Here is a 144179-nt window from a genome sequence, read left to right on the forward strand (position 1 = left end):
AAACTGGACTTGCCATAGCTAGAAAATAAAAAAAAAAAAATTTTTAAATACCATGTGGCAATTTGATTCATTTTGGCCTGAATGTACACACTTTGTTTCTATGGGTTCCATTAAACCTACTGTCGAATACGATTTGATGTAAAAGGAGAGATGAGAAAGGTGATTTTGTTTTTATGATTTACTGTACTTTCCCTTTCCATTCAAAGCCCAAATCCAGGAATCTTTTTGAGTGCTTTCATTGGAACATGTGTTTTTGAAAGATGTAAGGTAGGTACAGGCCAGGGGCCCTACTGAAGGCAGGAAACTGGCTGTCTTTAAGCAAATATGCGTGTATTCACATGTTTCTATTTTTCTCAAGACTGTCTAAGGTGACTGGTCCAGTTAGACTCTGGGACTTGAATAAAAGCTTTGTGGCAATGCGCCCTAACACACAGATTACAGAGGGCAATGGACTCACAACTGCAAACTGTTATTTCTGCACATAAATCTGACCAATGTATTTTCCTTTCCATGCCTGCTGTTTTCAAAAACGATTCTTCCATTTGAGGTTAGGCAGATCTCATAACACCTGCCCCAGAGACAAGGCCACTGACCTGTGGATAGAGGCGGCATTCCGACGACGGAGGGAGCCTCAAAGGGCTTAGGCAATACAGCCACCCCCTTCCCAAATCCAGGCTGAGGCTCTGTTGAACGCGAGGAGCTCCTCAAGAGCAGCCTTGTTTCTAAGTGGCCAGCAGGTGGCAGAGCAAACCTTGTTCCCAAATCCACCCCACTGGCTCTGAGTCACCGAAAGCTGCGGAAATTTTTCAGTTAGTTCAAATACATTAAGCGTTCAAAGTTTGATCAAAATATCGTCAGTGCTAATACCGTGAAGACAAGTCGCGTCACCTTCTGACTGGCACTACTGGCTTTTCCTCCCTTAAGCAATCCAAGCCGTTGCAAAGGGTTGTCGTTCCTCTTTCCGTTTCTTCTCCCCGCGCTGGCTAGTTGAGAAGAGATGCTGGCCTGCTGGTCATTACACCTCGTTTCTTACTAAGTAATTCTTCGTCTTTGGTAGCGGAGGGTGGCACGTGCTCACACTCAGTGCGGCTCGCACCCGGTGCAGGGCCGGCTGTGCGCTGCTCACTGACACCTGGCCCGTGCTCCGCGGCGCTTACCTGCAGGAACCTTGTCTCCCGAAGACTCCCTCTTCCCCAGAGACCTCCCCTCCTCCAGAGTGGCTTTCTTTAGGATGCCATGGTGTGAACCTTCGGGTCGCTAAATGCCTGATACTATGTTCACTTGTCTTCGGTTAAGCACGCTCTTGTATCCAAGGCCGGCACCAACACTGATTCAAAGGGGTTTCTGTCCACACGTTTGTGGAACGTCTTACTGGAAACACAATTTTATATATGAATGCTGTCCTCACACATGTGTTCTCATTTCCATACACGCCTGCATCACCTTTGCACACATGTATAGATGTTTGTGTGCATTTGTGTAAGGGTCAAACATCACAATGAATTTCGATGGATCATCCAACTCTTTACCTTAGAATTCTGCTGCTTCAAGTATCTTTTAAGTAAATGGAAGGAGCCAGGTTAAAAGACATCGGAACTGGGCTGGGGAGATGGCTCAGTGGGTAAAAACACTTGCATGGCTGGAATTCGGACCCCCAGAACCCATGTAAAAACTGGGTCAACTATCCTGGTGCACTTAGCTGTGAACAAGAGATCCTGCCCCAAACATGTTAGAAGGTGAGAATTTACACAAATTGTCCAAGGACATCAATACGCGCACGGTAGCAAATGTCCCCCACATTCACATTTATGAACACACACGCATGTCATAGTAAAAATAACTTAAAAGAAATAGAAACAAGGGCTGGAAAGATGGCTCAGGTGTTAAGGCACTTGCCTATACAGCTTAAAGGCCTGAGTTTGACTCCCCAGTACCCACATAAAGCCAAATGCTCAGTGGTACAAGCATCTGGAGTTCATTTGCAGCAGTTAGAGACCCTGGTGTGCTCATTCTCTCTCACTTCTCTCTCTGTTTGCAAACAAATAAAAATATTTTCAAAAACAGGAACCAAGTATAACCCCTTCTTTGTATCATTTGTAACTTAGAAACTAAAAATGTCTGATCTCTAGTTAAACATTTTAATTAAACCTTTTAGTCTGATATTTGCCATATGTTCATAGACATATATAAATTTATAGATTAATTAGAAAACATATTTAATAAATACACATCTTAATATCCACTTGTACATGCTTTGTTGTTTTGAGGAAAAGGGATTTCAAAAGGACTTGTAGAGTTACAAATATTTTCAGTTACAAGTATCTCAACAGCTCTGCCTTCTAAGACTTCATCAAAATGGGTCAATAACTTCAATTACGTAATGCCTTTTTCAAGCTGTTTATTTCAGCTGACAAAATCTTTTTTAAAAAATTTATTTGAGGGTGTGTGAGAGAAAGAGGCAGAAAGAGAAAGAAAGAGGAAGAGGGAGAGAATGGGCACACCAGGGCCTCTAGCCACTGAAAATAAACTTCAGACTCATGCACCACCTTGTGCATCTGTTTTTGTCTTTTTTTTTACATGGGTACTAGGGAATTGAACCTGGGTCCTTAGACTTTGCAGTCAAGCATCTTGACCTCTCATCCATCTTTCCAGCTCCCTGACCAAGTAAATCTGGTTGAGGTTAGCAATGTAAAGTTAGCTAGCTGTTGACCCATCCTCCTTTCTAATCACCTCAGGCAGCAGTAGAAGAATGGGCTTATTTTTAACATTTTTCCTTTGTGAATGAATTCAAGGGAGCCAAACAGCACAAGCACGCCCACCAGGGTGGAACAAGCATAAGGATGGTCATTTTACAACCACGTTATATACCATGTTTGTGCTCAGTTTCCCCATGAACAAGAACACGCACGCACGCACGCACTTTAAAGAGTCTTTGAACTGTTTCCCCCCAGGTTTGTTGGTGGGCCTGGGGTAGAATGGGGAGGGTTATGAACAAATCCTACACCTAAATAAAACTTGCTTTCATTTATTTATTTATTTTTTTGAGGCAGGGTCTCACTGTAGCCCAGGTTTACCTAGAACTTACTCCATAGCCCAGGTTGGCCTCAAACTCAGGTGATCCTCCTACCTCAGCATTCTGAGTGCTGGGAATAAAGGAGTGCACCACCACACCAGTCAAATTTACTTTTTGGTTTTGCTTTTGCTTTTTCAAGGTAGAGCCTTGCTCTAGCCCAGCTGACCTGGAATTCACTACGTAGTCTCAGGCTAGCCTCAAACTCACAGCCATATTCCTACCTCTGCCTCCCAAGGGCTGGGATTAAAAGCTTGTGCCACCACATCTGGCTGTCAAATTTGCTTTTAAATGTGTATTTTTTTTTTTGTTTCTTTTTTTCAGTACTGTATGTTTCTTTATTGTTTGAGTTGAGAGCTGGAAGACTATTTTTCTTGTCTTATCCTACAAACCTGAGGATCAATTCCAACTGCATGCTTGCAAACCCCAGGCAACTTTTCCAGCAGGGCTTTCACTGTCTTCTATTGTGCCTTCTCCCGTGGATTTGGCGTCATTTTTCTGATCTGAGTGAAACCTATGCAAGACATTAGCCGAGTCTCATTACGAGTCCTTGATTTTCTCTTCAATCCTGGTATGTATGAGTGCTCGAGAGAAATGCATCAGATACACAAAACAGCAGTGTTTCGTCTGTGCATTGTTCACGGTGCACAAAAATGTGAAGAATTCATCTTTGCCCATCTAGTTCAGAGGCCTTTTAAAAAACTACTGCGCTGCTCCGTTTCTACTCCAGTACTACTTCAGACCCAAGGATAAACACGATACAACCACAAGGTCAGTCATTAAGAATTCTTTCCATTAAATAATGCAGGATTTTGTTTCATTGTCCAATACCAACACAATAAAAGGTGCTGCTGTAGAAAAACTAGGGCAGTACTAGGTGCCAAGATAATTTCTGAAGAACTGGTCAGTAAAGCAGCATTTTGGCCTTTGCTATCCACAGCCTGGATTTAAGCAGTCAAGGAAAATGGGAGCTAGCAGAATTGACATTCAAGTCACATGTAAAATATTTTCTAATTCTATGGTAAAAAATTTGAATATTGATTTGCAACTTGATGGGATGCCCCTTTCCTATAGAAGTTTATAAAGACTAATTACTAAATGATACAAAAGCATTTATTCAGAGAATCCTTCCAGTCTTTCCAGGCAAGCCATTACTACCAGGAGCCAACTTCCCCACCATCCTTCTTCAGTGCCGCCTTGAAAGTAACTTGCTCTTTTGTTCAGCCAGAAGCTAGCGTGTGAGAAACGTGAAATCCATCAGCTGTTTAACTTCAGGCCTGATGAAATAAAAGCTAGTGTAATTGGTGCACTTTCATCAGAGAGCAATTTCAGGAATAAAATGCACATCGCATAGAAGAGCAAAGTTTTAAGAATTTCAGAGACCATTAATTCTAAGCCATGGAAAACTTGAATACTTAGATAATTTTTAAAGATTTAGACATAAGTCTGTATTGCTGCATCCCCACATTGTTGGGAATTCAGTAGCACAGGGTAACACAGTTGGCCCTCCACATCCAGGAACTCTTCTATACCTGTCACCCACCATAGATGGGATGCATTTTAAAAAACTACATCAATTCTGGAAATGCACAGACTGTTTATGGTCGTTATTTCCCAAATCATATTTATAGAGTTTACACTGAGTTAGGTATTACAAAGAATCTAGAAATATTTTATAACAATTAAAATAACCTAGAAATGATTTAAAGTACACACAAAGGTGTAAATCATATAAAAATACCCGTAGATTTTGATATTCATGAGGGAGAAAGTCCCAGATCTAATTCTTGTGGAGACTGAAGGATGGCCATACTTACTTTCTTTTTGAGACAGGATCTCATTCTGTAGCCTAGGCTTACTGAGCATTCACTACATAGCTCAGGCTGACCTCAAATTTGCAGTAATTCTCCTGCCTCAGCCAACAGTGTGCTGGGATTTGACAGGCAAGTGTCACAAAAAATGTCTTACTTGGCATTTTTGTGCATCACTCTTAACTTAGTTTCATGCTAAAATTTATGTAGGCTTCCATATGCCTTCTGCAGTTTTATTCACTGTGATAAAACAAAGCACAAACTTGGAGTAGAAATGCAATTCTTCCCTGAAAGATAACGTCATTAAGGGCAAATGTCTTTCCACAATTGTTAACTGATTTTGGTAACAAATTCGTTGTAGGAGAAAAAGTGGGTATTTGGAGGGACCCGAAATTATACTTTGTTGTATTGAAAAAGGTTAATTAGGAATTGAGCTCAAAGTTAATTTTTTGAAGGTCAGCTTCTATGCTACTGGGGCCCTGTGACCCTGTCTCAAGCAATCACAGCATTAACATACAAGTTATAGCTTTCCTTTCACTTGATGACATAATCTCTTTAATTGGTGTTGGGAAGCCTGCATGTGAAAGAACCATGAAAAACACCTAGAGACTATAATTTTACTCTCCCTATTCACAGGGCAAAAGAAACAAGCCTTAAGAATGTACTAGAAACTCATTACAACCTCTAGGCTGTCAACACAAAGCCCTCATGTTTCAACCAAGAGTTTTAGGAATGATCTGTTCTGCTTAGTTTTAACTTTGCCTGGTGAACTATTAACCTTTCCAGAAAACTGGGTGAATGCTGCATGTCAGATAATCTTCTGTGCGAAAGCTAAGAGGATGGATAATGTGGCTTAACTGACTGAACATAAATGTGAGAAGATAATATTTGCAAAGTTCTTACGTGTGCTGTCTGAAAGAAACTTTTGGAGACTCCTGCTTCTTATATTTCTGCAATGTTTTATATAATTCTTGCTTGTAAGCGCCCCTACCCCTGCCCCATGGCGCCTCATACAAATGTCATCTGGCCCGAATTCACTTGGAAGTTTAAATTCACCTTTTATGGGGGCTGATTTCCCTCCTCATAGGTCAGTGGTTGTGACTTTGTTTCTCAAATGGATACTGTCTGGTAAAGAAGAAAGATACTAGAGTAGTCCATGATACATAAACCATGAAACTTTTTGCAGGGATGTGCTTTGGAAAAACTAGGCAAGGGAATAAGTTTGATGAGCTCATCAGCATCAGTTTGGCAACTGCTTACTGCAAAAGAGGGTAGAAATTGACTTGCTGCTCAAGAAAATCATCTTATTTATTTATTTTTTTTTGAGAGAGGGGGAGAGGTGGAGAGGGAAAGAGAGAGAGAATGAAAATGGGTATGCCAGGGCCTCCTGCTGCTGCACATAAACTCCAGATGTATGTGCCACTATGTGCATTTTTTTTTTTTTTTTTTTTGGATATTGAGAGACTGGAACCTGGCCCATCAGGTTTTGCAAGCAAGTGCCTTTTGATTGCTGAGTCATCTCCCCAGCCCAAATAATCTCACTTTTAATAAATGAGCAAATATTCACAACCACTTATTCCTAGTGAAACAAAATAAGTAACTGCTGGGCTCTGGAAGGGAACAGGATCAAAGCCTACAACATGAACTCTTTTTGTAAAATTATTAAATCTCCAAAACTTCTGTTAAAATAAAATGGTGAAAGCCAGGCGTGGTGGCACACATCTTTAATACCAGCACTATGGAGGCAGAGGTAGGTGGATCGCTGTGAGTTTGAGGCCACCCTTCCAGGTCAACCTGAGACACTACCTCGAAAAAACAAAAACAAAAACAAACAAACAACAAGAATGGTAAGGGCTGAAGAGATGGCTTAACAGTTAAAACATGTGCTTGCAAAGCCAAAAGACCTGAGTTCAATTCCCTAGGTCCCATGTAATGCCAGATGTACAAGGTGGCTCATGCGTCTGGAGTTCATTTGCAGTGGCTAGAGGCCCTTGCATACCCATTCACTCTCTTTTCTTTTCTTTTTTTAAATTATGTTTAACACCTTCTTGAGGTACAAATTATATCACCATTACTTACTTTTTAAAATTTTTTGTTTATTTTTATTTATTTATTTATTTGAGAGTGACAGACAAAGAGAGAAAGAGGGAGACAGAGAGAGAGAATGGGTGCACCAGGGCTTCCAGCCACTGCAAACGAACTCCAGACACGTGAGCCCTCTTGTGCATATGGCTAACGTGGGTCCTGGGGAATCAAGCCTCGAACTGGGGTCCTTAGGCTTCACAGGCAAGCGCTTAACCACTAAGCCATCTCTCCAGCCCCATTAACTCTCTTTTCTATGTATGTGACTCTTTCTCTTTCAAATAAATAAATAAGTAATAAAATAAAATATTTAAAAAAATAGAATGGTTAACTGACTTATTGAAAAAGCCTAGCCAATGATACCCCAGGATGGAGTGAGCTCCTTTGCTTATGGAAGGCCTTGCACCGCTATCAAAGCAGCTCTAAGGATTTCAGTCTTGCTACCTTTTGTATCGTTACATTCTCATGCTGGAACCATATTCAAGGAGACTGAGCTTGGGAAGGAAAGAGTAGGTTTCAGGAGAATCCATTATGGCAGGGAAAGAGTAGCAAGAGCAGGAAGCTGCCATCAATTCACCACATCAGCAGGGAGGAAGTGGAGAGAGTCAAAGCAAACAGGGCTGGGCTGTAACAGCCCAAGGCCAGTCCCCAGTGTCACACTTCCTCCTCCGGCAAGGTGTCACCCTCCTAAAGGCTCCACACACTCCCCAAATAATGCCACTTTGCTGGTAAACAAATGTCCACACACTTGAGCCTATGGGGTGGGAGGAACACATTACATTCAAATCACCACACCTTTTCTTTATCTTTATGCCTCTTGAGTCTGGATATGCCTTTTTAAAAATTAGGTAACTTGGGGGCTGGAGAGATGGCTTATAGGTTAAGGCCCTTGCCTGAAAAATCTAAGGACCCAGGTTTGATTCCCCAGTACCCACGTAAGCCAGATGAACAAGGTGGCACATGCATCTGGAATTCGTCTGCACTGGCTGGAGGCCACTAATGTGCCTCTTTCTCTCAAATTAAAAAAAAAACAAAACAAAAACAATGAAATCCATTTTTTAAAAAGTTAGATAACTGCCCAAGAAAGAAGTGTTGGGCCTGTGCATTGTGCCAGATCTTATACTAGGTGCCCTCAGCAATGTGGCAAATATACAGATGTGCTATCTTTATATCAGAGATATGAGATTGTTATTTAGAATGATTCCACTGGTTTTGATATCACAGTCTCCTTCTTGCCTCATATCTAACCTTGTACCCTGAAGATGTGGAAAAAAGAATGGGAGGATAAAAGACATACAGGTGCTCATGACTATGCACAGTATAGGCCTGCTTTCTGTGCTATGACTAGACAAGTGCTGCCCTGGACATTCAATATCCTTAATGAAGTTTCTGTGTAGGTGACCACATGATTTTTTTGAAGTCTGTTTTGTGTTCTTGCATTTTTCTGCCCATAAGCAGAGAGCAAACAACCAATCAAATATCACTGTCTTTCATCACAAGAGTGTAGCAATGTTCACTTTTTAGTCTGTTTAAGCCAATGATCTATTTTGCCCTTTTATTCAGATTTAGTCACTGCTACAATCTTATAAATAAGCACAGGACAGATGTAGATGATTAAATTGTTTTCTTCTTTGTTTCACTCATTGGCAACCTGCTATGTCCTCAGTATACAACAGACACTATGCCCAGAAAAGGAAATATATAAATATGTATGTATATACATTTTTTTCTTTTCTTCCTTGAACTGCTCAATAAAACCAACAATGCTCTTTTCCCACCAGGGTTTTCAGCAGAATCCAAACTCTATCATCTAATTTAAAATGGTAGTTCAAGTGGGCATAATAGCACACGCCTTTAATCCCAGAATTTGGGAGGCAGAGGTAAGAGGATCTCTGAGTTTGAGGCCAGTGTGATACTTACTACATAGTGAATTCCAGGTCAGCCTAGGTTAGAGTGAGACACTGCCTTGAAAAACAAACGAACAACAACACAAAGATAGTTTATAGTGAGGAATTTGCAACTCAAGGATTACCCAGAACTTTTCCTTAGGAAGAGGAAATTAAAAACCACAGTTACCCATTAGTGCCCCTGCAGACCTGCTCAACCTGTGTGAGGTTTATCAGTGCTTCCTTTTGAGAAAAGCCCCTAGTCTGCTCATGAGCCTGTGTATGACCTCATCCTTACATGCCTCTCTAGCCTCCAACTCCCACTTTTCTGAACTTCTTTCCATCACTTCAGGACCATGAGTTTTCTCTTTTTAGAGTCTTGTAAAATGTTCTCTTAGCCAATAATTTCCCTTTCACCAAGATAGTCACCAACCACACATCTTTTAGGGAGGGACTGATCTGTTGTCATTTCCTGCAGCAAGTAGGGACCAACCCTTACCCTAGCTCCTGGGTCATATGTAGTTCCCATGCGCAACTCTGTTCCGGCATCCTGTCCTCCATGCTGCAAGTGTACCATGCTCCTCTGCTTCTCTTCATCTCTACATGCATCACCGTGGGGTCCTTGACATGTAGAGCCGTGTCTGGCACAGCTAGGCTCCTTGTGAACATGTCTTAAATACACACTCCAGGAAGAACATTTTGGGGGCTAAGAAGATGGTCAATAGTTAAAGGCACTTATCTACAAAGCCTGCCAACCTGGATTCAATTCCCCACTACTCACATAAAACCAGATGCACAAAATTGCTTCTGCATCTGGAATTTGTTTGCAGTGGCAAGGAAACCTGACATGCCCATTTTTTCTCTCTCTCAAATAAATGTAAAATATTTTACTGCGCATGGCGGTGCACTCCTTTAATCCCAGCACTTGGGAGGCAGAGGTAGGAGGATCTCCATGAGTTCAAGACCACCCTGAGACTACATAGTGAATTCCAGGTCAGCCTGGACTAGAGTGAAATCCTACCTCAAACCCCCTCAAAATAAATAAATATATCTTAAAGGAAACATACACACACACACACACACACACTTGCAAGCAAAGAGAGAGAGAGATAAGAGACAGACAGAATGGCTGCACCAGGACCTCCAGACACTACAAAGGAACTCCAGATTTATGAGCCACCTTGTGCATGTGGTTTTATGCAGGCACTGGGGAATTGAACACAGATCATTAGGCTTTGCAGGCACATGCCTTAACCACTAAGCCATCTTTCCAGCTGTAATAAAATATTTTTAAAATATTTCTAAAATATTTCTTGTGCATACATGTATGTATGTGGGAAACCATTTTTTTTTGTGTGAATGTCATTTTTTTATGATACAATCCTTGAAGCAGAGAAATCCAGGAAGATATCTTAATGCTTACTAACCCAGGAACAATTTCAATATTGTTTTAAAAATTGACACACCTGATCTGGCTTTAAATGACTTGTTATTGTGCTAAATTATTGTATAACATAATCTTTCTCTGGGAAGTCAATCTGAGCCCTACACGGGTCACTTAGCTGTGTCTTCTAGATTAAGAAAATAAACTAAAGTTGTGCCTTCTCCTTGTCTCTTTACTACTTGTCAGCCAAGTTAAAATTTTAATGGGTGTTTAAATCCAATGTTTTAAGTGCTGAATTTTGTCTAGCAATGTATGGTTTCTTCACAGAGGACACAATCAAGAAATCAAAATTCTGTGTCATTTTGTCCAGTTGTTGTGCAAATCAATAAACATGCATTGCCTGTCAGCAAAGCAAGCATTTGTGACAGCAACTCTGAATAGAAGTTTTCCTGTTTACCTTCTTATCACTTGTTTAAGTTCTAAGAGAGAGACCTGACCATTTTGTTACAGAATGGGTGTTTTCAATGCAAAGAAAAAAAATCACAGTTTTGAGTTTTTACAATGTTTGCCCCTTTTCCCAGCAGGGATGTGTTTTGAGTGCCAGGAGACAAAAAGTGTGGCCTCAACAAGCAGAATTTTAAAAAGAACATCATTTTCATTATGTAGTCAATCTCAATTACAAGCAAATGTTTTCTCTGTGGAGACTTCTCCTTTCAGGGCATTATGTGAGCCTCTTTTGTGGACTGAGAGAAAGGATCAGTGGTCAATAGGGAGCAGAGTGCTGTGTACAGTGGATTTTTGTATCCCTCCGTCTCCTACATAATGCGTTTTGTCAGGAGAACAGCCCGCCATCCTGAGCAGATTTGCTGAATTAAAGAGCGCAGCAGGGATAGGAAACTTGTTGCTAGGTGACTGGCCGCCACTGCTTGGCGGGTCTAGGCCGAAGGTGACTCTCTGCTTTTCTTCCACTACTTAATCTTGCCTTTTAATCTGCATCTATAATTAACTCTGTTAATGCCACACATCCATTTGTTTCTTCTTTACCACACTTCAGGCCACCAATTTATCACTATTTAGTCTTTACACTCAAACAACAAACTATTTTTTCCCCATTAGCGTCATAAGAGGTGAAACATTCTATAGTGCAGAGAAAGATGTAGACCCAGTAGTTATTTCCTCGCTTCCTGGGAGGATTTTCAGAGATGCTTTTGCTAGTCTGCACAGAAAATATCTCCTGAGGAACCATTCGTTTTTCATTACCTCTACAGTTTGTGCCTAGGTAAATGAAATGTTCTTGGTGAATGTAAATTCCTCTTCACGGTGACATTTATCAAGTAAAAAATCACTTTCTGTTGCCCACAGTTAAATAATTGTTTCACCTAAAAAAATGTATTGCCTACAATATCTTTGCAAGATTAGGTTTTGGTGGTTATCATTAGCTGCGGAGGCTAGATTTGGACAATTTTAAGTATACAAGTAAGTCGGAAGTGTACAAAATTGATCCTAGCAACATCATCCCGCATGATGTCAACAGTTTAAGCAACCTTGTGCTCAGAGGGAGAACTAAAGTGGCTTTCAGGGATCAGGTCTGTGCCATGTTTTCTACACTGTTACTGATTAAATGGCTCCATATCTGGCTCTCTGGCCTTTCTGTACATTCTCTGTGCTAATAAATAACCCAAGGACTCTTATTGGTAGCCTAAGTAGGCTTTGCCTTGCATTTCGATATTCATGCAGACAGCATGGGCTAGCAGTTAAAAGATCTAATCTGGAGACAAACTCTGCCTATATTAAAAACCCAGGTCTACCACTTACATGTTGTTTGACCTGAGGTCATTTACTTAATCTCTCTTTGGTCTCTTCATCACTAAGATAGGGATAATAGTATCTATCTCATTATCGTTATATGTCTCATAGGATTAAGTGACTTAACATATTTAGAGCAAATACTGCTTATCAGTCATTATTACATTGGTAATATGATGAAAAATCATCTGACTCCTTTTTTTTTTTTCCATAGAATACTAAGGCATAGAGATTAAACAATACTTTTCACTTAGGGTTTTGTAGCCATGTAATCATTTGTTCTCCATCCTCATACTACTTCAGTTTTGTGCATTCTGTCTAGTTACCATACTAAAGGTGGCTTAAGGGCTAATTTTTGAGAATGTATATTTTGTGTGTAGTGCATGGTTATACTGAAGTTTGGGTTTAAAAATTGTTCAACTCTCCCATTTAAGATAAGGAAAGGCCGTTATATGAGCTTTTATGCTAGACGTATTTGGAGAGCATTAGGCTATAATTAAACTAACTGGGGCTAGTTGGAGGTTGTGGGGGCTCTGCTTCACCGGTGCATAAAAGCATGTTGAGCACAGAGAATTAGGAGGCCAGAATAAGGACCATTAGGATGTCATTTACTACATTTTCATTTGATCAATTTATCCTCTTTAATGTGATGGCCTGGTTTGCATCCCTTATGCAGGTGTTAATTCTTTCCTTTGACTCTTTAATACACAGTTGTGAATGCGCTGCCTGCAAGTCTGTTCTTGCATGTGGAGACAGAGAAGAGGTCACACTGGCAGGAAGTAGGCCCTGTCTATTGTTTCCTGTCACTGAGCAACACAACAGAGCAGCCAGAAGACTTTACAAAATTATTTTTATTTATTTATTTGCAAGAAGAGAGAGGAAGGCGAGGAGGGAAGAAGAGAGAGCGAGACAGACTGAGGGAAATGAGCACAGCAGGGCCTCTAGCTGCTGCAAAGGAACTCCAGATGCATGCACCACCTTGCACATCTGGCTTTACATGGGTATTGGGGAGTCAAACCTGGGGCCTTGGGCTTTGTTGGCAAGCACCTTATCTGCTGAGCCATCTCCCCAGACCCAGAAAACTTTTTAATCTAAACAAAACGTCCCAGTTTTGTATAAGTAGTAACTGAACCTATACCAAAAAATTATCTTTTTCTTATTTTTTTTTTTTTTAATTTGTTTGAGAGAGACAGAGAAAGGGCTGGAGAGATGGTTAAGATGGTAAGATGGTTAAGAGATGGCTGGAGAGATGGTTAAGGTGCTTGCCTGAGAAGACTAAGGATCCAGGTTCAATTCTCCAGTTCCCATATAAGCCAGGTACACAAGGTGGCACATGTATCTGGAGTTTGTTTCCAGTGGCTAGAGGCCCTGGTGTGCCCATTCTCTCTAATAAATAAATAAAATTTAAAAATCCTTAAAAAGAGGGAGGGAGGGAGAAAGAGAGAGAAAGAGAGGGATTGATTGAGGCAGAGAGAGAATGGGCACACCAGGACTTCTAGCTGCTGCAAACAAACTCCAGATTCCTTGTGCACCTGGCTTACGTGGGTTCTGGGGAATTGAACCTGGGTCCTTTGGCTTTGAAGGCACACATCTTAGCCACTAGGCCATCTCTCCAGCCCTTGCTTTTTTATTTTTATTGTTGACCAATAATGCTAATATATATTTATCAACAGTGTTTGAGGTAAAATGGATCCACTGAGCATTATATATGATTTCACTTACCTTAATGGTTTTATAGATAGTGAAGAATCTTGTTTATAAGTGAGAGACATAGACTCAGTTGTGTCAGCTTTCTGAGATGGTTCTGAGTCTGCAGAAGGGATGCAGTGAAGCAGATACCCTTCTTTAAGCAATGCTCTGGGCGCCACAGAGCTAGTCTTGTTAATTCAAGTAATGGTGCAATGAGAGAGTATGTCCTTTTTCTGCTAAAGGCTAAGGAATGATCTTCATTGAACTTATGAAATTCGATCACATCTGGATACTTCAGTTTGTGAGGCCCCACACTATGTTTCTTGGTTTTCCAGATCAAGATCTTATGAGACGGACATTGCCTAGCTCAGGGATCATGCCTCCTAGGTGTACCACTGTCACTCCAGAAGCTAGCACAGTAATGGAATTGTTAGTGTCATACCATTGAACAACTGATTGTTGAGAAGCTGGTGTCCACTATTAATTTTCTAAAATTCATTCTTGTCCAGTAGATTTTTGACGTGATTAAAAACTAAACTTGAATGATTACCATAAACATGACTTTTAATTTTTTTCATTTTCATGCTAGTTCTCTTTTTAAGTAAATCCTTAGCCATTTCATAAACTGTGTAAAGTAGACATTTGATTGGTCACTGGCTTAAAGTTATGGAGTAAAGTGAATTCAGCACTAACTGTTCCTTTAGTTTCATTTCTCTCTGTAACAGGATGAGACAACATTAAAGTAGGGCATTTAGAAACTTTCTATTGCCTCATCTTGAAAAAAACTAGCTGAAAGTTTGAACTTTAAAAAACAATTTTTTTCAAGGTAGGGTCTCACTACTCAGTATATATTCTCAGGATGACCTCAAACTCACAGTGATCCTCCTACCTCCGCCTCCCTAGTGCTGGGATTAAAGGCAAGTGCCACCACACCTGGCTTTGGAAATATTTTTTTAATTGTATCTATTTATGAGAGAGAGAAAGAGAGGGGGGGAGGGAGGATGCATACCAGGGTCTCTTTCCATTGCAAACAAATTCCAGATGCATGCACCACTTTGTGCAACTGGCTTTATATGGGTACTGGGGAGTCATATCCATGCTGGCAGACTTTGCAAGTAAGTGCCTTTAATGGCTGAACCATCTCACAAGCCCTCGAGATACTTTTAAATAAAAATTTTAATTTTATTCTTAATACTTAGGAGAATGATAATTTAAAATGCACAAAGAAGCTAGAAAGATTGCTCCGCAGTTAAGGTGCTTGCCTGTAAAGCCTAAGGGCCTAAATTTGATTCCCTAGTACCTACATAAAGCCAGATGCACAAGGTGGCGCATGCATCTGGAGTTCATTCACAGTGGCTAGAGGCCCTGGGGTGACCATTTTCTCTCTCTTCTCTCTCTCTCTCTGGCTCATTCTCTCTCAAATAAATAAATCTTTTTTTTTTTTTTTAACTGCACAAAGGGGGCTGGAGAGATGGCTTAGTGCTTAAGGCACTTACCTGTAAAGCCTAATGACCCCAGTTTGATTCTCCAGTAACCACATAAAGTCAGATGCACAGACTGGTGTATGCACCTGGAGAGTTTGCTTGCTGCAGCCAAAGGACCTGGCATGCCCATTCTCCCTCTGCTTGCAAATAAGTAAAATATATATTTGGTTTTTCAAGGTAGGGTTTCACTCTAGCTCAGACTAACCTGGAATTCACTGTGTAGTCTCAGGGTGGCCTTGAACTCAAAAATACGTATTTTTTAATTGCAAAGTTCAAAAATTAGATTTAAGCTTGAAAGTACAACAATTATGTATCTTTTCCTTTTTCAGCCTAATGTATCTTTTTAAAGAAACATAACAAATAGGTATGTTTATATTCCAAGAACCATTATTAAATTAGGTTTGTCATGCTAATGTAATTAGATAAAATTAGCATCAAGTAAGCCTCATTAATAAGCTCTAGCTCTGAAATTTGATGGTTTATTTTTCTTGATTTTGCAGCAGAAAGTCTAGTTTTCATTTATTAATAAAAATTCACCTTTTAGTTAATAACTTCTGCTAATTGACATTAGTGTGTACAGTGAGAGCTATGCACTAACAGGATTGTATTAATGTTCCCTTTGCATTCATTAAAAGCCTGATAACACTAATTATTACTTTTCTACAATAATCCTTTTTTGAATTTTTTCCAGAAGTTTCTAGAGCTTTATTTGGATAAAATTTTCTATTTTGCTCATAGTTTTTGTCTGTTTCATGCTACTAATTTCATTACTTTTGGTATGATTTCATGTCTAATAGGTAAAGATTATTTAGATACAAAAAAACTGCAAACAGGTGGTCGGATGTTTTACAATGGCCCTCTGTCTGGAAAGGAAGATATCTTGTCATTTGATTCATCTCATCTTATAGATATCAATCACTAGGATCCTGGTAAAAAATTAGTATAATTCTAATAGTAATTGAAAATTATATTTAACATAGAACAAACTGGATTGGGCAAGCACCTGAACTGCTAAGCCATCTCTCCAGCACTCCCTTAAGTTTTGACAGATGAGAAAATGCAAATTTATGTAAAATGAGAAAATAACAACCAAGTAAAAACTTTAAAAAAATATTTTATTATTTATTTATTTATTTGGCAGAGAGAAAGAGGGAGAAAGAGAGAGAGAGAGAAAGAGAATGGGCATGCCAGGGCTCCAGCCACTGCAAACGAACTCCAGATGCATGCGCCCCCTTGTGCATCTGGCTTACATAGGTTCTGGGGAATCAAACATGGGTCCTTTGGGTTTGCAGACAAATGCCTTAACTGTTAAGCCATCTCTCCAGCCCCAAGAACAAACTTTTAAAAGCTGATTTATACCATAAACATCATAATAGGTTACCTGAAATGCCTCTATAGTAAAACACTCTGCCCCCACCCTTTGTTCTTTGAGATAAGGTCTCGCTCTATTCCAGGCTGACCTGGAATTCACTATTTAGTCTCAGGGTGGCCCTGAACTCACTTCGATCCTCCTACCTTGGCCTCCCAAGTGCTGGGATTAAAGGTATGCACCACCATTCCCAGCACAAATTTTCTTGACTCTCATCTTTGTGATTGTGCCTCAAGGTTTATACCTTCTTAAGATAACAGCAGTCTCAGATTAGTATTGATCACTTTTTTCTATGATTCTGTTGGTCAGTACTCAACCTGACATTATTACCAGAATATGAAACTGTATATGACATATATACCTAAAGAAAGAAAGGAAGGAAGGTAGGAAGGAAAGAAGGAAGGGGGGAGAGAAAGAGAGAGAGAGAGAGAGAGAGAGAAGTGTATTCTTCTTGTGCTTGCCTGAAGAGTTTGAGCAACTAGTTCACCTCACTAAACCTGTTTCCACATTGAAAATTCAAGTTTTAGCCTAGCTAGGTGTATGAGTTCTTTCTTTCTGATTTGTCCTTTCCTCTTTCTCATCTATTCTTTTCTTCTGTCTTTGGGACAGGGGTTCACTGTGTTTCCCAAGCTAGCCTTGAACTGTATTGTCCATCCTCATGCCTCAGCCTCCAGAGAGCTGGGATTGCAAAGCATGTATCACCCCCATGCCTGGCTCAATGTTTCAAAAAATCACAACTGAGTCTGCAATTTGTTTCACATTCCTCTATCAATAGGCAAAAATATTCTGCACTTTTGAATATGTCTGTCTGTGACTCACATCTTAGAGACCGAATATAGCAGATGAGATGCTGTGAGACTTCTGAGGTTAAGCCATAAAAAGTTATACACCACCTTTCTCTGTATCCTTGTATTGAGATGTTACAAGTCTGACTCCTATGAAGAGACCATTTGAGAGACCACCCAGGGGTGCCAGCAGTTCCAGACACTAGCCGTTCATGCCTCATCAGCCCAGACAGCAAGCTTCATTATCAGATGAGCTCAGCCCCTGACCTCAAGCGGCTACAAATAGAAAGGACATGCGTCATTTTTAAGGGATCCCTGCAGATTCATGAACAAAATAAATTCTGTTTTTATTTTGATAAGCAACTATGTTTGGAATGGTTTGGTATGTAGCTATTGGAAATCAGAACTTGTGGGAATACCGGGACAAGGGATACTTGAGCAGGTAAAGCATGTAATATTAGAAAAGAGACTGAAGAACCCTTGCAGGAGGAGTAGACTTGATGCAAACTCTGAAGTAGGTTCCATGTTGCATTATGTAACTATTACTATGGGGACACAGATCCTGAAGTTGAGAAGACATGGACTCTGTTTTGACTCTGTCAAGAGACTGCAGGCCTGGGAAGGAGGTAATTTTTATCAGCTGATGTGGTGTTGGAGAAGCCACACATTTCAGGAGCACCCCAAGTGCTCATGAGCCTGGAGTACGAATATTGACCTGCTTACAGAAATTGTTTCATTGGCTTCTGAGGAACAACTTGGACCTGCTTCTTCCATCAACACTAGCTATTCATTTCTCTATCCCTGCAATCATCCTTCCAAACTTTTCATTCAGCTACTTTCCCCATATTGAAAATATAAACACTAAAACTGTGACAAGTATCTTAAATTATAACGATTAATACGTGTGTATGTAACACACATGCCATGGAACATGTGTGGAGGTTGGAGAACAACCTTGGGGTGCTGGATTTTGCCTTCCACTTACTTAGGTACGGGATCTCTGTTGTTCACAGATAAAAATGCAGACTAGCTGCCCTACAAATTTTGAGATTCTCCTATCTGTACCTTCCATTGCTGTGGGCGCATTGAGATTACAGATTCATATACAACTGAGTCTAGTTCAGGAGTTCTGAACTCTGGTCATCTGGCTTGCGTATTAAGTGCTTTTAAACACTGAGCCATCTCCTTAGCTTGAGAAACACTAACTTTTAAAAAGACACTACATGAGAAAATGTTGTTTTCCTAAAAATATAATGTAACTTCAAATACACATATACACACACACACACACACATATACATATATATGCATATATACACACACATGTGTGTGTGAAGAACAAGGCTATAGAATTACATAAATATAGAATTATAACTCAATTTTCAAAGAAACGTCAAGCAATTTGTGTATAAAACATTTCAGTTAGGTGTAACAGTACATGCCTGTCATCCCAGCATTTAGGACACTGAGACAAAAGTACTATGGTGAGCTTGAAGTCACCATTGACTATAGAGTGAATTCCAGGCCAGCCAGGGCTACATTGCATGACCCTGTCTCAAAAAAAAGTACATTACTGATCATGAGGCAATTACGTTTGAAAATAACAAAAAGATAACTTTTAAGTCCATAAATTAAAAAATTAAATAATCCAAAATAATCACTAGATTAAAATGATAGTTTAAGTCATTTATATATATATACTTAAAACTGAACAATACACCACAAGATTTGTGGGATACAATAAGAGAACACTTTAAAATAAATTTGTACTTTTACTAAAAAGAAAAGTCCTCGATTTTAAAATCTAAGCATCTCAGGCTGGAGAGATGGCTCAGCAGTTAAGGCATTTGCCTGTAATGCTTAATGACCTGAGTTCAATTACCCAGTATCCATATAAAGTAAAATGCAGAAAGTGGTGCATGCACCTAGTTCATGCGCAATGGCTAGAGGCCCTGGAACACCCAGTCTCTCTCTCTCTCTCTACTTGCAAATAAATAAATAAATAAAATAGTTTTTAAAAACTAAAACTAAGCATTTCATATAAAAAGTTAGCTGAAAAATAAGTAACCTTGAAAAATGGAAGGACATAAAATGTTATGGTAGATATTGATAAAACAGAAAAAAAATAGAGATAGTCAATTAAGCCAAATGTTGGCTCATCGAAAAGACCAATCAGGCCTGGAGAGATGGCTTAGTGGTTAAGCACTTGCCTGTCAAGTCTAAGGACCCCAGTTCGAGGCTCGATTCCCCAGGATCTATGTTAGCCAGATGCACAAGGGGGTGCATGTATCTGAGTACTGTTGCAGTGGCTGGAAGCCCTGGCGTGCCCATTTTCTCTTTCTCTGCCTCCTTCTGTCTGTCACTCTCAAATAAATAAAAAAAAATTAAAAATATAAAAAAAGAAAAGACCAATCAAATAGACAATTTATAAAGAGATCAAATAAAGGAGAAAGACATAAGTGTATTGCATTAGGAATTATTATGATATACATATTTAGGAGTGGTGTAGTCAGCTCCAAGTTACTGGAGTGAATATCCAACCAGACCCAGTTTATGGGAGGAATGGATTTATTTCATCCAGGGGAAGTCCCATCAGTGTCAGACAAAGCTGCCTCCTTTCACAGATCCAAGCAGAATGAAATGACTGCAGCAAGCCAACACCAACCAGCAGCAAGCAGGACTGCCAGAACTCAAGCTGCTCTCTCCACACCTTTGGGCTGGAATCGGGTCAGTGATCCCCCCCAACTTACAACCCCCCCATAGCAGGAATCTGCCTGCTAGGGGCTGAAGTTGCAAACTCAATTAAAAAATATTTTAAATATTTTATTATCTATTTATTTATTTGAGTGAGAGGCAAAGAGGTAAGTAGGTAGGTAGGTAGGTAGGTAGATAGATAGATAGATAGATATAGATAGATAGATGGCACACCAAGGCTTCTAGCTAGTATAGAGGAACTGCAGACACATGCACCACCATGTGCATCTGACTTACATGGGTACTGAAGAACTGAACCTGGGTCCTTAGGCTTCACAGGCAAATATCTTAACTGCTAAGTCATCTCTCCAGCCTGCAAACTCAATTTTAATAAAACACCTCAGTCTATGGGACCATACATTTACACTATCATATTCAAACTGCCACAATGAGAGACCACAAATATATATATTATTGTGTATAAATTAAAAATAAAAATTCATTTTCAAAGGTAATGTTAAAAAGGACCAGGAACCATACATATGTGAGTAGCAGATATTAAAAGAAAATATAATTTATAACAATATTTAAGAAAATAAATATATAGAAAATATAATATATGCCACAGATAGATAGATAGATAGATAGATAGATAATGTGTTAGTGCCATTCCAAGGTATTAAATTTTTTGTGGCTATAAGACAAAAGCTACCAAATTTATAACAATTCATGTCCAAAGGCTACTCCTGTGTTGTTCCTTACTCAGTCTTTTTGTACTATTCAGGCCTTCAACCAACTGAATGAGGCATGCTCATATTACAGAGGACAAGGGCAATCTATTTTATGCAAATTCCACCAGCATGCATGCTATTACTATCCAAAAAAAAAATCCTTATAGAAGCATTGAGACTAATCTCAGCCAAATATCTCGACATCATGCTCCAGCCAAATTGACATGCAAAGTTAGCTATCACAACTATCAACAACTTAATCCTCATGAATTCAAAAATTTAGTTGACCTAATTTCTCAAAAGGCCACAAATTACTATAACTCAAATAAGTGAAGTAGTTCCTCAAATCATATACTGATTAATAATAAACTCCTTAAGAAAATTGAATTTACTGGGCATGGTGGTGCATGCCTTTAATCCCAGCACTCAGGAGGCAGAGGTAGGAGGATCACTGTGAGTTCAAGGCCACCTTGAGACTACATAGTGAATTCCAGGTCAGCCTGGGCTAGAGTGAAACCCTACCTCAAAAAAACAAAAAACAAAAACAAAAATAAGAAAATTGAATTTGTAGTTTTAATCATCAGGTACAGTTCCTCAAAATTCTATCTAATACTTAAAGGATTAATACTAATTTTTCACACTCTTTTTCAGAAAAATAGAAGAATAGGGAAAATATTCCTTCTAATATTATAAGACTACAATTACCTTGACACCAAAAGATCAAAAAAGACAATGACAGTATCAAAAAATCAAAATAAAACAACAAACCTGCCCATCAATCTCTCTCATGAATTTAAATTTTTGAAAAAAACATTAGCAAATTGAATCTGTCCAAGTAAAAAAAATTATATATCACAACCAAGTGGAATTTATCCTAGACATGCAAGGCTAGTTCAAATTTTAAAATCAATTGATTTAATCCAAAATAATAGTATACTACAAAAGAAAAGTTACATGATCCTGAGTTAAGGCTGAAAGGGCATCTACAAAAATACTCATTCATTAAAAACCTTTGAGCAAACTAGGAATAGAGAGCTATTTTAGTAACTTGATAAAAGGGTATGTATAGAACTGAAGAGATGGCTTAGTGGTTAAGGTATTTGCCTGCAAAGCCAAAGGTTACAGGTTTGATTCCCCAGGACCCACGTAAGCCCAATGCACAAGGTGGCACATGCATCTGGAGTTCATTTGCAGCAACTGGAGGTCCTGGCACACTCATTCTCTCTCTCTCTCTCTCTCTCTAACTGCCTCTCTCTGTGTCTCAAATAAATAAATAAATAAAAGAGCATGTATAATGCAAGAATGAATGGATTCCTTTAAAATCAAGAACATAATAAAGATGTCTGGAGACGTTAAAAACACTATAATAGGCAAGAAAAAATCCACAGAATTAGAAAATGAATAAATAATACTGTTATTTGCATATGTAGATAATTCCAGATCATTTACAAAAAAGATTATAGAACTAATAAAAGTATCAACAAGATTTCAGGAAATAAAATGAACATGCAAACACCATTTAAAATATTTGCCTATAAGACAATCTGGACACATTTTGTGTTTACTTATTTCTATTATTAGACTCAAAAGTATCACAATACAAAGGGGTTCTTACTAATGGTTTATAAATCTGTGTTTATTAGCGTAGTAAAATGCAGGCATTTGTTTCCAATTCCATTTAACTTACAAAGATGTGGTAAAAGCAATGACCATCAAATGTCATCTCTCATATAGTTACATCCCAGATAAAAGGTAACTATATTTGAAGTCCTGGAAAACATTGCTAAGCCTTCAGCATTTCCTTGTCAAAGGAATAATTGTGTCTAAGAAGCAGTACTAAATGACAAAAACCAGAGATAAGTGTAGTTGTTTTACATTATGATAGTGCTTCCAGTTGATCTGTTTAGTCTCTGGTTTCAAAAATTCTGGATAATTTCTTTTAAGAGCTAAAAGAGGGTGAAGAGATAGCTCAGTGGTTGGGAGCACTTCCTATGCAAGCACAAGGACCTGGAGAGGCCTGAGTGACTGCTGGAGTTCAATCCCCAGTTCCCATATAAACAGCTAGGCATGGACATGCATGTTTGCAACTCCAGTTCCATAGGGAATCAGAGTCCCAGGAGTTGCCAGAGCTCATGAAAAAGCAGTAAGCTCCAGGATCAGAGACTCTGGATCAAATAAGAACTAGCAGAGGCTGGGCGTGGTGATGCACAATTTTAATCCCAGCACTTGGGAGGTAAAGGTAGGAGGATCACAGTGAGTTCAAGGCCACCCTGAGACTACTCAGTGGGTTCCAGGACAGCCTGGGCTAGAGTGAGACACTACCTTGAAAAACAAAAACAAACAAACAAAAAAGCAATGGGAGTGATGGAGTAGGACACCAGACATTGGATATATGTACATGCATGCACCACACCACACACACATGCCCCCTCCCACATTAGATACACATATGCAAATAAAGTAAAAGAATAAAGGATTATATGTATTTTCCACATAAAGTCCAAATTATTATCCTAGATTGGTCTCAGTTTTCAATATAGGGAGAAAAACATGATAGGTGTTAAATTATGTAAAGGAAAGATTTTTAAATTTTTTCTTTGTTATTTAAACACAGCTGTGTTTATGAGTAGACAAAAAATTTTATGAGGTTAAATTACTGTTGCACATATCAGAAGAATTAGTTCATTACTGTGCTGTTTATAATCCTTGTTTTGGTCTGGTCATTTGTGCCTTCCAAAAAAGCATAAAACTCTTATAAAGAAAAGGCTTGCTCCATAATTAAATATTTTTATGTTTATGTGAAACAGAGGAGCTTCTTCATTATTAAAAATATCAATTTATGAAGCTTATTGCCCTTGCTTTACTGGCTATAAACTTCAGTGGTTTTCAAAAAATTTTAATCATTTTTTCAATAACTCTTGTGCTAGTTGCTTTGAACCTAGACATTAACCAGACTTTTATTTGGAGCTTATATACACTCCAGTGATAAATATAAATATTATAAAACTAACTGCGTAATTTCTGTAGAATTAAGATTGTGACAAGTTATATGAAGGAGATATGCAGAATGCTATGTAACTGGCAAACAGGTATCCTAGCACTTTCTTACACAGAATGAAAGAGTGAAGGAAGGACTCTGATGAAATGACATGATTCAATAGAAATATGGCAGTGCAGTTGATTTTCACCACACTCTCTCTATAGTGACTTTTATGCTTAAACTAGTATAAGTTTGTATCTGTTGCTTACATCCAACAATAATTATTGGTATGCAATTCAATGTCAAAAGAGTAAGATGACTTTTGTTCAAGACACACACAAAAAGCATTATTTGAGTTTAATTGCTTTGTCTGAAGAAGCTATAGCAAACAAATTAGAATCAAGAAGGGAAAGTGGAAGTGCTTAAGAATTACAAAAATAATTAAAACTTACCATACTTGCGACTATTGTTATCTAAAACTTAACCCTGCATTTGTGGAAATTTGTGGAACACAAAGTCTAATTTGAAAAACTAGATACATTATGAGGCTGTCTTAAAAACTATGATAAGAGATGTAAATGAAGGCTTTTGGGAGCATATAAGAAGTGTCCATGTGTAGTGAAAGAGAGTGCATTAAGAGTTGTCTTTGATGTAAATTTTGATGGATCAGTAGAATAGCAGCATATGGGTGGTGTTTTATTTAAAGGCCAAATAAGAAACTTTTCCTTCTGTAACTCTCTAATCACACAGAAAAAGTGCTACAGAATTGTACTGAGCTTTTCAATTAATTAGTCTGCAAGGTAACGATTTTCAATATGGTCTTTTCATACATATATGTCATTATATTTTGCTCTTATTCATTCCCCTCACACTACCCTTACCCATCCTTTGTTCCCCTCTTGCTGTTCCCCTTCCTCCACACAAACAATTTTCCTACCTTCTTTTATGTCACATATATTCCTCTACTCCTATTCTCCCCTTCCTTCCTCCCTTAAGATCAACTCCTCCCCACTCTTGGTCTCCTTTTCACTTTTATGACTTACACACATAAACAAGTTTATGTGCCATTCATCTTATAAAATATATGTGTCTAATTATACATATGTGTGTGTAAATACATACACAACTTAAATCTAAATTCCATATGAGAGATAGCATGCAACATTTTTCTGAGTCTGACTTACTTCACTTAACAAATATTTCCAGTTCTATTTTTCTGACAAATGTCATGATTTCATTTTTCTTTATGCCTGAAATAATCCATTGTGTATTTTCATGACATTTAAAATCCATTCATCTGTTGATGAACATCTAGACTGGTCCCATTTCTTAGCTATTGTGAATAATGTAGTAATGGGTATTCAAGTATCACTGTGGTATGTAGACTTAGGGTCCTTTGGGTATGTGTCCAGGAGTGGCATAGCTGAGTCACATAGAAGTTCTATTTTCTGGGCTGGAGAGATGGCTTAGCAGTTAAGGTGCTTGCCTACAAAGCCTAAGTACTTACGTTTGATTCCCTAGTCCCCACATAAGCTAGATGAAGAAAATGGCACATGCTTCTGGAGTTCGTTTGCAGTGGCTAGAGGTCCTGGTGAGCTCATTGTCTGTCTTTTTCTTCTCTGTATCTCTTTCTCTCTCTCTCTACTTGCAAATAAATAAATAAATAATTTTATTTTCTGTTTTTTGAGGTAACTTCATATCGACTCCTCTAGTGGCTATACCAGTTCATACTCCCACCAGCAGTATATAATGATTCTACTTTTACCTAATTCTGCATATTCCTCATAAAATAGGAATACTATTTTCCTTGTGTTTGAAGGTACAGGAGATGACAAAAGACACCTACGTACTACATAGTGTTCTGAGTGTGTACAGAATAAGTTCCTATTACAACTATGCAGGTTCTGTTACCTTCTTTCCCAGAGTGATAGAGACGAGACATGGAAGAAGCAGTTTAAAGGAAGAATTACTTCCCAAAGTTTCAGTGAATAGTCTGCTAGATCTGTTGCTTCTAGATTTGTGGCAGTAGTCATGGCAGAGAAAAGTTGTTCATTTTACAGCATCCAATAAGCAAAGAGGGACAGGAAGAGGACAGAGGCAAAGTGTATCTTTCCAGGTTATGCCCCCAGCAACTTACTACTCCCAACTTTATCCCATTTCCCATAATGTCACCATACTGTGAATCCATCAAGGGATTAACCCATTGATTAGGTCAGAGCCAAGTTCTCACACACATGAGCCTTTGGGAGACATCTCAGATAGACCACTAAAATAGGGAAAAGGGAGCTGGGAAGATGGCTCAGCAGTTAAGGGCACTTGCTTGTAGTGTCTGTTGGTCCAGGTTCAATTTCCAGGCCATCCATGTAAGCTGGTCACAGAAAGTGGCACATCTGTCTGGTGATTGTAGCAGCAAGAGGGTCTCTCTCTTGCATGCATATACAATGAAAATGAATAATTTTTTTAATAGGTGAAAATATGGCTGAACTAAAGCTTAAAGATTATATCTTAGGGCTGGAGAGATGGCTTAATGGTTAAGATGCTTCCCTACAAAGCCTAATGACCAGAATTTGATTCCCTAGTACCCATGTAAAGCCATATGAACAAAGTAGCATATGCATCTGAAATACACTTAGAGGCTCTGGCATTCCTATTCTCTCAGTCTGTCTTCTATTTCTCTCAGCTAGCAAATAAATAAATAAAAACATTTTTTCCTTGATCAATTCTTTTAAAAAAATTTTTTATTGACAACTTCCATAATTGTAAACAATATCCCATGGTAATTCCCACCCTCCCCCTACTTTCCCCTTTGAAACTCCACTCTCCATCACATCCCCTTCCCATCTCAATCAGTATCTCTTTTATTTTGATGTCATGGTCTTTTCCTCCTATTATGATGGTCTTGTGTAGGTAGTGTCAGGCACTGTGAGGTCATGGATATCCAGACCATTTTGTTTCTGGAAGAGCATGTTGTAAGGAGTCCTACCCTTCCATTTTGCTCTTACAAGCTTTCCACCACCTCTTCTGCAATGGACCCTGAGCCATGGAAGGTGTGATTGAGATATTTCTGTGTTGAGCACTCCTCTGTCACTTCTGCTCAGCACCATGGTACCTTTTGAGTTATCCCAAGGCCACTGCCATCTGAAAAGAGAAGGTTCTCTAACCAAAAGTGAGAGTAGCATTAATATGTAGTTGTTCATGACTATCCCCATTGTAGGTTTTCAGTATCAGGGATGTATTCCCTCCCATGGAGTGGGTCTCCAGTCAAATTAGAGGGCAGTTGGTTTCCCCCATAACAGACATGCCACTATTGCACCTGTTGGCTCATTTGATCTGGCTGGCTAAATATAAGGCTTGCAGTGTCCACTGCTGGGTATCTTCACTGGTGATCTCTCTCTCTCTCTCTCTCTCATTGAACTGCATGAAGCGTGGCTTTTTCCAGCTTTCTATCAGGTGGTCTAAATAGAGGAGGTTTTCAGCTTAGCTCCAGCAGGATTTCTCAGTGAAATAAAAATATTTTTATAAAAGATTATATCTTAGAAATTTCATGGAAATAGAGCTCAGGGTTTTAAAATCTGTTCTTCAGTTGAAGAAGGAATTCAGTTGGAAGGGAAATGGGGAAGGGGAACAAAATAAGGAAACAGTAGGAGATATGTTCCTTATACATTATTATTATATGTACACTGTATATTATATATGCATTATATACATGTATACAAAATGGCAATAAAAATAAAAATGATCCTATTTTCCCCAAGCCAGTCATTGCTGCCATTTGTTTTCTTCATGATAGCCATTTTGGCTATGTGAGACAGAATCTCAAAACAATTCTAATTTGAAATTACCTGATGGTTAAGGATGTTGAACACTTTTTTTCAATTATTTGTTGGACATTTATATCTCTACTTTTGAGAACTTTTTAGTTCATACATTGGCCCATTTATTGATTGAATAACTTGTTTGGGGTGTTTTCATAGTGGTGTATTTTAAATGTTCCCATGTTTGATACATAATAGGCAAGGAACATTTCCCTATACTATAGGCTACCTCTTTACTTTGTTGGTTGTTCCTTTGCTGTAATCCTGTCACTCAGTTCTTGGGATTATTTCCTATAGTACTGAAGTCCTATTCAGAAATGCCTTGCCTGTGTCTATATGTTAAGGTGTTTCACCTATGATCTACTCCAGCAATTTGTAATTTTCATGTCTTGCATTAAGTATTGGATCTATTTCAAATTAATTTTTCAGTAGGATGAAAGATATGGATCTTGCTTCATTCTTTAATATGCAAAATATTCAGTTTTCCCCATACTGTTTTTAAATTTAGTTTACTGACAATTTTCATACACATACATAATACATTTTGATGACAATCATGTTCTCTTTCCCTTCTTGCTCTCCCACTAAACTCCCTCTTCTGCTTTGGGGTCTTTGTGATGGGTGTGTGCCCCACTGAGTGTAATTAGAATTGCCTGCATGAGCATGGGGTGGGGTTATTTATCAGCATGCAGGCAACTTACCAGTGACTACACCACTGAAGAAGATGTCTCCCTCACTCCCAGCAACCTTTCACTTCCACTAACTCATCAGGGAGGGATGGGGGCTTCATGGACTTCTTTACCAAGTGTTCTTATTTTTATAAGACCTTGTTAGTGCATTGTTAGGTTATTCCTTTGAGATCTCTTCGATTTCTTCACATAAGCACTCATAGCTATCTTTCTTCTTAGAACTTCCTTAGCTATGTCCCAAAGAGTCTGGCAATTTGTGTTTTCATTTTCATTTAATTCTAGAAATTTTAAATTTTCTCCCTGATTTCTTCAATGACCCATTTGCCATTCAAGAGGTATTGCTATAGCTTCTCTTGCTATTGATTTCTACTTTCCTCTATAATGTAGTAAGATAGAAGAAATAGCTTTAGTTTTTTTTTTTTTTCATTTTTAGGACTTCTTTTACAATCCAGAATAGAATGTGTTCTATTTTAGAAAAAGGTCCCATGGGCTGCTGTGAAAGTTGTGTATTTTGGATCTGTTGGATGGAATATTGTGCATAAATATTCTAAACCCATTTGATGTATAATGTAGTTTAACTCTGAAGATTTAATATTGAGTTTTAGTTTAGATGGCCTAGTTAAAGATGAGATTGAGGGGTAATGAAATCACCTACTCTTATTATATCAGGATTTATCTCACTTTTATGCCCATTAATGTTTATTTTATGAAATTGGGAACTCCAATTTTTAGTTGCATATGCACTTACAAGTACTATGTCTTTAAAAATTTTTTTAAATTTGGGCTGGAGAGATGGCTTAGCGGTTAAACGCTTGCCTGTGAAGCCTAAGGACCCCAGTTCAAGGCTCGGTTCCCCAGGTCCCACGTTAGCCAGATGCACAAGGGGGTGCATGCATCTGGAGTTCGTTTGCAGAGGCTGGAAGACCTGGCGCGCCCATTCTCTCTCTCTCTCCCTCTATCTGTCTTTCTCTCTGTCTGTCGCTCTCAAATAAATAAGTTAAAAAAATTTTTTAATTTATTTTATTTGAGAGGGAGAAAGGAGAGAGAGTGAGAGTGAGACAGAGAGAGAGAGGGAGAAGATGCCAGGGCCTCTAGCCACTGTAAATGAACTCCAGATGCATGAGCCCCCCTTATACATCTGGCTTATATGGGTCTTGGACAGTTGAACCATGATCCTCTGGCTTTGCAGGCAAGCACCTTAACTGCTAAGCCATCTCTCCAGCCCCTATTATGTCTTCTTAATAAATTGTTCCCTTTGTTATTATGCAGTGGCCTTCTTTATCTCTTCTGACTGATTTTGGTCTAAAATCTTCTTTTATCAGATTATCAGAATACACAAGCTTTTCTTGTTCCCATTCTCTTAATAGAGTGGCTGGAGTTTCCCTAGTATGGAGAAGGGAGCAGGGAGACCTAGAGTACAATTTTGGAAGAAACATTTTGCAAGGTATTTTGGAAGACCCTTAGGACTCTCTATGCTGCTAATCATGTCAGCGTTTCACAGTACTGGAGACTGAACTTTATGAATGCTAACACAGCTGATTGTCTTCTAGCTTCTAGGCTATATTGCCAAACGGAGGCACCTGTGGGGCACCACAGAATCCTTCATGGCCCAAGTTCTTGCTGGTCTTCAGTAACATCTTTCCCTTCTTTTGCTCCCCCCAGGCAGAGCTCTAGCTGTTGATATCTGCTGCATGTTTAATTATCCATTGCTTAGTCCCTTAACCCTGTCCACAGTTTTATAAATTCATTAACCTCCACCAAAGACTGACCCCATGGTAAATACAAACAACCCCAATGAGGAGGGCCTTCAGTATAATGGGAGTATGGAAGAAGGGCTATAAGAGAATAATCCAAGGAAAATGGGACCAATACCTGACTTGCTTATACAGTTATAAGTATGAAAACTGAAATGAAAAATTCACTACAGAAAGTGTCAATGGCAGATTTTAGCAGGCAGAAAAATCCACAAACTTAAAGATGGACAATACAAACCAGGTAGAAAGATGTAACAATAATTTCAACTATTCCAGAAGCTAAGCAAGGAAGAGCTCTAGAGTTCAAGATGAGCCTGAGGAAATGCAGTGAAACCTTGTACCAAAGTACAAACAAAAGATTATTTAAATACACACACACACACACACACACACACACACACACACACACACACACACATATGTACCAATATAAATGATCAAACCCAAGGAAGACAAAGAGTAAAGAAATATGAACAAAGCCCACGAGACCTGAAAGATACCGTCAGGCAGATCAGCATGCACATATGTACTGCTGTGGTACCAAGAGACAGCAGGGCAGAGAGAATATTTGAAGTGATGGCTGAAAATTTCCCAAAACTGATAAAAGATACAAATGAAAATAGTTAAGAAACTGAAGAATCTCAAGATGAGCTTGGAGACAACCACACCAAGGTGCATACTGATGAGCTGTGAAAGAGAAGGACAGAATCTTGAGAGCAGAGACAGGTGACACATGGCATGCAGGGATTCTCAATGGGACCATCAATGCATTCATTTCCCATCAGAAACGTGGGTGGCCAGAGAGCAGTAGGCAAATACATTCAAAGTGCTATAAGAAAAAGATCTGTCAACCAACTAGATATCTAGCTCTACATTTGCTTTCCATATAATTTAAGATACTAATGTATTTTTAAAGAAGTACAAATTTATATTATGGGGTACACAATATATAAAGATGCAATTTTATGACATTAACTTCTGAAAAGGGTGGGGATAGAGCTGTTAAAGAAGCAGAAGTTTTATATGTTGCTGAATTAAGCTGGTATAAATTTAAATTAGGATGTTATACCTTTGGGATTTTACATACAACACCTATGAAGTAAACCAGTTATTTTCCACAAAGAACATAACTGTATAATTTATAACAAAAGGAAATGAAAAAAAAGTCACTGAAAAGTATCAACTTATACTAAAGAACAATAATGCAGGAAATCAAAGACAAAGAAGCCTTTAGAAAACAAGCAAAATGATAAAAGTAAGTTCCTCCTTATTAGTCATTACTTTAACCTCTCCAAACAGACCACAGACATTGAGATAAGAGATTTAATTTTTTATTATTGTTGTTTTTCTTTTTTTTTTAAATATTTTTTATTTATTTATTTGAGAGCAACAGACACAGAGAGAAAGACAGATAGAGGGAGAGAGAGAGAGAATGGGCGTGCCAGGCTTCCAGCCTCTGCAAACGAACTCCAGATGCGTGCGCCCCCTTGTGCATCTGGCTAACGTGGGACCTGGGGAACCAAGCCTCGAACCAGGGTCCTTAGGCTTCACAGGCAAGTGCTTAACCGCTAAGCCATCTCTCCAGCCCCTATTGTTGTTTGTCAAGGTAGGATCTTGCTCTAGTCCAGGCTGACCTGGAAATCACTATGTAGTCTCAGTGTTGCCTCAAATTCATAGTGACCCTCCTACATCTGCCTCCTGAGTATTGGGAGTAAAGCCGTGCACTTCTATGCCCAGCAAAAGAAGAGATTTTAAATATGACCAATCTACATGCTATCTAAAGAAATTCAAGTTAGATTCAAAATGCAAAAAAGTAAAAGGATAGAAAGAGATAGATGTACACAAATAACTGAAAGAGAGCAGAGATTGCTGTACTAATATCAGACAAAATAGACATTACATCAAAAGGTTGTAGAGACAGGGGACAGTAAATGCTAATTCAAGATTGAATATAACAAGATAAAACAATTATAAACACTCATACCTTAAGCTTCAAAATACATAAAAAAAACTGACTGAACTGACGAAAGCTCATAATTCTGAACAGTAGGGCTCTCTGTATATCACTGTTAGTAATGAATAGAATAACCTGAAAGATGTTAACTAAATAAATAGAGGATTTGATACAATAAAACAACTAGATGTAATAACCATAAAGAAAAACCAATTAAAATACCCTGAATACTCTTCTCCAGTATGTGTAGAATGTTTTCTAGGCTAGACACTATGTTATTTCACAAATTAAGTTTCAATAGAATTTAAAATTCTGGGACGCATACAAAGTAACTCCTCTGACCACAAGCAGAGCAAGTTAGAAAACAACTGGAAATTCACAAGTGTATGATAAACAACACACTCTCCACAAATGGATGAAAGAGGAAACCACAGATAAAATTAGAAAATGCTTAGAGAAAAGTGAAAATGAAAACATGACATATCAAATTTTATGAGATTCAGAAAAGACAGTGCAAAAGAGAATTTCTAACTATAATTGCTTACATTAACAAAAAGATAACAACTGAATTTAAGGTATAAGAGAATGAAGAAACAAAATTGAACATCACTATAAAAAAGGAAATAATAAAGATTAGAGCAGAAATACGGGTTGGAGTAATGGCTGAGCAGTTAGGGCACTTACCTGGGAAGCCTAAAGACCCAGGTTTAAGCCGGATGTGGTGGCACACGCCTTTAATCCCAGCACTCGGGAGGCAGAGGTAGGAGGATTGCCGTGAGTTCAAGGCCACCCTGAGACTCCATAGTGAATTCCAGGTCAGCCTGGGCTAGAGTGAGACCCTACCTTGAAAAACCAAAAAAAAAAAAAAAAAAGAAGACCCAGGTTTGATTCTTTAGTACCCACTTAAAAGAGATGCAGAAAGTGGCACATACATCTGTAGTTTGCAGCATCTAGAGGCCCTGGTGTATTCATTCTCTCTCTGTCTCTCTCTCTCAAATAAATAAAAATAAAATATAAAAAAGATTGGCACATAAATACACAAAATAGAGAAAAATCATTTAACCTCAGAAGGTGGTTCAAACTGACAAACCTTTAGCTAGATAAACTAAGAAAAAATGAATGAAGACTAAAATTGTTAAAACCTAAAATGAAGCTCTGGACGTAGCTATTAAATATAAAAGGATTATAAAACATTAAATGAACTATAAAATAATAAAAGGATAAGACAGTATTATGCATAATTTTTATGTGCGTGCTGGGAAAAATCAGGCCTCATGTTTTTTCTAAATAGCGGAGTTATCTCCCAATCTCATAAATAATTTTATACTAAGAAAAGTTATAACCTAGATCAAATGGACAAATTCCTAGAAAAACATATCGTCTACCAAGGTTAAGCCACAAAGAAACAGAAAATCTGAATAGACTGCAGATAGTATAGAAATTGATTCACCAATTAAAATTCTCCCAACAAAGTACAAGCCTGGGTTTGATGGCTTCACTAATGAATTCTATGAAATATTTAAAGAACTATCCAAGATTTCTCACACTTTTCTAAGTCATGTAATATTCCTTAACTCACTTTTCAGGCCAGAATCACTCCTATATTAAAGCTAGACACAGATAACTATTGGCCAGTATCTTATGAATGCATCAATAACCATTCTATCTCTGTCTGCCTCCTTCTCTGTCTCTCTCAAATACATAGGTAAGTAAATATTTATTTATCTATTTATTTGTGAGAGAGAAGAGGAGGCAGAGAGAGAAAATGGGCATGCCAGGGCCAGCCAATGCAAATGAACTCCAGACGCATGTACCACCCTGTGTATCTTCTGGTTTACATGGGTACTAGAGAAATGAACCTGGGTCCTTAGGTTTCATAGGCAAGTGCCTTAACTGCTAAGCTATCTCTCCAGCTCCAAAATGTTTTTTTCTTTAAATTTTTTTTAATTTATTTTTATTTATTTATTTGAGAGAGAGAGAGACAGAATGAGATAACAGAATGGGTAAGCCAAGGCCTCCAGCCACTGCAAATGAACTCCAAACGCATGTGTCACTTGTGCATCTGGCTTATGTGGGTACTAGGGTATTGAACCTGGGTCCTTAGGCTTCACAGGCAAGCACCTTAACCATTAAGTCATCTCTCCAGCTCCCAAAATATTTTTTAAAGGGCCTGAGAGATAGCTTAGCAGTTAAAGGCATTTGGTTGTAGAGCCCAACTGTCCAGGTTCAATTTCCCAGTCCCCATGTAAAGCTAGATGAACAAAGTGGCCCATGTGTCTGAAATTTATTTGCAGTAAGTATCAGGAGGCCCTAGCAGGCCCATTCTCTCTCTCTCTCTGCTTCTTTGTCTCTCCCTCATATAAATAAAACAAAAAAATATTGAAATAAAAATATTTAAAAAGAAAGCATCAACAAAATACCGGCAAATCAAATTCAGCCACATATTAAAAAGATTATCACATCAGGCTCAAATGGAATGCATTTCTGGAATGCAAAGATGGTTCAATATATGGAAAAAATAACCAATGTAATACAACACACTAGCAAAATGACGTATAAAAACTACATGATTATCTCAGCACCTACATAAAAAACTAGATAGAACAGAAGAAGTGTCTGAAAAAAATTCAACATTCCTTTATGATTAATAAAACAAACATAACAAACTAGGAATAGGATGAAATATAATACAAAGTATTAGGAAAAGCCCATAAGGAACATGATGGTCAATAAGAACATAATAACAGCACTTCCCCCAAGATGAGTAACAATGCAGGGATGCCTGCTTTCACCACTTCTGTTGTATAAAGTGCCAGAAGTTCTAGTCAAGAAAAAAAGTAAAGGGATCTAAACAGAAAAGAAATATGTTGACTCTGTTTGCAGATGATGTGAGCTCATATGTAGACCTCTAATCAGTGTGTGTGTTTGTGTGTGTATAAAACACACCATATGGGCATCATTAAATAAATTTATCAAATTAGCAGGATACAAAGCTAACATGCAAATAGAAATTATACTTTATACCACCAATGAGCATTCCAAAACATTAAGAAAACAATTCCATTTAGAATAACACCAAAAAGGATAAAATACCTTTGAAATAAACCTAACCAATGAGGGTCTGCAGAAGATTTGAACACTAAAAAATACAAAACATTGCTGAAAGAAACTGAAGACATAAATAATCAGTTACTGAAGTGCTTGCCTCACCAGAATGAAGAGTGGAGTTTGGATCCTAGCACCCACATAAAAGCTAGATACAACAGCATACATCTGTAATCCCAGCAAATGGGGAGGCAGATACAGAGGTTCTCTGGTGCTGTTTGGCTTGTTTATCTAACTGAAGCAGTGAGGTTCAGTGAGAGAATCTGTCTCAAAAGAGAAATAAGGTGGAGAGCAATTGAGGAAGGCACTCAACATCAACCTCTGTTCCTTACATGCATGCGTACCTGCACACACATGCCCACACACGTGAACGCCACCCCCCCATCCACAAAAACATAAATAAATGGAAACAGATCACATATTCATGGATTGAAAGATAATATAAAATGTCCAGGGCTGAGATATAGCTCAGTAGTTAAAGGTGCTTACTTGCAAAATCTGATCATCTGGATTTGCTTCCCCAGTACCCACATAAAGCCAGATGTACAAAGTGGTGCATGTGTCTGGAGTTTGTCTGCAGTGGTAGGAGTGCTTGGTGTGCTCTCTCTCTCTTTGTCTTTCTCTTTCTCTCTGTCTCTTTTGAATGAATGAATGAATAAGTAAATTAATAAATAAAGTCAATACTATCCAAAGTAATATGCAGATTTAATACATCCCTTACCAATTACCGATGAAGGTTTTGTACATAAATAAAAAAATGCACCCTGATTTTACAAAATGCAATGGACCCCAAAGAGCCAAAACAATCTTGGTAAAGAACAAAGCTAGAAGACTCACATTGCCTGATTTAAGATTTACTGTACTATTGCAATAATTAAGCCACAATGGCCAAGAGGTAGAAAAAGAAGCCCAAATGTCCATTAACAGATGAATTAATCAGCAAAATGTGTTGTATAAATATAATGGGAAAGTGATGAAATCATGACAAATGCTACAACATTGATGAACCTTGACAACAATGAGCTATTTGAAGTAAGCTCTTTGTCAAAAAAGGGAGTAAAAATCTGTGACTTCATTTATTAAAGTACCAAGAGTAGACAAAAATCCACAGACAGAAAGAATGGTGATTGTCAGAGGCTTGGTGGAAAGTGAAATAGGGAGTAATTATTTCATAAGTATAGAATTTTGGTTTTACAAGATAAAGATAACTTTTTAAATCATGACAAATGAATTTAATAACACTAAACTGTCTACCTCAAAATGAAGTAGTCTCTCAAGAACCCACAATATACGCCTGGAACTCTGAGTAGTACTGAAGCCATATATTAATAAATTAGGCATAGCAGGAAAGTAATGAAAATAAATAGTAAAATGGAATATTTGTAACAATATAATAAATATTATGCAAATGTAATCTCTCTTCTTTAAGATGACTTGGTGATTGAAAGTAGAGTGCCTATGTTGGAAAAGGGGTGATTGATGTTTTGCATAAGACAGAGCCAAGTGGTGTGGAATTTCATACTCCTTAGAACAGGGAAGTATAATTTAAAGCTTGTGAATTTCTTAATTCTAGAATTTTCCATATAATAATTTTAGCTGTGGTTGACTGCAAGTAACTGAAAGCATGGAAAATACAATGATGGTTAAAAGGAAGCTAATGTGGTTAAGATGGTCAATTTTATCTTATTATTTTTGTGTATTTTGCCACAATAAAGAAAAACAGGGAGGGAAAGTCAAATTTACAAAATGTAAATAATTACATTTTCTCATAAAAATAAATAAAATTGAAACAGTCATTATTCCAAAGTATAAATTAACTGTTAACATTTTGACATTTTATAGCAATTTTTTTTGGAGGGGGGGATTCAAGGTAGGGTTTTACTCTAGTCCAGGCTGACCTGGAATTCACTATGTAGTCTCAGGATAGCCTCGAACTCATGGTGATCCTCCTACCTCTGCCTCCCGAGTACTAGGATTAAAGGTGTGTGCCAACTGCCTGGCTTATAGCAATCTTTTTATGCACTTATGTTTTGACAGAGCTGAACATATACAAGTATTCTAGGTTTTAAGTTTTTCTGGCAAAGGGTATAATATAAATCCCATGATAGCACCAGACATCTTTATAAGAGTAAGCTTGCTGGTCTAGAAGCAGAACTGCTGACTGCAGACAGCACGGGTGTGAGTCAGAGGATATCAGGACAAAGCCTGTCCACCAGGAATATAGATCTGATTACATGTGACTTGTGTCAACTTTGGAGAAATCAAGAGCCAGATTTAAAGCAAGGCAGCAGAGATGTTTCCAAATGAGTTGTTCAGCCTCTAAGGCAGGCTATATGGCAGCGATCAAAATTCAAAGGGAAAGCATCAACATGCCAGGCTTACCATCTTTAATTTATACATCACTGAGTCATTCATTCCTTCAAAAGGTCAGAAAATTTTCTGGGCATGGTGGCACATGTTGTAATGCCAGCACTCAGGAGGCAGAGGCAGAAGAATTACAAGTTTGAATGAGACCTTGTTTTTTTTTTTTTAAATCAGAAAATTTCATTTAAAAATCATGACTATAGCACCTAAAATTATAGTACCTATTCAACTGGAATAAAAAACTTTATATTTTCGCAGGGCATGGTGGCACACGCCTTTAATCCCAGCACTCGGGAGGCAGAGGTAGGAGGATCATCATGAGTTTGAGGCTGCCCTGAGACTACATAGTGAATTCCAGGTCAGCCTGGGCCAGAGTGAGACCCTACCTCGAAAAACAAAAACAAAAACAAAAACTAACAAAAAAAAAAAACCCTTTATATTTTCTATTCATCAAAAGGAATTAGCAGGTTGACAGTGGAGACAGCCACATTCCAAGCTGCTATGCTCAGTAGCATTCACATCTTATTTCCTGAAAAAGCATAAACCACTGCTACTATGATGGGCTTTAAATTTGATAGACTGTTTAAAATCTCACAAAGCATTGGAAAAAGTAAATTCACTTACATGGTAAATTGCCTTAATGCTCACACTGAGTCAACTGCTCATTAATAAAGTCAAGTGATTTCTACATGGTGATAACCTTGGAACTCTTAGGAAAGTCAGTTGAAGGGCTGGGGAGATTGCTCAGTGGTGCCTGCTTGCAAAACCTGTCATCCTGGGTTCAATTCCCCATGATTCTGTAATCCCAACCAGCTAGTCCAACTTTCCTTTGCAGCCTTTCCTTTGCAGTAGTTCATTTGCAGGGGCCTGAGATCCTGTTTTAAAGACACCTTGAAGCTGTCCTCTGATCTCCACACATGCCAACATATATACAGAAATAAATACATTTTTTAAAACAGTCAATTCAGTGGGCTGGAGAGAAGGCTTAGCAGTTAAGGCACTCAACTGTGAAGCCTAAAGATCCAGGTTCAGTTCCCCAGGACCCACATAAGCCAGACACACAAGCTGGCGCATGCATCTGGAATTTGTTTGCAATGGCTGGAGGCCGTGCAGCACATATTCTCTATATGCCTCTCTCTCTCAAATAAATTGTTAAAAAGTCAATCCAAGATAGCATGGTGCCATACACCTTTAATCCTAGCACACAGAAAACATAGAGAAGCCCAGGTAGTTTGCTAGTAAACTGTCCTATTAAAGGAAAAATGAGATAGTTCTATTCAATCCCTTCCAGAAAAAAGAATAGGAGTAAATAACTTAATAATTTTAATGCCCAAACCAAAGACAGCAGAAGAAAACTACAAATGAAAACGTTTCATGAACATGGATATTAAAGTCCTCAATAGAATAATAGACAACTGAATATAGTAATATATAAAAGGATAATATATCAGAGTTTATCCCAGGATTGAAAATGTTTTTAATGCCATTTTTCATGTTAACAGACTAAAAAGGAAAAAACTAATACCGTATCATATCAATTGATGCAGAAAAATAAAATTCACAAGCCATTCAGATTTAAAATTCTCAGCAAACTAGGAGTAGAAACATTCTTTATTTGATTTTTAAAAAAGACACTTATAGTAGTTATCATTGTGTTCAATGAATGGTTAAAGACTAAATGTTTTTGCCATAAGATCAAATACAAGGTGAAAATATCCTCTCTCCCCACAATTATTCACTATGCTACTAGAAGTTCTAGGTAGTGAATTAATGCAAAAAGGAGAACTAAAAAGCCAATACACACACACACACACACACACACACACACACACATATATAAATATACACACACATATATATATACACACACACATACACACACATATATGGAATAAAACTATATTTACAGATAACATGATTCCTTTTTAGACAAATTATTTGAGCAAGAAACAGGGGGATAGAAAGAAGCAAACAGAGTAAAAGAGTAAGTATGAGCATGCTAGAGCCTCCTGCCATGGCAGATGAACTCCAGATGCACTTGTCACTTTGTACATCTGACTTTATATGGATACTGGGGAATTGACCCTGGGCTGTCAGACTTTGCAAGTATGCAAGCACCTTTAACTGCAGAGCACACAACTGCTTATTTTTAAAGCCCCAAAGGATCTATAAAACAAGAGAGAGAAATATTTGGTCTGCTGAGGGGATGACAGAGTGACAGAGACGAGGTAGATTACTCAATTTAGTGAATTCTAGGGTTAGAAAGAGACCCTGTCTAGCTGGGCATTGTGGCACACACCTTTAATCCCAGCACTCAGGAAGCAGAAGTAGTAGGAGGATCATCATGAGTTAGAGGCCACCCTGAGACTACATAGTGAATTCTAGGTCAGCCTGGACTAGAGTGAAACTCTACCTCAAAAAAAAAAAAAAAAAAAAAAGGAAAGAAAGGGACCCTGTCTTAATAAATAGGGTGGAAAACAATTGACAAAGACATCTAATGGCCTCCACAATCGTACCTTCACACATGCACCCACACACATTTGAACACACACATACACGTGCTCACATATCACATATATACACCTAAAAATTTAAGAGCTATATATATAACTCTAACACAAGCTGGAGAGATGCTCCATTAATAAAGCTCTTGCTGTCATGCTGAGCATCTGAATTCAGATTCCAGAATCCACAAAAATCCAGAAGGTAGCATAGCATCTTTAATCCCAGTATCCCTACAGGGAGAAGGGAGGTGGAGGCAGGAGGATTTTCCAGAAGCTCATGGGTCAGGTAGCATGGCGAACACAGTTGTGAACAACAATATGAACACAAGATCCTGACACAAACTAGGTAGAAGGCAAGGCCCAACACCTTAAATGTCCCTCTGACCTCTACAAATGTACACACACACATATCAAAAATACATAAAACATGTTGGAGAGTTGATTTAGCGGTTAAGGTGCTTGCCTGAAAAGCCAAAGAACTCTTGTTAGAATCTCCAGGTCCCATGAAAAGCGGGATGCAAAAGTGACACAAGCATGCAATGTCATACATGTGCACAAGTGGGCGCACACATCCAGGGTTCGTTCACAGCAGCTGAATGGCCGGGGCATGCCAATTTCTCTTTCTTTCTCTGCCTCTTTCACCCTCTCTCTGTCTCTTTCTCAAAAATAAAAATAAATAGCGTAAACTCAAACATAAACAAACATCAAATAGTTACATATATAACAAAATGCATGCAAGATTTCTCTGTTCCTGTGAGTTCAAGTTTTTATATTCCACATGAGGGAAATCATGCAAACTTTGTCTTTTGGTGCCTAGATTGTAGTATATATTACCTTTCATGTCCATCCATGTTGTAACAAATGACAAGATTTCCCTCTTGTAATGGACTGGATAACATCCCACTGCTTATACAAACCGTATGATCTTCATCTTACTTGCCCACTGCACACTTAAAGTTGATTCTCTAATTTGGCTATTGTGAATAAAGCTGCAATGAAGACAAGAATGCAAATATTTCTATTGTTTCAATTCAAATAGGGTAATTTTCTACAGCAACTACAGGAAACTAACAGGCCCTAACAAGAAAAATAATTTTTTTATGTTCATGATTACTTTTAAAAAGATTTTTGCATGGACATATCATGTGTTGCTATCCCCTTTTCCCTCGTCTCTGCCCCTATTATGTTGGGGATGCGCCTTAGTGGGGTTGCAGGTATTCCCCATGGGGTTTTAGTTTATGCATTGTGGGAGCAGCAGTCAGTTATTTTGTCTGGGAGGAAATGCCTCTGGGCATGATGTCCCAACCTGTGACTCTTACAATCTTTCCACCCCCTCTTCTGCAAAATTCCCTGAGCCGTGGTGGGTGAGTTTTAAGTCTACTTCAGTGATGAGCTCTTAGGAGTCTCTGGATCTCTACTTTGGTAGGTGTTGAGTATCCTTACCCTGGTGCTGAATTTCAGCAACAGCATAGAAGCAGCACTTTTGCTCACCTCCCCATTCCTCTGTGGATTTAGCTGTGGCTTGGCTGAAGTACGAGGGGTAGTTTTATCTCCTCTGGTCTTGCTACCTTTTGAAAAAGAAAAACAGATTCTCCAAAGGACAGTGAAGTGAGCATAGTTTAAATGGAATAAGCATTATTAATTTAGGTAGAATTTGATGTATGTAACCCATCTTTTGGCCAAAGACCAGTGGGAGCTTGACACTGGAGAACATAATCTTTATCTCCATTGGGTTCTGATCTGGTTCCCACAGAAAATTTATTTTTTAAAAAATGAAACTACATGAAGCTACTTTACATGTACACTAAGACTGAACAAGAACACATTCATATGTTGTAGAAAGTCACACCCAGCTTTATCATAGTCAGGGAAAGCACTGACAGATGAAAGAGAAATACGAGGACATGACAGTCAGCTTTGTACTACTATAGGAAGATACCCAGGGCAACTAACTCATAATAAGGAAAAGGTTATTGAGCTCAAAATTTTGGAGGTTTCAAGTTCAAGATCAGGCAGACAGAAGACTTATTTTGGGAATTGGTAAGGGCAGCATATGGGCACATCATCAAGGACTTTCATTCTATACAAAAATTTAAAAATCAGGTAGGAGCACATGTAAAAGCAAATGGTAACATCTTGAACAGAAGAATAAAGATAAAGGACCAAAGTCCCCAATGATCTTATAACCTCCCACTCTTATCTATTTTTTTTATTAGTTATGTACATATTCAGTGTGTGAACAGCACATGTTGGTACCATCCTTATCCTCATCCCTGACCCCCCAAGGGACCCTCCTCAATGGGGATGTCAGTTATCCCCATGTGGATTGTGGGGAAAGCCATCAGTTATGAGAAAGAGGCAATGTCTTTGTGCATAATGTCCTAACTTGTGGCTCTAAGAATCTTTCTGTTCCCCCTTCTGCAAATTTACCTGAGCCATGTTGGGTTCGTTTGGGGTCTACTTCAGTGACGGGCTTTGGGAGCTTCTGTATCTCTGATTTGGTAGGAGCCGAATGTCCTCTGTGTCTATCTCCTTCACCCCTGTGCTGATATCAGGTTCATCAAGAAAGCAGCACTCTTGTGCTCATATCCCCAATTACTCTATGGTTTCAGCTGGGGCCCTGGTGAGGTGCAATGGGTTGTTTCTCTCCTTGGGTTCTGTGCCCATCTGAAAAAGAGAAGCAGATTCTCCACCACAGAGTGAAGTTAGCACTGGATAAATGGGATAACCATTATTAATTTAGAGAGAATTTAAGATTGGTGGAAGCTTGATGTTAGAGAGCTAACTCATTATTTGAATATGATTCTGACTTGTTTCCCAGTTCCAGCTATGGGTTCTGGTCCACTGAGCGGATCTGTTAGCCAATCCAAGCAGTTGGTTGCCCATCATGGCTGTGTGCCACTATTGCATTTGGCTAAGCATCATGTGAGGTTGTTTGTTGCTGAGCTTAGACCAAGTTGCTTGGACAGATTTTGGCCATTTTCCCCCAGTAGCATATGTAGTACCTTCTGGCACTAGGCAAGCTAACAGTCTGGGAACTGGCTCTCTTCCAGATTCCTGGCTAGGTCTCTCCATGTTCTTTACTGGCAGCATATGGTTTCTTTGGCAGTAGGGTCTTACCATTAACCTAAGGTGGGTAATCAAGTGCTCTGACAGAGTCTCTTCTTTTGGGAAACCTTGTAGTTCTCTCTCATCAATAGCTCATTGTGGATGTTAACTGCATCCTGGTACTGGGAGTTACAGGCCAGCATCAAGGGAAAAGAAGAAAGAAAAAGACAGGTAATTGTTGGGCTCTGAAAGGCCCAGGTGTGAGGCCTAGTGGAACTTCCTGAGCCTAGCTAAAGTTGGGCGACCTGTCTCTGGCCAGCTAGGACTCAGCAAGACGCCTAGTGGTTTCTGGCCTGCCACTTCCGTGTGGTAATTGTAATTGCCATTTCAATAGTCACAGTTTACTATTGGCCCTTACCTCTTCCCCCATCCTAAAATCCCCGCCTTCGTCCCCAACATGATATAGGCAACTGCTCAGAGTAATAAAGCGAGTTTTTTCTGCGAGTTCCTGCATCAAAAAGACTCCCGACTCAGTGTGGTTTTTCTCCGGTGGCCAGGAGAGGTTTGAGTCGTCCGACGTTCATCATCCTTTTCAACCCCTAGGGTGGAACTAGCAGGCCTGGTCCTTCCCTCAGCATTACCTGACTGGGAAGGAGCCCCACAGGTAATATAAAAGAGAAAGAGACAAGGGAGAGAGAGAAACAGGAGAAAATTAAGGTTAGGAGTCAACTTTTTAGTTTGTCTTTCAGGATATAGGATTTTATAGTTCCAGTTCCATTTGGGTCCAGTTTTGTGTGTCTCCCCTAACCCTTACTCTCCCATCCAGCTCCACCCTCCCTAATAGGTATGTCACCTCAGGCTGAAACAGGTTAAGAGCCACAGATGAGTGAGACCATGCAACAACTGTCTTTCTGTGACTGGGTGAGTTCACTGAAAATTATCTGTTCCAAGTTCGACCATTTTTCTACAAATTTCATTGTCACTTTTTCTTACTGCTGTATAGAATCCCATCATGTAGATACACCACATCTTGGTTATCCATTTGTCTAACGATGGACATCTGGGTTGACTCCAGTTCTTAGTTATTATGAATTGAGCAGCTATAAATATGGTTGAGCAAATATCTCTGAACTGAGGCATGAAGCTTTTAGGGTAAGTGCCCAGTAAGGGAATAACTGGGTCTGTTGATAACACTGCAGTCAACCTTTTTAGGATCTTCCATATTGCTTTCTACAGTGGTTGTACCATCTTACATTCCCACCAACATTGAATGAACTCCTGCTCTTAAAAGCTTTATTAACTCCTAGCCAGGTGTGGTGGTGCATGCCTTTAATCACAGCACTCCAGAGGCAGAAGTAAGAGGATCGCTGTGAGTTCCAGGGCTGTCTGGGGCTACACAGTGAGTTCCAGGACAGCCTAGGCTAGAGTGAGATCATGCCTTGAAAAGAATTTTATGACTTCTAAATGATCCCCTGGAACCAAATCCTTAATATATTGACCTCTGGGGACACTGAGCATCCAAACCATATTATAGAAAGAACCTCAAGTTGCTGGAATTGTTAGCATAAACTCATATTTTATTTCATTTTTATCAGAGATCAGCTAGATACATTAGCACATATGCCACTGAGCCATTTTCCAGCCCCAAATAGCTTTTTCTTTAAACATAATTAGGTATGTTATTTTTATTTCAAATGCATTAAAGGAAGCTGGGATTCACCCCCATAGTTCTGAAATTTTACTGAATGAAAGTGGTGACGGTCACTGGGAGTGGTGGCACATGCCTGTAATTCCAGCATGTGAGAGGTGAAATCAGGAGTTCAGCATCATCTCCAATGACATAACAAGATCAAGGCCTGCCTGGGTTACATGAGACCCTGTCTCATTCACAAACAAACAAAAATGAAGATAAATTTCTATTTTGAAGATGATGATAGATTTTAAGGGAATATGTGTTCTTTAAAAATTACCTTTAGGGGCTGGAGAGATGGCTTAGCAGTTAAGCGCTTGCCTGTGAAGCCTAAGAACCCCGGTTCAAGGCTCGGTTCCCCAGGTCCCACGTTAGCCAGATGCACAAGGAGGCGCACGCGTCTGGAGTTCGTTTGCAGGGGCTGGAAGCCCTGGTGCGCCCATTCTCTCTCTCCCTCTATCTGTCTTTCTCTCTATGTCTGTCGCTCTCAAATAAATAAATAAAAAATGAACAAAAAAAATTACCTTTAGGGGCTGGAGAGATGGCTTAGCAGTTAAGGTGCTTGCCTGTGAAGCCTACAACCTGGGTTCAATTTCCCAGTACCTGTGTAAAACCAGTTGTACAAAGTGATTCATGCATTTGGAGTTAGTTTGCATCCACTAGAGGCCCTGGAGTGCCTATTCTCTTTCTCTCTGTTGTCTCTCTCTACCCCCTTGCAAATAAATAAATAATTTTAAAATTGTCTTTAGAATTATCTTTAGATGTCTATTTGACTACACAGTTATTTTTGTGACTTGTATTATAAACACTGCACATATGCCTGCAGTTGATTGACCTGATTCTCAACCACAACAAAAAAAGGTGGTTCCTTTCTTCTTTTATCTTTTACCAAAATGTTATTCAGTTAAATGTATTTCTTTTAAAAAAAACAGTCTTTTCTAATTTTAAGTGTCAAAGAGCATCAAACTTCAAATTAGCTATTACCACAGACCTGGGCATTTACAACTATTGTCTAAGGGATTAATCTAATTACTTTCTCCCGACTCTGACTGTATTATCAGTCTAATCTTCCTTGGTCATTCCTTATCTCTTATAGATCTGGCACTTAAGATATAAATTCCCTATTGTTCACAGAAATCAAGTTCAAACATGTTAAGTGCTTCAACAAATGAGTCCTACCTTCCCTATTAAACTGAATTATCCTATTTTTCTCCACTCCAAGTAGGACTATTTTATTTCCCTTCATACGTAATCCATTATTTTTTTCTTTTGCTCATAGTATTCTCTTTACCTAGAAAGCTACCCTTTCTTCTTTACCAATTCAGTGCAATCTTATTTTGGAAAAAGGGTTATTTCTAGATTTTTATTTTTTATTTAGTAGGTTAAAACTTTCATATACATATATGTCTGCTTGGAGAGCATTTAAAAACTATTCACTGACAATTTTATACCTTAACATAATATAATTTGATCATGATATCCTTGTACTATCTTCTTTTGATCCTTCTTTCACCCCTTCCAACAAACTCCTTCTTTTTTCCACCTACGACCTTCTCTATTTTGATGACTTTTAAAAGTTTTCTGCTTTCCATCATCTATATCAAAATGTTGATGAGCACAGTAGTTGTAGGTCTTAAGAGATAACAACAGAGATCATGAAGTAATGGCCACTTCATGTCCAAAAGACAAGTCTCATAGTATCCCTCCCCATCCCCTGGCTCTAGCATTCTTTGCAACCCCTCTTCTATAATGCTTCTCGAGCCTTGGAGACTGAAAAAGATGTCTCATGTAGCCCGGTGTGGTGCCTTTAATCCCAGCACTCGGGAGGCAGAGGTAGGAAGATTGCTGTGAGTTCAAGGCCAATGTGAGACTATATAGTGAATTCCAGGTCAGCCTGGGCTAGAACAAGATGCTACCTTGAATATACATATAACATTTAGTGCCAAGCACTCCACAGTAACTTATTCTCAGCACTTTGTTTCCCCAGGGAGTCACTTCCACCTGTAAAAAGAAGCTTCTCTGATCAAACATGGGAAAAGGCATAAGCATAAATATTTAGAAGGCAATTTGATGGGCAAAACATATCTACTTCATCAAACAACTGTGGATTCCCCACGAGGGTCTATGACCTTCCCAGCCATAGGCTTTAGACTAAGTTTGTAGTACTGGGCATGAATTACTTCCCATGGAGTGGGCCTCAGATCCCATCAAAGAGCAGTTGCTATCCTCAGAATAGTGATATTACTATTGCACGATGGGCACATGTTGCCTGATTGGTAAGTATATCACATGGGGCACACTGATCAATGGGTAAGAATGTTGATAATTTTTCTCCCCCAGAAACCTGCACAGCACTTTCCCACACTATGACAACAACCAGTAAGGAGGCTCTCAGCTTAGTTGTAGTTTGATGTGATCAACACAAGTGGTGTCTTCAGCAATAGGGTCTTACCATCTAGTTCTGCTGGGCTACTGAAAGCCTTAGCAATAGACTGTATTTTGGGGGGTCTCCTGGGACCACCCCTTGCACTGGGGTTTTCCTGTAAAAACCCATGGCCTCAGGGAGCAAAATTATCCTCCTCCCCAACAACTTTCTGTCCAAACTAGAGCTGTTCTTTTTCATAATTATTATGTTGTATTTAGTTAACAGAGAAGTGAATTGCCTATGGTTTTCTTCATACTGTCTTTAGTTTTGGTTAACCTATCCCTCATCCCTCCTCTCCTCCATTCCTTTTAACGTACCCCACTTAAACTTTTTCATTCCTAGTATTCTTCCCCTATATTTATATGTTAACTATGCCACCCCCCCCCCACTTATGCCCATCTCTCATGACCCTCATGGCTGCTTCTAGCTTCCTGGCCTCTGCTGATACTTACTCCAACTTGCATACAAATCTAAACAAAATTGAAGTTAGGATCCACATGAGAGAGAACAGGCAAAGTTTGTTTTTCTGAGCCTAAATTACCTCACAGTACAATATTTTCCAGATTTATCCATTTTCCTGTGAATTTCACAATTCATTTTAAAAAATATATTTTATTTGTTTATGAGACAGAGAGAGAGAGAGAGAGAGAGAGAGAGAGAGAGAGAGAGAGAGAGAGAGAGGGAGAGAGAATGGGCACACCGGGGCCTCCAGCCACTGCAAACGAACTCCAGATGCATGCTCCCCCTTATGCATCTGGCTTACATGGGTCCTGGAGAATTGAACTGGGATCCTTTGGCTTTGCAGGCAAATGCCTTAACTGCTAAGCCACCTCTGCAGCCTGCCACAATTTTTTAAAGCCAAATAAAACTCCACTGTGTATTATGTACCATGTCTTCATTATTCATTCAACAGTTGATGGGAGTTTAGGCTGATTCCATTTCCTAACAATTGTGAGTAGAGCGTCAATAAACATTGATTAGTGGGTATCCCTAAAGTGGCGAGGCAGTGGATCTCTGCCCAAGATTATGTGTAGCTAGACAGACATATATATAGATATCTTGCTGGGTCATATGGTAGATCTGTTTTTACCTTTTTGAGAAACCTCCACACTAATTTCTATAATAGCTGCACCTTGTGCTAATACCAGGTTTACCAAGAAAACACCACTCTTGCTCATTTCCCCAATTACTCTATGGTTTCAGCTGGGGCCCAGTTGAGGTGTGATGGGCAATCTGATTCTCTCCTCAGGTTCTGCGTCCATCTGAAAAAGAGAAGCAGATTCTCCAAAAGAGAGTGAAGTCAACACTGGATAAATGGGATAACCATTAACAGTTTAGAAAGAATTAAATAGGTATACATCATCTTGTAGACCAAAATTGGCGGGATCTTGATATTGGAGAGTGAACTTGTTTTTGGATATGATTCTGACTTGTTTCCCAGTTACAGCTATGGGTCCCGTTCCACTGTGTAGATCCGTTAGCCAGCCCAAGAGCAACGGTTGCCCACCATGGCTATGTGACACTATTGCACTTGTGTGAGCATCACATTAGGTTATTTGCTGCTGAGTAGCTTAGATCAAGAGTTGCGTGCTTGGACAGATGTTGGCCATTTTCCTCCATTAGCTCATGTAGCATCTTTTGGCACTAGTCAATCTGTCTGGAGGCTGACTCTCTTTCAGATTCCAGCCAGGTCTCTCCATGTTCCGTACTGACAGCATATGGTGTCTTCAGAAGTAGGGTCTTGGGTGTGGGGAAGGGACACAAAACTGGACCAAAATGGAACCAGTAACATAAAATCCTATATCCTGAAAGAAAGACTAAAAGGTTGAACCTTCATCAGGTCCTTAGTGGGAACACCTGAATCAAAGGGTTCTAAAGAAGGTATGATGAAGACTAACCTTAACTTTCTCCTATTTCTCCCTGCCCCTCTCTTTTTTCTCTCTTTCTCTTTCATATTACCTATATTTTCTTTCTTCTTTTCCCTTGGAACTGGCCTATAACTCCCAGTACCAAAGCATTTAACATCCACAATAAGCTGTTCCTTGACTTTTTGATAATAGCCATTTTGACTGGAAAGCAATGGAATTTCAAGGTAGTATTAACTGTGTTTCCCTGATGGTTAAAGATGTTGAATCTAAGTATTTATTGGCCATTTGTATTTTTCCTTTTGAGAACTATCTGTTCAGTTTGATTTTTTTTTTAATTTAGGTTTTTGTTCTTATTTTGTCCAAGTAGGGTCACTCTAGCCCAGGTTGACCTGGAATTCACTATGTCGTCTTAGGGTGACCTCAAACTCACAATCGATCCTCCTACCTCTGCCTCCCAAGTGCTGGGATTAAAGGCATGTGTCACCACACCTGGCTTAGTTTTTTATATTAAAAAAAATTTTTTAATCTAGTTTTGTACTCAGTGAATACAGTCAAGTTGGTACCATTGTTAGCCTCCTCCATGTCCTCCCCTCTCCCCAGGGCCCCCCCACCCTTGTTGAAGTATATGGGTCATACATTGTGGAGTTAGCCCTCAGTTATGGGTAAAATAAGCCCGCTCTCCATTATCAAGCTTCCACCAATCGTGGGCTACAAGAGGGCCTACACCTATTAAATTCTCTCTAGTTTTTAAAAATATTTTATATTTTATAGATATTAATGCCCTCTCAGAGGTATATCTGAAGTTTTCTCTCATTCTAAAGGCTGCTGCTTAACTTGGTGATTTCCCTAATGGTACAATTGCTTTTTAGTCCCATGAAGTCCCACTTGTTGATTGTTTGACAAATGTTTGATTGTTTGTCGCTAGGCAACCAGGGTCCTATTAAGAAACTCCTTCCTATGCCTGCATCTTGAAGTGTTCTCTGAACTTTTCCTCAAGCCATTTCAGATTTTCAGGTCTTACATTGAGGTCTTTGCACCATTTGTAGTTGATTTTTGAACATGATGAGAGATAGGGTCTAGTTTCAGTTTTCTATTTGCAAATATTCCCAGTTTCTTTTTTGTTTGTTTTTGTTCCAGGACCATTTGTTGAAAATGCTGTCTTTTCTTGAATGTGTGTTTCGTCAAAAATTAAGTGGCTACAGTTACATGGTCTTATATTCCTTCTATTCAATTGATCTATGTGTCTCTTTTTGTTCTAGTCCCATGCTGTTTTTATGCCTATGGTTCTGTATTATAATTTTTTTTGTTTTTCTTTTTATTTATTTGAGAGCGACAGAGAAAGAGGGGGAGAGAGAAAATGGGCGCACCAGGGCCTCCAGCCACTGCAAACAAACTCCAGATGTGTGCACCCCCTTGTGTATCTAGCTACCGTAGGTCCTGGGGAACCCAGCTTCAAAACGGGGTCCTTAGGCTTCACAGGCAAGCGCTTAACCGCTAAGCCACCTCTCCAGCCCTTTTTTGTTTTTCTTTAAAGGCAGCATCTTGCTCTAGACCAAACTGATCTGGAACTTACTCTATAGCCCCAAACTGGCCTCAAACACAATAATCCTCCTATTGAAGCCTCCTGAGTGCTGGGATTAAAAATGTGCACCACTATGCCCAATTTGTAATGTAATATGAAATCAGGTATGGTGATAGCTTAAGCAGTATTTTTCTTTTCTTTTCTTTCTTTTGTTTTTTTTTTTTTTTGAGGTAGGGTCCACTCTGGTCCAAGCTGACCTGGAATTAACTATGTAGTCTCAGGATGGCCTCGAACTCACAGAGGTCCTCCTACCTCTGCCTCCTGAGAGCTGGGATTAAGGTGTGTGCTGCCACCATGCCTGGCTTCCAGCAGTATTTTTCTTTCATGAGCAAAGCTTTGGCTCTCTTTTATGTTTTCATATAAATTTTAGGATTGTGGTTCCTATGCCTTTGAATATGTAAAAGCATTTTGATTGGAATTGCATTTAATCTGTATATTGTATTTGGTAGTATGGTCATTTTAATGATACTAATTCCATGAGTATGGGAGATATTTCTATCTTCTGGTATCTTCCCTCAATTTCTATCTTCAGTATTGTAAGGTTTTCACTGTACAGGTCTTTCACTTTCTTGGTTAGGGATATTCCAAAATATTTAATTTTTTTGTGACTATTGTATGTCTGTTTCCCTGGTTTATTTCTGAGTATGTTATCATTGTATATAAAAAAGCTACTGATTTTTGTGTGTTAATTTTATAAGCTGCACATTAATAAAAGTGTTTATCGTCTCAAGGAAATTTCTGGTAGCGACCTTAGGGTCTTTTATATTTATAATCATATCATTTGTAAATAAGGATAGCTTGACTTCTTTTCCAATATGTATCGCTTTAAAATTAATTTTTAATTTTTATTTATTTGAGAGTGACAGAGAGAGAAAGAGAAAGAGAGAGAGAGAGAGAGAGAGAGAGAGAGAGAGAGAGAGAGAGAGAATGGGTGTGCCAGGGCCTCCAGCCACTGCAAACAAACTCCAGACGTATGCGCCCCCTTGTGCATCTGGCTAACGTGGATCCTGGGGAATCAAGCCTTGAACTGTGGTCCTTAGGTTTCACAGGCAAGCGCTTAACCACTAAGCCATCTCTCCAGCCCAATATGTATCACTTTTATTTTTATTTTTTCTTGTTAGTCTAGCTAAGATTTCAAGCACTGTCTTAAATAGAAGTGAAGCAAATGGATATCCTTGTCTTGTTCTGGAATGCTTTGAGTTTTTCTCTATTTAGAAGGAGGTTAGATACAGGTTCGTTACATATAGCCTTATGTTGAGGTATGTTCCCCTCCATTCCTGGTCTTTTTTTTTTTTTTATCATAAAGGGAGTTTGGATTTTTCAAAGGCTTTTTGTATATCTATTGTTTTGATCATGTGTGGGTTTTTTTTTTTTTTTTGCTTGAGTCTATTAATGTGAAGCATTACATTTATTGATTAATAATGGTGAGTTATTCTTGGAACTCCGGAAGGCCATCTTGATTATGGTGAAAGATCATATTGATATGCTTTTCGATTTTGTTGGCAAATATATCACTGAAAATTTCATGTCTGTGTTTTATCAGGGATGTTGATCTATAGTTTTTTGATGCACTTCTATCTGATCTTGGTATTGAGTGTAATGGTGGCATCATAGGACCGAGGGAGCATTTTCTCCTCTATTTTATGGGGGGGAAATGAGAAATAGTAGTTTCAGTTATTTTTTTAAAGATTTATTTTTATTTATTCATTTGAGAGAGAGAGAGACAGAGAGAAAGAATGAGCATGCCAGGGCCTCTAGCCACTGCAAATGAACTCCAGACATACATACCACCATGTGCATCTGGCTTATGTGGGACCTGAAGAATCAAATCTTGGTCCTTAGGCTTCACAGGCAGGTGCCTTAACTGCTAAGCAGTCTCTCCAGCCCTCATTTGTTCTTTAACGTCAGGTCAAATTCTGCAGTGAACCTATCTGGACTTGAACATTTTTTTGGCTATGAGATTTTATTACCTTTGCAATCTCATTGCTTATTATAAATTTGTTTAAATAATTTCTGTAATGTTCTTTTAACTTTGGTAAGTAGATCATGGGCATCTAGAAGTTCATCCATTCTTTTAGATTTTCCAGGTTTGTGGAATATAGTCTTTGAACTATGACTTTTTTTTTTTCCTTTTTTTTTTTTTCTGAGGTAGGGTCTCACTCTGGCTGAGGCTGACCTGGAATTCACTATGTAGTCTCAGGGTGGCCTCGAACTCTCGGCGATCCTCCTACCTCTGCCTCCAAGTGCTGGGATTAAAGGCGTGCGCCACCACGCCTGGCTGAACTATGACTTTTTAACTCTAATCTTAATAATTTGAGTCTTCTCTTTCATTTGGTTAGGAGTTTGTTGATGTTTTTCTTCCGAAAGAGCCAACTCATTCCATGAATTCTTTTTTTTTTTAATTTGTTTCTGTTTCATGGATATTTGCCTGGATTTTAATTCTGTTCATCTATTACTTTAGTGTTTAGTTTGTTCTTGCTTTTCCCAGGCATTCAAGTACATCATTAAGTTGTTTATTTGAAATCTCTGTTTTTGGAATGTAGGCACTTAGAGGTGTAAACTTTCCTTTCAGGATTGCATTCATTGTGTCCCATAGGTTTGTGTATTTTGATCTCTTCCTTGATTTTTTTGTTTGTTTATTTGTTTTTTGCCTTTTAGAGGTAGAACTCACGCTAGTCCAAACTGTAGTCCCAGGCTGGCTTTCAACTCATATTGATCCTCCTACTTCTACACCATTTAATGCCTCTGGCTTACATGGGTACTGGGGAAATGAACCTGAGTCCTTACACTTTGCAGGCAAGCACTTTGATCTCCAAGCCATCTTTCCAACCCAGCATTTATACTTTTAATAATGGTAAGTAGGTTGGGGTTTCCACATATGCTTTGTTCTTCCTCCTGACACCAAAGGAGGAAGCAACCAGGATTTCATTATCACTTTAATTTGATGTGGGTAAGATAGGAAAGTTTAAAAATATACCAGTACTTGTAGTTCAGATTTTTAAGTCATATTCTTTATTAATATCAACTTAAGAATCACAAAATGCAAAGATTTTGATGTTTCACAAATTTTAAATGTATTAATTTAAGCTATATGTAACTGGTTGGAAAATACTAAATATAAAATATAAATATGAATAAAATATAAAAGTAAAATACAAGCATGAAATGTTCCCTGAAGATAGAAAACATAGTTTAACAAAAAAGGAAAACTATTGATACAATCCAATTCTTAGACACTTGTTTTTCACATTTAACCTTCATACATTAAAGCATATATATTAGCATAATTAATGAAATTAGAAGTTTACCATGGTTGTATTTACAATACTATAACAAAGGTTTTTACTGCCCAAAACAAAAATTCTTTTAAATTATTATTAGAATATCACCTTGCATTTTGCCATAATGAAATATAAATAAACCCAGTGATTTAAAAAAAAATTTAGTTGCTAAAGTATAACTTAGCATTAATTTTGCACACTTATCTGTGATCAGTAATTCTGATAGTCAGAAGGAATTCTTATTTTTATCAAAATAATTAAATTACTATCAGAATGAAATTTAGGTTCCACAGAGAAGTGGGCTTAATTTTACGATAAGCTTTAATTTAAAAATCATTGAATTCTCTTAGAATTAGTAAAACCTTGTCTGAACATGACTTGCCAAGTCAAAATCAAAGTAAATGATGATTACTGGGTATTGTGGTACATGCATTTAATCCCAGCACTCAGAGACTGATATAGAAGGACTGCAATGAGTTTGAGGCCAACCTGGACTGGAGTGAAACCCTACCACAAAAAATAAAACATAAAAAAACAATGATCAGCCAATGTCACAAATAAAAAGAAACTATCCAATATGTAAATGAAGTTTTTCAAATAATTTAACTATGGAAACCCACAATTACTTTAAACCACAAGAAAGTATCTTCATGTTTTCAGTAATATAAATTTATGCCTTAGATCATTATAGAACATCAAATAATTCAAAAAATAATAGTTCAAAGAAAAGCAAATTGTGTTTTACTTTGTGAGGATGATGAAAAATCTTTTAAGGAAGAGGAAGACACTGTACTTTGATCCTGTTCAAAAGCAAATGGAAAAGTAAAATCATCTTTTCCACTTCCAAATGTATGAGTTGAAGTATCTGATGGAAAAGCAAATGTAAAGGCATCCTCTCCATCTGATTTTCCAAATAAGTTTCCTAAGGAAGACAAATATTATATCATCTTATTTATAAAGTTTGAATATTCTATTGGGTTATAGTATACTGCATACAACAAATAGAGTAACATTGAATCATTGATCTATTTAGCAGATTTTTTTTAAATTTTTTATTTATTTATTTGAGAGCGACAGACACAGAGAGAAAGGCAGATAGAGGGAGAGAGAGAGAGAATGGGCGCGCCAGGGCTTCCAGCCTCTGCAAACGAACTCCAGACACATGCGACCCTTTGTGCATCTGGCTAACATGGGACCTGGGGAACCGAGCCTCGAACCGGGGTCCTTAGGCTTCACAGGCAAGTGCTTAACCGCTAAGCCATCTCTCCAGCCCTATTTAGCAGATTTTTAAATATATTCCTCATACATTCACAGCACTGTCCTTGATAATGTGGAAGATTAAAACATATATAAACTTAAGTTCTACTTGTGAGTAGTTTGAACATCTCAAATGAAAAAACCAGAAACAGACATGAACAGGAAGTATTAGAAGAGCCCTAATCAGTTAATCTTGGCAGGGATATAACAAAGATATAAGAAACAAACTAGAATGAAGATGAGCATAGAAAGAATGTTTAATGTCTTGTTATAGAATCTAGAATTCATTTAAAAGATAATAGGAAACCATTAAGAATTTTCAAACAGATAGAACATGAAGCTGCTTTGTAAGGATTATTCAGGAGAAAATGTATAGAATGGTTGGAATAGGAGAGTCTAGAAGAAGGAATAATCAAAGGGAAAAAATAACAATTGTCTACCAGAGATATGGTAAAAGTCTCACTTTATTTACCATCATAGTAGTGGAAATAGAGAAAAAATGTTCAATCTGAGAGACATTTCATAAATTATAGTTATCCAGTTATTATTTATTTACTACAAAATATGCTTATAAAATTGTACAAAAAGACTAACAGTGTCAATGAATGAGTGAAAAGAAGTAAATATATTTAAATTTTAGGTGTTATACATTTCATGAATGTCTACAGTTAGTAGATTTATTTTGGTTTTATATTATTAAACATTTATAAAAATTTCAAAAATCTCTATCTTCATTACATTGAAGATTTATAAATATAATTTCCTCCCTTAATTTCACTTAGATACCTAATACTGAGGTTTTTCAACCATAACATTTTAAAAACTAAACCCCTAGTTCCTCCCAATCTAAAAATAGGTCTTCTCATAGGCACTCACATTTCAGTTAATAGTAGCTCCATTCTTAAGAGTCATTTTTAGATGTCAAAACCTTGACATCATCTCATTTATTTCTTCAAACCATAAGCAAATTTTTCCAGCTCTACCTCAAGATAACTTTACAACCAAAATTAAATGTTTTCTCACCATTCCTACCTCTACTATCTTAGCTATCATCAATTTCCACTTGTATTATTTTATTTAAAAATAGCTTCTAATCTATCTCTCTGCTTTCACCTTTGTTCCCATATAATCTGCTCACCATATTGCACCTAGAGTAATTCTTTTAAAACCTTTCAGATAATTTTAGTCTCTTGCACAAAACCCTCCAATGGTTTCCCATTTCACTCAGGAAAATGTCCAAAGATTTCAATGGTCTACAGGTCCCTCATTAATTTGTTTTATCTCAAACTCAATTTGATCTTTATGTACTATTTTGCCTTCCTGACTCCATTTCAATCATATTTGCCAGCTATTCAATGAACAGTTACCCATCTCAAGACCTTTTCAGCCTTTGCCTAGAGCACTCTTCCCAGTACCTAGTATGTGATTTATCTCTCTACGCAAATGTCTTACTGATGATGTATTGCCTGACTCCTTTGTATTATAAACCATCTTTGCAATCCAAGTACTTTAGATTCTCCTTACTCTGGTTTACTTTTCTTCATAGCATCCATCAGAGTTAACATTAACCTTGGGATGATTCAGGCCCAAGTAGAAAAGTAACTTAGAATCTCACTTCTTACAAAATGGTTTTCTTAGTAAATATAGGATTAGGGGCTGGAGAGATTATTCAGTGGTTGAAGACATTTGCTTGCAAAGCCTGATAGCCTGGGATCAATTTTCCAGTACCCATGTAAAGCCAAATGTTCAAAATGACACATGCATATACAGAGTTTGTTTGCAGTGGCAGGATGCCTTGGTGTGCCTTCTCTCCTACACTCCACTCTGCTTGAAAATAAATAATAATTGAAAATTTAAAAGAAAGAAAATGGGACCAGGCATGGTGGTAAACTTGGGAGGCAGAGGTAGGAGGATCATTGTGAGTTCAAGGTCAGCTTGAGAATACATAGTGAATTCCAGGTCAGCCTGGGTTAGGAAACAACAGTAACAATAACAAAATAAAGAACATGTAGGATTCAAAGTAAATATAGAAAGCTGTGCCTGTCTATTCTGCTGAATAAAACTGTAACTTAATTGGAAGAGTTATGACTTACCATACAGACCTTGAGCATCGTGATTAAATAGTATAAATGACTTAGGAGAAACTGAAGGTACAGTTTTTGTGTGCTGAGGTGACATACATACATTCCGTTTCTTAGCAACATGGTATGGTCCATGTCGATGAAGTGGTAAAAGAAACCCTATTACTTGAGTATCTGGTAGGCCTCTCAATGAGATAAAAGATGCTGTACCTACTATCTCTTATTTTGCATCTCTATAAAGTAAATCTAGTAGTAGACCAAAAATTATAACATGAATATGACTGCCAAACTAAACCCATACTTTGCTTAGCTTTTGTATCTCTTACAATAAAGCAACAGAACACAAATCCAATGAGGATTTTGCATTATTCTCTTATTTACTGGTCTACCATCAAAATTAAAAGCAATTACTAACATCAAATGTAATATATGCACATATACATACATGCATATACATAAAACTGACTTAACTAAAGGATAAAATAAAGAATGTCCAGCAAATGTAAGCACCAGAGAGATAGAGGGAAATTTTTAAATAGCAGAAAGAAGATGAGAATAGTTAATCATATCAAATATTGCAAAGGGATTGAATATGACAACAAATACAATATATACATATGTTTGACAACTGAGATATAAATAGTGATACCGGAAAAAGCAAGTCTTGGCAGAATGGTAAGAAAAGCTAAGTTACTAAAAGGAAGAAGAAAGAAAAAAGGGAGGGAGGAAGGGATAAATAAAGGAAAGATAAGTGAGGTGTACAGAAGTAGCAGTCATTTTTTTGTGATGAGATTGAGATTCTATTACTGTGCTAACGAGGCTGCTCTCTCTCTATTTGTGATTTCTTTTTTTCTTTCTTTTTTTTTGCATCTATTTCCCTTTATTTTTATTTTATTTTTTATTAGTTTTCTATTCAGCAAATACAGGTAGTTTGGTACCATTATTAGGCTCATCCATGACCTACCTCCTCCCCATTAGCTCCTCCTTGTTGAGGTATATGGGTCATGCCTTGTGGAGTTAGCCCACAGTTATTGGTATGATAAATGTCTCTGTATATCATGACCCAACATGTGGCTCTCAACATTCTTTCTGCCCCCTCTTCTGCAAAATTTCCCTGAGCCATGTTGGGTTCATGTTTGGTCTGCTTCAGTGATGAGGTATTGGGGACCTCTAGGGCTCTGGCTCTCTGATTTGGTAGGTATTGATTTTTCTCTGTGTTGGTCTCCTTCCCCCTTGTGCTGGTATCCGGTAGGGTTTTATTCTAGCCTGGGTTAGCTGGAATTCACTATGTAGTCTCAGATTGGCCTTGAATTCACAGTGATACTCTTACTTGGCCTCTAAGGTACTAGGATTAAAGGCATGTGCCACCATGACCAGTCCCTAACGTAAGTTTTTAATGAGTAAACTGTCTGCTGAAAAAATAATCCATTAGAGACAAACTAAAACAGTACCAGGGAAAGTTAACATGCTTGTAAATTTAGCAAACTTCAAATGACTTACCAATTTCTTGTGATGAGGGGGGATTTAGATTTACTGCAGAATAATGTTCATTATGCTGAAAAAAAATTCATCAACTATTAGTTGTAAAATCAGTAAAAGTATATAGATAGTATTTATATTTTATTCCAGCATCTAACACTTCTAGCATATAGGATTAGAGCAGGTCTAATAGTAACAATATATATAGCAAACTATAGTATTTTCAAAGTTTTGGCTTTTGCTGCCAGGCATGGTGATGCACGCTTCTAATCCCAGCACTCAGGAGGCAGAGGTAGGAGGATTGCTGTGAGTTCGAGGTCACCCTGAGACTACAGAGTGAATTCCAGGTCAGCCTATGCTAAAGTAAGACCCTACCTCCAAAACAAAACAAAACAAAACAAAAAAAAACAAATTAAAAAAAAGCTTTTTCTTAGCTTTGGGCTAGAAATGTGGCTCAGTGATAGAAACCTTGCCTAACATACATAAAGCTGGAAATGAAAAAGAAAATACAATAACTGATTTAAAAAACTCTTTGGGAAGGCTTTAGAACTGATCATGGGGAGAACAGAATTTCAAGGCTATGAAGCTTTGAAGTCTTTAGAATATGAATTCTAAAGACTAACTAGCAGAATTTATATGGCTAGTCAAGGAAAATGGCAAACTTACAAAAATATATGGACATAGAATGTTAAGATATTTGTGATGGCATAAAAAGCATGAATTTGTGAATCATGGGCATAGCACTTCTTGTCCATTCAAGTACAACAAGAAAATAAGACAGGTCCAGAAAAGAAACTCTACATTTCTCATTAAAACACTCAATGTGCAGAAGAAAGAAAGAATATTGAGGTCTGAGGAGAGAAACTCCAGGTCATCTTTAAAGACAGGCCCATCAGAAAAACATCTGACTTTCTTTCTTTTAATTTTTAATTTTAATTTTTATTCATTTATTTGAGAGCAACAGAAAGAGGCAGAGAGAGAGAGAGAGAGAGAGAGAGAGAGAGAGAGAGAGAGAGAGAGAATGGGTGCACCAGGGCCTCCAGCCACTGGAAACAAACTCCAGATGCAATGTGCCCCCTTGTGCATCTGGCTTACATGGGTCCTGGGGAATCGAGCCTCGAACCGGGGTCCTTAGGCTTCATAAGCAAGCGCTTAACCACTAAGCCATCTCTCCAGCCCACATCTGACTTTTCAATGGAAACTTTGAAAGCCAGAAGGGCTTGTTAGGATGTATTTTAAGACCTGAAATGCCATAATTGCCAACTCAGAATCCTACACCCAGTGAAAGTACCAATCTTAATTGACAGAAGAAAATCTATCCATGATACAAGTAAGCTAAAGGAATTTATAACCACAAAGCAAGTTCTATAAAGGATACTAGAAGAAATGCTTCTAAGGGAAGAGAAGAAAAAACACACCCAATGAACTCTACAGGGAAAAATAATGCTATGATAGTTGTTAAAGAATTTAGGACTAAAAAGACACTAAACATTACAAAATGACAGGATTCAATAATAACTCTGAACATTAACAGTCTCAATTTCCCAATCAAAAGACAGGCTAGTAGACTGGATTATGAAACAGAATCCATCTTTTTGCTGTCTCTAAGAAACAGACCTCACTACAAAAAAGAAACACTACCTTAGGATAAAAAAAAAAAAATGGAAAAGATTCCAAGCAAATGCAACTAAGAAACAAGCAGAAGTCACTATTCTAATATCTAATAAAATAAACTTCAAACTAAATTACTCAAAAGGGATTAAAAAGGCTATGACCTACAACAACCCATTAAGAGAACATTACAGTTGTTTTTTTTTTTTTGTTTTTGTTTTTTTTTTTTTACAGTTTGAAACATATAAGCACCAAATACAGGTGCACCTAATTTCCTAAAATCAATGTGACTAGAGATATATAAGTCAGAAATTAACTCTAACAATAGTAGTGAGTAACTTTAATGGCCACTCTCACCTTGAAAAACAAATCATCTTGACAAAAACTAACAGAAACACGGAAGTTAAATGATATCATAGATCAAATGGTTCCAATTAACATTAAACAACATTCTACCAAAATACAATAAAATATTCATTCTCTCAGCAGTTCATGGATCTTTCTCTAAAACAGGTCACATACTAGAATACAAAGCAAGCCTCAACAAATATAAGAAATTTGAAATAAGTTCTCGTATTCTATCAGAGCACACTGGAATAAAGCTAGAAATCAATAGTAAGAAAAATTATAGCAAACACACTAGTTCATAGAGATTAAACAATATACTCTTAAATGATGATGGAAAAATTACAATCCCTAGAACTGAATGAAAAAATTAATAAGAAAATTTAAGAATTCCCATAATTGAATGAAAATGGAAACACAACATGCCCAAAGCTATGGAATACAATGAAGGCAGTCCTAAGACAGAAGTTTATACCTCTAAGTGCCTGCATCAAAAAAATCAGAAATATCTCAAATAGCTTACAGATGCACCTTAAGACCTTGGAAAAGCAAGAACAAACCAAATCCAAAAACAGTACACAGGAATAAATAATTAAGACCAAAGCTGAAATTAATAAAACATAAATTTAAAAAATATGAATAACCAATGAAACAAGTATTTGGCTCTTTGGGAAAAAAAAAGATTGATAAACCCATAATCAGACTAACCAAATGAAAGAAAAGAACCAAGTTAATAAAAGAGATAAACACACATACATTATAACAGATACTATTAAAATTCAGAAAATAATGTGGACATATTGTCAAAATCTATATTCTACCAAATTTGACATTCTAAAAAAAGTCATAAATTTTTAGATGCAATGACCTTCCAGATTACCAAAATTAAGCCAAGATGAGATCAATAATTCTTTAATAAGCAATGAGATTGAAATAGTAATTGAAATTTCCTAACAATCCTGGGGAAACTGGGACCAAGGAAAGGGGGCATAAGACCACAACTTTTATTTTTAAAAAATGGAATAGGGCTGGAGGGATGGCTTTGCTGTTAAGGCATTTGCCTATAAAGGCAAAGGCAAAGGACCCAGATTTGATTCCCCAGGTCCCACATTAGCCAGATGCATAAGGCGGCACACATGTCTGGAGTTTGCTGCAGTGGCTGGAGGCCCTGGCTTGTCCATTCTCTCTCTCTCTCTCTCTCTCTTTCTCAAATAAATAAATAAATATTTTAAAAATAAAATAAAAATTGAAATTAAAATTTCCCAACAAATAAAAAACCTGGTCCAAATGGACTCACTGTAGAATTTTACCACACCTTTAAGGAAGAGCTGAAATATGTACTTCTCCAATCATCCCATGAAATATAAAGAGAAGGAATCCTTCCAAACTCCTTTTATGGGGCTGGAGAGATGGCTTAGTGGTTAAGCTCTTGCCTGTGAAGCCTAAGTACCCAGGTTCGAGGCTTGATTCCCCAAGACCCACGTTAACTAGATGCACAAGGGGGCGCATGCATCTGGAGTTCATTTGCAGTAACTGGAGGCCCTGGTGTGCCCATTCTCTCTATCTGCCTCTTTCTCTGTCTGTCTGTCGCTCTCAAGTAAAAATAAATAAATAAATAAGTAAGTAAAAAACTCCTCCTATGAAGACAAAATTACTCTGATACAAAAACTGAATAAAGATATAGCCAAAAAATTATAGAGCAATCTTCCTGATGAACACAGATGCAAAAATTCTCAATGAAATACTGACAAACTAAATTCAAGAACACATCAAGATCATGCACCATAGTCAAGGGGACTTCCTTCCACAGATACAGGGATGGTTCAACATACATAAAAATTGATTTATCACATAAACTCAAGGACAAAATTATTTGATAGTATCAATTGATGTGGAAAAGACCTTTGACAAAAATCAATATCCCTTCATAAGAAAATCCCTGATAAGGCTAGGGATAGAAGGATCAAATCTTGACACAATAAAGGCTATATCCAACAAACCTATAGCCAGCATCATGTTAAATGGAGAAAAACTTGAACCATTCCCACACAAATATGTCCATTCTTTCCACTAGTATTTAGTTTTAGCTAGAGCAATAAGACAAGAGAAGGAAATAAAAGAGATACAAATAGGTAAGGATGAAGTTAAAGTATCCTTATTTACAGATGATGTGATTCTATGCATAGGGACCCTAAAGACTTCACCAGAACACTCTTAGAGCTGATTAAAAACAGAAAATTTTAGCAGTGTTATAATACAAATTTAATATACAAAAATCAACAGCTTTCTTATATACCAATAACAAATATAGGGAAAAAGAAATCAGGAAAATAAACCCATTCGTAATAATCTCAAAAAAAAAAAAAAAAAAAGCCTTGGAAACCACAGAAGTGAAAAACTGCTACAATGAAAACTTTAAAACACTGAAAGAAATTGAGGAAGACATAAAGACCATCCATGCTTATACATCAAAATAATTTTGTGAAAAATAGCCATCCTTACCAAAACCAATCTATAATACCAAGCAAAATTCCAGTACCATTCTTCACAGAAATACAAAAAAAAAAAAAAATCCTAAAATTCATATGGAAGCACAAAAGACTTCATATAGCCAAAACAATTCTGGGGAAAAAGAATACTGCTAGAGCTATCACCATACCTGATTTCAAGTTATATTACAGAGCCACAGTAATAACAGCATTCCACTGGCACAGACAAACAAGTAGATCAATGGAATAGGATAGAGGACCCAGGTATCAGCCCATACAAGTACAGCCACTGTAGAAGAATAAAGCTAGAACCTTAACTCTCACCCTGCACAAAAATTAATGCCAAATGGACCAAATACTTCAATGTAAGACCCCAAATTCTGAAATTTCAAAGGAAAAAGTAAAGAGTACAATGCAAGATATAGGCATGAGTAAGGATTTTCTGAAGAGGTCTCTAATCACTCAGAAACAAGATCAATAGTTGTCAAATGGGACCACATAAAATTAAAAGTTTTTTTTTTGTATAGCACAAGAAACAGTCAATTGAGTGAAAAGCAGCCTACAGGATGAGAGACTATTTTTACCAGTCATACATCTGACAGAGGATTAAGAAATCAAACATCCAAAGAACTCAAAAAACTAAAAACAAAGAAAACAAACAAACCAAAGAGGAAATTCTTCAGGTGTTTAAAACTTAACCATTGCCGGGTACAGTGGCACATGCCTTTAATCCCAGCACTTGGGAGGCAGAGGTAGGAGGATTGAGCAGAGTTCAAGGCCACCCTGAGAGTACATGGTAAATTCCAGGTCAGCTTGGGATAGAATAAGACCCTACCTCGAAAAACTGAAGAAAAGGGAAAACTTAACAGTAGTTAAGTTAAAATAGTGTTATATGTACACATGTAGCTGAAAAGACTAACTTACAACATGACAGAATTATAAATTGATTGAGAATATGCAGTTTGTTTTCACAGCGAGATGATATAAGATTTAGAAGTTAGACACATCAATTGCAAAGCCAAATCCATTTTAATCTGCCTTTAAGTACAATTTAAATAATCTCCATTCTAAGACTTTTAAATTTAATTTTAATTTTGGTGCTGGGAATCACCCAATACCTCATGCATGGTGGAAACACTCCACCACTGAGAGAGCTATATCCTCCAGCTAGTATTGACTTTTGTCTTTTTTTAATTCTTCTTCTCCTGTTTTTTTGTTTTTGTTTTGTTTGTGTGTGTGTGTATGGGGAGGATTGGGTTTCTGAGACAGTGTCTCCTCAAGCCCAGGTTCACCTGAAACTCACTCTGTAACCCAGGCAGGCCTTGAACTCACAGTGATCCTCCTACTTCAGCCTCAATTTCCTGAGTGCTGGTATTAGAGACATGTGCCACTATGTCTAGTCATTTTTAATGAATTAAGTTAATCTGGATCATCTGAAGTTAAGATTAAAAAGATAACAGACTTATGCTATAATACAAATACTCAGAATTGTTTTCCAAGCTGGAAATGGAAGCCATGCCCTTATGCACAGTAGACAAAGCACCATTAACCACTGAAAATATCCCTAGACCAATACTTAGTATTTTAATAAAGATGCCTACGTTAGTACTCTGTCCCAAGGTTTAGTAATAACATTACACAAATCTCCAGTATATAAATTTTAGAAATAAAACTTTAGCTGTTCATTGTACCTGATCTGATGAGATTTCTGAATCAAATATGGAAGAATCAAATAAATTCAGTCCAGGTGATCTAGAAGTGTAACTAGTAAGAAATGAAAATCCAGGAGGATCCTTTTGTCTTTGACTTTCAGGTACTGCATTCCTATTTGTTAGAGAAATATTTAAAAACTGTCAAAATGTTATAAATGTATTATTAAACAATACAGACTGATAAGCACCATAAACAACAGCACAGAGATAAGACTATAGTAGGGAAAAATAGGAAATAGTTGTTGAAGTGACAAACCTATAGGAAAGTACAAAAATTAATTTAGGATAGTAATTGTTAATAGCTATTAATAAATACATTGCCAGACCTCATTCTAGGTACTTCCATAAAACATAACTTAGATACTATTACTGTTACCTGCGTTTTTTAAATTTTATTTTTATTTGACAAAGAAAGAGAAAGAGGGGGAGGATGGGTGCATCAGGGCCTCCAGCCACTGCGAATGAGCTCCAGACACATGCACCACCATGTGCATCTGGCTTACATGGGTTCTGGGGAATTGGACCTGGGTCCTTTGAATTTGCAGGCAAATGCCTTAACTGTTAAGCCATCCTTCCAGCCTCTGTCACCTGCATTTTTATAGTAAAGGATTTTGAAAAGCTAAATGAGTGAGCTGGGTGGATAGCTAAGCTGGCAAAATGCCTGCTGTGCAAGCATAAGAACCTGAGTTCAGATCCACAGCAAGAGCAGCAAAGCACTAATAATTGTCCAAACAGGTTCATGCAAACATGGAAATTCATTATCTTGTTCTCACTCTGTCTCTTTCCTTTACATGTCTGAAATATTTCATAAAATTATTTTAAAGTTGGTTAGTAGGTATTTTGCTATTCCTATAAATTATTTATATAATTCATACATAAATGATTTAATTATATACTGATTAAAATCCTACATTTCAAAAAAGGGGCTTTTAGGGAGCTGTATTTTTGCCAATGGTTCAGGTGTCTTCATAGTTTCAGTACTTTTTAAAAATATAGGCATTTCAGGAGTTTCTGAAAGATTCTCAGACCTTTCTTCATCACTATTACTTTCGACTGACTTTCCAAAGTGTTCCATATATATGGCCTGCAAATGCAAAGAAACAGAAAACTTTTAACAACAAATGTCACTGCAATAGGAATATGATATGCACATAGTATATAAGGTTAAATATACCATTTTAATCTGTTATCACATCATAAAAGAATAAAATGAGAATATTTGTTGAAGTGATACTAAAAAGAAGAAAATCTGTTACTTTTAGTTTTCCCTTTTCTTCCATGCTCCATTTCTGTCACCTCCAAATGATAAAAGTAAGGAGTACCACAACATACTGAAATCGAAGAAAATATTTAGGAGTGACTTTTAAAATTTCTACATTATGAGCTCAGTGGGGGATGTATAAGCTACTTACTTGAAAAGGAAAAGTAACTTACTTTAAAGTAATTTTTTTTTTTTTTTTCCTGATACTGTCTCACTAGGTCAGGCTAACCTGGAATTCACGATGTAATCTCAGGGTAATCTTGCTTTTGTTGGCTTATGTTTTAAACTTTTATTAAAGGCTTAAATCACAATTGGCCCTAGTATGGAGGTATTCAGATTATAGTAGGGAGGGGCTCTAAAAGGGGACTGTGGGACCCTGATATCTTTCTCTTTATTTTGCTTCATGGCATGAAGCAAGGGGTTTGGCTCCATCATGAATTCCTGCCATGATGTGTACCACCACTGGCCCAAAGCAATGGGGACTCATCATGGACTGAAACTTCTTAAACTGTAAACCACAAAATATACCATATATAATATATACATAATAAACTGAATACTAGAGATAATAAAATTGACTACTTTTTACTTTTTGACATTATAAATTTTATACTATTTTAGAAAGATTGAGAACTTGGTAGAAGGAAAGCTCAGTGCCTAAAATCCCTGCCTTGAAGGCATGGGGACCTGAGTTTGATCCCCAGTCCCATCTAAATGTAAAGTGTGGTGGTGACTATCTGTGTTCCCCACTGGAGAGATGGAAACCAGAGTATTCCTGGAGGTCAAGTTAGCCAGTCAAACCTAATTGGTAAGTTCTAGGCCAATGAGAGATTCTGCCTCAAAAAGAGATGGACAGAACTCCTGGGGTAAACACCTAAATTGTCCTTGGACAACTACACACACACACATACAATGCACATATGAGGCCTGCACATGAGTGAATGCATGCATGTATGTAAGCATGTATAATACTCATGTGTACAAAATTTTTTAATAAATTTTTTTAATAAAGACTGAGAACCCAAATCCTAATCTTAGTTTATCTCATGTGCAGGTAGATATAAATTCTCATATGTGCTTATTATACCAAATTCCATTACAAAAACAATTTGGGTCTTTCTACCAAAATTTTTTTAATGTGTTTATTACCTGGGTTTTCTGAAAGTAGTATACTATATCATTTCTCTTGTTTTAAGCCTTGTTAGCCATAGTAAACTTGAGATACAATGTCTACATCTGTAATCTTTAAAGCTTTCTACTTTCCACTTAATCGCATTAAAAAAATACTGTCAAGACACTTCTCTAGATGCCACTAGTTTTCATTTGCTATGGGAAATCATTCAATCTTACTGAGAAAAATTATTTTCTCCAAACATGATTTAGTTTGTATTTCAAATCTATAGCATCATAGATTAATGACAGCTTTTTATATTTGTTCCTGTAAACTTTTGCTGCTTCACTTTTTAATCTGAAAAATAGAATGTCCAATGTCCTAGAAACCTGATAGCCAAGTTAGTAATACTGTATGTAAGTAATTTTCAGTACTAACTCTGAAATTAAAATATATAAAAAATATTTTCAAGTTGGAATATTTCACATAGAAATTAGAAGTTAAACCTTTGACTTACTTGTGAAGCACATTTTGATTCTCTTGGTTGTCCTATTCTTTCATCTCCATACTCAGCATCTGTTTGTGATATGAAGTCACCTATTTGCTTCTTAGAAATTTTATTGTGAAATAACATGTTACTTTTAACATGGTATTTCTATATTTAACTAACCTAACAAATGGCAATTTCATATAATTCTGCCTGACAAATACAAATAAGAGAACAAATTGTAGTATTAATAGCTTAAAACACAAAATTATAAGCAGAACATCCATATAGCCACCACCTAAGTAAGGAAACAAAACATCATGAGTATTCCACAAGGTCCTACATTGGCTATGTTCTTTCCCTTCCAGGTAATTCTAATGCTGACTTTTATAATAATCATTTTCTTAAATGTTTTATATGATTTTATTACCAAAATAATTTACTTTTTTTCTACCTTATAATATCACATAATGAAATCGTGTATGTATGCTCTAATAGCTTGCTTTTTTACTGAGCATATGTTTTTGAGATTCATCCATATTATATATAGACATAGTTTTCTCATTACATTACACAAACAAAACACAATGTATCTATATATTGTATTACAAATAGGTGTTGGGTATTATATCTTGAAGCTATTACAATGTGATAACATCATTTTACATATATCCATTTAAGTATATGGCTATGTTTCTCCCTTCCAAGAGCTAACCAGGCATTACTAAAGCATCATGATAAAATTCTATAATCCTCTTTTTGGCTGCTCACCTCTCCTGAACTTCCAGATCCCTGCTCTGGCAAGCCCTCTCATCTGAGTTCCACTTTCATGTGGGTTCCCTACCCTCTCCTGTCTTTCACACAGCAGGAGCCCTCTGGACTTCCTTCTCTTAGTCTAATAAAGCCTCTCTAAGTCTTAAAAGTAAAATCAGTAATCATGCAAGAAGAGATAAGAACTTCTAGATAGCACAATAGAATAACTAGGTTACCAAGATACATATATATGTGTGGTATGGGATATAAATACATACACTCAACTGTGCATGTATATATACATCAATGTATATATACACAGACACAAATGGAGAGAAAGAAATATTTTCAAGAGTGTGTTACAGTTCTAAGAGCTGCGTGACTTGGGGATAACAAACTCATACCTGTATCCTTATGACCTTGCTGTGATTCTGATCCAAAGAAATATTTCAGTAGAGTTAAAAAAAATGATATAAAAGAATACAGTAGTATTATTTATAATGGCAAAAGAACCCTGGAAACAAATATTCAATGTAAAGGAATGACTATATAAGTTATGGTAGAGCTACACAAAGGAATATTGTTCAGTTGTTACAAATAAAAACTAATGACATGGAGAAATGACACTAATAGTATATTAAGTAGAAAAAACAGGATACTAAATTATATACACAGTATGATTCACAGGTTTCAGGGGTGGAGAACAAAATATGCATGTCTATTAAAAACAAAAATGATGAAGAGTATATAAACCAGTACATATGGTGTCAATTATATATGATTGGTGGCATTTTTTTCTTTGTAGTTTTCTCAATTTTCTATAATAAAATATATTTGTTTATCACATATAGTCAAATGTATTTTAAAACCAGGCATGCATTATGAATTGGACAGAGATTTAAAACATTCAAAAAATTAATTTGAATAGAATAAAACCTGGTAAAATTTACTATTCTTAGGAAAAACATGAACAGTAATTACCTGTATGTCCTTTTTCAAACCACTGGCTACAGCATGACTGTTTCAAACTAAAAATACAAAACCTTATTATTTTTTTATAATGTTCATAAAATTATTTCAGAAATTAAAGCTTTTTCCCTTTATGCCCTTTCCTTCTTTTCTACCTGGAACTGAACTCTTTCTTTTTGAAATTGAACCCAGGATAAATGCTCTAGCATTGAGTTATTTCCCAAAATATTAAGCATTTTCTTTATAAAGCTAGTGGTTAATGCTTGCTGCAAAGCATGAGGGAGTGAGAGGACCTGGTATATCCTTTGTTAGCTTCCACAGAAACTACATAAATAGATGGGTATGGCCATGCATGTCTGTAAACCACAACCCTCTAGAGAGCAGAGACCAGACAATTGCTGGGGCTCCAGGTTCAGAGAGACTGTCTCAAGGAAATACACAATGAGTGGTAGAGGAAGGCACCTGATGGACATTCCTCTCTGGCCTCCATGTGTATACACCACATACCACATACACATTCTACAATACACATGGAAAAAGAATTACCTGAATTGCATAATTTGTGAACTTTTAAGAGCTGTAACTTGAGAAGTTTTTGAACTGTTAGTCATATCAGAGTCATTAAAGACCTGAAAGAAAGAAATTAAGCATTAGATTGCTCACAATAATCCTCTGTCACAGAAACTCTAGGGTCCCTACGTTATTCATTCCCATCCTTACCATTATCAATATCAACAATACAAACAACTGAAATCACTACATAGGAAACAAAAGTTCAAGACTTCAATAACTTGGATGTTTTCACTAGTGTGATAATTTGTGGTAGGCTTTCTAGACTTAAAGTAAACTTTTAGGGGCTGGAGAGATGGCTTAGTGGTTAAGCACTGGCCTGTGAAGCCTAAGGACCAGGTTTGAAGCTTGATTCCCCAGGACCCATGTTAGCCAGATGCACAAGGGGGCGCACACATCTGGAGTTCACTTGCAGTGGCTGAAGGCCCTGGCGCACCCATTCTCTCTCTCTCTCTCTCTACCTCTTTCTCTGTCACTTTTAAATTAATAAACAAAAATAAACAAAAAAATAAGCTTTTAAAAATTTAATCCCATACATATTCATGACTAGGTCAAGTGAATATAATCATTTTCTCAATTAACTACTTGGTTTTTGCATCCTACCTTCATTAGCCTCTCAAAATGAACACAGGAAAGCAAAACAAATTAAAAGATTAAGTCTGAACTTTATGTTAATATGAAAAAGCTAACATTAAATTTTCAATTTTAAATTGTTTAGTAGTAACTAAACAATTGTTTCAAGGCTCTCATCCTGAGTGAGTTACTTTGCAGAGTCCTTGATTTCTATTTGACTCATAATGAAGAGATCTTTTTATGAAAAATTTATTTCACTTATTTTTGTTATTACATGATTGTAATTCTGTTATTTATTGTATTTTGTGATTATAAGTATCAGCCTCCCTAATGAACAAATGATGTTACTGTTTTGATATGTTTTAAGCAGTATGCATTTATGTCTCCTAATACAAGTATCTGTAGAAGTATCTCAAAAACATGTTTAGCTTAGAGCCAGTAAGTAGTAGACTGTGCATTTTTGTTAATAAGAACTATAAACTAGCCCTACAAAGTGGTCACTGCCTAATATCACTAGATATTATTGAGCTTTTAATATTTGCTAATCTGACTGGTGAAATCAGGTACCTCAATGGTTTAATTTGCATTTCCCTGTACTCCTGGCGTTAAACATCTTTATATGGTAAGACTTTTCCTCTTTTCTGCTTGTCACCTTTTTGTTGTGTTTTGAAGGTGTTATATGCCTCATAGGCACATGTGTTTGAATACTTGGCTGGTGGTGCTATTTAGGAAGGTTTTGGAATGTTTGGGAGCCCCAATGGATGAAGTGAGTTACTGAGGGCAGGCCTTGAAGTTTTATACCCTGGCCCTACTTCCTGTTCACTCTTTGCTTCTTAAATGCAGACATAATATAACCAGTTGCTTCTTACTCCTGCTCTCATTGTCTTCCCCAACCTGACCTCAGCCATGGTGGACTGTATCATTTCTTAAAATATAATTCTATAGGTAGTGTGAGCACCTATAATGCTAGTGTGTCAATAGTAAGACGGGAGAAAGAGATAGGAGAATCCCCTGGAAGCTCAGGATCCAGCCAGCCTGGTGAATGCAGCCATGAACAAGACATTGCCTCAAACAAGGTATAAGCAAGAACCAACAGCATAGGTTGTCCTCTGACCTACACATGCAAGTTTGCCACCCACCCCACATCAATACTATTCTGTTTGTGAAGTCTTGATATAATCCTTAAAGGTTTGGTAAAATTCACCTGAAAAACTGAGCTTAGTATTTTCTAAAGGGCATGTGTATTGGGATAAAGGAAGAAAGAAAACAGTATATATTTGCTTACATCTCTTTCCTGTATGTTTTTTCATCTGCTTTTCTCGGCATACTTAGAATTTAAATTGTCCTACAAACATATTCATCATACCCCAAATTTCAAATTCATTAGTACAAACTCTTACAGAGTATTCTCTTGTGCTTTAAAAAGCTATCTTCAGCCAGGTGTAGTAGCACACGCCTTTAATTCCACCAGAGTTAGAAGGATAGCTATGAGTTTGAGGCCAGCCTGAGACTACATAATGAATTCCAGGTCAGCTTGGGCTAAAGTGAAACCCTACCTCAAAAAGCTCCCCCCCACAAAGCTATTATTTATATTTATATATATATATATATATATATATATATATATATATATTTATCCTACCTCCTGTCTCTTCTTTCTTTGGAGGGAAAACTTCTTGTTTTCTTTATATTTACTGGAATTTTATTGATATTTAAATTTTATTAGCTTTTGATTTTACCAATCAACTCAACTTTTTATATCCTTAAATTTCTGCTGCTTTATTAATTTCTACTCTCTTGAATTTATTTTATTCTTTTTTAATTTTTTTGAGTAATAAGTTCAGTTTTGTTTTTAGCATTTCTCACTTCCTAGTATGGTTGCTTTCAAATATGCATCTTGCATTAAGGACCAATTTGTCTGCATGTTTTATTGTATTCAATTAAATTTTATGAATTCTAGTTTGATTCTTTTCTACACCCCCAAAATAATTTGAAAGTATGTGAATTTCTTATCCTTTAGCAGCCTAGGTTTTCCGAGGGTTCTTTTTGTTTGACATATTTTTCTCTTTTGATACGTGTGTGTGTGATATGTGTGATGAGGGTGTGTGCACACATGGGCCCTATGTGCAGCACATGTAGAGGGCAAAGGCAGATGCTGGGTATCTTGTTCTATTGTTCTTGTGTCTACTTCGTTGAGATAGAGTCTCTCATTAAATCTGAAGCTCACCATTTTTCAGTTAGAATGCTGATCAGAAAACCCCAATGATTCTCTTGTTTTGCTTCCATCCCCCTCAGTGCTGGGGTTACATGTACAGCCATGATTGGCTGTTTTGTTGTTGTTGTTGTTTTGTAACATGTGGGCTGGGAATCAAACTAAGGTCCTCATGCTTGCAAGGACATCTCCCCAGCCATGGCTTCTACTTTCTGTAATGATTAAGTGAAGGTAGCAACTCTAGAATTTGAAATAAGTGGTAGGTGGTGGTGCATGCTTATAATCCCAGCACTTAGGATGCAGAGGCAAGAGGATCATGAAGTTGGGGACAGCTTGGGCTATATTCTGAAAGACCCTGTATTGATAATTTTTCTCTCTTCAAAGAAGAATTGGTTGAGAAAGCCTCTTTATTATTCTAGTAGATGGTCAATTTAGATATTTTGAATAAAAATTTCATTGCATGCTATATTTGGGCACAAAGTTTTCTAATATGTTCTTAGCTTCTCTATGTCCTGATTTGTTTTTCATCTACTCCATTTACTCCTATGGCAAAACCTATCAGCTACTTGACCTAACAAAAAAAAATTTGTTTCTGCTGGTATTCAAGTAAGTGAGCCAAAGGAGAAGCACAAGCTACTCAACTGCCTCCCCCACCACAAAAATAACTTGTTTTGCCCCATTAATCTTTCTCCCTTGAAACATATTGAGATAATCCAAAAGTTTAGACCATACATATATAATATATATATACACGATATATGCTTATATATAATATATACTATGTAATATATATTATGTATATATATTACAAGTTATATAATATATATTATACATATATATTATATATAACTTTCTTTTTATTACATTAAATATCTATCTATCTATCTATCTATCTATATATATATATACATGCTTTATTAATTACTTATGCACATGTCCCAAGTATGAATTAGTAGAAAGACAACTATATTTTTCATTAAGGATTTTTCTCTGGACTTTCAGGAAAAATAATGGGAAATAAACATGTACAATTAGCTCTCTGTGATATGCTTTTTGTTCTTCACAAGTCCAAGAACCACTCCCAGTACTAGCTTGTTTCTTCACTTATGCTCCCATACTCAATGCTTATACTTGAGCAAAGTCATTCTATTACTGATGCCTGTCCAAAGACAAAAATGGATGTGGGAGGGACAGGGCTTAACTAAACTCCCACTGAGGCAAATCAATTGTCCCAGACCTCTATCTTATGCAACAATATTCCCCCATGCATGACACAGTCTATAATTTTCCTTTTCAATAAAATATTCACTTTTCTCTTTCTGATATTTCCTATGGTCTTTGTCTAGCAAGTATCAGGTGTGGCATTTTGTATTATCGTTTTTATTATTTGAGGAGTAAAAGAGCAGAATGTACTTCATTTTCAGAATGGTATTCTGAAACTTAAAATTTTTCAGATACTGAGATTGTACCAATGGCTATTTTAATATTTATATCCATGCAACACATGTACACACTTGTGTACCCAGCTCTGTCCTACGTATGGAAGATTTATTACTTCATTGAGTGCAAGCATTCATACTATTAAAAAAGAAGTACTTGATGGGCATGGTAACACATGCCTTTAAGCCCAGCACTTGGGAAGCAGAAGTAGGAGGATCACCATGAGTTTGAGGCTACCCTGAGACTACATGACTACATAGTGAATTCCCAGTCAGCTTAAGCTAGACAGAGACCCAACCTCAAAAAATCAAAAAAAAAAAAAAAGACAGAAATACTTACTTGTATATCATTTTCTTTCTGTCTGAAGTCAACACTAGCAAGTTTTAACTGATTCAAAGAACTTTCTTTTTTATCTACAATAAATAGCATTAATTCAAATTAATTCTGAATATAGAATCAAGAATCATCTCAAACCTAGGATCTGCCTTTACTACTGAGATAAATGCTCAGCCCCAGCCCTCATATCCAACATTTGACTGTGTTTTATAATTTAGGAAATAAAGTTTATAAAAATAACTTAAAATACAGAACTATTAAAATATTTAAAAACTTTTCATTCACCATAATATACCAGTTATTTCAATAACCGTTATGTAAAATGGCATACTGATTAAGTGACAAACTACAGCCTCATCATTGGCAACCAAAGACAGCCATAATAATAGTGATAGACAAAATAAAATCTACCAGTGCTGTCAATCTAATATTTTGTAATTAATCTAATCTACAGACTCACTAAAGGAAATTTGATTTAGACATCTCAATGACCAAGTTACAAATGCTCTTAATGAAAGTTCACTACCTGCTTAATAAATATTCACCCACTGACATCTGTGCAAGTTGACTAGAACACTTTAAAATCTATTATGTAGTTTCCCAAAAAGAAAAAAAAAAAAAGATTGTTGTAGTAGCTGTATCTCATTTGCTCTCAGAAGAGACAAAGAAGCCCTTTCCTGAATTTGTACTTACCCTTGTTTATGCCAAATGATAAAGTTTTATTTAATTAATATATAACTATATACCTATGACTTTTGATTCTGAAGAATTCATCTTTATTGGGCTTATAAATTTCTGAGATTCATAAGGAAGAAACAACTGGATACTTTGAGGAATTTTGCTGAATGCATGTACATCTTCACCTTTTTCAAAAATTCTAAAGAGAAAAGTGGATTATATTTAAGATCAGCTAAGTAAAAATTAATATATTGCAGTTAGAAGGAATATTCAGATACTTCAAGTTAAAGGTCCTCACTTTTCATATATATGATTAAACTAGGTTCCAGAGAAGTTAGCATACTTTTCTATTACTAACTTGCTCAGTAATCAGTGTCCTGGTTAAGTCCAGCAGTCTTTCCAGTATACCATATTTTGTTTTTAAAGTGTAATAATTTAAAAGACATTTTAAACAGACTGAAAACATTTTAAATAGAGAAAGGTTCCATAATGTAATAGTTAATACTTTGGACTGTGAAAACATCTTAAACAAATCTTTAACCACAAATAGCATGTTTTTGATTTCAGAAAACTTCATACTCAAAAAAGATTTATTCAAAAACCAAATAATTAGCTTGAATACCAAATTATTACAGCAGTATTATAGCCTTAATTGTACCTCTTGAGTTTTTTACTGGAAGAATTTCATTGAATCCTTCTTAAGTCAAAGAATGAACAGCATCAAATAAACATCAATCCCCATTATGAGCCAGAGATACACTCCAAGACCCCCAGTGAATACCTATAGTCATAGCTAGTACTAAACTCAACATACTTTTTCCTACACATACATATACACACATCATCTTAACTAAGCACTTACTTATTGTGGCTGTAACATCTGCAATGAGGTGGAAACAATAAAAACTAATATGAATTTCTTTTTTCCTCCATCAAGTTCATAGATAATTTTGTTGTTATCACAGATAACTAAACATATGATTATTTTATTTCCTTAATTTGAGACCTTTCACCATTTCACTTAACAAAAGCACTTTTTAGCTTTTCCTTGATGCACCTTATATTGCCAGCATCACTATTCTTGTATGTTAAGACCATTTTTAAGTGAAATAAGAGTTACCTTGGGCACAAAAACTATGGTACCACAATAGTTGATCTGATAACCAAGCGACTAACAGTTGGATAGTGTATGCAGCATGGATACTCTGGACAAAGGAATGATTCGCATCCTAGGTGGGACAGAACATGATGACATGACGTTTCATTATACAACTCAGAATGGTTTGAAATTTGTTTATTTCTAGGCAGGCGTGGTGGCACATGCCTTTAATTCCAGCACTTGGGAGGCTGAGGTAGGAGGATCCCTGTGAGTTTGAGGCTAGCTTGAGACTATACATAAAAATTTGTTTATTTCTGTACTTTCCCATATACTTTTCAACTAAGGTTGGGCACAAGTAACTGAAACCATAGAAAGCAAAACCATGAATAGGGGATATAATATGTGCAGAGTAAAAAAATGACTACAGTTGTTTTAGTTCCTGTCAATAAACAAAACTTTTATAATATTAAAGTATTAGAGTCTAGGGAGATTGCTCAGTAGTTAAAGGCACTTGCTTGCAAAGCCTGCTGGCCTGGCTTCAACTCCCCTATGTCCACATTAACCCAGATTCAAAGTGGTGCTTGCATCTGTGATCCCAATGTGCTGACAATAGGAGGATGAACCAAGAGAATTCTAAGTTTGTGGGTCAGCTAGCCTGACGTTCAGGTGGTTCATTTTCAGTGAAAAGACAGCCTGGCCGGGCGTGGTGGCACACGCCTTTAATCCCAGCACTTGGGAGGCAGAGGTAGGAGGATCGCAGTGAGTTTGAGGCCACCCTGGGACACCATAGTGAATTCCAGGTCAGCCTGGGCTAGAGTGAGACCCTACCTCAAAAAACCAAAAAAAGAAAAAAAAGAAAAGACAGCCTGTCTCAAAGAAGGTGGAGCACAAACATCTTGAAGTCATCCTTTGACTCTACATCCGCAATGTAGCATGTATGCCCATACACACACATAAACAAACAAATAAATAAATACTGTTTTCAAAAGTGTCAGTAGGGCTGGAAAGATGGCTTAGCAGTTAAGCGCTTGCCTGTGAAGCCTAAGGACCCCAGTTCAAGGTTTGATTCCCCAGGACTCACGTTAGCCAGATGCACAAGGGAGCACATGCATCTGGAGTTCGTTTACAGTGGCTGGAGGCCCTGGCATGCCCATTCCCTCTCCCTTTCTCTCTATCTGCCTCTTTCTCTCTCTCTCTCTGTCACTCTCGAATAAATAAAATTGAACCAAAAAAAAACAAATTAAAAAAATAAAAGTGTCAGTAAAACAAAATTCCATATATTTGTCAACTTTTTGCTCAATTTCATTGAATAATTTCATTATTTGATTTAAATTTCATTATATAAATAATGACACGCTGTCATGAGGTTGTATGTAGGAGGTGGCATCCAGAAAATAACAGATCAAAGGAAGTAGGATAAGGGAAATCAACTCAAGAAGGACAGTATGTTAAAACAATCAGGAAAATGGCAACAGTCTGATAAATGGAATTTAAGAAGAACAATGAGAGATATGTAGAAAAAAAACAGAAAGTTGATTAGAAACAACAGTAACACATCTATTTTTCTATCACAAATAACAAATCAATTCAATGTTTACATTCTCAATGTTTCTACCACTGATGCCTGTATTATAGTCATTAGTACAAATAATAGTACAATATATAATGGATTTTGTAGTATGGGGGTTATCCTCACTCTCCATGGTAAAGAAAGAAGTAGTCAAGCTGGTGGCAGGGTTATAAAAAAGTACACACACTGATGTTCCCAACATTGTTTCTCCTCTTTTGTTTCTATTCTGAAACTATCATGGAAAGCTGGGGAAATTATATAACTGACATATTACAGAACATATGTGTTGCTATTACCCTAATTCTCTCTAGAAAATATCCTTGGCCTTACACTAAATAACAAACAGATGCTCCAGATACTAAAATAATTAAATTAATATTTTACTTAAAAATAGCACAAAAAACTGCACAAAAATTTGAAACAATATAGGAATTCAACTTTTGGATGCAGAATAGCTGTTCACATAAAATCTAGGTTTAAAGTTTACCTATACCTTTCATTCAATTCCTTCTGCTTTTCTATATTTTTGTTCCTTTCTTCCAGAGTTTCTGAATTTTTTTTATTTTCATAAAGCCTTGTAATCTGCTAAGAAGAAAAATGTGAATGTAAACAAAACAATAATCTGCAGAACAATAGGAGAGTTATGTTTTTCCTAAGTAATTAATGCCATTCTTTTCTGTAGATTCAGATTTGCATTTATGGTATTTACTGAAAATTGCTAAAAGTCCAAATTAACATATCACAATTCTTTAACTGTTTCCTACTACTTAATTAGTAAATACCGATTTCAATGAACTCTCATATTAAAAAAAAAATAAAGAACAATCATAAGCAGAGTAGACATTGATTATTTACATAGGGACATAGGTCAATAGTTTAATAAAAGAGCATCCATTTGCATCTTGTTACTAACATATTACTGCTATTTGGTACTTCACATAGATGATTTTAAAAATGTAAGCTTTGAGATAGTTTAGTAAATTAGGGATTGTACTCAAATTTTTCTCAAAATAAAAGTATAAAAGGTTGTTGGGCTGGAGAGATGGCTCAGTGGTTAAGGTGCTTGCTTGCAAAGCCAAAGAACTAAGGTTTGATTCCCCAGGACCCACGTAAACCAGATGTACAAGGTGGTGCATGCATCTGGAGTTCATCTGCAGCAGCTGGAGGTCCTGATGTGCTTATTCTCGTTCTCAAATATATATCTCAATGGATGACAGGAAAAATAAAAATATATTCCATAGTTAAAGGCACTTGGCCTGACAACCAGGGTGTGGATCCCCTAGTACTCACATAAACCCAGATTCTCCCAAGTGGTGCATATGTATGGAGTTCGTTTGCAGTGGCAGGAGGCTCTGGGGCTACCCTTACTCACTCATTCTCTCCTCTTAAATAAATAAATAAATAAATATTTTAGAATGTATTCTAGAAAATCCTAAAAGCTAAACTATTTTAACCTTAGTAGTCTAAATATAAGCTATAATCATAAACTTTCCAGAGGAAATTCTGTATAAACTATTTATCTTGTTTCCTCTTTTGAAAATGCGGTTCTTTTTTTAATGCCTGCAAATCCTTGCTGTGTGGCAGGGTACCCACTGGCAGAACACTTGCACAGAGATCTAGGTTTGATCCTCCTCACCTCAAAATAAATTCCCATTACTATGCTACATATTGTTGTTTCTTCATAATCTTTCCTTACATCTCAAAGAAAGCTAAATTGTTCCCCAAAGTCAGAGTTAAATATAGTTAGTACCTAAAATTCAAATTTTGGTTTCAAATACAATCTGAGGCAAATAATTTGGCCTTTCTTCGGTGGGAGAGATGGCTCAGAGGTTAAACGTGCTTGCTTGCAAAGCCTGACCGCCCAGGTTCAAGTCCCCAGTCCCCACGTAGAACCAGATGCACACAGTAGCACATGCATCTTGGGTTCAGGCAATGGCAGAAAGCCCAGAAACTCCATTCTCATTCTCTCTCTCAAATAAACAAATAAACAAATAAACAAATAAATATATTTTAAGTGAATAAATTGGCCTTACTCTGTACTCAGACTATCTAATAAAACAGGTCTTCTAAGGCTGCCAACTAACGTTATCGTTAAACTTATACATTAATACATATATTAGAAGTATAATATACCTTTTTTAATGAATCAATTTCTATTTCCATTTCATCTGCTTCTTTTTTCAATTCAAATGAACTTTTCATAAAATTGTTGGCATGTTTAAGAACATCCTGTGTTTTACATCTCAAGTTAACTCTTCTGATGTTAAGGAAGTATGTCAAGCAGGTAAATTTTACATTTAAGATATACTTATTATATGATATTATTTAAATGTATGTGTCATGTAAGCATAATCAATATTAATAATAGTATCTGAAAACAAAAATACTATGTAAGTAGCAAAGATAATTTGTTTACCTTTACTATACAGTGAACTTGGAAATAACATTTCATCTGAAATACTTATTGCATCATTTGGCTTGACTAATAAAATTTAATCAATGCAGGCCCAAATTTAACTTCTATTTCTATTATTTACTTCAAAATATAAAAATCCAGTCAATTTCCCTTTCTTTGGCCTATATGTTCGCGAATCTGTGTAATTCAGAAGAACTTCTATCGGGACTTTCTGCTTTAACTGGATTCATAATCTCAAACAGAGTAATCTCAGTGATTAATAGACATTCTACATAGTTGTTAATATAATTTCCTATGTTACTGTAAAATCTACTCAAATTTTAGAAGCAATCAGAACAGTAAGCAGCAGATAAAACTCTGGGAAAATTTATTAGTCCTTCTCTGTTCTGTCTAAAAAAATACAATTTATATACTAGAACATAAAACTTAGGTGATTATGTTTTTTAAGGCTATGCTGTTGCCAAAAGTATCAATTTAAATTTTTAGACACAGATATTTAAAATCTAATCTTCAATTCTTCCTGTTTCCATCTACTTCTTTTACATCTCATCCAACTCACACCCAGTTCCCTAAATCCTGTCTCTCTCTTCAGCTATCTGTCATCTATCTCTGCTCCTTCCACAAAGAAGTTAATGCACAGATGGGCAGCAAGTGAAAAATTAAATGAATAGTCTAAAAACAAAACCTGGAGAGAATGAGCCACAAAGGCATTAAGAGATTGGTTTTGAATGGAACAAATAGAAAGCATAGTAGAATGCATGGATAAGGAAGATTTAGTATAAACAGTAGTGCTATAATCTGATAAGAAAGCATGGAAAGGATTCTGGAGGATCCAGAAAGAGGATTAAAGTTTCAAGTTCATCATTAGGAAAGATCTCTCTGGCAAATAGGAGAGATTTGTCTCAACTAAGAATGGCTTAAGCATCTATTACAGTGGTAATTTATTGGAATTTTTTTTTCTCTTGCTCAACTGTGAGTTCCTTGCAAGAAAGTTCTTTGACTTAGTGGGTATTGCCTGGTCTAAGGTAGGTAGGTACCTGCTGAATTACTATAGATGAATGAATAAATAATTGTGATTTCTTTCCTTACTACCTTCTGTTGCACAAAATAATCACTTTAATTTGAATTTTCCTGATGAAGCAAGGGAATCTTTTTTTTTGTTTGTTTGTTTGTTTTTGTTTTTCTGAGGTAGGTTTTCACTCTAGTCCAGGCTGGCCTGGAATTCACTATGTAGTCTCAGAATGGCCTCAAACTCATGGTGATCCTTCTACCTCTGCCTCCCCCGAGTACTGGGATTAAAGGTGTATGCCACCATGCCCGGCTCTTTTTTTCATTATATAGCTAAACATACCACTTTAAAAATCATAAAAACCTACATATGTAAATAATTTTAATTTCTCTCTAATTGCTTGCTTTTGATTCCATGGACATATATGAAAGTTGATCTCAAAGACCTTTAAATTTATCTTTAAAATCTGAAAGGAAAAAGCAAGTCAATGAGATTCTTGCCAGGAAAAATAGTAACAATTAAAGTGCATAAATTATACTTATCTAATAAAATATTAAGCAGAAATACTGATGTGGATACATGTGTAATGTCCATTTAATAAGAGATGGAAAAGGAACAGGCACTGAAAAACAAAAGGCATTATTGAAAATGATTTACTATATATTTTCATTGTAAACACACCATAATTAAAGCAGTATGTAACAGAAACACTAATACCTAAAAATTGCATTAAAATATTTTCATTCTGTTTCAATTGTTCAGTACATGCCAACACTCTGTTTTGAATTTCTTCATGTTCTTTTTTCTTCTCATAATATTCATGTGAAAAATGTGTTTCTGAGAATTTCAGCTGGTACTGCTTCAAAACATCCTTATACTGACATACATAACCATGATACATTTTTCTGGTAAAATAAAAAATACATAGGTTATATCTAAAAAATTGGTAAATATTACTTGTCTATTAAAGTAAGCATAAAAAGCAAGTCAAATATTTATTTAGCATTGCCTCCCTCAATATTCTTTTTCAGTTTCCTTAACCTTTAAAGTGGTATAGTTCTCTAAGATTTTCTTCATTACCTAATTATTCATCCCACTCTTTTAGATTTTCTTCAACTCGCATTCCTAGCATTTCAATGACACCATTCCCAGCAAAGTTTCAATGACCCAGTTTGTCTAAGTGAATCATATTTATTTTAGTGATCATCCTGACACTGAGGAACCTGGCTCTATTGATCAGTTATATCACCCTAAACATCCATCTTCCCTAAGTTCTGAATCTCTCTATTCTTCCAAGTACACTTACATTTATACCTATTCTTTTTCTTTTTCTTTTCTCCCCCCCCCCCGCCCCCGTTGTAGGGTCTCACTCTAGTCCAGGATGACCTGGAATTCACTCTGTATTCTCAGAGTGGCCTCAAACAATCCGCGGCAATCCCCCTACCTCTGCCTCTGCCTCCTGAGTGCTGGGTTAAAGTAGGGTCTCCCTTTTGTCCAAGCTGACCTGGAATTCACTATGTCGTCTTCCAAGTGATGGGATTAAAGCTGTGCCACCACACATGGTTTATGCCCATTCATCTTTAATCTTATTCAGTTTTATTAAGCTAAAACCATCACATAGAATTATGGCCTATGTATTAGAACTCTGGATTCATGGGCTGCAAATTTAGTTCAATGGTAGGACACTTGCCCAGACCTTGCAGGGACTAGCACTCAATCCCCAGTGGCACAGAGCTATGAGTTAATAATCACTCATGTATACACATGCCACACAGCTTTTTGTTAAACTGTAATACAATGAGCCTTTATGGTATTTCTCAAACAAAATTTGTTCTCCTCCTTCTTCCTCCCTCCACCCACCATAGTCCCTTTTCCAATTTTATGTCATGTGTCCTTTTGTCCCCTCCTTTTTATCATCTCTTTCTTGTTCCCTTCTCATGGTCTGCTGTACATTTTCATAGCTTATACCCACTTTCACATCACTTGTTTACATACATGCAAATGTTAAAGAGTTAGGCTCCACATATGAGATAATGATTTTTGTCTTTCTGAGTCCAGGCTACCTCACTTAGTATGTAAGTTCCACCATTTTCTTGAAAATTTAATTAACCTTATAATAGTTGGTTGGTTGTTTTGTTTTCTGTAAGTTTATTTCACTAGAAAGGACATTTCCTTAAGCTATTTAGGCAGAGTTAAAATGATACTCCCCACTCATTTATCAGTAATCCTGGTTTAGCCTCATTATAGAAGACCCTTTCATATTATACTTGTGAACTTGTTATGTGTCGGAGAGCTGTGCTGGAGTACCGATTACAGGAGTGATTTATAGTTTTTAGGGGAAAAAAATCAGTATTTAATTAGTGAAGGACTAAAGGAATAAAGGTATGAGATGATTGGGTTATGGTTTAGAGGTAGTGATGGAGCTGTTTTGGATAAAGATATGTACAGGGGGGAAAAAGCTTTTAGTTATAGAAGAGTAAGGGACAGTCATAAAGGTATATATTGGTGAAGTACAGGTCAAAACATAGCCCACAACTATAGTTACGAAGAAAATTTTAGCCTGGTTTGGAGGAACTCCTCCAAATCAACTTAAATAGTAGCAGGTGACATTTAGGCACAATTCTAAGACATTTTCACAAAAGAATATAAGTTCTTGTGGTGGTTTGATTCAGGTGGCCCCATAAACTTGTATGTTCTGAATGCTAGGTCTCCAGCTAGTGACAATTTGGGAACGGAAGCTTCCTGTAGGTGATGTATTGTTATGGGTGGGCTTATGGGTATTGTAGCTAGCTTCCCCTTGCCAGTGTCCGGTACACTCTCCTGCTGTTGTTCACCTGATGTTGGCCAGGAAGTGATGGCCACCCCTCCACTCATGCCATCAGTTTCCCCTGGAGCTTCCCTTCAAGTCTGTAAACCAAAATAAACCCTTTCCTCCCACAATCTGCGTTTGGTCTGGTTCTTTGTGTAACAATTCAGAGCCCACTGCAACAGCTTTCTTTATTTCATCTGTGCTTAACTGCAAAAGGAGTTGATTACAATAGCTTTGTTGCAAGACACCCTAACAGAAGCAGCTTATGGAAGGAAAGAGTTTATTTTGACTTATATCTTCAATGGGAAGTTTCATCATTATAGGGAAAGCATGACAAGAGTAGAAAACATAGCATCACATAAGGTGGGAAGAAGCATCAAGAATGACTTATATAGAGCCGGGTGTGGTGGTGCACACCTCTAATACCAGCCCTTGGGAGGAGAGGTAGGAGGATCACTGTTAGTTTGAGGCAACCCTGAGACTATGTAGTGAATTCCAGGTCAGCCTGACCTAGAGGAAGAACCTACCTTGAAAAACCAAAAAAATAAAATAAAAATGGCCTTACATAGACATTACTTTTCCACACCAGCAGGAAAAAAATGTACCCTACTTACTGGACTTAGAACTGGGCTACGTTACCTCAAAACCTGCTCTCAGCAACATACCTCCAAGCCTCCACCTCCCAAAGGCCTAACACTTTCCCAAATGACCACCAGCTAGGAACCAAGTTGTTACAGTCAGGTTTGCATTGCTGGCAGAAATCGCCTGACCAAGAACAGCTTTTGGGAAAAAAGGGGGGGGTTTATTTTGGCTTACAAACTCAAGGGGAAGTTCCATGATGGCAAGGGGAAACAATAGCATGAGCAGAGGGTGGACATAACCTCCTGGCCAACATCAGATGAACAACAGGAACAGGAGAGTATTCAAAATACTGGCAAGGGAACACTGGCTATAATACCCATAAACCCACCCCCAACAATACACTGCTTCCAAGAGGCACTAATTCCCAAATATCCAACAGCTGGGAACCTAGCATTCAGAACACCTATTTATGGGGGACACCTGAATCAAACTACCACATTCCACCCTTGGTCCCTATAAACTGGTAACTGTCCATGATGTAAAATGCAATGCATTCAGTCCATTTTTTAAAGTCCCCATATATTTTGCCAATCTTAATGATGTTCAAACATCCCCATAATTCAAGATCTTTTAACTGAGCCATAATAACAAAAACTCCCCCCAAAACCCATAATGGCACAAAACAAACACTCATACTGCAAAAGATGGCACTGGGCATAGTAAAGAAATATTCAACCAATACAAGATTTAAACAGGGCAAACATCAAACTATGTAGCTCCAAGTCCAACAATTCTAGCCAGTGAAAAGCCTCCAAATCCAAGAATTCTAACCAGCAACAAACCTCTGGAGTCTAATTCTGCCCCTCCATCTAGATTACTCACAGTCCTGGAAAACTTTATCTGGAGCCAGCAGCTCTCCTTAGCAGCCATCTCATGGTTCAGGCATCTCCCCTGGGTTTCCACTGCAAACCATGGTCCATCCTCACGGCTCCATTGGGTCTCCATGCAGGCATCTGGCAAACCTGTTTCACCTTGCCCATTGGCCATTTCCAAAAACAAGACTGTGTTGCAAATTCAATAACCATCTCTTTCCTACATTTTTTATACTCCATAACACCAAGTAGGATTCCAATTTGTTAATGGGGGGAGGGGATAAAGCAGACTCTGAAGAACAGGATACTCCTTGAGCACTCAGGCCCCTTCAAAAGAGTCTACATTATTCCTGAGCCCCAGTGCAGGTCAGCAGGCCCAGTCTCAAAGGCTACAATCGCATATAATTGCAGCGGAATGGGCAGAAGTTTCAGCCCAAAGATTTCATTTCTGAGCCATATCCCTATACTCACACCAGTCCATTTCCATGCAAAGCAACCCTGCACAAATTCTCAGAATACAGGCATAACAGCAAGCCTCATTCAAACTGCTTCTAGCCCAGTTCAGGCAAAGCTGTTTCTTACCCTCACAAATCAAACCTCACAGTCCATAATTCTTACTGTATTCAGATCTTTCAACCCTAACCAGAATAGTCCATCAAGCTGTACTTACAGCACTGCAAGATGTCTCTTAGGCCAAGGTTTCCAATCCTTCACATTCCTCTTGAAAATCAATTCCAAAAGGCCAACGCCAGAGTCTGGTGTCTAGCAACAATCCCACTCCTCGGTACCAACATTACTGTTGCACTCGGGTTTGCACTGCTGGTAGAAATCACACAACCAAGAGCAGCTTTTGGGATAAAAGAGGTTTATTTTGGCTTAGAGACTCAAGGGGAAGTTCCATGATGGCAGGGGAAAACAATGGCATGAGCAGAGGGTGGATATCACCTCCTGGCCAACATCAGGAGGACAACAGAACAGGAGAGTGTGCCTGACACTGGCAAGGGGAAGCTAGCTACAATACCCGTAAGCTTGCTCCCAACAATACAGTGCCTCCAGGAGACATTGATTCTCAAGTTGCTATCAACTGGAAACCTAGCATTCAGAACACCCAAGTCTAGTGGGGACATCTGAATCAAACCACCACACAAATATTCAAAACACCTGAGCTTATGGGGGCATTGCATTCAAACCACCACAGCTTACATTTCAAATTTAACCTGCTACCCATTGTTCTATGGTCCATGAGCTAAAGTTTCCATATTTTAAATGAGTTTAAAATCTCAAGAGCAGAATATTCCATGGAATATTAAAATTATAAGAGATTCAAATTTAGTGGCCATAAAATTTTATTAGACCATTGCTTTTTCCTAAAGCTGCTTTGTGATATGACAGTAGAACTGAGTAGTTGTGACAGCCTTCCAAAAAAAAAAACCTAAAATATTTACCATCTAGTTCACTACAAAAGAAATCAGTCAAGCCTGATCTACACTAAAAATTATTTCATTTTTTAAAAATATTTTATTTATTTATTCATTTGATAGACAAAGAGTGGGGGAGAGAGAAAGACAGAGAGAGGGACAGAGAATGGGCATGCCAGGGCCTCCAGCCACTGAAAACGAACTCCAGACGTGTGCACCCCCTTGTGCATCTGGCTTACATGGGTCCTGGGGAATCGAACCTGGGTCCTTTGGCTTTGCAGGCAAATGCCTTAACCACTAAGCCATCCCTCCATCCCCTATTTCAGTTTTTTAATAGAAGATATATTCTTTTTTTTTTTTTTTTTTTTGGTTTTTCGAGGTAGGGTCTCACTCTGGCTCAGGCTGACCTGGAATTCACTATGTAGTCTCAGGGTGGCCTCGAACTCATGGCGATCCTCCTACCTCTGCCTCCCCAGTGCTGGGATTAAAGGCGTGCGCCACCACGCCCGGCGAAGATATATTCTTAAATCCTTTCAAGCGTTTCTTATAAATGCTTGATCTACACCTGTATATCTAACAAACATGCAGGACCACACAGTATGAATTTCTAACTCAAGGGCTTCCTACATTATCTTTACTCCCTGGAAGCCTTGATATTTATATTTGGTAGTTATAAATTATGCAGATCATCTCAATTTTTGGCAATGAAGCAGGGTCTGCAAATAACAACCTAATAGTATCCTTCACTTTTTCCATTTTCTTCCTATTCTAGCTTCCTCCTGTTTTTGTTCTATATCTTTCCCTGTGAAATTTCATCTATTTCCATGACTTCTAATGACATTAAGTTCAAATCTGTAACCTTAGTCTCTACTTCCTTATAGACTTCAAATCTGTAACCTTAGTCTCTACTTCCTTATAGACTCGTCTTTGAACATAAAAATAAGGGATTATATGTTTTCTGTTAGGTACAAAACCTAGATTTAAATTTATACATATACATATTCGTATTTTCTGGAGGTTTCACAAAACTAGAACAGAGATCATGACAGGGGAGGGCAAACTCCTACGGATGGGAGTACTTAGGAGAACTGAACACATGGTTAAGAAAGCAGAGGGCAGAGATAAACCATGGAAAGAAAAGGAAACTAGCACAAATACAGAAGCACAGAGGAAGGCAGCACAGGAAGGGAACAACTGAGAACAAAGTCTAATACTACCTGTATAAACATGCCATGGTGAAACCCATGACTGCATGCTAACCTAAAAACATTTCAAAGAAAAGCAAGCATGGCAGATTTTTGCACGAGTTTTCTTAAACTAAATTAAAAACAGATCATTGCTTTTACCCAATTATGTTAAAAAACTATTTCAATTTTATTCTTATTTATTTGACAGAGAAAGAGGGAAAGAAAAAGAGAGAGAATGGGTGCGCCAGGGCCTCGAGCCATTGCAAACTAACTCCAGATGTGTGCGCCTCCTCGTGCATCTGGCTAATGTGAGTCCTGGGAAATCAAACCTGGGTCCTTTGGCTTTGCAGACGAGTGCCTTAACCGCTAAGCCATCCCTCTAGCCCCATTTCAATTTTTAAGTTAGTTGAAATTGTAATTCTGTATAGCATATTCAAATTTCTCAGCTTATTTTATTCCATTAACTTATAACATTTAGTCCCCAAGATGGTATGATTACGTATATATAATAAATCCACACAACTATCTGGTGTTTCTCTATTAGACTATAACCATACTACTAAGTCATCAGTTTGAAAAAGTAAACCTTGGTATAAAACAATTTTTAAAAAATCAATGCCCCTGGGTGTGGGGGTACATGCCTTTAATCCCAGCACTTGGGAGACAGAGGTAGGAGGATCATCATAAGTTCGAGGCCACCCTGAGACTAGAGTGAATTCCAGGTCAGCCTGGACTAGAGTGAGACCCTACTTAAAAAAAAAAAAAAAATCAATACCCTTTGGATTTTATTCCAGCATTGAAAAAAAAATCAGTACCCTTAAATTTTCATAAATTAATTCTACAGGTATTTCTGTTTGCTTGTAACTTTCAGTCATAAAGCTAATTAATGCAAGGATTCTACTGTGGTAATTGTTGCTGAGAAACTTTATATCCGAGACAATATCTAAACATATCCAGAGCTAGACAGAACTTTATAACAAGTAGACCTCCAATGGCACACAAAGTCTAAAATACTTACTTTAAAACCCTCTCTCAGAACACAAACCTGTATTTTTAAGTTACTATTCTTACAAGATATGCCATGATAATACTAACTTACAGAATGGGTATACTTAAATTTATAATTATACTATACTTGTCTGTTTCAATGGTTTCTTGATAAACAGTATATTGGTTCTGAATATAATCTTCATGTTTATGAAACACATCACATGTTTGCTTCCAGCTGTGAAACAATCATAGTTTAAATAAGCACGTAAGAATAATGAATTGACAAGATAATTTAAAAATTACTTAAATGAAAATGAATCTTTTTCTGGAGAAAATAAGTTTACATCAAAAAATATGCCTATCTCCTACTGCTAGCATTCAAGTACTCATATGAGTACTCAAATGTTATTATTCAGTAATTCGAGCCAGGCATGGTGGTGCATGCCTTTAATCCCACCATTCAGGAGGCACAAGTAGGAGGATCACCATGAGTTCAAGACAACTGAGACTACCTAGTGAATCCCAGGTCAGCCTGGACTAGAGTGAAACCCTCTCTCAAAAAACCAAAAAAAAAAAAAAAAAAACAAAAATTCAGTAATTCTTACATATAATTTACTCCTATATGGGACATGGCTTTTATTAATACTGTAACATCAGTCCCTCTTATCATATTTTTATGATCTTGGCCAATAAATTCTCTTCTAATACACAAAAAGCTAGAATAAGGGCTAAAAGCAAGCTTATTCTTCTTTGATACTTAGTTTATTAGATTTTTCTGTTCCAACAGAAGGAAACTAGGTCAAAATGAATTATAAAATCAGATAGTAAGTATAAAAGGAAGGAGCTGGGGAGATATCTCAGTGAGTAAAGTGCTATGTCACAAGCATGAAGACATGAATTTGATCCATAGTACCCACTTAAAAATGCCAAGTGTAGTAATGTGCTCTAGCCAGCAATACAATCTAACCTAATTACTAAGCTCCAGGCCAATGAGAAGCCATGTCTCACAAAGAAATGGACAGCATTCCTCAGTTTGTCTTGTGCTCTGCACATATACCCATGCACACAGACATGTACCCACATCACAAATAAAGTAAAAATAAAAAGGATATCCATTTTTTTGTCTTATTATACAATTTGAGAAAATACTACCAAAATGAAAAAAGATCTAAAATTACTGTTTACTATGGCACCTTCTGTTTTAATTAATTGAAGATTTCCTTTTTTAAAAAATTTTTGTCAAACTCACAAAGTATGCATGCCTACTTTGGAAGCACAGAAAAGTATATAAGAAAGTAACCACCAGCCACATTTTCAATATTAAGTAATTATGTTTTAATAAGTTATCTCCAAATTTTACTATTATATATAACATAGTTTAGATCATTCTCATATACAACTTACTCTTATCATTTACTGAGAATATCCTGTACTTAAATATCTGTCTGGATTTCTGATCATGTCTTAGAAGATATACTCCAAAATGGAATTAGAAGTTAAAAAATTATATATACATATATTATGAACAGTTGAGAATTCCATTAAAAAACATGCTCAGTGAAGATTTTCACTAAAAATTTATTTATATATGTGTATGTATATATCCTGCTATATCTTCATAATTCTATAGAATTATAAATTGGGTTTATGCTATGAATAATGTTTTATTACTTTATTTGATCAATTTCTAATATACTATTAACCTCCTTCCACATCAAAAACCTGTATTATAATATTGTTGGCTACCTAGTGTTCAGTGATATGGAAACATCAAAATTCATTTAAAAACTTAATGTTCAACATTAGTTATGTCTCATTAAAAAGGGTGAACAAAGCCGGGCGTGGTGGCGCACACCTTTAATCCCAGCACTCGGGAGACAGAGGTAGGAGGATCGCCGTGAGTTCGAGGCCACCCTGAGACTACATAGTGAATTCCAGGTCAGCCTGAGCCAGAGTGAGACCCTGCCTCGAAAAACCAAAAAAGGGTGAACATAGCTTAGTAAAAAAAAAAAAAAGTATGAACAATAGCAACAAAAGACTAAGATTTAAAAAAAAAAATGGGGCTGGAGAGATGGCTTAGCGGTTAAGCGCTTGCCTGTGAAGCCTAAGGACCCCAGTTCGAGGCTCGATTCCCCAGGACCCACATTACCCAGATGCACAAGGGGGCACACGCATCTGGAGTTCATTTGCAGTGGCTGGAAGCCCTGGCGTGCCCATTCCCTTTCTGTCTCTTTCTCTCCCTCTCTCTCTGTCACTCTCAAATAAAGAAATAAAAATGACAAAAAAATATTCAAAAAAAAATGCCGGGAGTGGTGGCACCTGCCTTTAATCCCAGCACTCAGGAGGCAGAGGTAGGAGGATCACCGTGAGTTCAAGGCCACCCTGAGACTACATAGTGAATTCCAGGTCAGCCTGGATTACAGTGAGACCCTACCTCTTAAAACCAAAAAAAAAAAAAAAAAAAAAAAAAAAGAACCCAAAAATAAGGACTCGAGGGATGGCTTAACAGTTAAGGTACTTTGCCTGTAGAGCCAGACCCAGATTCAATTCCCTAGAACCTACGTAAGGTGGCACATGCATCTGTAGTTCATTTGCAACAGTTGGAGGCCCTGACATGCCCATTCTCTCTCCCCCTCTTTCTCTAATAAATAAATAAAAATAAGGTATTTTTTAAATGAGCTAAAGAACTTAACAGACACTTCATAAAAGTGTCTTTAAGCTTTTTTTAGGTTTGAGTCCCTTTCAGAAAACTTAAATCTTGAAAAGTCATGGTTAGAAATTATCTCAAGTTTATCTAGTAGTAATTTCAAATACTGAACTTAGATTATATTCAAAATTCCATATTTGGGCTAACAAGAACTGAGTAATGTATTACTGTTACTTTTTTCATTTATTTATTTTAAAGAGAGGCAGAGAGAGCAAGCAATCATACATGTGCCAGGGCCTCTAGCCCCTGTAAACCACCCAACTCCAGACACAATGCACCACCTTGTACATATGGCAATATGTGGGTACTGGGGAATTGAACCTGGGCTGGGTCCTTTGGCTTTGCTGGAAAGTGCCTTAACATCTAGGCCATCTCTCCAGCCCTACATTTTTCTTTTGAACCTCCTGTATGTCCTACAGAGGCATGTTGTTACTAGGTAATTTGACTTAATTCATTATTTTGCTTGTATGGATTACTATCTTGGGAAGTGAGGTAGAGAAGTATGCACAAAGTAATGTGTTTAATACTCAGCAGAAAAAGGGTGGGCATTGTGGCTTTAAGATAGGATTTTGGTTTTTGGCAGTGTTCAGGATCAAATGTAAGACCTTACTATATGTTAGGCTGGGGCTCTACTGTTGAGTTACATTCCTAACCCCAAAATTTTCATTATAAACTAAGAAACCTTGAGTAAAAAAATCAAATGACAATTACTGAAAGTTAATTTCTTTCAGATACTTACTTGCTACAGCTGTCTTTAATCTCCTTACTATGCTTATAGTAATGAGTAATTTCCTCATCTGTTTTATTGATAGTTTCACGTATCTTACAAATATTTGCTTTGTTTTCTTTAATACTTTCAAAGCATCCTGAAAAGAGGAAAGGCTAGTTTTCTTAAATAAGAAATTCAAAATAATAAAATATACCAGAAAACGGAAAAGTGAGGCCTGAGATGGAAAGGCAACTATACAGAAAACCAGAGACCAGAAGCCAAAATTATTCCTAGATCCAGAAACTAATTAGTACTTGAGTTTTAGACAGAAGAGAAATAAATGGATGTTCCTAACCATCACTGTTCACAGAAGAGAGCTAGAGAAGATCACACTTAGTGTCAACTCATTTTATGGTGATACAAATTAATGTAAATACTTATTGATAGAACCTAGTGTCAACTCATTTTATGGTGATACAAACTAATGTAAATACTTATTGATAGAAACAAAAAGGTTTTGATTTTAACAAATATGAAATCTCATCTCTACCCTATTATTAAATACACCAGCTCACTTGTTACTAGTGGTTAAATACAAGATGAAAAGATAAATTTTTTGAAAGACTGAAATAACTTTTTAATATTCTGTATCTTTTTTGACTGTGGAAAAGATGACTAAATTTTCATAACTATTAAAAAGCTAACACTTGTTTTTTTAAACTAAAATTAGAGCCAAAACATTTTAACAATTTATAATACTGAACTTATTTAACCTGCCATTTCATCCACAATATTATTTTCCAGAACTATTATTCCTGAAAATGTGCCACCTGACAAGCTTGGTTTTTTATTTTGGGTGATTTTTCCCTAAAATACCTTGTTTTTTTTGCAAAAACATCATCTTTCAACTGTGGATCATGGGTCATTTGTGGAAGAAAATTCCTCACAAAATATTGTTGAATACAAAAATTTATTGTTGGAAAAGTATAGTTGCTAAGGCAGAACTTTTTTGCCTTGAGTTTCATGGTTGGTTACTAGAAAGAACTACCATCAGCAAAAACAAAAGAAACAGAAAAACTAATTTGTTCTGAACAGAGCAATTATAAGTTATGCTATATATACAGTAAAAATTAAAACTTAAATGTATCATGTGAAACTACTTACTATTAATTCTTTGAATCATATCTTCTTTAGCACTTATGTCTTGCTCATACTGAAAAACTAAAATAAACAATTATTTTGTGATTTTGCTTCAGTGTCACAATATCAAATGATAATACAAATAGTTAACCTTTTACTTTATTTTCACTTCATACCTACCAATTTCTAACAATAGCCTGTCCAACGTAACAAATAGGCTGTCATTCATCTTGAATGCTGCATAAGATTAAAAAAAATTTTTTTTCTGAACTCATAATGCAAAACATATCCAGTAACAACCTTTTATATTTTTTAAAGGTATTTATTTATTTATTTGTTTGAGGGGGGGGGTAGCAAACAGAGAGGAGACAGAGAATGGGCACACCAGGGCCTCCAGCAGCTGCCAACAAACTCCAGATGCATGCGCCCCCTTTTGCATCTGGTTTATGTGGGTCCTAGAGAATCAAACCGGGATCCTTTCGCTTTGCAGGCAAGTGCCTTAACCGCTAAGCCATCTCTCCCGCCCAACAACCTTTTATATTTTTATTTATTTGTAAGCAGAGAAAGAATGAATGGGTGCGCCAGGTCCTCCTGCCGTCACAATGGAACTCCAAACACATGCACCACTTTATGTAGCTGGCTTTAAGGGTACCTGGGAATCCAACCCTGGGTTAGACTTTGCCCGTCAGTGCCTCCACTGCTAAGCCATCTCGCCCGCCCCCTTGACAACCTTCCAGCTTCAGCATTCTTCACAGAAAAATGAAGGCCAAACCCGCAGCCCGGGGCTTGCATGGCCCTGGGAAGCGCCTTAGGCAGGTGCGGCAAGACTGCAACTTCTGGAAGGAACTGGGGTGTGGGGAGGAATCGTCACTGAATCGACCAGAACCCGCAGGCCCAGCCTCCCTTGAAGTCTCTGAACTGTCCTTGGGCCTGGGCACCACACCGCACGGTTCCTAATGGAGAGGCCTCGCGCGCGGCAGGGCGAGCCCAGGGGAAACGGCGCGCCCCGGGGGACAGGACACGACCGCGGCCGTGGGGATGCGCTCGCGGCGCCCACCCCGCTCTCCACCGACCGTCCACTCGAGGCGAGGCCTCCGCCCCGCTCGCCCCGGCCGCCCGCCCTCACCCTCGCCCCGCCACGCGCGCACTCGGCCCAGGCGCCGCGCGGGGCTCCCTGGGAAACGCCGCCCTCGCGCCCGCCACACTCTCCTCACACCCGCCGCCCGGGCGCTGACCCTCCCCGCAGGGTTCCCTTCACACCCACCCGAGAAGCCCACCTAGCCCGCCTTTCTGACCCCAGCGTCCAACGCTCGCCCTGCCTTCCGCCCCGGGACGCAGGAACGTCTGGACCCCCGCGACGGAAGAGAGCGCGCCCGGCTCTCGTCCCTGGCGCCCGCCTGGGGAGACCCCGCCGAGCGCGTGGCCAAAGGCGGCAAATCGCGCTGAGGCGCGAGATCACGTTTTCGCCAGATCACGGCTCTCGCGAGATCGCAGTTCGCACAGCCGTAAGGTTGAAACCTTGGTCAAGGCCATTAGGAATGTGGGTGCTGGAGATAGAGTGAGAGCGGGAGGGAGGAAGAAAGAGAGAACAATGGGCACACCAGGGCCTCTAGCCACTGCAAACAAACTCCAGACATATGTGCCACTCTGTGCATATGGCTTACATGGGACCTGGAGAATTGAACCTGGGTCCTTAGGCTTTGCAAGTAAGTTCCTTAACCACTAAGACATCTCTCCAGCCTTTAGTACCTTGCTTTTTAGTTCTAGCATAATGCCTGTCTTCCAGCATCTTCCATCTCATCATAAATGATAAGATTAGTTTTTTCAAGCCAAATCATCCTTATTTTGTGTGTAAGCATGTTACATTTTCTTTATACATTCATCTGTAGATGGACACAGCTAATTTCGCACACAGACTATGGTAAATAAATAAATTAATTAAACTTCAATGAGGGCTGGAGAGATGGCTTGGAGATTAAAGACACTTGCATGCAAAGCCTGAAGGCCTGAGTTTGATTCCCCAGTACCCATGTAAAGCCAGATGCACAAAAGTGGTGCATCTATATGGAGTTCATTTGTAGTGGCAGAAGGCCCTGGGGCACCCATGCTCACATAAACTCTTAAATCAATTGATAAAATGTTTTTTTTTTTTTAACTGCAATGATATGGAAATGTAGCTATCTCTCTGGCATACTAATTTCATATCCTTTGGACATAAAATTGGGAGTGTGCATGCTGCATCTAGAATGAATTGCATTATTTACTTTTATTTATTATGTATGTATTTCAAGGTTTTGCTGGATAGTCCATGTTGGCCTCTAACTCACCATGTAGTGCAGGCTGGCCTTAGAATATTCTTTAGCCTCTGAATCACTGGAATTGCAGGTCTGTGTCTCCATGCAAGACTGCTAGTTTTAGTTTGTTGAGGAACCTCCTTACTACTTCCTATAATGACTATATTAATTTACCTTCACACCAATAATGTTCAACTTTATCATTTCTCCATTCCCTCACTAGTACCTTTTATCTTTATTTTATATGTGTTTGTGGAGGGAAGGGTATGCACATGCACCTGTAAGTATGTGTATGTGGAAGACAAGCTTAGGTACCTGTTCCTCAGAAATATGAGTCACCTACTGGCTGAGACATGGTCTCTCACTTAATAAGTTACACTGCCTGTCCAGTGAGCCCCAAGGATCCCTAACTCCAGCTCTCTAGATCTTGGGATTGCAAGGTAATTAACTCTGCATCTGCAAAGTCCTATTATTTGCAAGGAAGTGTAGATGATGGAATTTGATGTAACTATACATGTCACTTGCAAATTTGCTTGCATCAAATTTCCAAGCAAGGGCTGGAGAGATGGCTTAGCTGTTAAGCGCTTGCCTGTGAAGCCTAGGGAACCCGGTTCGAGGCTCGGTTCCCCAGGTCCCACATTAGCCAGATGCACAAGGGGGCGCACGCATCTGGAGTTCGTTTGCAGAGGCTGGAAGCCCTGGCGCGCCCATTCTCTCTCTCTCCCTCTATCTGTCTTTCTCTCTGTGTCTGTCGCTCTCAAATAAAAAAATTTAAAAATAAATAAAAAAAAATTCCAAGCAAAATCAATTAATTTTTTTTGTTTCATCTCCATCAATTATAATTATACCATATTTTAGGTTTTTTTAAAATTATTCATGATTTATTACATAGATTTTGCTTTCCCTAGATTTTTAAACTACATTTCTTTTTCTATATGTAGATGAATCCTGTGTATTCTCCACTATATTATCAAATCCTTTTGGGCTTTTTCCTAGTTATCAGATGAGCAGACATAATTTCTAGGCCCAGATTAAGCACATACACTCTATCTTGAGAAATGTATACCTGCCCAAGATAATTACTTAACTTCAAGAATGACCATTTCTCAGTCCCATACTGGCCGTATTCACAGGGAAAAAATTCACAGAGAAAAAATGGGGAAGACAGTTATCATAGCCCTGCTCCAAACAAGTCTTTAAGTTCTAACCTCATTTTCTATTCTTCTTTCCCTCCAGTTACCTGTATGCACAAACTTAGGGAAACTCAATAGAAAAACCTTATTCATTATAAGCAGTACTACTAATGTACTATACTGTAATGTAACAATGCATTTAAAATATATAAAATTTTGTAGGGCATTTTATGATAATAACATCAAATCATGATATATTTTCAATTCTCAGGGCTGCTTTTCCTACATGAGAAGACTATAAAATTTTATTGAAGAGCATAACAGAGCCTTCAAATGAATGAGAGACATGCCATGTGCCTGAATTGGAATAGTCAGCATTATAAAGACATGATTTATCCCAAATTAATTTATGTAATACAATTCTATAAGAACTCCCACTGGACTCTGTGGGCTAGTATAAGAGAAATTTGATAAACTAATCTTGAAAGTATTAACAAAGTAGTCAAATAGTTTTCTTTGAAACTTACTGAAATAACTTGCACTATCAGATATGAAAATGTACTTCAGTTAGAGCAGAAAGCCCTAGTAATAAATAGACATAACAATGAAATAGAATAGCATGTCCAGGAGACTTTTGATGTTTATAGAGAAATTTAGTACTTGTTAAAGGTACCATTTAGAATACATGAGAAAGAAAAAATACATAAGGAAAAAATCAATCAATAAAAAATAGTTACAGGCTGGAGAGATGGCTTAGTGGTTAAGGTGCTTGCCTGCAAAGCCAAAAGACCCAGGGTTCAATTCCCCAGGACCCACATAAGGAGGATGCACAAGATGGTGGATGAATCTGGTGCTTGGAGCAGATGAAGGCCCTGGCATGCCCATTCTCTCTATCTGCCTCTCTTTCTCTCTCTTTCATGCTAATATATAAAATAAATATTTTTTTAAAAATTACATTAAAATTTTTTTGAAGAATAAAACTGTCAAATCCCAAATTTGTATCAGACCTGAAAATAAACCCAGGTGGAATAAAGAATTTAAAATCTTTTAATGTAGTGGGTATAGGAGATGAAAAGACAACATTTTTTTAACTGGAGAGGGAGGCTGATACCCAAGAACCAAACTGACTGTAAAACCATGAACCTAGATACCGCAAACAACATCATCAAGTTAAAACACAAGTGAAAAATCAGGAAGAAATATTTGCAGTATATGGTAGAAAAAAATGTATCCATCATATCTGAAGCGATATTATAAATCATTCAAACAAAATATCCCCACCAAGGGATATAAATGGGAAATTCTCAAAGCAAGGATTATATATGATCTGACCATAACATATGTGAAAATGCATAACCTCATTAATAATCAGAGAAATGCCTATTATTAAAAATGAGAAATCAGGGCTGTAGAGATGGCTTAGCGGTTAAGCACTTACCTGTGAAGCCTAAGGACCCCAGTTCAAAACTTTATTCCCCACGACCCAGGTCAGCCAGATGCACAAGGGGATGCATGTGTCTGGAGTTTGTTTGCAGTGGCTGGAAGCCCTGGTGTGCCCATTTTCTCTCTGTGTCTATCTGTCTCTCTCTCTGTCTGTCTCTGTCAAATAAATAAATAAAAATAAACCAAAAAATTTTTTCTAAAAATGAGAAATCAGTTTTTACCAACCTAGTTAGAAAAAAGTTATGAGAATAATGGCTAGTATTAGGAAGGAAATGACACCTTTATCTACTGTGGGTAGAAATAAAAAAATAGCAAAAATATTTTTGAATGGTAATTTGTAACTATGTACCATTTTTTTAAAATGTGCATTCCAGGCTGGAGAGATGGTACAGTGGTTAAGGTGCTTGCCTGCAAAGTCTAAGGAACCAGGTTGAATTCCTTGGTACTCACTTAAAGCAAGATGCATAAGGTGGCACATGTGTCTGGAGTTTGTTTGCAGTAGTATAGGCCCTGGCACACCCATTCTGTCTCTCTCTCTCAGATAAACAAATAAAACGTGCATTCCCTTTGGTCCCTCCATCTTATGTTCAAGAATTTGAAGGAGCCGGGGATGGTGGCGCACACCTTTAATCCCAGCACTCAGGAGGCAGAGGTAGAAGAATCGTCATGAATTCAAGGCCACCCTGAGACTCCATAGTGAATTCCTGGTCAGCCTGGGCTAAAGTGAGACCCTACCTCGAAAAAACAAAAACAAAAACAAAAAGAAAGAAAGAAAAAGAAAAGAAAGAAAAAAAAAGAATTTGAAGAAAACAATTGGACAATGTGTAAAGATGTCCATTGTCTACAATGATAAAAACTGTAACTAAATTAAACAAAAATCAGTGGGAACTAGTTAAATAAGTTATATATTTATGCTATAGAACACAAATACAACCATTCAAAATGAGAACATGTATTTAGTGTCAGAATACAGCCCACAAAATAGGATCATGAAGAAAGGTTTAAGACATACAAGACAGTATGAAGACTATGGTGGCAGTTCTGTCAGAGGGATAAAAGTGTTCTCTCTATACATTGAGAAAAAACTATGGACACACATCTAACTTTCATAGGTACTGAGTATATCTAAATTAAAGTACCACAAAAGCTTTTCACTTTCAACTCCATGTAACCTTATTGTTTGGATTTTTTTTTTTCAATGTGATGATGTAGCTTTCATAAGAAGAGAAACAAGGCAGGAGATGGTTCAGCAGTTAAAGGCACTTGCTTGCAAAGCCTGGCAGCCTGAGTTCAATTCCTCAGTACCCATAAAAAGCCAGATTCATAAAGTGGTACATGTGTCTGGAGGTCCTTTGCAGTGGCAAGATGCCCTGGCGTGCCCATTCATTCAGTCTCTCTCTCCCTCTTTCTTTCTCTCCTCTCTCCACTTCCTCCACTCTCTCTATCTCTAAATAAATTAATTAAATAAAAACATTTTTAAAACAGAGAAACAAAAAAGCATTTCCAGGGCTGGAGAGTTGCCTAGTGGTTAAGGCATTTGCCTGCAAAACTAAACCACCTAGGTTCAATTCCTCAGGGCCCCACATAAGCCAGATGCACAAGGTGGCACATGCGTCTGGAGTTCATTTGCAGTGGCTGGATGCACCCGTTCTCTCTATTTGCCTTCCTCTCTCTCTCTCTCTCTCTCTCTTTCTCTCTCCCCTTCTCTCTCTCTCTCAAATAAGTAAATAAATGAAAAGTATTTCCAGAAGAATAAAAGAAACAATCACTCCAAATGAAAAAAAAAAAAATCTAAACACCAATAAATGAAGCAGAGTGAAGTGAAAAATGGAGATATGGAGATGAATATATACATTCTAGACTGTCTAGAAATGTGAAACAGAGGGAATACACTAAATGGACAATTGTAGATATGACACAAGTTAGAACACAGTCTGGAATAACAGAGGAGAAGAAAACCGGGGGGAGGGGGTGTCAATGAAAAATAGGATCCCATTTGGGTGATTAGAATGAGGAACGTAGGAATGTCATAAATCTTGATGAGAGAAAATACTAAGTGTCCTAGTTAAAGACAATAGCTGTCATGTAGAATACTTTATAAAACAGGGAAACTAAGAAAATAGGAGCTGGGATGATAGCTTAGTAGCAAAAGGCACTTGTTTGTAAAACCTGACATCTTGGTTCAATGCTACAGTCACCCACCTGTACAAAAATGTGGAATTAGTGTCTGGCCTTTATTTGCAGTGGCAAGAGACCCTTGTATGTGCCCCACACACATATGTGCAAATAAACTAATAGTAAAAAATAAGGAAGTGAAAATGAGAAATCACTACATATATGACAGGGAAAAAAAGGAGTCAACTCTGAATTGTGCTTCAAGGACTTTTTTTTTTTTTTCTTTGCTTTTCCAAGGTAGGGTCTCACTCTATCTGGGGCTGACCTAGAATTCACTATGTAGTCTCAGGGTGATCTCAAACTCACTGCAATCCTCCTACCCCTGCCTCTTGATTAAAGGTGTGTATCACCATACCAAGGACTCTTTATTTTTCAAAATTTGTATTTATTTATTATAGAGAGAGATAGAGAGAGCATGGGTGCACTAGGGCTTCCTGTCACTTTAAACAAACTGCATACATGTGTGCAACTTTGTGCATCTGACTTTATGTAAGTACTGGGGAATTGAACACAGGCCATCAGGCTTTATAAGCAAGTGCCTTTAACCACCTAGCCATCTTTCCAGCCTCAAGGGAACACTCTTAAATCAAAAGATAGATTTGATTCATTTTTTTTTTATTTATTTGAGAGAGACAGACACAGAGAGAAAGACAGATAGAGGGAGAGAGAGAGAATGGGCACGCCAGGGCTTCCAGCCTCTGCAAACGAACTCCAGACGCGTGCGCCCCCTTGTGCATCTGGCTAACGTGGGACCTGGGGAACCGAGCCTTGAACCAGGGTCCTTAGGCTTCACAGGCAAGCGCTTACCCGCTAAGCCATCTCTCCAGCCCTGATTCATTTTTTGACATCTAGTTATTTTCCACATGGTAAAATCCAAATAGAAGTATTATTGCTCTAATAATTTCTACCTCTCTAATAAAATGGAAATAAAAGACTAGGTAAAATAAGAAGAATCTTAGCTGACAAGGTCATTTCCTAAATACACATAACAGCTCGATGCTGTATATTGAAGTATGGAAAAAATTTTATATAAAATGTTGTCACAAGATTCTTCTGACCCCTTTGTCACAACAATAAATATCACTATTAGATCAGCACTAAAAGGAGGAAAGAGTTCTATTTCAACTTTGAAATAAACTATAAACTGTAAATTTTTTCTTAAATTTGTGAATTGCATCTCAGCAAGATAGCATGTTTTCGTTCTCTATTAGAATAAAACATGAGAAGAGAGCTGGAATCTCCTTTCATTTATTATGTCCTATGACATAAGTCTACTATTTTTAGTTCTTCATTTCAATTATTATGTCAAGGAAAGCTTTAAGGATAAAATTGACTATTTCAAATAAAATAAAGAAATCAATGAAAATTCACTTCTGATTGTCTTCTTCCCAATAGTGACATGCAAGAACTTGAAGTGAAAGTGTATAATTTATAAAATCAAAGTGAAAAGAATTGCTTTTCTATTTTTTTTTTTTTTCGAGGTAGGGTCTCACTCTAGCTCAGGCTGATCTGGTATTCACTATGTAGTCTCAGGGTGGTCTTGAGCTCACGGCAATCCTCCTACCTCTGCCTCCTGAGTGCTGGGATTAAAGGTGTGCACTGCAATGTCCAGCTTGCTTTCCTACTTTTAAACTGACCACTTACAATGTTCTATTTTGTCAGCCTACTTCCAAAAAATATTTGAGACTGTCATTGTCCTGTTGACATTTGCTGGTGAATATATAACATCTGTTCACCCCAGGTAGAACACCTAGAACCAAAACTACCCCTCCCAAGTCTAGCTTCATGAACCCATGAGTTTATTGGAGTTTCTTACAGTAGCATGGGTGAAGGGTAACCTGCAGGAACTTGGGTGACTCAAAGGCAGCTGCACCCTCAAAAAACCCACTGGAGCACAGGGGACAGCTCTGACATAACCTTGGAGATGGGCCTTGTAATTCTTGTAGTTTTCAGGAACTTCCTGAGATATGTTGGGTGTTTACATCCTGTCCCATGTTTACTTCTTGAGCCTTAACAGAACTGGACATTTCCAAAGTCTTCAGGAGCCTATATTTCAATTTGGAACTTCCTAAAGGAGCCTCCTTCAAGAAGGAAATGTTTCAATTCAGAAAACGTTGCTACACAACAGGTATATTTGTCACATAATTTGGGAGGATTAGAAGGCTGCCACCAGTAAGTTTACTTCTTGATCCCTGAAATCTGTGGCTGCTACTTCATATGGCAAAAATATATTATTGACTACCCGAGATGCTGACATACCTAATAAGCATCTCGAGGACCGGACAACAGGGGCAGGAGGGGAGGGCAAGGGTGGGGGTGGATGACACAAAACTGGACCCAAATGGCAATGGTACCATAAAATTCTACATCCTAAAAGACTGACTAAATGGTTGAACCTTCATCAGGTCCTTAGAGGGAATATGTGAATCACAAGGCCCTGGAGAGGGTATGGTGAAGACTGACCTTAATCTTTCCCTGTTTCTCTCTCTCTCTCCCTCCCTCCCTCCCTCTTCTCTCTCTTCTCACTATCTCTTTTATATTACCTATCTTTTCTCCCTTTTTTTCTTTGGCTCTGACCTGTAACTCCCAGTACCAGCAATGCCTAACATCTGCAATGAGTTGTTGATCAGAGAAACCTACAAGGTTTCCCAAAAGAAGACAAATTTCTGTCAGAGTACTTGATGACCCACCAAAGGTTAATAGTAAGAAACTACTGCTGAAGACACCATATGCTGTTGGTATGGAACATAGAGTGACCTGGCTGGAATCTGGAAGAGAATCAGCACCCAGACAGTTAGATTGTGTAGTGCCAGAAGGTGCTGCATGAGCAACTGGGGGAAAATGACCAACATCTGTCCAAGCAACTCATGCTCTAAGCTACTCAGCAGCAAACAACCTGACGTGATGCTCACACAAGTGCAGTAGTGGCACATAGTCATGGTGGGTGCTCTTGATTTGGCTAATTGATCTGCTCAGTGGAACAGAATCTATAGCTGGAGCTGGGAAACAAGTCAGAACCATATCCAAAAATCAAGCCTGTTCTCCATTGTCAAGTTCCTATCAATCATGGGCTACAAGAGGGCCTACACCTATTAACTTCTCTCTAACAAAACAATGGTTATCTGGTACTAACTTCACTCTCCATTGAAGAATTTGCTTCTCTTTTCCAGATGGATGCAGATCCTAAGGAGAGAACCAGCCCATCACACCTCAAAATGACAATTGGAGAAATGAGCAAGAGTGCTGCTTTCTTGGTGAACCTGGTACCAGAACAAGGGTGAAGATAGACACAGAGAACACTCAACTCCTACCAAACCAGAGACACAGAGGCTCCCAAAACCTCATCACTGAAGTAGACCTAAAACGAATCCAACATGGCTTAGGGAAATTTGTGAAAGAGGGAGAGGAAAGAATGTTAGAACCACACGTTGGGTCATTATGCACAGAGAAATAGCCTTTTACCCATAACTGATAGCTAACCCCACAATACACAACTCGTATTCCCCAACTAGGAGTGTCCCTGCAAAGGGGGGAAGACAGGGAGGAGGCTAACAATGGTATCAACATGACTGTATACATACTGTATACATAACTATTTTTTTTTGGTGACTTAAAGTTTATTTTCTTAAAAGGTGGTTATTTTTGCAATGCCAAGGTTATAGGATTGTATGAAAAAGCAATGTATCTCCTTTTCCCTTAACCAAGCTTTTTTTTTAAACTTTCTTCACAAAGGCAAAATTTTTTGTTAATCTCATAGATAATGATATAAAACAAGTGAACAAGCTTTCTCCAAAGGACTATACAGTAAAAATTTTAGGTTTTATACCTACTTATGGTCTCTGTCATGTATTCTTTTATAACCTCTTAAAAAAGAGAAAACCATTTTTAGTTTGTACCATACAATAAAATGACTAGGAAAAGCTTGGTCTATGAGTGGTAGTGTTGACCCCTGATATAAAATATCTACTTCGTCTTGTCAGAGAAACAGCTCTCTCCAGGCAGCTATTGCCCAACACAGGGCAGGACCTGATTTACAAGTGAGCACTGTATAACTATTTTTTTTTTAAGATGTGATTGAGTTTAGGATTTTACAAAGAGGCACCTCCGTAATGCAGTCACGGGGATCCTTATGAAATACAAACACGGGCTGGAGAGATGGCTTAGTGGTTAAGTGCTTGCCTGTGAAGCCTGAGGACCCCAGTTCGAGGCTCGATTCCCTAGAACCCACGTTAGCCAGATGCACAAGGGGGCACATATGTCTGGAGTTTGTTTGCAATGGCTGGATGCCCTGGCGCACCCATTCTCTCTCTCTAACTGCCTCTTTCTCTCTGTGTCTGTTGCTCTCAAATAAATAAATAAAAATAAACAAAATTTTTTTTAAAGAAATATGAACAGAAATAGTTTTCATGTGCACACAAAGAAGGTGATGTGAAGACTGGAGGGATGTATCTAGCACCCAAAGAAGCTGCAGGAAGGAAGAATCCCGACAGCTTCTGGAAAGTGCCCTGGCCTGCAAACACTGATTCAGAGCTTAGCCTCCAGATTTGGGAGAGAACACCTTCTGTTTTTCAAACCATCAAGTTTGTAGTAACTTGTTACATGAACCACAGAAAACAAACACAACAAGCATCTTAGGAAATTCATATATGCAATCTATTGACATCTAAAACATTAATGTATTACAATGATATGCTCTGTGGAATAGGAAGGCCTACTTCAAAGGAGCCTATGGCTTCAAGAGTTTCAAGGAATCCAAATTGAGCACCAAAGGATGATGAAACCAAAGACAAGATGGAAAGTGAGGCATTATGTTATCTGTAGATTATACAGAAAACCCAAGAGAGAAAGTGGACAGTTGCTCATAAGAGGGAAACTAATACCTGTTGAAATTTACTGTGTTGGGCACCATGCAAAGAATGTCATTCATATCGCCTTTAATCCCTGTAACTACCACCTAAATATTATACCACTTATTAGATAAGAAAATTGGCACAAAAATGTGGCAGCTAGTATAATGATTTAAACTTAAATATATATAAAGTCCTGCCTGGTATCTACATTTGTTGTGGATGCTGCAGGGGTTTCTTGGCTTTTATCTCCTTGAAGGAATGAATTTTTGAGCAGAAATTTATTTAGCAGAGCAGCAGAAGCAAAGGTTGGAGTGGGCTGGGCTGTCCCAAAGTGGGGAACGTCTTAATGTGTTCTGTGTTGCAGATTTTAGAGAAATTCTTATAAATATATATGAGGTGGGTGGTATTCTCGTGTGATCCAGTGACCCTTTTCCAGTCCTTAATCATGAGGGAGCAAATCATCCTTTTAGGGTATTTCTCCTATGACTTCCACAAAAGGGAGGGGTATCAAGCCCACACTGTGAATGATAGTGTAATGATGTCAGGTCTTGTGAGGATTCAGACCCTCTGTTAGTGTACATGTGTGGGCAAATGCTCTGGTGCCTTAGTTTCCGATATACTGGAAACAACCTAATTGCAGGTCAAGGACACTTAAACACAAAGGGACATTCTAATCATTGGCAGACACAGTTACCAAGATGTAATGACAGTTTTCCTTGGTTGACTTCTTGTCTATGGGGTGATCTGAGTTGGCCTCATTCCTGAATAGGTGGAGGCTTTCTTAAAAGCCATTCTTAAATTTTAGTCTGTTGCAGTTAGATACAATAGATGCAATAGTATGTGAAAGGGCCTCGCTTGTGTTCAGGAGCTGGGTGGTGGAGGAACTTCACGGGTACCAGTTGGAGAAGCCAAGACTGGCTTTGTTCTTTTTCCCAAAGCCCTGTCCCTTTTATTTGATCAGTGTGTCGAGTAGACAGCTTCAGGTTTGCTGAGATGAATTTTTCAGACCAGGCACAGTTATAGAAGAGGTATTTATTGAAGCTTACAGATCCAGAGGGCATTATATAATGGCAGAAGAAGCTGGCCCTGCTTTCACAGGTCCAAGCAGAGAGCAAGAAACCACAAGCCCAAAAGCCACAGAGCACACACTTCAGGAACTCCAGGTGGAACCAGGCACTTTGCATATGTTTGGATTGAAATTTCAAATCCACCACCACACCTTATGGCTGGACTGCCCAGTGACACCTCCTTCAACAAGATGGCTGGAAATCTATGAAGTTTTAAAAAACTCCTGAATCTATTGGGGGGCATTTATTCAAACTACCACAGTGTAGCTGTCTGATAGTCAGCTGTGAGCCTCTTTATTTACTTTCTTCAGTATTCCAAACTCACTATTTTAACCCTAACAGTTTAATGGTCATTTTAACTCACACTTTTGTTTTCACCAGAAAACTATTTTATCTGCTGTTATAAAGTTAGTTTGGGAAGCATGAGTGCCTTGAGGTATCATTATAGGGGCTCTACTTCTCTTTTCTCTTCTCTGAAGGCCACCTCCCAATCTTTCAGGAATGAGCACTTTTGTAGTCTATTGATGAGGTATTTTGTAATGGAGACTAGGAAGTAGAACGCATTCATCAAAATTAGTGGGGAAAAGTGGTGGTGCATTCCTTTAATCCCAGTTCTTGGGAGGCAGAGGTAGGAGGATCTCTGTGAGTTCCAGTTCACCCTGGCACTACGTAGTGAATTCCAGGTCAGTCTGAACTAGAGTGAAAACCTATCTCAGAAAACCAAAACAAAAAAGAGGGGCTAGAGAGATGAATTAGTAAAGTGCTTGCCTGTGAAGCCTAAGAATCCAGGTTTGGATCCACAAGGTGGTACCTGCATCTGGAGTTCCGTTTGCAGTGGCTAGAGGCCCTAGCATGCCCATTCTCTCTCTTTATCTCTCTCTCTCAATCTCTATATTTCTTTAATAAACAAATAAAAGTCTACAAAATAGGGCTGGAGATATAATTTAGCAATTAACATGCTTGTCTGAAAAGCCAAAGGATCCAGGTTCAATTTCCCAGGACCCACTTAAACCTTATGCACAAGGTGGTGCATGCATGTGGAGTTCATTTGCAGAAGCTAAAGACCCTGGCACATCTATCCTCTCTCTGCCTCTCTCTCTCTCTCTTTCTCTCAAATAAATAAATAATAAGATTAAAAAAAATTAAAACAAGTAAAAAAGAGATAATGTATATAAATACAGAGAAATAATTATGAGTCATTAAGAAATAAGATAACAGAGACCATAAAAAGATTCATAGGGGTAAGAAAGTAAAGAAGTTGAAAGGAAATGAGAAATATAAAAGAAAACTTATAGAAGTTCAAAAATTAAATGTTACAGTTTCAAAAATAATTTCAGCCCAATTTTTAATACCTGTTATGATAAATTATATTACATTAATTTCACCTAAACTAAGGCAAAACAGAGAAGGTAAGAATATGAAATATGAAGCAGTATAAAAGAGGGCTTAAAATTGTGTTGTTTGAAAGACTTGGGGGGGAAGTCTGCTGTTAACAAAACATACATTTCTGCATCCCTTAATTTTTGCCAATTCTATTGCCACTGTCTGCCTATATAATTCCCTGCCAGAGCTTCGCAGCTGGTCCCCACTGGGGCTTAAGCAGCCTCCTCTCTGTGTTTCCATTTAAAAATCTTTATTTCAATAGGTGGGCCCAGAGCATCTGCACTTCCAAAATTACCACACAACTGATCCAAAATGATTGAAACAAAATTGGTTTCAAAAATTGCCCTTAGGCTGAAAAGAAGATGAAGGCTAACATTTGAGACCTAAAGAAACATTTATCACAATTCTGAGGTCTGTAATAGACTTCTGTGGTCATAATAGAAATGTTGACAGCCTGTTAATTATAGAAATGCTTGCGAGCATCACTGTTATTCTTTTGAAAGACCTAACAAAAGAGTTCAGAGTTTTTTCACTTAAACCCAGCCTTACAACACCTCAAGTCCAATCTCCTCACCCCCACAGGCTGCATTCAGTTCCATTTTTCCTGTAAGAGGGCAGTGTGCTGACTCAGGAAAGGGTCTTCAATAGTGCCAGCCCCAGACTCTAATAGTTTCCAGTCCCCAAAGATGACAATGGATGTCCCAGAGCCACATTTTGACTTAGGGGCTCTTTAGAGGATACAAAGGTTACATCACCTGACAAGGCCCCAAGACAGTTTAAATCTCCCTGAGACCTGTGACTAAAGAGCTCCAAACTCTGGAGTCATAGCATCATGAAACATAACCTGACATGTGGTAGGCAGCAGCACATGTCTGTGTGAGTCAGATCTCTGCTTTCAAACTCAACTAGAATTAAACCATCTTCCTTGAGTGAGGAAAACAAGGTACATAATGGATAGAAGTTTGAATATGTTTGACATCTACCCCTGCCTCTAATGAGTCATGTGATATAGATTACTGTTTATGGATTCAGTCTTCATATTTTATCCATTTGTAAAATGGAGACAGACAGACAACCATTGATGTCTCCCCTACCAGTTATTTCAAGAACATAGATTCCATAATGATGAAAAGAAAAAAAATCTGCTAATTGAGATATATGGATATGGATATGTATAGATAGATACATTTGACTAACAGACCCAATTATAGTAATTTTTAAGAAAAAATTTATAAACTGATTTTATTAGTATGGCCTAGACACAAAGTGAAATGAAAAATCTTCACCTCTAGAGCACGCAGAAGATTAGCAAGTTGTCTTAGCATGGGCCTTATTCTTTGTTTTCTGAGATCCCTTGACACGGGGGTTTTTGAAGCTGTTCTGTTCTAGTGTTAGGATGTTTAGCAGAATCTCTGGCTCATACCCATGAAGTGACCATTGTGATGACCAAAAATGTCTTTAGATATTGGCACGTGTCTCCTGGAAGAAGGGGTTTGACAAGACTGACCTCAGCTGTGGATTACTGCTTTGAAAAGTAATATGCCCGTGTGTGTGTGTGTGTGTGTGTGTGTGTGTGTGTGTGTGTGTGTACGTGCACATGTGTGCATGCAGCAGAGGCCAAAGGTGAATGTCAGGTGTCTTCCCTCTATTTCTCTTCCACCTCATTTTCTTGTGACAGAGTCTGTCACTGGAACTGGAGCTTGTCCTATGACTAGTGAGTCCCAGAGGTCCTCCCATCTGTGCCTCCCTCAGCACCAGGACTAGGTGTACAATTATTATGTGGGTGCCAGGGATTGAACTCATGCTTGTGCAGTACATGCTCTTACCCACTGCACCATCTTCCCAACTCGTGAACATATATAAATATGTTTCAAGGTAGGGTCTCACTCTACCCCAGGCTGACCTGGAATTCACTATGTAGTCTCAGGCTGGCCTTGAACTCATGGCGATCCTCCTACCTCTGCCTTCCAAGTGCTGGGATTAAAGGTGGATGCCACCATGGCTGGAGAGTATGTTTTCTATAATGCAATTTTTAAAAAGTATTTTCTACTAACCAACTAAATCAAGTCAGAGAGTTTAAGGTATTTATTAGAAGTAACTAGTGCTATTTGACTTTACAGTATGTAGAAAAGATGTAGGAGTTAGTCAAATGTTACATAATGTTGGACTTTAAGATGTCTGTGTATTGTAGAAAGATACTTTGATCTTGAATTTGAAAATGATTTAAAAAATAAAAGCACACTTATGGATGAGGGAGTTCCAGAAAAGGGCTGGAGAGATGGCTTAATGGTTAAGATGCTTGCCAGCAAATTCCCCAGGACCCACATAAAGCCAGATGCACAAGGTGGCAGATGCATCTGGAGCTCCTTTGCAGTGTCTGGAGGCCCTGACATGTCCATTCTCTCTCTTTATCTCTCTCTCTCTCTCAAATACATAAATAATATTGTTTTAAAGTTCCGGCAGAGAACTATGAATTAATCACTTTCAGTCATTTAATTCATGTTTCATTACTGATAAGAATTTATAAGTGACAGGCTGGTCACATAGCTAAGCATTAGTTCTCAGACAAGCTTCCACTGATACTTACATACATATCTCTAAGCAAGCGATGCAATAGGGTAGTGAGGAATTTTGCATCATTTAAAATGTCATTTAACCCACAGCTGGTGAAGCACAACAAAGTAACAAGAAAATATCCTGATCTCCTAAAATCAGGCCAATACTTTCACTCTAATGTCTTTCTTGCCAGTCAATTTGACAGTACTAGGACATCTACAAGACATTTCTTAAGTGGCAGTCATTCTCAGGAGCAGGCCATAAAAAGGCGTACATTCTGTTGTTGTTACAAGGTGTATCCCAGGAGAAATGCACCTCAAAACTACAACAACCTACCTTGGGAGGTTTTGGAATGGCTAATACTTTAAGATGAGATATGGGATTCATTCCATAATCTGAAGAGATGCACTGCTAAATACAGAACCAAATATGTGTCTATCTGTGGACCTTATCTACCTGAAACCCAGAACACTAAATGAGAATGTGAAATTTTAATAGTGCCATCTCAAAGACTACAAAATACTTTTGTAAACTCCCTAGATTACTAAAAATGAAATATTTTGTAGTTATTTTTGCAAATAATTTTAATTTCAAACATTTTTTTTAAATTTTAAAATTTAGAGATATAAATATGAAATCAGCTGGGAAGGGAAAACAAAACCTCTTCCAAATGAACACACAAAAGACCCGGGGCCTCATTGTCTTCGAGCCTGTGACTCTCAGGCAGTGCAAATGTCTTTATCAAGGAATTTGGATTGATTCAATTACCACGTTCTTAAAAATCCCTCACTATTTAAAATTGTGTGCAGAAAAAAAAAAACCCACCACATTTTTTTTTCCCCCTAAGGCACTTGAGTTAGGAACAAGCAAGAGAAAGATAAGACAAGATTGAGACCCAGAAGTAAGAATGTGTTGGCTTCTAAGCTCTGCAGACCTGTAGCAAAAGGGAGCGAAGGTGGAGCAGAGTGCGCGTGTGCTCCAGGAGCCCTGGGCGCTAAAGGACCAAGAGCAGCTGCACACGGGGGTTAAGCTGCATCACTACTGACCGCCCCAGATTTCTCTCCTTTACCTCACAGCTGGGAGGAGGTACGGGAAGACGCTGCCTAAATCTGAACGGACAGACCCCACATCTTCCCTTGGGCATCACCTCTGCTGCTTTTTCACTAAATTTTTACTGTCTAGAAACAGCAGGATAGAAGTCTCTTCGCTCTTGGTCTTCCATCTTATCTACTCCCTGCAAACCGTGGCAGAAAGGTGAAAACAGGCCACGGGCTGCGGCTACAGTTTCTCCATTTCGTTCAGTGTGAAAGAAGAATGGGGTGACCTCAGTAAAGAGTTGGGAGTGATGGTGTCTCTTGAGGGTTGGCACAAGCCTCCAAATAGATTCAAAAACAGAAAAATCTTTTCCTGAAGTTACAAAGCACCAACCCGAAGGTGCAGTGGGTCTGACAGACCCGAGCTAAGCTGAGCACATGCTTTAAAGGCGAGGTGCGGGTCCAGAAGGTTTTCACAACAGGGTTATTTTCTAAGAACCCCACGATGTTCTTCCTGGGGATGAGGGCTCTGCCCACTTATTTATTCCAGCTTTTCTCCACGTGAGGCTAATGAATCAATAATTCTAAGGTGCTCTAAATGAAGTCCCTGGCGGTGGCCAAGACAGGACCCAGCCCCCAGGCATCTCTAGGCCCCTCCCGCCTGGGCATCAGATGATGCCCGATGCATACCCATTTCTTACGGGTCTTACACAGGCCAAGCCAGGGCGGAGTCTCAGCTGCCTAGGAACCCCAAACAAGCCATCCCCCAAGAGTCCTCATAAGCTAATATTGTTCAAGAAGTGGCCTCCAGGACAAATGTTCCCATTTCCCAGATGCAGCGTCTTGAGTCAGAGCTCTCCCCATGCACTACGGTCAGGCTGAGCCACCTCCAGCCTCAGCTGAGCCTCCTGGGCTGAGCTCTCCCGCTGAGCAGGCCACGGCCTTTTCTGCCAGGGCTGGACCAGCGTGATGTCCTTCTGTCACCCAGAGAAAGGAATCAAGAATCCCCTGTAAAGCCCAGTCAGGACAGACTTGACTTCCATGAATGCATTTCAGCCCTACCCTGTCCCAGGCCCACAGGCTTGCTTATTTTTCCCTGCCGCAGATTTTCTCTTCTGGCTGAGGAGTTTCTAAGTCCCTGTAATGCACTATTTCTCACCAAAATTTGCCCTTCTGGCTAATTCAGACGTCGTTCCAAGCCAGAGAAGGCTTGTGCGTGGTCATTATCCTTACCGCCACCCTCTTTATTTATTTATTATTTTTTCGTCCCTGTCCTGTCTCATTTCAAGAAAATGAACTCGCTAAAAAAGCCTTTTGGTTGCGAAGGCTGGCAATCTTACAGAAATGATGCAAATGGCTACGGGGCTTCGCTTTTCTTGCCCTCTGCGATATATATACACACACACACACACACACACATATATATATATATATATTGAGTGAACTGTGAAGAACTGTGAAAATAATATCAGGGTTTTCCGTCAGAACGAGCTTCGCCCTGCACTCAGGCGTAGCATGATCTGACCCGACACCTCCAACCATCTGTGCTATCTATCTGCCGTCTGATTTACCCGATCTGTACAAGCCACATACAAAGTGTGCTTGATACTAAAGTAAAGACAGCCAGCCAGGCTCAGGCCAGTTCGGTGGGGAGCCTTCCCATCCGATTCCCTGGTAAAGGTGAGCCTCGCACAGGTTTCTCTGGGACACCCCCTCTACTTCCTACAAAACTAACGCTCTTCAAAGGGCCTGGACGAGACCAGGGTTTCCAGGACGGAGGGCCTCGGAAAACGGTATGATGTAGATGTCAATTGGGAATCAATAAAAGTTGCCAATTCAATCTACTGGCCAGAAGGTAGAGCGCCAATAAGACCCCTTCCTCTCCGCAGGAGGGGTGGGCGCCCAGTGGCTTAGGAAGAGGCTTTCTAGTTATCCTACATCCTTCCCCACACACACAGCCACAACACACACATTGTGGAACCCCTCTTCTCTATTTTACTTTCGCTGGATTGCTTGTAATATAAAAAGCCCAAGATTTCTATCTTCCATTCGAGTTGTATGTTCTATGAGTTGTATGTTCTAACACTGGGCCGACACAAAATCACCCTACCAGAAGACTAGCAAATGGATGTTCTAAAAAAAAAAAAAGAAAGAAAGAAAGAAAAAAAAAATTAAGGGACCTTTTGAAATACGCTTTTAAGTTGCTGTCCTGACCTACCACTGACTTCTCACTCTAGAGGTGACCAGGCTGCGCATTTGTTCAAGGCCATTAAACTGGAGAGGAGGAGGAAGCAGAATCCTGGTGTGGGAGAACTCACACAGCTTGCCTTTCTTGGGGGGGGGGGAGAGGTCTGACTTTGTGGTCGGCATCTAAGTTCTCAAGTGTGTGTCTTGCTCGCTCGCGCTTAAAATTATCTGAGGAGGGCTTTGAAGGGAGTGGAGAGGGGGGGGGATAGAGTCCAAACTGACCTCGTCTACAGACCCCTGGTCCTGTTCTTCAGCTCCAGATTGGCGTCCCACTCAGCTGCTTTGGCAGCTGGAAATGGGGGTGGGGAAGTGGGAGGCCTGCAGGGACGAGGGCCTGGAAGACACGAGAAAGAAGACCCCCCTTTCCCCTCCCTGGCCCTTCCGTGCATGCGCTCGGCGCGGCCTTTGCTGCTTCCACACAACTCAACTTGCGAATTCTTGTAAGATTTCTGTTTTGCCCTCTTTGTCCTCTGGAGACTCAAGATATCGCAGGGCTCCAAAGTGAATACCAGTAACATCCCTGCCTCTTTGGTGGTGGGGGGGGGGGGGAGAAAAAGAAAGGTGGGGCCGGGGGTGGGGGGAGAGAGCGCAGAATGAAAGGCTGCTGTTCTTCCCCGGTGTTCCAGCCAGTCGTCCGTCTTTTCCATCCTCGGGGTTCCGTTGAAACACGGTGGAACAGTCCCCTCGGCAATGGGCAATCGGCGGGCGCTGTCGAGGACTGGGAGGTGCTGAAACGGCCGGGGCGCGCTGGTCGCAGCCTTGATTGGCAGAGCTGGCCCGTGACTGACAGGGGGTCTCCATGGCGCCCGAGCCGCCAATCCGCCCACCCCAGTAGCGGCGCCCGCTAGCTGGCCTGCGCGCCCCAGCGGAGCTCAGCCGAGGGCCAGCCTCGCCGCCCGCGTCTCCTGTCACTCGCCGCCGCCGCTCTGAGCCGCGCTGAGCCGCGAGCATCCCCGCCGGGCCCGCGGGCATCTGCAGCGCGTGCCGCCTGCCCCGGGCTCAGTGGCTCCCGCCGCCCCGCCACCGCCGCCGCCGCCGCCGCCGCCGCCGGCGCTGCCCCCATGTTCCAGCTGCCCATCTTGAATTTCAGCCCCCAGCAAGTGGCCGGGGTATGCGAGACCCTGGAAGAGAGCGGCGATGTGGAGCGCCTGGGTCGCTTCCTGTGGTCGCTGCCCGTGGCCCCGGCGGCCTGCGAGGCTCTCAACAAGAACGAGTCGGTGCTGCGCGCGCGAGCCATCGTGGCTTTCCACGGCGGCAACTACCGCGAGCTCTACCACATCCTGGAAAACCACAAGTTCACCAAGGAGTCGCATGCCAAGCTGCAGGCGCTGTGGCTGGAAGCGCACTACCAGGAGGCCGAGAAGCTGCGCGGACGGCCGCTGGGGCCGGTGGACAAGTACCGGGTGAGGAAGAAGTTCCCGCTGCCCAGGACCATCTGGGACGGCGAGCAGAAGACGCACTGCTTCAAGGAGCGCACGCGGCACCTGCTGCGGGAGTGGTACCTGCAGGACCCCTACCCCAACCCCAGCAAAAAGCGTGAGCTGGCCCAAGCCACCGGACTGACCCCCACGCAGGTGGGCAACTGGTTCAAAAACCGACGACAAAGGGACCGGGCGGCCGCAGCCAAGAACAGGTGGGTACGGGAAGGCCTCCTTGCTTCGTGCACCCGGGCAGCGGGCGAGGGCGGGCCGCTGGGGCCTGGGCGCGCAGTAGGTCTCCGGGTTATGAGCCCACGACGTTCTGGACACCCGCGGGAGGATTCCCTTGCGTGCTTCTGGGTCCTCGCCCTCTGTCTAGCTCACCGGGACTTCGCGGTCACTTCAGCAGCTGACCCGGTCACCAAACCATAGGCTTCATTGAAACGGGAGAGAAATAAAGATGAAACTCCCAGAAACAGTTAGGGACCCCCGAGGCCTAAGTCGAACGGTTGGTTAGCCCGAGTGCAAGCTCTTAAGTGAAGCCTGCCTCCTTGGAACTGGGTTGGCTCTCTTCTTTTAAACATCGGGTTCATCCTCTTCCCTAATGCTTTCAAAGCGGTTTTGCAGGGTTCCAGCTTTTAAGATGTGGAAAGTCGACTCTCCACTAAGAAGCTAGAGGTGGGCGGCAGGGGAGCGCGAAGGCTTTTCATTCTGCAGCTGTGGTTCTCCACCAGCCAGCCTTACCAGCCTCGCCCTCTCAGGCCCAAACTCCCCGTGCCACTTTCAGGAGACAGTTTTTGCTTCAGGTGGAACCGACTCAAGCGTGGGTCCCAGGCAGATTGATGCACCAGTGGTTAGGGAGTCCCACGTCCTTCTCATCTACTCCCCAGCTTCCCCCCACCGCAACAGTTCAGCAAACCTTCCCCCGAAGGTGGGCAACAACTAAGAAAGATTTGAGGAGCCCAGAGAAGGCTGAAGGTGGAGGCGAAAACCTTCAGCGCCTCGCCTTCCCGCCTGCCTTGGCGCCTTGTCGGGGGTCCGAGGAAGGGGTTGGGGGGCGGTGGGCCGCTAGCAGAAGCTCCGCTATGCGCTGTGACCTCTCCTTTTCCCTGCAGACTCCAGCAGCAGGTCCTGTCGCAGGGCTCCGGGCGGGCGCTTCGGGCCGAAGGCGAGGGCACCCCGGAGATACTGGGCGTCGCCTCCAGCCCCGCTGCCAGTCTTTCCAGCAAGGCGGCCACTTCGGCCATCTCCATCACGTCCAGCGACAGCGAGTGTGACATCTGAGCTGCGCACTCAGCACGCTTAGAAACAGAACCCAGTGTGAAAATGAAATACACAAAATGAAGGAGGGAAAGTGGATGCGAGCAGCAAATCCAGCGCCGGCAGAAGCCAGGTGGCCAGGGACCCGCAGGCTCCAGTGGCCGTGTCTGTCCCACGACCCGCCTGGCTCCAGCAGTGCGCTGCGACCTCAACACCAGCCCTGCGGTGAGGCCTGACCCAAGGCTACGTTCTCTTCTCTTTGCTTTTTCGGAAGGATTTGGCTGCAAAGATGCCTGTGGGAAGGAACTGCACGCCGGCCTCCTGTGGGTATTTCATGTCGAAAGGACGCTGTTACATATGTATAACTTTTGCTTTAAAGGTTTTTTTTTAAAAAAAAAAAACAAAACATATATATGCTGTTTATTTACTTATTTAAGAGACTGCCATGGTAGGTTTCTCTGTAGATTGGGAACTTGCTGTTTCTAAGTGAGCAAGCTGGTGATTCTGTGTGGAGAAGCCAACAATAATAAAACAACTTGACGGACAACCTTTCTTAATGAAGGGAGCTCCTATCTCAGAGTTTTGTTTTCTTTCTAGTCTTACTCCTGTGACCAGGCATACCTACATAGTCTCACCAGCATCAGACTTCTCTGTGAACCTTCTTTGTAGTCTCTTGGGGTATTTTTTTTTAAAGCTATTGGTAGGTTAATAACCATCTGCCACATCAAATGTATGTATGTATGCATTCACGTACATACATACACACATTATGATATATGTCAACCTAGAGATTGGCAACATGAGCATGCCCCACACGGCAGATGCCCACATGAACAGCACTCCTCTGTCCAGCTGACACTCGTTTTTAATGTGGTGTTCGTGGTTTTCAGGAACAATTTGGGAAGGCTAAGTCTGGGCTCAGATAATGAATGCTTATTTTCTAAAACTGCAAAGCCATCCTGACACACTGACTATCATAAAAGGGGTTTCCATCTTATTTGAGGCCCTTTTTCATATGCTGCATTTAGAATTGAGATTTTTTTTTTTTTTTTTAGTAAACAAGACCAGAAAATGGTAGAGGCCATGAGTAAACTGGACTAGCTCCTTCCTACTTTACAAGTAGCTTGAAACTGAATGAATGATTTTTAACTTGAGAAATACCAAAACTGGGAGACAGTAGGCAATCATGTCACACACCACGGAGGCTAAAACAAGGCAGCAGAGAAATGACTAGAATTTTTTAAAATCTGCTCCTCACGGAGACAAGCCATCAATCAAGACCTTCATTGTCCTGGTAAAGAATGACCTTGGTTAAAAATATAAAATATTGTTGGCATTTAGTTACTCCTCTTGCATATGCACGCACACACACACATATGCCGTAAAACAGCTACCAACCTTCCACTGAGAAAGTAATTGCTGTGTAGTCTGTAAAGTTTTTTTCCTAGTGTAACGGATTGCATATTCTTACATTTGAAGTAGAGCTTTAAATCACTTGAGATGGACTTCCTTTCCCGTCTCCATTAGAGTCCTTTTCATAAATTCCTCTGTCCTTAGAAGGTGCTCCTTGGGTCAGAAGCCTGCTAACATTTCTAATGGGGGGGGGGGGGGGAAAGAAGAAGAAGCCGAAGTTCAAACCAAATAAAAACTGAACGTTCCAAAGCCCAGAAGACAAAAAGCGGTCAGCTGGCCCAGGAAGTCCAGGGCATGGATTGCTTTCCGGTTTCTAAATCATTCAAACAGATTTGGCTATGTGGGCTTTATAAATGGCTGTCATTATGTTCAGCGTCCCTTATCCAGAGAATTCTTGAAAACCCAAATTGTCCTTCTAGGAAAAGAGATCTAGGTGGACAGGTTGGGGAAGGTTTTGTGCCCAGCTGGTATTTTTTCCAAAAGCAAGCAAATGCCCTTGTGACTTGCAAAACCTTTTGGATGGTATAATTCTCATTAGACATAGTTTCTGTTCCTACAGTCCCCACAGGGCCAGACTCCAGAGACTAAGAAAGCACCTGGAGTGCAGATCTTAAGGAGGCGCTCACTATCAAGGTCACGCAAGCGCCAATAAGCACACAGGACCCAGCATAGAATGCCTCCTTAAATTTTGCACCCTGGACACCTCTCACCTTGGTCTAGAATCTGCCCAGCAGGGTGGCAATTCAGTGAAAACTCCGTGATTTTTTCCATCTTAAGTTCCAGCTCCATCTTGCTCCAGCTTTGGAGCTGTCTACAACCAGCATTTGGACAAGATTGTTAGCAAATTTTATCTTTTGATTTGATGACCCCCCAGGTCCAAGAGTAAAAAGAAAGGACTAGTTAGTGGAATGAAGTAAAAGAATTTAAATTATAAATCTCTCAACCCACTCACCAGTTCAAACAATGCCTAAAAGCAGAAATGCCCTTTCTGTGATTTCAAGAATACAGGGTAACACTGCTAGGAACTAAGCTTTACATAAAAGAATTTTAAAGACATTTGCTTGCAGAAAACCGAAGGACCAAAAAAGTGCAAGCTTTAAAATTACATGTACTGCTTACTGAAATCTACATGCTGCCTCGTGGTTACATTTTTAAAGTAGCCATTATGCTTCAACAATCTGGAGATTTATTCAGTTAATTCTACTTTAGAATCATGCTGGTGACACATTATTTCAAAGTTTTTTTCAATGCTTATTTGATACCTGGTGGCCCTTAATTGCCTTTGTGAATAATCAATTCTTTGGTGAACTCGTGTTTGGAAATCAGCCCAAATCACACAGATTTATTTCACTGTCCAAATTTGCCCATGAACATGCACTATAGGTTTCCTTTTAAATATTTTTATATCAATTTCATCCTAGCCTAGAGAGTTTTTTTTTTAAGCACCAGGTAGTGGAATGACTAAAAGATTCTGAATTATGGTGGAAATCTCCATGACAGTTTCCCTTTCTTATACAATTGTTGTTTTCCCAAGTTTCATTCCAAACACACACACACACAAAAGGTATGTCTTCTGCAATTCTTGTCACAAATTCCCTCCAAAGCAATTAGGTCAGCAAAGTAGAAAGAGGAATTTCTGTATTTCAACACACAGACAGCGAGGATTTTACCCCAGCCTTAACCCCCGGCTCTTCCACGGCTTGTAACAATTTCAACCACCCTCCAGTTCCACCCCCAAAGCTCCCCAAATGCCACACAGTTTCTTTGGCCTCCTCTTTAATGACCCACTTGGCTTCCACCTTCCACTGCCCCCATCCCGCACCCCCTCTCTTTTCCCCAGTTTGTTTCGCTAACTCTGGGAAGGAGGGAGGGAGGGGAGCCAGGCCGGGTGGGGGAGGGCCTGCTCTTTGTTTACATTAAACAAATGACCGGCCTAGAGCTCCTGCAAGGTCTTCTTGACCTCCTTCTCCTTCTCCCTCTCCCTCTCTTTCTTTCTCTCTCTCTCTCTCTCTCTCTCTCTCTCTCTCTCAACAACAACAACAACAACAACAGAAGTGGGGGAAAAATATTGTATCCAAAGAGAATGCGAAGGGGGCGGCGGGAGGCGGAGAGCAGCAGCAGCTTTTGGCTCTATTCATTGGGGACCCCGGGCGGGCCCGATTTCCGCTCCCATTGTGAGGCGGGGCCGGGGCGGCGGTGAATGGGGGGTCCCCTGCGCGGCCCGCGGGGCTGTCAGGCGGCTCAGCGTAATCAGGGCTAATGACAGTGGCCCGGCGCTCGGCGGGACAATGCGCGGGGCCGCGGGGTTTGTCAGCCTGAATGGCTAATAGGTTTGCCCGCGGGCTGCGCGGGGGGCGGCGGGCGGGGAGAAGGGGTCATTGTCCCTGGGCGCTGGGCGCGCGGACGCCAGGCCCCCTGGAAGCCGGGCAGCGCCACGGCGGCGGGCGTGTGGGTCCCCTGGTGGGGAAGGGAGGAAGGGACGGAGGCTGCCCGGGGGGAGGGGGAGACGTGGTCCCCAAGTGCTGAGAAGCTGGGAGCGAGCCCGCGGTCCTCCGGAAAAGCGGTCTTTCCTCGGATCTGGAGCTAGGACACCGTGCGCCCACCTTTTCCCACCACGCGCCCTAGGAGCTGGCGGCGTGGAGGCCTCGAGCCGCTCCTGGAGGTGGGGGGACCCGCCACGCTCCGCGAGCCCCCCCCCCACGTGCGTGGGGGACCGGAGACGATGAGAACCCAGGTGAGAGCAGCTCGCGGGGCTGCGGGGCGGCGGGGCCTGCGCGCGCGGGGACGCGGTGCGCACCGGGCCTGGGCCCCGCGCTCCGGACGGCGCGCACCGCCAGCCCCGGGCCCCGGCGAGTTCCGGATCCGAAGAGCCGCCCGCAGACGCTCGGGCTCGGCCGTCGGGCGGGGAGAGGGCGCCGACCGCGCGGCCCAGGAGTCTGAGCTTGCGCCCGGTCGGGCCCGCCCGGCAGGCCACGGGCAACTTCGCATCTTCCATTTCCCACTGCATACCCAACGGATCCCGTCCTGCAGCTTGCTTTGCTCGGATTTACAGTCGCAGACCATCGTCGGACCAATCCTAGGAACCACCTTCTGGGGAGACCAGGGTGCGTGTGCGCAGGGCGAAGGGTTCAGGCCTCCCTCGGTTCCCGGCTGGCAGGCTGACTAGCTGGGGATCCCAACATTCCAACCCCATCTCCACCACGTCTTTCTTAAACCAGTGGGGTCTCCACAGACAATATTCACTGCCTTGAAATGCTCCCTCTGCACCTTAGCTGAATGGCTTAGTGACATGCTTGTGCATTGATTTGTGTTTGACTCCTTCTCCCTTAGAGTGTAAGCCCTTTAAAGGCAAGGACCGAATCTCACCTTTCTTTGTATTCCTAGAGCCTCGCCTGAGTAGCGGGTGTTCAATAAATATCTTAAAACTGAACTGTTGGATCTTCCTTGAAGTCACTGTGTTCTACACAAGAAGGCCTTTGCCTAGGTGCTCATTTGAGCAGCAACGATGATTGATATTGACTGAACCTCAAAGTTCACCTAATCCTCCCATCTGGGGTTGGCATCTCTTCTTGGGGTGGGAGGGGGGTGTCTCTGGGATGAGTCCCTGTACTCTTTTAAAAAGCACTTTTTTTTTTTTCAGAATTCTGTGGGGTTTGGGTCCCTAGCATGAAAATTTTCTTCATACACAACATGTTTTCCCAAACAGTAAATTAAGAGTCATTCATTAGGATTCAAAAGATTTGGCCAATGTACTCTCCAAGCCTTATAAAATAGAATTCCTAACACTGGTATGTAATCAGGTAATCAGGCGATAGAAATTCCCACCTCTTAAGATAACTTCCATGGTTTGAATGTTGCATCCCTCTACATTGAGACTTGGTCCCCAATGTAGTAGAACCCAGAGGTCTGACCTCCAGGAAGCGACTAGGGCTCTTTCCTCATGGGCGGATTAGGATATTTATGAAAGAGCTTGAGAAAGATTTGGTCCGTTTCAACTGCCACCCTTCCGCTATGGGAGGACAGGGTGTAGATCTCTTCTGCTGCTTGAAGAAGCACCACCAGTGGGATGCCATCTTCGAAGCAGAGAGAGGCAGCCCTTACTAGACACGAATCTGCTGAGGCCTTGACTTTGGACATCCCAGCCTCCAGAAAGGTGAGAAATAACTCCTCCCCCCCCCCATGTAGCCCAGGCTGGCCTTGAACTCATTATGTAATCATGGGTGACCTTGAACCCCTGATTCTCCTGCTTCCACCTTCCAAGTGTTGAAATTACAGGCACTGACCATCACATGTGGTCTGTGTGGTGCTGGAGATCAAGCCCAGACGCACTACCAACTGAACCACACCCCCAGCTACAGAAATGAATCCTTATAGATTTTCCAAGCTAAGGTATTTCTATTTCTGTTACAGTAGGAAGACAAATTTAGACACTCCTTCTCCCTCCTTCCTTCCCTCTCTCCCCCGCCCCTTTGCCCTCCTGTTCGAGTCTTGCTGTGCAAATAAAACCAAACACATACACAAAGACAAGGCACCCAATTTTAAGATAGTAGATTGGCATCCCACCTGCCCCATGGTGAAGCTAAACTAGGCAGAGGAAAAATAAAAGAGCTTTCATAAATACCAAAGCCTTACAAAAATCTGCTTGATAATAAGTTCATCTCAACTTTAAATTTTAATGGCCAGAAAAGCCAGTGAGCTGTGTGTAATTCCAAGCTCTGATCAAATATATATAAGGCCATCTCCTGGAAAAATCATTTTATTTTGGCGCTGTCAATCCACAGCCTGAGAATACTGATTTAATATTTGGTCTTCCTCATAAACATATTAGTCTTGAAGTTTTTAGAAATGAAATCAAACCTAAGTTCAGGTGGCACATATTAATTTAGTATATAGACAATTTGATAGGCTACAAATGATTGTATACTTCAAATGCTTACAAATATTTAAAATTGTGATGACTTGTCAAAATTAAGCACCACTTATGCATATCTTACTACATTGACCATACATCTGGCTTTCTAATACATTCATGATAAGTTATGTATTTCAACTAAAGACCTATGATAGATACTAGAATATGTATTTTCAAATTTATTTTTATAAGTAATTATAATTATTTGGTACATAAGTTTAAAATAAACAGGAAAAATAAAGCTATATTGTAAGTAGCCTATCAGCAGTAGCCTGGTACCAGACAGGGCAGATCCAACAATCATAGTTTGAAATGCTAAGTAATAGCGAGTTTGACAAATCGTTCATCTCTCTGAGCTTGTTTCTAACTTCTATAAAGCAAGATTGGTAATATTGGGGGATGTTGAGTATTGCTGGCATCACACATATAAAGCCCACTTGCAGACCCTCACATGCAACAGATGTTGAGAGAATGAAGCCTCCTTTTCTCAATATTCCTGGCTAAATCTGAAGACAAAGAAATGATATATAACTTCCCTTTTTAAAAAATATTTATTTATTTATTTCAGAGAGAGAAAGAGGGAGGGAGGGGGAGAGGGAAGAGAGAGAGAGAGGGAGAGAGAATGGGCACTCCAAGGCCTCCAGCCACTGCAGACAAACTCCAGACACATGTGCCCCTTGTGCATCTGGCTTACGTGGGTCCTGGAGAATTGAACCAGGGTCCTTTGGCTTTGCAGGCAAATGCCTTAACCACTAAGCCATCTCTCCAGCCCTAACTTCCCTTTTTTTTTAAAATGGAGTTTGCTTGTGTTTTGTGACAAGGTGTTGCTGTATGGCCCAGACTGGCCTTGAACTCTTGATCTCCTGCCTCAGCCTCCCTGATGTAAATGCTACCATGGCTGGTTTTTGAAAGTGTTTTTAGTGGTTGTCATCTACATGTTGGAATATTGCTGGTGTGTGTGCTGGGCAGTGAACACGGAGCTTCATACATGTTAAGCCCCAGTTCTGCCATTGAACTATACCAGGCAAGCTGAACTTAAATGCTACATACTGTCCTTAGTCTCAAAAGTGGCTTCTGTTCACCATCCCCAGTAGGGAGTCCCAGGATGCTGTTCTTATAGCAGCAGTGAATGACGGGCTGGAGCTAATGCACCATCATTCTTTCCCAGCCTCTTGCCTCTGCCTGGGGCTGCTTATCACTTATAAGAAGTTCTCCAAAAAGGTTTTGCCTATCATGTAAATCAAGAAATCCCTGTGTATAAAGTATGACCAATCAGGGATGGAGAGACTGCTCAGTGGTTAAGGCACTTGCCTGCAAAGCCTAATGACCTGGGTTCAACTCCCCAGTACCCAGATGCACAAAGTAGTGCATGAGTCTAGAGTTCATTTGAGTGACTGGAAGCCCTGGCACACCCATTCTCTCTCTCTCTCCTTGCAAGTAAGTAAGTAAAAATATTTTTTAGAGCTGGAGGGATGGCTTAGTGGTGAAGGTATTTGCCTACAAAGCCAAAAGACCTAGGTTTGACACCCCAGGGCCCACTTTAGCCAGATCATAAGGTGGCACATGCGTCTGGAGTTCATTTGCAGCTGGAGGCTCCGGTGCACCCATTCTCTCCCTCTCTCCCTGTCTCTCTGTCTCATACTGTCAAATAAAAATAAAATATTTTTTAAAAAATATCTTTTAAAAAAGTATGACCAATGGGAAAAAAAAGGGCATAACCCATTAGGGAAAATACATGGTTTGTTTCTTTGAGACAAAAGTGGTGATCCCACTTACTTACATTTCTATGGATCTTCTCACTGGCACCATCTCTTCTCCTTGTAAGAACCTTGTTGATAAGTAGGCACATAGAGAACCCCAGCCTCCAGATAAGAAAACTAGAATTTGTGTTACCTCCCCAATGTCACATGACCAGATTTTATAGGTCTTAAGACATACACAATTTGCAGAGGGAAGATATTCTTTAAGATAAAATATGTAGTTTGGAGATACAGCTCGGTGGTAAAGGGCTTGATTACCATACCCAAAGCCATGAGTCCAATCCCTTTCTCCACATACACAAACACATGCAAAGATAAAATAAAAACATTATGACTATAAAGTTGTGTATGAAAAAAGAAATCACAATAATTGGATTTTCTTTTTTTTCAAGATAGGGTCTCATTCTAGCCCTGGCTGACCTGGAATTCACTATGTAGTCTCAGGCTGGCCTCAAACTTATGGTGATCCTCCTTCTTCTGTCTCTGTGCTAGTATTAAAGGCATGTGCCACCCCACTCAGCTTAATAGTTGGAATTTTGTAACCTAGCACATAAAACAAACAAACCACAAAATCCATACCATATCTTTTAAAAATATTTTGTTATTTATTTATAAGCAGAGGGAGAAAGAGAAGAGTGAGAGACAATGAGCAAACCAGGGCTTCCAGCTACAAATAAATTCCAGATGCATGTGCCACCTTGTGCACCTGGCTTTATGTGGGTACTGGAGGATTGAAACCTGGATCATTAGACTTTTCTGGCAAGCGCCTTAACCTCTGAGCCATCTCTCCAGCCCCAAGATCACATTATTAACTGTCTTACATACACAGAATATGTATTACATGTTTCCTGCTTCTTTTTTCTGCATGTTCGCTGTTAGTTCTTTTATGTAACAGTAATTTTACACTGAACCTCAAGTTGGAAAGTAAATCAGAAGGCCAGGGAGACGGCTCAGTTTGTAAAGATCTTGCTGTGCAAGCATGAAGACCTCAGTTCTGATACCCAGCAGCCACACAAAAAAGCTAGGGATGGTGCACACCTATAATCCTAGTGCTGGGGGGTGGGATTACAATCATAGAGCTTGCTGGGTAGCTAACCTAGGCAAATCAGTGAGCTACAGGCCAATGAGATCCCATCTTAAAAAATAAGGTGTGGGGGGCTGGAGAGATGGCTCAGTGGTTAAAGGCACTTGTTTACAAAGTCTGACAGCCTGAGTTCGATTTTTCAGTACCCAAGTCAAGCCAGACACACAAAATGGTAGATGCATCTGGAGTTCGTTTACAGCAGGATGAGACCCTGGCATGCCCATTCTTTCTCTCTTTTCCCTCTCTCATAAATAATAAACATACAAATCAATAAATATTTTTTAAAAATAAGATGGAGGGGCTATAGATATGGCTTAGCAGTTAATACATTTGCCTGTGAAGCCTAAGGACCTGGTTTGATTCCCCAGTATCCATTTAAGTCAGATGCAAAGGGAGGCACATGTGTCTGGAGTTTGCAGTGGCTGCAGGTCCTGGCATTCCATCTCTCACTCTCTTTCTCTCTCTCTCTCTCCCTCTCTCTCTCATTCTCAAAATAAAATAAAAATAATTTTAAAAGTAAAAGGGCTGGAAAGATGGCTTAGCAGTCAAGGCACTTGCCTGCAAAGCCTAAGAATGCATGTTGAATCTCCAGGTCCCATGTAAGCAAGATGCACAGTGACACAAATGCACAATGTCTCACTTATGTACAAGGCAGCACACACATCTGGAGTTCATCTGCAGTGGCTGAAGGCCCTGGCACATATATTCTCTCTCCCTCTCTCTCTGCCTCTCTCTCTCTCTCTCCTTCTTTCTCAATTAAATTTTTTAAAATAAAATATTTTTAAAAATAAGATGGAGAACAATTTGAAGAAAGCATTCAATGTCAATCTCTTGTCTTCATATGCATGCATGCACACATGTTCCCACACACATACAAATACACATACACTCATGTGTGCACAGCACACACATACACACCTAAATTAATAATTAAAAATTATTTATTTATTTACTTATTTATTTGCAAGTAGTGAAAGACAGAGAGAAGAGAGACAGACAGAGAGAATGGGCATGCCAGGGCCCCAAGCTACTGCAAATGAACTCTAGATGCATGTGCCACTGTGTGTATCTGAGTCTACGTGGGTACTGGGTAGTCAAACCCAGGTCATCAGGCTTTATAAGCATCTTAACTGTTGAGCCACCTCTCCAGCCCCAGATAAATAATTTTTTAAAAAGCGAATTCAGAGGCTGGAAAGATGGCTCAGCTGTTAAGACACTTGTCTGCAAAGCCAAAGGACCCAGGTTTGATTCTTCAGAACCCATGTAAGCCAGATGCGCAAGGTGGTATATGCATCTGGAGTTCATATGCAATGGTTTGAGGTCCTAGCACACCCAGTCTTTCCTCTCTCTCTCTCTCTCCTCTCTCTCTCTCTCCCTCTTCTTGCAAATAAATAGATACATAATTAAAAAAAATGAATTCAGTATTTTCTATAGTATGGATGTATTTAAATACTGTGTGTGTATGCATGACGTATGCGTGTGCTCACGCATGTGAGTATAGACACAGGCATGCCACTGTGTATGTGTGGAGGCTAGAGCACAACTTGCAGGTACTGATTCTTTCCTTCACTTCATTTGAAGCAGATTCACCACCCCATTCATCAGGCTAATTGGCCCCCAAGCTTCTGGCAGATTCTCCTATCTCCACCCCCATTAATTCTCCCCAAGGACGCTGGGATCGCAGACGCCTGCTTCAGCACCCAGCTCTATGTGAGCTGTGGGCGTCTGGCACTCATTCTTCTGCAGTAAGTGCTTGACGCACTGAGCCATTTCCCCAGCCCTTGCTTTACATTTTTTAAAAATGCTTTTATTTATTTGAGAGAGCAAGATAGAGGCAGAGACAGAGAGAGAGAGAGAAAGAGAGAGAGAGACAGAGAGAGAGACAGAGAGAGAGAGAGAGAGAGAGACAGAGAGAATGGGCACCCCAGGGCCTCCTGCTACTGCAAACAAATTCCATATACATAGCTACTTTGTGCATCTGGCTTTACATGAGTACTGGGGAATGAAACCCACACCATTAGGCATGGAAAGCAAGTGCTTTTAACCACTGCATCATCTCTTCAGCCCTATTACAAGGTTTAAAAATTAAGCCAAGCTAAAAATAAAATGGTTTAAAAATTAGCTGGGTCTCCTACATAATTCCCTTTAGCAAATAGACCCCCAAAATGGATACTGTTACTCTAATGCCACCCAACAAGAGAGGGAAGAGTGGGAAGAGGCTCCTGTACTTAAACTCCTTACCTCTATATGAACATGCTACTAGGAAGCACTTCCAGGAAGTTATAAGGCTTGGTATAGGTGAGAGTTCTGTTTTAATTTTTATTTATGTTTTCCATTTTGACGTTTTCATACAGGTATGTAATCTATATTGATCTTATTCCCCCAGCCCCCCTGTTATCCCCTCCCCCCTCCCATTCACACTCTTCTTCTCCATTGATCCCCATCTTACTTTCATGCCTTTTTTTAAAACCCGTTGAGTTAAATTAGGCTTACTTGCAAGACCATGAATGTAAGGTTATTTACCACAGAATGAGTAACTTACCAGTGGCTACACCCCTTATGAGCCTGACTCCCCTTGCCCAGCAACCATTAGCCTAAAGTATCATTTACTTCATTTATTCTGCTTGTGCACACACTGTGATCTAACTACACATCCATTATTCTTTTTTTTTTTTTTTCGATGTATAGTCTCACTCTAACCCAGGCTAACCTGGAATTCACTATTTATTCTCAGGGTGGCCTCAAACTCACAGTGATCTTCCTACCTCTGCCTCCCAAGTGCTGGGATTAAAGACATGCACCACTATGCCCAGCCACCATTATTCTTTTTTTTTTTTAATATTTTTTGTTTATTTTATTTATTTGAGAGCGACAGACACAGAGAGAAAGACAGATAGAGGGAGAGAGACAGAATGGGAGCACCAGGGCTTCCAGCCACTGCAAACGAACTCCAGACGCATGCGCCCCCTTGTGCATCTGGCTAACGTGGGACCTGGGGAACCGAGCCTCGAACCGGGGTCCTTAGGCTTCACAGGCAAGCGCTTAACCGCTAAGCCATCTCTCCAGCCCACCATTATTCTTTTTTAAAAAATATTTTATTTATCTATTTGCAAGGAGAGAGAGAATGAAGGAAAATGGGTGCAACAGATCCTCCAGCCACTGAAAACGAATTCCAGACACATACACCACTTGTGCATCTGGCTTTATGTGGGTAATGGGGAATCAAACTGGGGTTGTTAGACTTTGTAGGTAAATCCCTTAATGGCTGAGCCAACTCTTCAGCCCCCATTATTCTTTTGTATTATCTGAGGGAATATATCTTCCAAGAAAGTTTTGACAGAGTTCCACTGAAAACCTGTTTTAAAAAATGACTCACTGAGGCCAGGCATGGTGGTAGGAGGAGCTTGACTTCAAGGCCAACCTGGGTTACATAGTCATGGCCTATATGCAAAACACAAAAATAAAACAACAACAGAAATCCCCAACTCACTGGTAGAGAACAAGGGAGTTTAAGATTACTAATGGATGGGCTGGAGAGATGGCTTAGTGGTTAAGGAGCTTGCCTACGAAAGCCTAAGGACCCAGGTTCGATTCCCTAGTTCCCACATAAGGCAGATGTACATACTGGTACATACGCCTGGAGTTCATTTGCAGTGGCTAGAGGCCCTGGCATGCCCATTCTCTCCCTCTCTCTCATAAATAAATAAAAAGAAAAACAACAACAAAGAGGCTACTAATGGGGGCTTGGGGAGATGGCTTACATGTTAAAGGTGCTTACTTTTAAAGCCTATCAGCAGCCCAGGTTCAATTCCCTAGCACACACATAAAGCCACATGCACAAAGTAGCCCAAATGTCTGGAGTTCATTTGCAAGGGGCTCAGATCCTCCCACTACCCCTCTCCAGTTCTCTCTCTCTCTCTCATAAATAAATAAATAATAAATAAAAATATTTTTTAAAGGTTACTAATGGATCGCTAGCTCTTGGGCAGAAGGGTAAGGTACAGAGGTAACTCTTCTGTACCTACCTCTCCTCTTGGGAGTTCTCTACCTTGTCTCCTTACAGCTGTCACCATCCCAAGCTGTGAAACTATCAAAAGGTGTTCTCCACCTTCCCTTTATCCAAGTCTATTCTCAGTTAAGCCAATTCACACCAACATATAAATAGCTGTTGAAAGCTTAATGAATTACTTACAGATGGGGGAGTGTGGTGGTCCTTACTCACTGCTTAAAGATAATCCTATAGTTCAATAGTCCAAATCACTAATAATAGCAATTCCGACATCACTAGTGGACTAGTAGACAATTACTTTCATTGGAAAGGAGCCAAGAACCCTTTAAACCATTTCAGTGAAGATAGATGTCTTGCTTTTTGAGTCAGATATCACCATATTAAAAATAAAGTAAAAAAAAAAAAAACAAAAAAAAAAAAAACGCTACTCAGTCATCCCAAGCTGTTCCCTGGGGTGCACTTCCTCCTGGGACTCCATGATACCTTAGCTCACCTTCTTTGCTTCCACTTCTCTAAATACTCACTTCTACACCTCATGGAATCTGGCTTTTGCTAACATCATTCCACCAAAGTGGTTTGCCTCAAAGGTAAATCTACTTGATACTCAACATGCTCCACTCTTATTTATTGTTGGTTCCCTTTAAACAGGGCTAAAATTAGGTTGAGACCAGCAAGCAGTTGTCTGAGGTGCAAAGTTAACCTAGGCATTTACTCTCCATGTCCGGTAAATTCAGGGTTGGCATGTGGGAATGAGGACCTCCTTACATTTTGTTGTATAGATGCCCTACCCTTGTTTCTACCTCTTTTTGGAAAATACCTGAGCTTCCTGACCTGCAAGGGGCTGCCCCATGCCTTTGCTCATGATGCAGACGGGAATGTGTTTTGAACTTGTCCACATCCTTTTGTACTTCCTTCTGGTTATCAGCACCCTGACGAAACTGTCCATTCCCACTTCTGCGTGTTTCTAGCAGGACTGCTGAATAGAGACCCCCCTCCCCCACCACCGCCTTCTGATCCACAGTAGAGTTTACATACCAAACTGGGCCAGCCCTTTCCAGAAATTTCCGACTTGAAAGCAGAGGAGCTGTTTTCTGTAACTCTTGGGTTGAAAATTGTAAAAACAAGGTGTTGCCATTATAACAGCAAGGAGCTTCAAGGAAGAGAAGTCTGGCTGTTGGCCTAGGCCTGTAACCCCAGCTACTTGGGAGGTTGAGGCAGGAAGATCACAAGTTCAAGACCTGCCTGGGCTATAGAAGGAGAAGAAACAGGCTGCAGGAGACACAGCAAATGCTACCACTGAAAATGTCTTATATGCTGCTGATGCTGAGGTCTGCTCCAGCCTTGTCTGTCTGGGCCTGACGTTGTCCCCTCTTGAAACTACACCTAGTCACTTGCAAAGAAGCATGCAGAAAGAAAGCATAGCATGCTGTTCCTTAGCCACCCCGTCTTAGGCACAACAGGCAACCTTCATGGCTCAGCTCAGAGACTTTTCCTCCAAGTGTTCCCTCCTTCACGGGATTGCAAAGCTCATCTCCCCGTGTTTGCGCTGCTACACTATTCTGTGCATCTCTCCTGGTTACTCAGCCTCGTATCTTTTCTCCTGCTGTGCCACTGTGCTATGACCTCTTCAAGGTCAGATCGCCAATCTATGCCATTCTCCTCAGAACTGAGTGTAAGAGCTTTCACATAACACAGTCAATTGATCTTTGCTGAACTAAGTGAATGAATAAACATAACTCAAGGATAGCCAGAAGTTTTATGTTTCACTTGAAGAAATTTTAGTCTGAATTTTAGTCCAAAATGGAACAAGAATTTGTTTTATCTACAGAAAAATAAAGAATGGTCATTGATTACTAGGAAAAGAAAGAAAATCAAAGAGTGTCAGTTTTTTTTTTTTTTCCCCACATAGGGAAATAAAACCTTGTACTCATATGGACTCAAATCTGAATAAGTAGATGAATTCTGGAAAAACATACAAGAACTAATAAACAGTGTCTTTAAGTTTGGGGAAGCAATTTGAGAGCCCAAAAGATGAGAGGAAAACTTCAATACAAAATTATATTTTTAATTTTGTAAATATTTTATTTATTTAATTATTGATGAGACAGAGAGAATGGGTGCACCAGGGCATCCTAGTCACTGCAAACAAACTCCAGGTACATGTGCCACCTTGCGCATCTGGCTTTATATGGATACTAGGGAATCAAACCTGGGTCCTTTGGCTTTGCCGGCAAGTGCCTTAACCATTAAGCCATCTCTTCAGTCCTAAAACTGCGTATCTTAAATTTATTCAACCACATGAATCAATACCTCTTAAAAATGGGATGGAAAGATGGCTTAGTGATTAAGGTACTTGCCTCGGAAGCCTAAGGACCCAGGTTCAATTCCTCAGTACCCACATAAGCCGATGCACAAAGTGACAAATGCATCTGGAGTTCTGGAATTCATTTGCAGTGGCTCCAGGCCCTGTTGCACCCATTCTTTTTTTCTTTCTCTCCCCCTCCTCCTCTTTTTAAATAAATAAATAAAATATTTAATAAATATAAGAATTAAATTAAAACTAAATGCATAACATAGTAATTAAATAGAATAGGGGGCTATTTTATAAAGAGCATTCACATAGAAGATGAAATAAGAAACATTTCTTAATGAAATATGCATGAAAGCACTATGGTATGGTTTAAAAAATCTATAATTCAAATAGCTAAATAGATATGAAGATGATATACTCTAATAAATTCTGCTAAAAGTTTCAATGGCATCAGAAGCCCTGAAATGAAAATGACATTGACATTGAAGCTAAATACAAAGGATTCAAATAAAATTATTTCATATACAAAATAAACAGAGATTTCAGAATTTTCCATGCTCCATATCTACTATTTAGTGTTTTCTTTCCAGTAAAAACAAAAAAGAAAGTCCTTGGGCTACAGAGACAGCTCAGTGGTTTAAATGCTGTCTACAAAGCCAGGTTCAATTCCCCAGTAACCACATAAAACCCAGATGCATAAGAAGGTGCATCTGGATTCATTTTCAGTGACTAGAAGCCCTGGCATGCCCATTCTTTCTCTCTCTCCCTCATAAATACATACATATATAAATAAATAAACAAATAAGTAAATAAAATATTTTAAAATATTGTCCTATCCTTCATGAAATCATGCTGGAATTTGGAAGGCAGCCAGCTGATGGTTAGCCCTCATAGTGCTGAAAAGTACTACATGAGCTGCTGGGGGAAATGACCTCCAATATTGTGAGCAAGCAGGGAATCCTGCTAGATAGGAAATCAACCAGTCAGAGAAGATGTACACACATGTCCATTAGCGGCACTCAGCCTAGGTGGATAACCAGAGGTTCTCTGATTAACTAAGAGACCCACTCAATGGGAAGGAACTCATGGCTGGTACTGGGAACTAATCCAAGTCCTATGGAGATGAGGACCATGGACGCTGGCGAGATCTCACTCGTCTTTGGTCAAAATAGGAGCTACACCCATCAAAGTCTCTCTTAATTAACTATGCTGATCCCCTTTAGCCCATGCTGCTCTTACTCTCCATTGGGGATTCTGTTTTCTCTTTTATAGATGGCAGCAAAAACTGGGAAGAGCAAATTCTATCAACATGACAAGTAAAGATAGCTGACTCCCTGTCATGAGATGAACCACCTCTTGCACATCAGCCAGGGTTCAGGTGAAACCACAGAGGAAATGGCAGGATAAACATGAGTGCTGCTCTCATCATGAACCTGACAATCAGCACCAGGGAGATGGTGATAGACACTGAGGACACTCAAAATGTATCAAAGCAGAAATCCAGAAGTTACTGAGAGCTAACACTGACATGGAATTATAACACACCTACCAAGTTTCAGGACACATTGTGGAAGAGGGTGTGGAAAGATTATAAGAGCCACAGGGTAGAAGTAGTATCCAGAGATATTGCCCACCCCACGCAATGATTTCTGCTCTCATAACTCAGCCTATAATCCCATAGTGAATACCAGTAACCCCATTGATGAGGGCCCTCAGCGCAATGGCGACAGAGAATACGAGAATGGGACTAACAATTTGTCCATACAACAAAAGTTTCTAATTAATATAAATTTTATAAAATTCTCCTTTTGCCACAACTTATTGAATTTTATACATCCAAATGGATGGATTTTGTATATAAATTATATCTCAATAAAACTGATTTGAAAAACATGCTAGATGTTAAATGGGAAGGGATTTTCAGTATTTTACCAAGTCATCTCCAGTGTTTTCATCAACAGACACCTTTTCAGTTGTGGATCATATATCTTGAAAGGTTTTGTCACCTAAGTGAAGTTTTGTAAGTAATCATAATGGGTAAAACCAATAAGCAGTAAAATTAGGTAAGCTGTGGGCACCAAAGTTCTTAACTTTATTCTGCTAGTTTACAGATTAAAAATTGGGTCTTTGCATACATATTGTACTTGGAGCCTAATATAATGAGCTAAAATAACACAAAAACAGCTTAACGTTTGCTTTATGCCACCTTAAGTAGTAAACTTATAGTTTGGCTTGTTTAAGCCATAGATATCATTCCTCTAATAAAGAAATACTTTCACTGTCAACACCCATTGGTATCAATAGTACTAGTACAGACTCTTAATCTGAGCAGAAATACGTGCACTCATTCAATCATCCAATAATCGGTCATTCATCCGTCCACTCAACAGCTATGGGGTGCCAGAAATGTAACAGGCATCTTCAGCTTTCTACTCACAATGAAAGTCATTTCTTCTTTCAACGGTTCACCTAATGAGCAGTAAATGACTATATATCAGGTGGAGGTCAGAAAGCAGCACTTGCTCATCTTATGTCCAAACATTGAAACCATGATAAACTACTTTCTGGTCTCCAAAAAGAACTTTCTCTGGTTGTTTATAACTTACTACTAGAAATCTGAGAGAATTTTTGGATAGTGGGAAAAGTGACAGGGTCCTCAAACAGGAAGTTGAACTCATCTCAGAAAGAGAGTAAAGGATAGACTTTAGAAACCACAGATTGAGCCATAGCACTCTGGCCATACTGAGTGCCACAAGTTTACCATCTAAGGACAGCATTTTTATTCTAGACTTGGATGAAAGATATATATATATATATATATATATATATATATATATATGCTATCTATATATGAACATATATCTTTATACATATGTTCATATATATATATATACACATACATATGTAATGTATAAGAATGATTACTATGATAGCAGATAAAAACAAAATTCAAAAAAATTTAAAAGGAAAGAAAGAAGAGAGAAAGAGCTCAAGCAAAATTTTCTCCATAACCCAGACAGAAAGCTCACTTTTTCCTCCTCCAAGTGTGAGTCTAATCATCATAGTTTTAGTTTATTGGAAATGTTACTCCTTAGCACTCAGTTCTGCCAGCTAATGCGGCTAGGTAGAGTACAGGTGTCAGGATCACTTCACAAAGTAAACAGAAGAGTAGGCTCCAATGTAGCAACCTGAGTGCCACAGGCCATGCAAGTAGCAAAAAGCCACTAGAAGATAACAAGAGCCAGAGGAAGACAAATTCATAATTTAGAAAGAAATTGGAGGCCTACAACACACACCAGGCAATGTTCACTTGCCATTGCTCACTGCAGTCTATGTGTCCTTTCAAGACTGAAGTCAGAGAAAGACACTGTGTATAGAAGGACATCACCCCCAGAAGGCTTCTCACGAGGACAGAGAGCGGCGCGGAGCTTCAGGGCTAAGCTGGTGAAAATATCAAGGCTCTTTAGAGAAGAGGCTGATTATAAGGTGAGGGGCAAGATGAGCCTGGTAAGTCTTTGGTACTAGAAAACAAAGCAGTTCCTTAAAAAAGAAAAAGGAAAATAAAGAAAAAGAAAGGTTGAGATAAGTCAAAGTGACGCAGAGGCCAATACAAAGGAATCTTACAATCATCAGATTCGGAACAACTTAGAGCCATGAAATTATGTAATGGTAGTATTGGACTATAACCTATAATATAAAAGAAACAGCTATAAGTCCATATTAATGCACAAAAATAATGGTAAGAAAATAAACAAGTGGGAAGGAAAGGGCAGCATTTCCTTGAAGAATTCTGACTTGTGATATTTAAAGAAGATAAGAACAACAAAGTAAACACTGAGTAAATAGTATGGTAATAATTGTTGCAGACTAGGTACTATAAAGAGCAAAAATTAGCAGGCAAATGATAAAAAAGTAGATAATTAATATACTCTCCATGTATCCTAAGATACAATTATTAAATGGAAAAATGAAATTCCACAGAGAATAAACCCAGTATAGCCACTTTAATCAAGCAATTGACATAAACACCACCAACAATATTGACACCATGCATCTCTGTTAAGATATACTAACATAAGGGCTGGAGAGATGACTTAGTGGTTAAGGTGCTTGCATGAAAAGCCAAAGGACGCAGTTTTGATTCCCCAGGACCCATGTAAGCCAGATGCACAAGGTGGCACATTCACCTTGAGTTCATTCGCAGTGGCTAGAGGCCCTGGCATGCCCATTCTCTCTCTCTCTCATAAATGAATAAAAATAAAATATTTTACGTGCTCTTCAGCAGTACATATACAAAGTTGGAACAATACAGACATTAGCATGGCCCCTGCACAAGGATGACGTGCAAATTTGTGAAATGTTCCATATATTTACTCAAAACACCCCACAGCAGAAATCCAGAAGCTGCTGCGGAGCACAGTACACTTAAACCACAACCCCCACGGCTCAGGGAATTTTGCGGAAGAGGATGGAGAAAGACTGTAAGAGCCACAGAGTGGAGGGAATGTCCAGAGGCACTGCCCCTGTCCCTTACAAAGACAGACTGCTGCTCTCACATCTAAGCCCTGCAAACCTGGGGAAGAGCAGCAATCCCACTGAGGAGGGCCCTCCACAGAATGGGACCAAGGAAGGAAATGATGGTACGATATAGCCATATGACTTTCTACTTAATTTAAAAAAAGAAAAAGAAAACATATATTTTTTAAAAAGTTATACTAACACAGGACTGGGGAAATAGGTTAGTGGTTAAAGGTACTTGCTTGCAAAGCCTGCCAACACAGGTTCATTTCCCCAGTACCCACATAAAGCCATATACACAAAGTGGATCATGCATCTGGAGTTCATTTGCAGTGTCAAGAAAGCTCCTGGTGTACCCAATTTCTTTCTCTCCTTGCAAATAAATAAATAAAATATTTTTTAAAAATATACTAATGCATTGGGCTGGAGAGATGGTTTAGCTGTTAAACGCTTGCCTGTGAAGCCTAAGGACCCTGGTTCGAGGCTCGATTCCCCAGGACCCATGTTAGCCAGATGCACAAGGGGGCGCATGCATCTGGAGTTCGTTTGCAGTGGCTGGTGGCCCTGGCATGCCCATTCCCTCTCTCTATCTGCCTCTTTCTCTCTGTCGCTCTTAAATAAATAAATGAAAATGAGCAAAAAAGATTTTAAAAAGAATTAGATTTTTTAAAAAAAGGAAATATACTAACACCAAGAAGAATTTTATGATATCCTTGTCAAAAATGCATAACATGAGCCGGGCGTGGTGGCGCACGCCTTTAATCCCAGCACTCGGGAGGCAGAGGTAGAAGGATCGCCGTGAGTTCAAGGCCACCCTGAGACTACAGAGTTAATTCCAGGTCAGCCTGGACCAGAGTGAGACCCTACCTCAAAAAACCAAAAAAAAAAAAAAATGCATAACATCATGAGAGAACATCAGCAAAACTCAAACTGGAATCATTCTACAGACTAATCAGTGTCTTTCTGAAGTGTTGAGCTTATGAAAAATAAGGAAAGACCAAAGGATGAAATACAACAACCCGATACAAGGCATGGTTCTAGATTAAATCCTGAAACCGAAGAAAAAGAACATGAAATGTCAGTAAGTTTCATAGTTTGGATAACAGTGCTGTACTAATATTCATCTTCTGGGTCTAGGGGCTCGAGAGAGTATTCTTCAGGTGGTTTTGAGACAGAGACTCACCCTGGCCTAGGCTGGCCTCAAACTTGAGGCCATTTTCCTCAGTTTCCAATTTCTTGCGTTTTATAAAACGTACAACGGTTATATAAAATAGAGAACATTACGACTGACTGGGTAAAATGTGCACATGAAATTGTCATGTTATTTTTATAAATTGTCTTATGTTTAAAATTATTACAAAATAGAAAGAATGTATGTTCATCTATTCTGAGACCAAATAGCATACCCGATAGGGAAGGCTCTGGCATATTTGAGCTTCTTGATGAGAGTGGTAGAGCTCCCAGTCAAATAAACATGTCCTTATTCATTTGTTAAACTGCAAAAACCAAGAAAAGCAATTTTGAATTATTTTAATTCACCTTAATGTAAAACATTAAATTGTCTTTCTCCTCTCCCTCTTTCTTTCCCTTGCCCTTTGTAAAAGTGAAGGAGGATAGCAAAGAACATCCTGTTTTAGGTACCAAATTACCTTAGCTGAGTCACTGTGAGTCACCACAGGCATATTGGTTTTTTAAATTCATATCTCCTTGTTAATATGGCATCCCCAGACCAGTTTTTAGAATCCTCCAAAATCTGCTATTTCTTCTCCTCCTATGTTGGCCATGAACACATGGTTTCTGAATGACATCGCAAATTCTAGGACCACTACTGACTTTCTATAGAGGTTCTGTTAGCAAGATATCCCAAGGAAATCAAAGACTCATGTCTATTTCATATATCCAGTGAAATATGTCAATAAAGACTAATCCTGGGTCTCTTCTCTATTCAGCCCAGAGTCAGAATTTCCGGGAAATGGGGAGGAGCGGGGAGGTTCCTTTCCAGCTCAGACAAGTTCCAAGACTTCTATAGAAACTTAGCTTACATCAACACTGGCTGATGGGAGAAGGTAGGAGTAAGATGCAGGGTGAAAAGCAAAGACAGATATTCTTCAGGTTGAACTGCAGAAGACACAGCTGTTCACTGAAGCCCTCACATTTACCCACATATTGTTAGAGAATTTCCTTGTCCCATAAACATTTTGTACAGAAAAATATGTATTAAAAAATAATTTAGGCCAGGCATGGAGGCACATGCCTTTAACCCCAGCTCTCTGAGAGGCAGAGGTAGGAGGATTACCCCGGAGTTCAAGGCCACCCTGAGACTACATAGTGAATTCCATGTCAGCCTGGGCTAGAGTGAAACCCTACCTCAAAAAAGCAAAAAAAAAAAAAAAAAAAAAGCCAGGTGTGGTGGCACACGCCTTTAATCCCAGCACTCGGGAGGCAGAGGTAGGAGGATCACCATCAATTCATCAGTTCAAGGCCACCCTGAGACTACATAGTGAAATCCAGGTCACCCCAAGCTAGACTGAGACCCTACCTCAAAAAAACAACTTTGGGGTGGGGAAACATCTCAGTAGTTAAAGGCATGTACTTGTAAAGCCTGACAGCACCCATGTAAAACCAGATGCACAAAATGGGATATATGTATGGAGTTTGTTTATAGTAGCAGGAAGCCCTGCTATGCCCAATTCTCTCTCTCTCCCTCTAAGTAAATAAATTTTTTAAAAAATTTAAAACTATTTTTTTTTATTTATTTGAGAGTGATGGAGAAAGGGGCAGATAGAAATCCAGAAAACAAGCTATTCCAGGGCCTCCAGCCACTGCAAGCAAACTCCAGACACAAGTACCACCTTGTATATCTGGTGTTACATGGGTAATGGGGAATTGAACCTGGGTCCTCAGGCTTCGCAAGCAAGCATCTTAACCACTAAGCTATCTCTCCAGCCTAAAAATAGTTTTTGTAATTTAAGACAAAGCTGACACAATTCCTGTCATTATAATATTATATTCTATTATTTATATTATATTCTGGATACATAACCAATCAGATTTCTCCCTTTGATCTCAAACAATCTTATTATAATAAATAAGTGAAAGAACATCTGGAGAATTGTGTAAACTTTGATTACAAATCCATTCATCTATCCATTATCACTACCACTGTGGGACAGAGAATAACACATTTATTTTTCAATTGATTATAATGTCAGACTCAATAATTATAAAATCTCAATAAACGACTACCTATAAAAGCCATGGAACTTCCTCCATTAAGAACTTGCCTCATTTCTGACCCACACATCTTTTTTCTATACCTGAAGCTCCATAGCTTTACTCCCACACTCTCTTAGGTCTGAGATTTATACTCCCTCCATGTTGGGATAGGAAAAGCTAGGTCTGCCATAAGGCCTAACAAGCCAGTCTGCATGCTGGGTGTGACTTCTGTCCTACCTCACACCTCAGCCATGCTCCTCAAGTAAATCCTTGCCTTGTGTCCTGATTCAAGCAAGAGTCCAACTGCTTCTAAAATGAGCTTTGTCTAGTCCTGTCCTGGTGCTGGTACAAATTCACAATCTTTCTGCCTATTATTCCAGTTCTATACATATCACCCACCCCACCCATAGCTCCAGTCCTGGAACTGGAGCCCTGTTACTGTCAACTCTGCCCAAGGCTGAGAACCCAGCAACATGCTCTGCTTTCTGGACTCCTTCCCACAGCCTTCAGGAAGGTGTCCCCGGCCCATCTGTTAGCATGCTGCCCCACCGTAGACCATGGGGCCAGCCTAGCCCCACATTCCCTCTCCTCACAATCTAACGCATTCCACTGATATATTCTTTTGGTATTCTCAAAACAATGTTCAAGGTATCAGTGTTTACCTTCTCCTCAGAATTACTCACTATGTCACACAGTTCTATGGACTAAGAGAACATTAAAAAATAGTATAATTAGAGCCGGGCATGGTGGCGCATGCCTTTAATTCCAGCACTTGGGAGGCAGAGGTAGGAGGATCGCCATGAGTTCAAGGCCACCCTGAGACTACAGAGTGAGTTCCAGGTCAGCCTGAGCTAGAGTGAGACCTTACCTTGTAAAACAAAACAAAAACAAAAAACAAACAAACAAACAAAAAGTATAATTAGTGTTCCCGATGAAGGATATTACAAATACCTGAAGCTAAAGCCTTCAAAATGGAACCTCGTAAAAAAAAAAAAAAAAAAATGGAACCTCGTATAGGTAACCTCCTGTCATGTGAATTGTTTGAGATGTGAACAAATGCCCACTCACCTCATATAGGGCACCAGCAACAAAACAAAGAAAGGATTTCATGCAAGTTTTTGATGACCCAGTGAATTTAACTAAGGCTACTTACACAAGCATGAGCAACTTGTGGGTAGCTAGCTACACTGCTAAAGAAAGTTCTCTCTCTCTCTCTCCCAGCAGTCATGAATTGGCTATATAATCTTGGGTAGGAAGGGTTCCTGTGAGCGCCCATGGCGACTGTTAACTGTGTACAACTCCTGAGGAAGGGCATGGCCTCAGAAGCCCTCCCCTCTAGCAACTGTTAATTGTCTATACATCCTTGGGAAGGAGTGTGGCCTTGTGAGCCCCTCTCCCATCCTACATGGAGTTAATAGGTCAATCACAGCTGCTGACAGTTCAAGAAGGCAACAACCATGGCCTGCCCAGAGGAGGGTGCTCCGCAGCAAGTCCAGTTTTCCACTGACCAGATGCTACACAATGGTCGGTGAACTGCAAGTGTCGTCCAGAGTAATGTTATCTAACAGTAGTCCCTGGAGCTTGCTGGCAATTCACACCCTCAAGAACTATTGAATCAGAACTGGTACTTTCACACATCTATAAATCTGAAAATCACTGTTTAAGAATTCTCTGAAAGGTTGGCAAGATGGCTTAGTGGTTAAGGTGCTTGCCTGTGAAGCCTAAGGACCCAGGTTCGATTCACCCAGTACCTACCTAAGCTAGATGCGCAAGGCGCCTATGTCTGGAGTTCATTTCCAGTAGGTAGAGGCCCTGGCACACCCACTTTCTCTCTTTCTCTATCTGCTTCTCTCTCAAACAAATACAATATTTTTAAAACTTCTTTAAGGGGGCTGGAGAGATGGTTTAATGGTTAAGGTGTTTGCCTGCAAAACCCAAGGACCCAGGTTTAATTCCCTAGTATTAAATGTAAAGCCAGATGCATCAGGTAGCACATGTGTCTGGAGTTCATTATTAAATAAATAAATAAATAAATAAATAAATAAAATAAAGAACTCTCTGAACCTTAAACTATTTATGTTTTCTTCAGTAGTTCTGTACAACAGGTAACTGTTTTCATACCTGCACTGGTTCCATTTGAGGTGCTGTCATCACTCGACCTGTCTATTTGGCATTCCACTTCTCCTCCTGCCCCCAAGGGACAGACGTGTAAGTCAGGCTCAGCTGACTATCAAGGACAGTCCTGGGCTAACACTGGACCCAGTTTGCTGAGTCATCCATCCTAGGACCATCAATAACTCCAGGGGAAGCTAAGGGATAAAGTTCCCTTTTCTTTGAGAGCTAAACTTGTAAGGGGACAATACCTACAGTGCTGGAGGCCACATTTCTCCTGGGAGAAGAAAGAAGATGTAGAAAGGAATGGGAGTAAGCAGAAAGGAACAGTGGATAAGAGAGGGATGAAGAAAGAAAGCCACAAGACCCTGGTAAGGTATGCCTCAGGCCAGGTGTTCCTCAGATATCCAGGGATGTGAACAGATGTCTCTTTTTCACTGGAGCTACTTGAAATTGGGCTTCCTGCAGCGAGGCTTCTTGAACAATGCAGTTCATATATCTGATGATGGCATCATTTCTTTTTTTTGTTTGTCTAATTAATTTACTGGTTTCCTAGTCTCTTTTCCTACAGATTTTTCTATGCTAATAACCATCTTGGGTTTCTGGAGTGCTCCAATAAGATCCCCAAATTTCCTTCTGTTTTTATTTTCCAGTACTGTGTTTAATCTACTGCCCCCTGAGCACTCCTTCCTTGAAGCTCCTAAGAGTGACTTTTTAAAAATTTTTTATTATTAAAAAAATTTATTTTGAGAGAGAGAAAGAAACATGTAGAGAGAAAGAGAATGGGAGCACCAGGGCCTCCAGCTACTGAAAATGAACTGCAGACACATGTGCCACCTTGTACACCTGGCTTACATGGGTCCTAGGAAATCAAACCTGGGTCCTTTGGCTTTGCAGGAAAGTGCCTTAACCGCTAAGCAATCTCTCCAACCTTTTTTTTTTTTTTTTTAAATCAAAGCTGATATGAATGTGTGGGTGTATTTCCTCCCTGATTAGTGATGTTTCTGAAAAATATTCTGAATGTTTTTCAATCTTCTATATGAACACTTACTTAGTCAAGAGGACAATGGATTGCCCTATTTATGAGTGGATTCTGAGAACACTTAATGGAAGCTCCATGCATTAATTCTACAAGAAGAGCCACTGTGGGCTAATAATGATGAAGGATCTAAATGGTTACAATGCTTTGCTTTCAGAAACATTGAGTGCACCACTGCCGTTTTAAAAGATTGCCTCCGATCTGAAAGAACAGAGTAGAAATATTTGCATTAGAGAGCCAATTCTAACTAGTCACAGGGCCAATGCCAAGCATCCCATTTATCCACTTACCCTTGGAATGTGGAGACAACAAATGTGTATCTAATGAAATACACAGATGATCAACAACCAGTTTTCTTTCATCTTGAAGGGATGTGGTAAAACTCTTTTTCTTTGTATTTGTTTAAAAATAACCACTTCTTGGGCTGCAGTGAAGGCGCCTACCTGCAGAGCCAAAGGACCCAGGTTCAATTCTCCAGGACCCATGCACATGGTAGTGCGTACATCTGTAGTTTGTTTGTGGCAGCTGGAGACACTGGCATGCCCATTGCCCACCCCCGCCTCTTTCTCTCTCTCTCTCTCTCCCAAATAAATAAATAAAAATAAAACATTCAAAAATAACCACTTCAACAGCTCGGCATGGTGGCTCATGCCTTTAATCCCAGCACTCGGGAGGCAGAGGTAGGAGAATTGCCATGAGTTCGAGGCCACCCTGAGACTACATAGTGAATTCCAGGTCAGCCTGAGCTAGAGTGAGACCCTACCTCGAAAATAAAATAAAATAAAATAAAATAAAATAAAATAAAATAAAAACAACTTCTTTATAACAGTGAAGTTAGGGTAATGTTAGAGAAGAAAGACCTTTTTCAGAAACACTTCCAAACCCTATAGTAAGTTCATGAGCAGACCATTTAGCATATGGAGTTTGTAAACTGGTCAGCACCACATCTCCCTTAATTAATGTTTCAAAGTTGTGTCTGTCTTTGGTGGTTCTCTCTCTCTCTCCCTCTCTTTCTCTCTCTCTCTTTCTTTCTCTTTTTGTTTTCTAATGATAACCTACTTAGGTAGGGAATAGGCCAAGAAATCTTTTTAACCTATATGTTCCTATTTGTTAAATGTAATACAACTCAATAATAATGAACTGGTAACCCCACATGAATTCACAAGAAAAAAATAGCAGCAAAATAGCCTTAAATATTTTCCTTAATACAGCAATGGGAGAGG

At 39.2% G+C, this 144179-nt stretch overlaps 2 protein-coding genes and 1 pseudogene across 2 annotated transcripts; 2 read left to right on the plus strand and 1 right to left on the minus strand.

The window, feature by feature from the left end:
- Positions 1-54569: 54569 nt before the first annotated feature.
- On the minus strand, positions 54570-93951 carry C7H14orf39 (chromosome 7 C14orf39 homolog). Its single transcript, XM_045155581.1, has 18 exons — positions 93903-93951; positions 93747-93803; positions 92613-92739; positions 89312-89401; positions 82026-82213; positions 81888-81930; positions 80017-80137; positions 78377-78468; positions 75283-75413; positions 74540-74613; positions 69952-70034; positions 69418-69464; positions 68841-68867; positions 67714-67772; positions 65736-65908; positions 64804-64936; positions 58689-58743; positions 54570-54772 (listed from the first exon to the last, which is right to left on the minus strand). Exons 1-18 carry the CDS (start codon positions 93949-93951, stop codon positions 54570-54572), a joined length of 1752 nt encoding a protein of 583 aa, XP_045011516.1.
- A 20990-nt stretch (positions 93952-114941) lies between these two features.
- On the plus strand, positions 114942-116606 carry Six6 (SIX homeobox 6). The gene is made up of 2 exons (XM_004649238.3): positions 114942-115537; positions 116438-116606. Exons 1-2 carry the CDS (start codon positions 114966-114968, stop codon positions 116604-116606), a joined length of 741 nt encoding a protein of 246 aa, XP_004649295.1. The 5' UTR covers positions 114942-114965.
- Positions 116607-136342: 19736 nt separating this feature from the next.
- LOC123462499 lies at positions 136343-136443 on the plus strand (annotated as a pseudogene).
- The last annotated feature ends 7736 nt before the right edge of the window (positions 136444-144179 follow it).

This window comes from Jaculus jaculus, chromosome 7, assembly GCF_020740685.1.
Source record: "Jaculus jaculus isolate mJacJac1 chromosome 7, mJacJac1.mat.Y.cur, whole genome shotgun sequence".
Classification (NCBI taxonomy): Eukaryota; Metazoa; Chordata; class Mammalia; order Rodentia; family Dipodidae; genus Jaculus; species Jaculus jaculus.

What these genes read in the sequence shown, in the direction of transcription:
- C7H14orf39 (XM_045155581.1), bottom strand. Translation starts at nt 93,951, where the DNA reads ATGAATGACAGCCTATTTGTTACGTTGGACAGGCTATTGTTAGAAATT. An exon ending in TCACAAATTATGCAATTCAG is followed by an intron (nt 69,465 to 69,951) that starts GTAATTCTTTTT and finishes TTGTATTTTTAG; the next exon opens with TTTGAAACAGTCATGCTGTA. An exon ending in AATCAAAATGTGCTTCACAA is followed by an intron (nt 65,909 to 67,713) that starts GTAAGTCAAAGG and finishes TTGCATTTGCAG; the next exon opens with GCCATATATATGGAACACTT.
- Six6 (XM_004649238.3), top strand. Translation starts at nt 114,966, where the DNA reads ATGTTCCAGCTGCCCATCTTGAATTTCAGCCCCCAGCAAGTGGCCGGG. An exon ending in GCGGCCGCAGCCAAGAACAG is followed by an intron (nt 115,538 to 116,437) that starts GTGGGTACGGGA and finishes TTTTCCCTGCAG; the next exon opens with ACTCCAGCAGCAGGTCCTGT.